At 43.5% G+C, this 142,701-nt stretch overlaps 5 protein-coding genes and 2 long non-coding RNA genes across 14 annotated transcripts; 2 read left to right on the plus strand and 5 right to left on the minus strand.

Annotated features, from left to right (window-relative positions):
• Positions 1-812: 812 nt before the first annotated feature.
• LOC100354104 (sorting nexin-5) lies at positions 813-3,274 on the minus strand. Its single transcript, XM_051848504.3, has one exon. The coding sequence runs from the start codon at positions 3,272-3,274 to the stop codon at positions 1,943-1,945; it is 1,332 nt and encodes a 443-aa protein (XP_051704464.3). The 3' UTR covers positions 813-1,942.
• Positions 3,275-3,349: 75 nt separating this feature from the next.
• On the minus strand, positions 3,350-35,511 carry SCRN3 (secernin 3). Of its 7 annotated transcripts, none has more exons than XM_002712297.6 (8): positions 35,381-35,511; positions 33,276-33,441; positions 30,245-30,426; positions 29,510-29,709; positions 28,014-28,223; positions 8,913-9,075; positions 7,480-7,660; positions 3,350-4,521 (listed from the first exon to the last, which is right to left on the minus strand). In XM_002712297.6, exons 2-8 carry the CDS (start codon positions 33,429-33,431, stop codon positions 4,351-4,353), a joined length of 1,263 nt encoding a protein of 420 aa, XP_002712343.3. In that variant the 5' UTR covers positions 33,432-33,441; positions 35,381-35,511; the 3' UTR covers positions 3,350-4,350. The 7 variants fall into 7 exon arrangements, with proteins under 7 accessions (XP_002712343.3, XP_008256985.3, XP_069926777.2 ...); XM_008258763.5 differs by having other exon boundaries at positions 28,014-28,226; XM_070070676.2 differs by having other exon boundaries at positions 35,327-35,403.
• Positions 35,441-76,171, plus strand: CIRSR (corepressor of RBPJ and splicing regulator). Its single transcript, XM_002712296.6, has 10 exons — positions 35,441-35,620; positions 37,877-37,971; positions 42,001-42,074; positions 42,605-42,615; positions 42,702-42,766; positions 43,138-43,186; positions 44,812-44,929; positions 72,595-72,701; positions 73,562-73,647; positions 75,134-76,171. Exons 1-10 carry the CDS (start codon positions 35,549-35,551, stop codon positions 75,840-75,842), a joined length of 1,386 nt encoding a protein of 461 aa, XP_002712342.4. The 5' UTR covers positions 35,441-35,548; the 3' UTR covers positions 75,843-76,171.
• On the plus strand, positions 48,986-60,359 carry LOC138848978 (uncharacterized). The gene is made up of 2 exons (XR_011387257.2): positions 48,986-49,100; positions 59,733-60,359. It is a non-coding gene; the product is annotated as an uncharacterized LOC138848978 (long non-coding RNA).
• A 285-nt stretch (positions 76,172-76,456) lies between the features above and the next one.
• Positions 76,457-79,957, minus strand: LOC149127369 (uncharacterized). 2 transcript variants are annotated; one of them, XM_089328135.1, is made up of 4 exons: positions 79,815-79,957; positions 78,508-78,800; positions 77,496-77,554; positions 76,457-76,593 (listed from the first exon to the last, which is right to left on the minus strand). In XM_089328135.1, the coding sequence occupies exons 1-3, from the start codon at positions 79,830-79,832 to the stop codon at positions 77,500-77,502; spliced, it is 366 nt and encodes a 121-aa protein (XP_089184261.1). In that variant the 5' UTR covers positions 79,833-79,957; the 3' UTR covers positions 76,457-76,593; positions 77,496-77,499. The 2 variants fall into 2 exon arrangements, with proteins under 2 accessions (XP_089184261.1, XP_089184259.1); XM_089328133.1 differs by lacking the exon at positions 76,457-76,593 and having other exon boundaries at positions 77,361-77,554.
• Positions 79,958-84,364: 4,407 nt separating this feature from the next.
• Positions 84,365-88,078, minus strand: SP9 (Sp9 transcription factor). The gene is made up of 2 exons (XM_051848501.3): positions 87,921-88,078; positions 84,365-86,971 (listed from the first exon to the last, which is right to left on the minus strand). The coding sequence occupies exons 1-2, from the start codon at positions 87,939-87,941 to the stop codon at positions 85,529-85,531; spliced, it is 1,464 nt and encodes a 487-aa protein (XP_051704461.1). The 5' UTR covers positions 87,942-88,078; the 3' UTR covers positions 84,365-85,528.
• A 3,644-nt stretch (positions 88,079-91,722) lies between these two features.
• On the minus strand, positions 91,723-95,591 carry LOC103348778 (uncharacterized). The gene is made up of 3 exons (XR_016231186.1): positions 95,120-95,591; positions 94,400-94,562; positions 91,723-94,173 (listed from the first exon to the last, which is right to left on the minus strand). It is a non-coding gene; the product is annotated as an uncharacterized LOC103348778 (long non-coding RNA).
• Between the last annotated feature and the right edge of the window lie 47,110 nt (positions 95,592-142,701).

Below are 142,701 nucleotides of genomic sequence, written 5' to 3' on the forward strand. Positions count from 1 at the left end.
TTAACACTACTCCCATGCAGGACCTCTGTCCTCAAAGTTGTTATTATAACTATGTCTAAGTGCTCCCAAAATATGTATCATTCTTAGATGCTTCATTAAAGTTAATTAAGTTTCTTTAAAAAAAAAAAAACAACAAGAAATAAAGGAAAAGAATTAACTGTGAGATGTAATGACTTTGAACAGCCCTTGTCTTGACTGTTGAGGAACAGGGTTTTTTAAAATTTTGTTTTGTTTTGTTGCTTTTTTTAACCCAGAAAATTGTTTAACTCTTTACTTAGTATAGGGTTGGTATTCTGTGTAAAAAGTTAATTGAAAATGGATCTTAGTGAAGAATGTGACTGGGAATGGGAGAGGGACAAGGAGGAGGGGTGGAAGAGTGGGTGGGAGTTTGGGTATGAAGGGAAGAATCACTATATTCCTAAAATTGTACTTATGAAATGCATGAAGTCTATATTCCTTAAATAAAAATATTCTTTAGGGGAAAAATTAAAAAATAAAAATACATTAAAAATATTAAAAAGATTCAATAATGTGTTCCTGGATTATCAGTGAAATGCTTATCCTTAATTCCCTCATATTCTGAGAGAGAAAGGGAAGTATGAGGTATACACAAAGGTTTTCAATTTAAGATCACCCATCACCAACCATACATAGATAAGCAGAGTCAACCAAGTTCTTCATCTGACGTCTTTTCCTTGTATTAGACAAGGGCAATGGTAGGCCAGTTATGGTTTTTATGAGAGACCTTTGGAAAAATAACTTCCAGGGAACCTTTTAAATATAACAACACCTTTAAAATTGTAATGATATTCTTTTTTTTTTCTTGTTCATTATATGCTTTATTGAAGACAAAAGCCCCAAAACACATCCACCACCCCCCAACCATTAGTAGGCAGAGTCTTCCTTCAGGTAGCCATGTCTATGGGTATCCCAAGATATAGCTCTCTCCTCAAACATTTCATCTCAACTATAAAAATGGAGCTGCAAAGGATATACAAAGATAAATGAGATTTTCTTGCCATTGTCTAATACAAACACTTCAGGTGACTCAAGAAACATGAGTAACAAGAAGTGAGAACTATGTAATTAACGAATGGAATGTCTGCTACCTATGTTGGAATTGGCGCCTCTGACAAAATCAGTTTGTGTGGACATGAGCACATGGAGAAACATGTGCCAGGTAATTGCTTCTATTGGTTTCCAGAAGGCACATGTCTCCTACACCCTCTTGGTAATGAAAGACAAACAACAGAAGTATCCAGTATTTATATCTTGCCCACTTTGAGGTATTGAATGCATAAGGAGAAGATTAGTTATATCCAAATAGCACACAATAAAATATTTTTAAACTGACATGGTTAAGTGTTAAGATTTTTAGAAATCAAAATAGTTCACATAATTTTTAACTAAAGTCAAAGCTAATAAATCTTCCATGGTAATGATTTAAGTGCAAGTGATGCTGGTTTTCTTTCTTTCTTTCTTTCTTTCTTTCTTTCTTTCTTTCTTTCTTTCTTTCTTTCTTTCTTTCTTTCTTTCTTTCTTTCTTTCTTTCTTTTTTTTTTTTTTACAGTGAGAGTGGATAGTGAGAGAGAGAGAGACAGAGAGAAAGGTCTTCCTTTTGCCGTTGGTTCACCCTCCAGTGGCCGCCATGGCTGGTGTGCTGCAGCCGGCGCACAGCGCTGATACGAAGGCAGGAGCCAGGTACTTATCCTGGTCTCCCATGGGGTGCAGGGCCCAAGCACTTGGGCCATCCTTCACTGCCTTTCCGGGCCACAGCAGAGAGCTGGCCTGGAAGAGGGGCAACTGGGAAAGAATCCGGTGCCCCGACTGGGACTAGAACCCGGTGTGCCGGCGCCGCTAGGTGGAGGATTAGCCTAGTGAGCCGCAGCGCCGGTGCTGGTTTTCTTTCCCATTCATTTCATTGCTTCAGAGTAAAGGTAGATCAGTTTTTCTTGAACAAGTCAATGCAGCTCTGCAAGAGGGAGACATTATTCCTGGCATGCTTTATTTCCAGTTCAGACATTTCAATTAGATTCTTTCTAAATGCTGCCATTCTCTTCCGCTTGAAATTTACCAGTTCTTCTTTAGCAGACTCAGAAAGCTGTTCAAATTTCTGGCAGCATTCCTGCTGGTGTGCCTCTGCCAACTTGACATCTCTGCTTTTCAGCCGGGCTTTATCCAGAGCTTTGTTTGAGTTCTCATAGTCAATGAGGGCCTTAGTATGTCTGTAGAAGAGGTCCTTTGCAGCCTCTATGTTGAGCATGTAGTAATGGAGGAGTTCTGTGAGCTTTAAATCTTCATCTGATGAGACGCGACCCTCTACTTTCCTAAGTTTTTCAAACAGCTCAGCAACCTTCAACAGGTACTTTTTGATGACTGTGGGCTCTTCCAAAGCCAGGCTGTGCAAGCAAGCTGCAGTGTGGATATAGTCGTCTGCAACATTTTTATGAGACCTGGTCATCTTGTCAGCTTTCCCACAGGAGTCCTTGATCCTGTTGTAGTAGTTAATGAAGAAGGTCTTCTCTTGCTCAAAGAAGTCATCTACCTCCTTAACTCCAGAAAAAAGGACTTCATCAGCACTTTTCACCACACTTTTGAAAAAGCCACCAAACATCTCTTTGGTATTTTTCCGCCTGACACTTAGATCCTGATCATATTCCAGGAAAACATGAAAGTTGCGATCTTTACTGAGAACAGGGTAAGAAGAAAGCCGTTGAAGAAAGACTTCATGGGAGGACACAGTCTTCTTAAAGACAGCGAGATACTCAGCCTCCAGTTCTTGTTTCATCTTGGCAAATTCTTCCTTGGTCATAGACCCTTCACCGTCTCCAAGTTTCTGCATCTTCTCATGAGGGCCATTGAAGTCAGGCTTTGTAGGTGCAGGTGGAATAATAAGCCCAGCATACTCTGTTGTTTCAGTGAGTGTGTCCTGTAGCCACACAAAGTCTTCATGTTGCCTCGTAACAGAAAACTCTGGGCTCTGAAACGTGGGCAGTGTGGTCTTGGTGTGCGCTGTAAATTTGACCTTATCTCTCTCGCTGAGTGCATCAGGTATGTCAATCTGAAGTGAAGGATCAATGTTCAGGTCCACAGACACAGATCTCAGCTTGCTGCGGTCCTCCTCCTGCTGCTGCAGCAACTCGGGAACCGTGGCCATGACGACACGGGCCTCGAGCAGGTGCTGCCTGGCCTCGCTCCGCACCACGCGGAGGCCGCTGACCGCAGGACTGCGACGAGAATGCGGAGCCACGGGCACTCTCTGAGCGAGGCACATCTTGAGGTAATGATATTCTAATGATAGCAAGCACTAGACAAGATAATGCAATCAAGTGCCAAAAATGGACATCTCTAGAGCCAAAAATAATGTATTTTAATTAGATTTTTTTTACTTATTTCTACAATTTTTGTCTCACTTGGTAAAATTTATGAAACTTTAACAAAGATTTGTAAACCTTGGGAAGACATTACTCATTTACAATGTTCATAATATACAATGCATTATAATTTTCATGATATTATGTTTATATTATATAATAATTCTACTTCATTGCCACTGCCTCATGTTTGTTTCTGTTTTTAACAACTGAATAGAAGTAAAAGGAGAGAGAGATTTGAGACACAAAAAACTGTTATCTCCTAAGGTCTTGGTTTTCTTATCCCATTCCCTAATCTCCCAAATAAGCTCTTCTAAAAATATCTTATTAACATAAGAGCCCATTAAAGGGATGGGGCCCTACCCACCCCTGTTGATAATTAGAGCTACAAGCTATTTGGTCAGCCAAATCCTGACAAAGAGTCTGTTTGAGTTTAGTAAAATTGCATGTACAGAATTAACCCGCTATAATGATGAAGACATAATACATAAATCCAGAAAATTTTCTTGTTAGAAGTGGTCAATATTTGCCCAAATCAAAAAAAAACTGAACTAAACAAAAACTTGCCACTTGACGTAACTTCTATTACTAAAGAAAAATCTGCTTTCTTGGTATAACTGAGAAAATTATTTGAAGGTACTACATGATCACAATCAATATAAATCCATTTATCACTGTAATGTTTCACATTTTATGTAGAATCGAATACTTAATTATTCTGCCAAACAAAAGTTACTGTGGTTAAAAACAAAATGACACAAGTGTATTACCTGGCATAACACCTGGCTATCCCACGATATATGTGTTCAATCCCAGTGTTTTTTCCTCATTATTTCAACAAGACTATGTAATTGTAATAGTCAAGATATTACTTGAAAGCTACTCAAGAATAATCAGATCTGTCCAACTAGGTTACAATGTTTATAAGGTGATAGTGTCTAGCTTCCAGGGAGATTGCACACCATTTTTATGATCACTAAGAACTAATATTTGACTTATAAATTCTAATCTCATCTTTTGTACTTTGAGAAAAGAGATTAACAATCTTATCCACATCAAGATGCTTGTTTTCAAGAATTGATTCCATCTCTTTGAAGAGTTCTGTCTCCAGTTTCCTCATGTTGTCCAACAATGTTTTGCCTTTTTCCTGAAAAATTAAAAATATTTTTATAAATACATACACAAGAAAAACCAAATTCCAAATCAACTCTACAGAAAAGTTTTTTTATTCTGAGTTCTGCTTCAGGCTTGGTTCCCCTCTATTCTTTAGCTTTAGAAGGAATAAAATTCTTTTTTTTTTTTTTAATTTGAAAGAGTTACACAGAGAGAGGAGAGGCAGAGAGAGAAAGAGAGGTCTTCCATCTGATGGTTCACTCCCTAACTGGCCGCAGCGGCTGGAACTGAGCCGATCCAAAGCCAGGAGCCAGGAGCTTCTTATGGGTATCCTACATGGGTGCAGGGGCCCAAGGACCCGGGCCATCTTCCACTGCCATCCCAGACCATAGCAGAGAGCCGGATCAGAAGAGGAGCAGCAGGGACCAGAACCAGCACCCACCGGTGCCTCAGGCTAGGGCGTGTTGTGGCACAGTGCCTGTGATGCTGGATTCCATATCTGGGCACTGGGTTGAGTCCCAGTTGCTCTGCTTCTGACCCAGCTCCCAGCTAATGTGCCTGAGAAGGCAGTGGAAAATGGCCCAAGTACTTGGAACCCTGCCACCCATGTGGGAGACCAGATGGAGTTCCAACTCCTGGCTTCAGCTTGGAACAAGCCAAACCATCACAGCTGGTTGAGAAATAAACTGCAAGTGGAAGATCTCTCTGTCTCTCCCTTTCTGTCACTCTTTCAAGAAAATAAATAAAATAAAATAAGAAAATAAAATAAGAAGGAGGGAGGGAGGAAGGAAAAAGGGGCCGGCGCTGTGGTGCAGTGGGTTAAAGCCCTGGCCTGAAGCACCAGCATCCCATATGGCCGCTGGTTCAAGACCCGGCTGCTCCACTTCCGATCCAGCTCTCTGCTATGGCCTGGGAAAGCAGAAGATGGCCCAAGTCCTTGGGCCCCTGCAGCCGTGTGGGAGATCTGGAAGAAGCTCCTGGCTCCTGGCTTTGGATTGGCACAGCTCCAGCAGTTGCAGCCAATTGGGGAGTGAACCATCGGATGGAAGACCTCTCTTTCTCTGCCTCTCCTCTCTCTGTATAACTCTTTCAAAGAAATAAATCTTAAGGGTAAAAAAAGGAAAAAGAGAATAAAATTCTTTGAAAAAAATTTATCATTCTAGCTGGTGCCATGGCTCAATAGACTAATCCTCCGCCTGCGGCGCCGGCACACCGGGTTCTAGTCCTGGTCGGGGCGCTGGATTCTGTCCCGGTTGCCCCTCTTCCAGGCCAGCTCTCTGCTGTGGCCCAGGAGTGCAGTGGAGGATGGCCCAAGTGCTTGGGCCCTGCACCCCATGGGAGACCAGGATAAGTACCTGGGTCCTGCCTTTGGATCAGCGCAGTGCGCCAGCCTCAGCGCACTGGCCATGGCGGCCATTGGAGGGTGAACCAATGGCAAAGGAAGACCTTTCTCTCTGTCTTTCTCTCTCACTGTCCACTCTGTCAAAAAAAAAAAAAAAAATTATCGCTCTAGATTGAGCTAATGCGTTATACCAAGGTATTATTTTATTCTTTTAAAAATTATTTTAGTTATTTGAAAGAGTTACAGAGAGAGGTAGAGCAGCTTCCTGCAGTGCCAGCATCCCATATGGGCACTGGTTCGAGTCTTGGCTGCTCCACTTCTGATTCAGCTCTCTGCTATGGCCTGGGAAAGCAGTAGAAGATGGTCCAAGTCCCTGGGCCCCTGCACCTGCGTGGGAGACCTGGAAGAAGCTCCTGGCTTTGGATCGGCCAGCTCTGGCCATTGTGGCCATCTGGGAAGTGAACCAACAGATGGAAGCTCTCTTTCTCTCTTTCTTTCTTTCTCTCTCTCTCTCTCTCTCTGCCTCTGCCTCTGCCTCTCTGTAATTCTGCCTTTCAAATAAATAAATAAATCTTAAAAAAATATTATATTGGGGCCAGCGTTGTGGTATAACAGGTAAAGCTGCTGCCTGTGATGCTGGCTGGCATCCTGTATGGGCTCCAGTTTGAGACCCAGCTGGGCCACTTTCAATCCAGCTCTCTGCTAATGAGCTTGGGAAAGCAGCAGAAGATGGCCCACATCCTTGGGCCTCTGCATCCATGTGGGAGACCCAGCTCCTGGCTTTGGCCTGGCCCAGCCCCAGCCCCAGCCATTGCAACCATCTGGGGAGTGAACCAGCGGATAAAAGATCGATCGATCTCTCTTTGTCTCTCCCTCTCTCTGTGCAATTCTGCCTTTTAAAAAATTAATAAATCTTTAAAAAAGAATATTATGTAAGAGAATAGGTTAACTACCATTTACAGATTGTAATTTTGGGTGTGGGATATATACTATGCAAGTTACTTTAACTCTTCTGTTCTCAGATTCCTTATAAAATCATCATGCAGGTTAAATGAAATAATTCCTATAAAAATACAATGTGACAAGCATTTAGCCTAGTGGTGAAGATACCAGTTCACATGTCAATGTCCCACATCTAAGTGCCCATGTTTAACACCCAGCAACTCTTAATTCTAGCTTCCTGCTAAGACAGATCCTAAAAGGCAGTGATGAAGGCTCAAATAATTGGGTTCCTACCAGCCATGTGGGAGACCTGAATTGAGTCCCTAGTTCCCAGCTTCAGCCTAGCCTAGTCTTGGATGTTGCTGGCATTTGGGGAGTAAACCAGAAAATGGGAGCTCATTCTTTTTGTCTTTCTGTCTCTCCAAAAAATTAATTAATAAATAAATAAAAAATAAAGGTACTATGGTACTTGGATGTATAACTTATATTACTTATATCCTTAATATACTAAATTTCTCTAAAAGATTCATAACACTTGCATTATTAACCAAAGGCAAAAAATAATAAAGCTCTATTAGTCTGAGCTTCTAAAATAGTTTCAAATTTATTTTTTATATGAAGGAAGGAAAGTTGACACTCCGAAGTACAATAACTGGACTGAATCAAACTATCCTAAATGATACAACAAAGAATTTAATCTAATCATACCTTATTATTGTCTATTATTTCCAATGCCTGTTGATGTTTTTGGTAGAGTGGGTGTCTTCTGTCAGGCTTACTCTTAAAGTGTGGCTTCTTTTTCACTGGATCTTCAAGTTCAAATGTGGGTGAACTGGTATCCAATAGTTGTGAAATATGTGGCGCAAATATGAAAGGCTTAAACACAGATCTAGAAGAAACAGTCTTTATTAAATTGCCATGTCAATATATTTTATAATATTTAGCATTATTTTTTTTTTGACAGGCAGAGTGGACAGTGAGAGAGAGACAGAGAGAAAGGTCTTCCTTTGCCGTTGGTTCACCCTCCAATGGCCGCCGCGGCCGGCGCACTGCGGCCGGCGCACCGTGCCAATCCAATGGCAGGAGCCAGGAGCCAGGTGCTTTTCCTGGTCTCCCATGGGGTGCAGGGCCCAAGCACCTGGGCCATCCTCCACTGCACTCCCTGGCCACAGCAGAGGGCTGGCCTGGAAGAGGGGCAACCGGGACAGAATCCGGCGCCCCGACCGGGACTAGAACCCGGTGTGCCGGCGCCGCGAGGCGGAGGATTAGCCTAGTGAGCCGCAGCGCCGGCCAATATTTAGCATTATTTAAGGCTTCTAAGATTTTCTATAGTTAGCAGTTTCTATTAATGATGCTATACACTAATGGTTCCTGTCATACTGGTTACACTTACGCTTGTCTTCCTTGGGATATGCTTTGGAACTTTATATAGCCTTATATTCCAGTGAACTTAACAGAGGGCCTGACACATAAACAATGTCAGTGAAGCAATAATTTATCATATCAAACTTCAACCTCTACAGTTAGAGGGTCATCTTCAACGTCAGAGATTGATGTTTGGACTTGGGATGAAAATCATTACCAGTGTTAATAAGGTTCTATTCCATTTTCTTGAAAATATCTTTAATAATATGAAAGACTATATCACTAAGAAACAGTAAATATAAACTTATTTCTAAATGTGATCTGCATTGAATTTTGTGAAAGATACTAATGACTTACATCAAGATAATGTTTACAATCCTAATTATGGTTTGAACTACTAATATTTTAGGTTTAACATGTTTGGATTTTTAAATATGAGTGTATAAGTAAATCCAACACAATGATATCATATAACCTTTTTTACTGTTACTAATCATCTAAGGCTTTAATATCTAAAATCTGAATAAGAAAACCTATTTATTTTCTTGACAATGTTAGACATTTGTGAGAAGAAGGAACGGGGATAACTATAAGAAACTATTAAATTTTTTTTCCATAAAAAATGAGAAGTTATGCACATAAGGAAATTACAGAGTAAAACCTTTACAGAAAATACATAAAAAAATTTGTATAACAAAAATTTAGCTTGATATGGTCAACAACATACTAATGATTTTACCTTATCCCTTGCTTGTTTATAGCATGTTGTACTTTACCTCTCAGGGTCAGGAGTTCCTGTAAAGAAGTGAATACAAGGAAGCCTGGGGTCTTGAGGTAAAACAGAAACCATGCTCGCAGTGGTCATGAATTCACCCTCCATATTAATGCCACTTGGTTTATCTCGGAGAATCTCCATCATCGTTTCAAAAGTTATATTTCCTAGAGAAAATAATTTTAAGAACCATCAAATATGTATGCATATGCAGATGCCTTGGAAATAGTTGTTTTTTTCTCTACTGTTAATATATAATATGTGATATTGGTCTTGGTATAAATGAAATAAGAGTCAAACTTAGTATCAATTACAGTGAAACTTATTCCACTGTCATAGTAAGATTTAATATATATATATATATGCAGTCTCAAAACCACTGTAGCAGATAAAAAAACTTCCTAAGGAGAATACAATAATATGGGGCTAGTATTGTGGGATAATGGGATAAGAAAATGTCTGCAATGCAGGCATCCCAGATGGGCCCCAGTTCAAGTACCAGTTGTTTTACTTCTGATCCAGTTCCCTGCTAATGTGCCTGGAAAGCAGATGGCCCAAGTACTTAGGCCCCTGCCACCCATGTGGGAGACCTGGAAGAAGCTCCTGGCTCCTGACTTTGGCCTGGCCCAACCCTGGCTGTTGCGGCCATTTGGGGAGTGAATCAGCAGATGGAAGACATATCTCTCTCTCTTTGTAACTGCATTTCAAACAAATAAATAAATATTTTTTAAAAACTTCTGGGGCCAGAGCTGTGGCGCAGTGGATTAACGCCCTGGCCTGAAGCGCCGGCATCCCATATGGGTGCCGGTTCAAGACCTGGCTGCTCCACTTCCGATCCAGCTCTCTGCTATGGCCTGGGAAAACAGTAGAAGAAGGCCCAAGTTCTTGGGCCCCTGCACCCACGTGGGAGACCCGGAAGAAGCTCTGGCTCCCAGCTTTGGATCGGCGCTGCTCTGGCCATTGGAGTAAACCATCAGATGGAAGACCTCTTTCTCTCTCTGCCTCTCCTTCTCTGTGTAACTCTGACTTTTAAATAAATAAATAAATCTTAAAAAAAAAAAAAAAAAACTTCAAGGCATATGGAATTAATAATTAACTGAGTTTATCAATAACTATTATCAAAATCTATCTGTTTTGGGAGCCAAATATTAAGACAATATTGTGCTTAGTTTCCAATCTTACACAAGATATTCTTCATAAAATAACAAATTAGGGGCCAGCGTTGTGGCAAAGTAGGTATATAGCCCCTGGTTTTGATGTGGGCATCCCATATGGGCACCGACTCATGTCCTGACTGCTCCACTTACAGTCCAGCTCCCTGCTAATGGCCTAGGTAATGAAGTGGAAGATGGCCAAAGTACTTGGGACCCTACCAACCCACGTGGGAGACCTGGAATAAGTTTCTGGTTGTTGGCTTTGGCCTGGCCTGGCCTGGCCCAGCCCCAGCAGTTGTGGCCATCTGGAGTGAACCAGCAAATGGAAGATCTCTCTGTCCCTCCCTCTCTTTCCATAACTCTTTCAAAGTAAATAAATCTTTAAAAAATAACATTATTTTCCTATAATAATTTCTGTGCCTGACATCAATAACCTTACATGAGAGTATAAATTGTAAGCTGAGCAGGAATGAAGAAGACAAAAACAGAGTATGGGTTAATGGAATTTGAATGTGCACAATTCAGATGGACTAATTTAAGAAAAGTTTAAATATGTGGGCTCATCCTGCGAGGCCCACACTGTTCGTATGGTGGGGCCATGGCTAACAAGAAGCACCAGAGATAGTTTCAGTAAATGTATCTGTTTATTAACAGTTGGCCACAAGCTTTTATAGGGCAGGCAAAGGGGAGTAGCTATCAGGGTAGCAATACTAATTTTTTTTTTTTTTTTTGACAGGCAGAGTTAGACAGTGAGAGAGACAGAGAGAAAGGTCTTCCTTCCGTTGGTTCACTCCACAAACGGCTGCTACGGCAGGCGCGCTGCGCCAATCCGAAGCCAGGAGCCAGGTGCTTCCTCCTGGTCTCCCATGTGGATGCAGGGCCCAAGCACTTGGGCCATCCTCCACTGCATCCCTGGGCCACAGCAGAGAGCTAGACTGGAAGAGGAGCAACTGGGACAGAACCGGTGCCCCAACCGGGACTAGAACCCGCAATGCCGGCACCACAGGTGGAGGATTAGCCTAGTGAGCTGTGGCTCTGGCCTAACACTACAGGATAAAGTAGATACCGGCACCGCTATGCTTTTCCAGGGAGGAAGCACCTGGCTCCTGGCTTTGGATTGGTACAGTGCGCCAGCTGTGGTGGCCATTTTGGGGGTGAACCAACAGAGCAAGGACCTTTCTCTCTGTCTCTCTCTCACTGTCTAACTCTGCCTGTCAAATAAAAACAAAAACAAATACAGATAGATATCTGTGAGTATAAATAAGTAAAAATAACCTGATCCAATTTCAACTGAAGTTACAACAGTTAATTCAATGAGGATCTTTCCAGAAAAGTTTCAGTATAGGTTTAAAAGCTTTCCTTTGACTAGACACAAGAAATATTTTTTAAAGATTATATTTATTTGTTTGAAAGGCAGAGTTAGAGAGAGAGGGAGAGGCAGAGAGAGTGAGAGTGAGAGCTCTTCTGTCTGCTGGTTCAATCCCCAAATGGCCACTATGCCCAGGCCAAAGCCAGAAGCTTCTTCCTTGTCTCCCACATGGTTGGCGGGGACTGAAATACTTGGGCCATCTTCCACTGCTTTCCCAGGGGCATTAGCAGGGGCTGGATAGAAAGTAGAGCAGCTGGGACTTGAACTGGCACCCATATGGGATGCCAGTGTCAGAGGCAGCTGCTTAACTTGTTGTGCCCTAAGAAATTCATATTATCAAAAGAAAACTGGTACTAGGAAATAGCCACTTGAAATAACACACTTAAAACCAAATGAGAGGGGCATAGCAGGCGCCAGCATATGGATGCCTGTTTGTGTCCCTGCTGCTCTACTTCCAATCCAGCTTTTTGTATGGCTTGGGAAAGCAGTAGAAGATGGCCCAAGTGCTTGGACCCCTACACCCGCATGGGAGACCTGGAGGAGGTTCCTGGCTTCTGGCTTCAGATCAGCCCAGCTCTGGCCATTGCAGACATTTGGGAGTGAACCAGCGGATAGAAGACCTCTCTCTTTCTTTCCCTCTCTCTCTGTCTGTAACTCTGTCCCTCAAATAAATAAATATTAAAAAAAAGAGAGAAAGAGAGAGAGAAGGTGGGAAGTTGTGTAAATTCCCATCTGATGGTCTCCATTCTTCAAAAAAAAAGGGGGGGGGGTCACACTTTCATGGTAAATAGCAGAGTTTATAAAAGGATTGAGTTTTTAACATAAAATAAAAATATTACAGAAATAAGTTTATATAAGTTTATAGCTAAGAAGGCTTGTTTTTAAGTTTATTTATTTTTATTCACTTGAAAAGCAGAGCAACAAAAAGAGAAATAGATCTTTCATCTGCTGATTCCCTCAGATGCCTTCAACAGCCAGGGTGGGGCCTGCAAAAGCCCGGATCCAGAACTCCATGTGGGACTCGTATGTCAGTGGGAGGGACCCAAGCACTTCAGCCATCATCTGCTGCTTCCCAGGGTGTGCATTAGCAGGAAGCTGGACTGGAAGTAGAGGCAGGACTTAATCTCAGACACTCTGATATGGGACATGGACATCCCAAGTGATGGCTTAACCCACTGAGCCACAATGCCTAACCCTGTAGTTAATAAAATTTAAGTTAAAATTTAAATATGCTAATTCTTAGAACAAAGAATGAATGAAGTAGAAGCCAGTGCTGTGGCTTAGTAGGTTAAGCTTCTGCGGGCAGCACCAGCATCCCGTATGGGCATCAGTTTGTGTCCCAGCTGTTCCACTTCCAGTCCAACTCACTGCTGATAGCTTGGGAAAGCAGTGAAAGCCAGTCCAAGTGCTTGGGCCCCTGCATCCCAGTGGGAGCCAGGAAGAAGCTCCTGGCTCCTGGTTTTGGATCCTCCCAGCTCCAGCAGTGTGACATTCAGAGAGTGAAACATCAGATGGACGACCTCTTTCTGTCTCTCCCTCTCTCCGTCAGTAACTACCTCTCAAGTAAATAAATAAATCTTTAAAAAAATGATATAATTTTCAACAAAGTTTTAAGAAAATACAACTCTAATTAACTACTGCAACATCATAATTTTTGCAAAAATATCTGAAGATCTAGTTAAGTTTCTCAAGTCTCTCCCTTAATATTTTAATACTCAAATCATTTTCCTATCATGTACTTAGTCATGCTATGAGTTTTGTCTTCAGTGTTACTTTGACTTCTTGAAATTATGCATCTTTTATAAGATTTTCAGTTTGCATTTTATTTCTACTGTGTTGTTGAATACTTAATAACCATTAAGAGGCTGACCAGCAAAATGCTAACATTAAAGTCAAGGAAAGTGCTAAGTGAGGAGGCCAGCACTGTGGCACAGTAGATTACTCCTCCGCCTGCAGTGCTGGCATCCCATGTGGGCGCTGGTTCTAGTCCCGGCTGTTCCTCTTCCAATCTAGCTCTCTGCTATGGTCTGGGGAAGCAGTGGAAGATGGCCTAAGTGCTTGGGCCCCTGCATCTGCGTGGGAGACCCGGGAGAAACTTCTGGCTCCTGGCTTCAGGTCAGCACAACTCTGGCCATTGAGACCATTTGGGGAATGAACCAAAGGAAGGAGGGCCTTTCTGTTTCTCTCTCTTTCTCACTGTCTGTAACTCTACCTCTCAAATAAATAAATCTTACAAAAAAAAAAAGTGCTAAATGAGGAAAGATGTTTGAATGAGGACTAATTTAATGGTGGTTCATTAGTGATTTTTTTTTTTTTTTTTTGCTTCTCTATGCAACATCTGTAACTTTGAGCCATCATCTGCTGCTTCCCAGGCACATTAGCAGGGAATTGGATCACAAGGCAGAGTAGCCAGGATTCAAACCAACACACCAACACGGGATGTAAGCGTGCAAAGCAGCAGCTTAATCCACTGCTCCATAGTGCCTGCTCCTACATATTTTCTTCCACAAAAGATTTAACATTCTTCTGCTAGACATATAGAATACAGATGAATTATCTTGATCCACTTGACTGGTCTACTCCTTGTTTGTACTCACTCCTAAGGAGTAGCCTTTCTGGGATGGCAACTGAAAGCATGGGGTATTTCCTAGGCTCCTTCTTAGTCCTCAAATCCAGTTTCTATTCCTAAGGTCTACAGAATCCCTGCTTGGCTTTTAAGGCTTTAGCAGCTACTTCTGCTTACTTTCTCAGTGTCTCATCCCGCATATATGCTATGTAGAAGTCAGCAATTGCTTTAAGGAGAAAATGTGACACCGAAAGTCAGGATATTTTCAAAATGTAAGTAGTTTTTTCTCAATCTCCTGGATCAAGGCTCCTCATGTCCTAGCTATTTTGGGTGTCTAGCCATGCCTTCAGATAGTGGGTTATTTTCCCTTTAGATCTTATCATTTTTCCTGGAAGGAGGTCAGTCTACACTTGCTCTTAGCCAAAAGGCCGAGAAGCGATGGAGGTCAGTCTAATACCAGCTACTCCTCCATAGCTACTTTTGTGTCTTTTATTTTTTTTAAGACTTTATTTATTTATTTGAGAAGTAGAGTTAGAAAGAGAGGGAGAGAAAGGTCTTCCATCCACTGGTCCACTCCCCAAGTAGCTGCAATGGCCAGAGCTCAGCCCAACCGAAGCCAGGAGCTTCTTCTGGGTCTCCCATGCATATGCAGAAGTCCAAGCACTTGGGCCATCTTTCACTGCTTTCCCAGGCCATTAGCAGAGAGCTGAATCAGAAGAGGAGCAGCCAGGACACAAACCAGTGCCCAAATGGAATGCTGGCACTGCAGGTGGAGGCTTAGCCTATATACACCATACTGCCAGCCCCTACTTTTGTGCTTTTAATTACTCCAACCTACTAGTATGCCTCCCATTTATTAAATTATCAGTCTCTTTTTACCCTGAAGTATTAGTAACTTCTTAATAACACTAATGAATGTGGCAGATCCATATTATAATAAATACAATTTTTAAAAAAGACAACAGGGGCCAGTGCTGTATTGTAGCAAGTACAGCTGTTGCCTGCAACACTGGCATTCCATTTGGGTGCTGGTTTGAGTCCTGGCTGCTCCACCTCTAACCAGCTGCCTGCTAATGCAGCTGAGAAAACAGCAGAAGCAGCCCATGTCCTTGGGCCCCTGAACCCATGTGGGACACTGGGAAGAAGCTCCTGGTTCCTGGCTTTGGTCTGGCCTGGTCCAGCCCCAGCTATTGGGGCCATTTGGGGAGTGAACCAACAGATGGAAGACCTCTCTTTCTGCCTCTTCCTCTCTCTCTGTAACTCTGCCTTTCAAATTAATAAAATAAATCTTTTAAAAAATTAAAATAAAGAAATAAAGACAACAAAAAATTTGAACCTATGCATTCAGACATGGGGCACTAGGTATCTTACCTGCTAGGCCAAAGACCCACCCTTAACATGATTGTTTAAGTTTTTTTTTTTCCCCTCTTTCTCAAAATGCTACTCTAATGACAGGAAAGGAACAACAACAACAAAAAAGAATTTATAAAAACAAAGAGTTCATGAAAAGTACATGAAAAGCAAGAATATCTCCCCATTCTCATAATGTGAAGATAAAAGAAAAAGATCATAGCAAGTCAACATTCTCTTTCCCAGTTTCTCCACAATAGAGCCATGACTTTAAATTCAAGAAAAATAACTTACTAAATTTACAGATAAGTTACAGGAGGAATGTCTATTAATTCTGAAAAACATAGGAAGAAAAACAAATGGTGCAGCTAAAAAAAGCCACTAATCTTTAAACTCAACAATAAAGGAAAAGCTTACTATCCACACCTATCAGGCACATAACTTCAGTACCCAGTGAGATTTAAAAATGATTTAAGTCTGAATTCTTATAAATGGCAAGTTTTAATAAAAAACAGTGTAAGAACTGTAACACTGTGATAATGCAGATATTATAAAATGTTTTCTGTATTTGAAACCTACAATTCTCAAAATGAAAGGAGGATTTACATGATCTCTTGAGTAGGACAGCTATAAGTAATCCACTAGCAAGCATTGAATAAGTACGGAGACTGTAGTGGCAGGGTTCAGTAAAATAAATGCAAAACACAGGGTGTAATTTCATTGCAATTTAAACTAGTTATTTAAAATACACGAATGAATATAGACACAATTTGGATATACATGTAGCACAGTTAATAGCTATCAAGAAGGAATAGTTGGAAAGAAGAGAGGTAGGCTCTTCTATCTAGAAAAATCATGAGAAAAATTAACCATAATGTACTAGTAGGCAATTTTCTATAAAGCATTGGAAAGACGTTTATTCTTTTGACAAAGCAGAAAAGGCTGGATGAACTGTACTTCATTCTTGGGGAAAAAATGTTTCATGTCAGATGTATTCATTACTATACTCATATATGCATTTCAAATCTATGGTTCCATGGTTAAAATGACAAATTAATTATTAAGATGTGGTAGCGAATTAATTTATAATTGTTCTGTTTTCCTTCCTATTATCCAATTATCCTAAACCTTCAAATTCTTAACATTTTCCTTTCTTCCTATGCATCACTGCTTGTCACTTTTAAAAATTGATTTATTTTTGTTTATTTAAAAGGCAGAGAGACAGAGACACAGAGCTTCCATCTTCTAGGTCACTCTCCCAAATACCTGCAAAGAGGCAGAGCTAAGCCAAGCTGAAGCCAGAAGCCTAGAACTCAATCTGGGTCTCCAATGTAGACAGCAGGTACCCAACTACTTGAGCCATCACCTGGTGCCTTCCCAGGGTGCAACCTCAAAGGAAGGTGGAATCAGAAGTGAAGCAGAGGGGCCAGCTCTGTGGCATAGTGATAAAGCTGCCACCTGGAGTGCTGGCATCCCATATGGGTGCCAGTTCAGGTCCTGATCCTGCTCCATTTCCAATCCAGCTTTCTGCTGTGGCCTGGGAAAGCAGTGGAAGATGGCCCAAGTCCTTGGGCTCAGACTTGGGCCCCTGCACCCGTGTGGGAAACGCATAAGAAGTTCCTGGCTCCTGGCTTTGGATCAGCACAGCTCTGGCTGTTGTAGCCATCTTGGGGAGTGAACCAGAGGATGGAAGACCTCTCTCTCTCTCTCTCTCTCTGCCTCTGCCTCTCTGTAACTCTACCTTTCAAATAAATAAATAAAATAAATAAGGCTTAAAAAAAAACAGAAGTGAAGCAGAGACTTGAACCCAGGCACTATGACATGGGACATGGGTGTTCCAAACAGAATCTTACCACTGTGCCAAACTTTTGCCTCTAGTCTTCGTTTTCTAAGAACATCTGCTACTTTTATTCGTTGGGTCTTTGAGTTTATTGCCAGGGGAAAAAAGTACACAACAGTGACCTCTGTGAAACCATCTACAAACTATAATGTAATTCAATGCAACTAACAAACATTTGTTAACTTATTCATTACTTATCGAGTGTATGACACTGAAGTGGGTGCTAAAAGATGAACAAGGACAAATAAAATCCAAATATTTTTAAGTTTCAGAGAAGATAATGAATAGCACACAGTTTATTTCATTTATAAAATGAAGATGATATGTACTTCATATGGTTACTTAAAGAAGACAATGTAAGTAAAGGGCCCTGGATAAACACGTGACAAGCAGCAAGTGTTCCTGCAACACCAGACTTGACCTACATCGTAATTCTAAATTTAAAACCCTTGGCATAGCATTAGTATAACCTTTTCTACATACCAGCCCACATGTTAAAAAAAGATAGTTTAAATTATCTATTTATAAAATTATAAACTAGCAATAAGAAACTTTATTGAAGGGGCCGGTGCTGTGGTGTAGCGGGTAAAGCCGCTGCCTACAGTGCCGGCATCCCATTTGGGCGCTGGTTCAAATCCTGGCTGCTCCACTTCCGATCCAGCTCTCTGCTATGGCCTGGGAAAGCAGTAGAAGATGGCCCAAGTCCTTAGGCCGATGCACCTGCGTGGGAGACCCAGAAGGAGCTCTGGCACCTAGCTTCAGATCTGCACAGCTCCAGCCATTGCGGCCAATTGAGGAGTGAACCAGAGGATGGAAGACCTCTCTCTCTCTGCCTCTCCTTCTCTGTGTAATTCTGATTTTCAAATAAATAAATAAATCTTTTTTTAAAAAGAAACTTTATTAAAAACTTCAAATCATAAGACATTCTTTTGGAAATTAAAATATATTTCAAATGTTTTGAAAACAGTTAAAGCATTCTAAAAGCAGCATCACAAGCTTTTTCCTAATATACCAAATAACTAATATATTTAATTTAATGACTACCTGGGAAGCAAACACTAATCATTGACTGATCCATCCATGAGCAGCTGCTTTCAGATTCACAGATGCTTTCTATCCTACAAGTGAAAGTGAGTGTCATGTTTTGCTTTCTATCCTACAAGTGAAAGTGAGTGTCATGTTTTGGTTAGCTGGATGATCCAGTTAATTTGTTTCAATTATTTGGAAACAAAGGAAAAGAAAGGTACATTAGAAACTAGCTTCTGGGGCAGGCATTGTGGTGTAACAGGTTAAGCTGCTGCCTGTAACAGCATCCCATTAGGGTACTGTTTCTGGTCCCAGCTCCTTGCTAATGCACCTAGGAAAGCAGTGAAAGATGGCCCCAAGTCCTTAGGTCCCTGCACCCATGTGGGAGACCCAGAAGAAGCTCCTGGCTCCTGGCTTTTGTCTGGCCCAGCCCCAGCTGTTGTGGCCATTTGGGGAGTGAACCTGCAGATGGAAGATCTGTCTCTCTATCTCTTTCTATCTCTGTAACTCTGCCTTTCAAATAAATAAGTCAATTTAGAGAGAGAGAGAGAGAGAGAGAGAGAGAGAGAGAGAGAAGCTACCTTTTAAGTAGTAGTTGAGCATTGGGTATAGCAGTTAGGACACAGTCTGAGATGCTCACACCCTATATTGGAATTTGAGTCCCATCTCCACTTCTGATTCCAGCTTCCTGTTAAGGCACACTCTGGGGGGCAGGAGGTGATGGCTCAGGGACCTGAGCACCTGACACCTACAGGGGAGACTCAGATTGAGTTCCAGGCTCCTGGCAGAAGCCTGGTCCAGTCTGTTCAAGCCCTAGCTGTTGTGGGCATTTGGGGAGGGAACCAGCAGATGGAAGATCTCTGTCTCTCTCTCTCTCTCTTTCTCCCTCTCTCTCTGACTTCCAAATAAATGAAAATAAAAAGAGATTAAAAAAAAACTTCCTTAAAAAAAGTCAATAGTAACCCAGCATAAAAATTGGATAAATATATATAATAGGAGCTAGCACTGTGGCATAGCAGGTTAAGCCGCCATCTGCAGCACCGGCATCCCATATGGGCACTGATTTGAGTCCCAGACACTCCACTTCTGATCTTGCTCCCTGCTAATGAGCCTGGGAAAGCTGTGGAAGATGGCCCAAGTGCATGGGCCCTTGCACTCATGGGGAAGACCTGGAAGAAGTTACTGGCTCCTGGATTTGGCCTGGTTCAGCTCCAGTTGTTGTGGCCATCTGGGGAGTGAACCAGAGGATGGATGATCTCTCTTTGTCTCTTTTTGTCTCTCTCTCTCTGTGATTCTGTCAAATATAATATTTTTTTAAAAAGACCCATTAATAAACAGATAACTTCTAAGAAAATTAGAAGTTTTCAATAAATGTAAGATTGTCTATTAAAAATAAATATATATTAAAACAAATATATATAATACCATGCCATTTTTTACTACAAAATTTATAAATAATATCATATATTGACAAGTAAATTATGGGGTCTGATGCTGTGGTGTAGTAGGTAAAGCCGAATGATCCACAGAAAGCAGTGGAACATAGCCCAAGTGCTTGTGCCCCTGCACCCATGTGGGAGAGACCCATAAGAAACTCCAGGCTCCTGGCTTCGGATCAGCCAGCTAAACCAGTGAATGGAATGCATATCTCTCTGCCTCTCAAATAAATAAATCTTAAATAAATTTAAAAAAAATAAAGAAATGGGCCAGCACTGCAGCATGGCGGGTAAAGCTGCTGTCTGCAGTGCCAGCATCCCACAGGTGCGCCAATTCGAGTCCTGGATGCTCCACTTCTGATCCAGCTCCCTGTTAATGGCCTGGGAAAGCAGTAGAAGATGGCTCAAGTGCTTGGGCCCCTGCACCCATGTGGGAGACTCAGAAGAAGCTCCAGGCTCCTGGCTTTGGATCAGCCCAGCTCCGGCCATTTGGGAGTGAACCAGCAGATAGATGGAAAACCTCTCTCTCTGCCTCTCTGAAACTCTGTCTTTCAAATAAAGAAATAAATCTTAAAAAAAAAGAAAGAAAATGGGCATTCACATATTGTTGGTGGAAATTCAAACTGATGTAGCTTTTCTGATGACCCTTTTGGTAATGTGTTTCAAAAGTTTTAAAATAAACCCCTACAGGGGCTGGCGCCATGGCTCACTTGGTTATCCTCCACCTGCAGTGCCGGCATCCGGTATCCCATACGGGCACCGGGTTCTGGTCCCGGTTGCTCCTCTTCCAGTCCAGCTCTCTGCTGTGGCCTGGGAAGGCAGTGGAGGATGGCCCAAGTGCTTGGGCCCCTGCACCTGCATGGGATACCGGGAGGAAGCACCCAGCTCCTGGCTTCGAATCAGTGTAGCTCCATCTGCAGTGGCCATTTGGGGGTTGAACCAATGAAAGAAAGACCTTTCTCTCTCTCTCTCTCTCACTGTCTAACTCTATCTGTCAAATAAAAAAAAAATACCCCTACTTTGACCCTATATTCTTCTTACAGAAACTCATCCTAGGAAAATAATCATGGATATGAAGATAAATAAACTATGAACATGTTGTATAATTTTCAATAATTAAAGAATGAAAACAACCTAAATGATAGGGATTTGTTTACTATAATTTGATTCACATAATCTTCAGTATACAGTGATTAAAATACTACCACAAAGAGATAAAGGGGATATCAAAATAACAGAGTACCTGTTAAAAAGTCAGAAAGACCTGTATGTGATGAAGACAGAATGATCTATATTATATTGCTGAGAAAAGTGATATGCAGAAAGTTATGAATGGTATGCTCTTACTTTTATAAGAAAAAAAGAAACATATACATATATATTTCATTTGGCATATATCATCTCTGGTAGAATACAGGATTTCCCAGGGGTTAGTTGGGCCAATGTGTATCAATTTTGTTTATTTTTTCAAAAAACCAGCTCTTTGTTTTGCTGATCTTTTGTAATGTTTTATAGGATTCAATTTTGTTGATTTCTTCTCTAATTTTAATTGTTTCTCTTCTCCTACTAGTTTTGGGTTTAGTTTACTGTAGTTTTCTAGATCCTTTAGATGCATTGATGGCTCATTTATTTGGTACCTTTCCAATTTCTTGATGTAGATGCCTATTGCTATAACTTTCCTCTTAGTACTGCTTTTGCTGTATCCCATAAGTTTGATATGTTGTGTTGTTACCTTCCTTTGCTTCCAGAAAGTTTCTGATTTCTCTTTTGATTTCTTTTATGACTCACTGTTCATTCAGGAGCATGTTGTTCAGTTTCCATGTGTTTGCATATGCTCTAGAGATTCCTGAGTTGCTGGTTTCCAGCTTCACTCATTGTGGTCCAAGAAGATGCATGGTATGATTTCGATTTTTTTTAAGTTTGCTGAGTCTTGCTTTATGGGCTAGTATGTGGTCAGTCCTAGAGAAATTTTCATGCACTGCTGAGAAGAATGTGTATTCTGCAACTGTAGGATGAAAAGTTCTGTAGATATCTGTTAGGTCCATCCCATGGGAAAAAGAACTGAGTATCTAGGGTCAGAGTATGAAACAGAGATTTCTCTGTATACTCTTGTGTACCTTTAACTTTTCTTTTATTTGAGAGGTTAATGGACAGAGAGAGAGTGCTCTAGTTTACATCTACTAGTTTACTTCTCAAATGCCTGCAACAGCCAGGATTGGGTCAGGTCAAAGCCAGGAGTCATGAACTCAATCTGAGTCTTTTACATGGATGGCAGGGAATTGAGGACTTGAGCCATCACCTGCTGCCTCTCAAGTGTAGACATCCCAAGTGGTGTCCCAAAGTGCCATTCGCCCATCACAACTGTTGAATTTTGAATCATGTGAATATATTTGCTTTTATAAGTTAAGTAATGTCACAGAGTATTTTTTAAAGGGATGATTTATCAATGACATCTTTTTTAAAAAAAATTATTTATTTATTTTGAAAGGTAGAGTCATAGAGAGGAAGAGGCAGAGAGAAAGAGGTCTTCTATCTGCTGGTTCACTTGCCAGATAGCCTCAACAGCCAGAGCTGTGCCAATCAGAAGCCAGGAGCCACAAGCTTCTTCCAGGTCTCCCACATGGGTGCAGGGGCCAAGCAAGTACTTAGGCCATTCTCCACTGCTTTCTCTGGGCACATGATCAGGGAGCTGGATCAGAAGTGGAACAGCCAGGACTTGAACCGGCACCCATATGGGATGCCAGCAATGCAGATGGTGGCTTAACCCACTACACCAGAACACCAGCTCTGAAAATTTACATATTAAAATGTTTATTTATTTTCATCTAACTTAAAGGGGGAGAGAAAGAGAGAGAGCTCTTCCGTCCACTGGTTAATTCCCCAAATACCCACAACAGCTATGGCTGAGCCTGGCTGAAGCCAGGAGCCTAGAACTCCATCTGTATCTCCCATGTTGATGGCAACATCATCTGCTTGAACCATCATCTGCTGCCTCCCAGATGTATTAGCAGGAAGCTAGAACAGAGGCAAAGCAGTAGGGACTCAAACTAGCACTCAGATAAAAGATGTGGGCATCCCAAGTGGCTGATAACCCACTGTAATACAATGACCACCCCTAAAATTTACATTTTTGATTGGCAACTTCTTACTGTTTAATGTAAGTATTTAATGCTATAAATTTCCTCATAAGCACTATTTTTACCACATCTCATAAATTTTGATATATTAGCTTTCATTTTAATTCCATTTAAATGTTTCCTAATTTCCCTTGAAACTTCTTTTTCAACAGAATGTTGTGTGATTTCCAAGTATTTAGGAAGTTTTCCAGATCTCTTCTTGTAACTGCTTTAAAATTTAATTTTCTTATTGCCAGAGGCTATACCTTGTCTCTTTTATATTTTTTTAAAGTTCATTTCTATTTACTTAAAAGGAAGAACAATAGAGACAATAATGGAGGGGGGGAGGAAGGGAAGGAGGGAGGGAAAAGGGAGAGAGAGAGAGAAAGAAAGAAAGAAATCTTCCATCCATTGGTTCCCTCCCCAAATGCCTAGAACTCCATCCTGGCCTACCAAATGTGTGGCAGGGACCCAAGTGTTTGGGTCATCACTTGCTATTTCCCAAGATATACATTAGCAGGAAGCTGGATCTTAATTAGACATGTGAATTGATCCCAGGCATCCAGTATGGGATGCAGCTTGACCTACTGAGCCTTAACCCACTGTGCCATAATGCCCGCCTGCTCCCTTTTACCTTTGTTAAGATTTATGACTCAGGGGGCCGGCGCTGTGGCGCAGCAGGTTAACACCCTGGCCAGAAGCACCGGCATCCCATATGGGTGCCAGTTCGAGACCTGGCTGCTCCACTTCCGATCCAGCTCTCTGCTATAACCTGGGAAAGCAGTAGAAGAAGGCCCAAGTCCTTGGGCCCCTGCACCCAAGTGGGAGACCCGGAAGAAGTTTCTGGCTCCTGGCTTCAGATCACAGCTCCAGCCATTGCCGCTATGTGGGGAGTGAACCAACGGATGGAAGACTTCTCTCTCTCTCTCTGCTTCTCCTCTCTGTGTAACTTTGACTTTCAAATGAATAAATCTTTTAAAAAAATGACAAAAATAAAGAAACAAGTCAATTTCACAAACATAATTCAATTTTTTTGTATTCCTTTCTCAGTAATATATAAAGCATGAAAAAAAAATCAGTAAAGACATTGATGATCACAACCAACATCTTGACCTCACTGATATTTATAAAACACCATTCCTAGCAACTGTAAAAGATGTATGACAGTATGTCAAAAAGTTCATGGAAAATGCATTATGGAAACACTATGCATGGATTTCAAGTTTTTTCATGCCAAAATGAACTTATCTTTTAATTCCATTTTTCTACCAATTTTTGAAGCATCTTCATATTCTATATGCCAAGATAGATCACATGCTAGAGGCCATAACACATCTCAGTGAGTTCAAAAAGAAATCAATAATAAGATGTCTAGGAAATCCCCAGATATTGAAATTAACAACACACTTCTAGAATAATCCATGAATCAGAAAAGAAATCACAAAGAAAATTTAAAAATGCTTCAAACTCAATGATTATAAAAATGCATAATATGAGTTTATTAAGATGGAATATACTCAGTATTGATCTATTATTATTTTAAAATACAAACTATTTTGGGGCCGGCACCGTGGCTCATTTGGTTAATCCTCCACCTGCGGCGCCAGCATCCCATATGGGCACCCAGGTTCTAGTCCTGGTTGCTCCTCTTCCAGTACAGATCACTGCTGTGGCCCGGGAGGGCAGTGGAGAATGGCCCAAGTGCTTGGGCCCTGCACCAGCATGGGAGACCAGGAGGAAGCACCTGGCTCCTGGCTTTGGATCGGCATAGCTCCAGCCGTAGCGGCCATTTGAGGGGTGAACCAACAGAAGGAAGACCTTTCTCTCTGTCTCTCTCACTGTCTAATTCTGCCTGTCAAATAAATAAATAAAATACATACTATTTTTACATACACAAAAATATGACTACAAAAAATGTGTGCTAACAATGTATTTTATTTTTCCAATTAAAAATGAGGAATGCTGGGGCAGGCATTTGGTTCAGTGGTTAAGACACAGGTAACCACATCCTATATTGGAGTGTCTAGGTTTGAGTGCCAGCTCTAATCTCAATTCCAGCTTCCTGCTAATGGGCACTCTGAGTGACTGCAGCTCAAGTAGTTGAGTCCCTGAAAACCAAATGGGGGACTCAGATTAAGTTATGAGCTCTTGGCTTGGGCATGGCCCAGCCCTGGCTGTTGTGGTCATCTAGAAAGTAAACCAGTGGATGAAAGATCTCTATTACTTTCTCTCTTTGTCTCTCTGCCTTTCAAACAAAAAAAATTTTTTTAAGATTTCATTTATTTATTTGAGAGGTAGAGTTACAGACAGTGAGAGGGAGAGACAGAGAAAAAGGTCTTCCTTCTGTTGGTTCACTCCCCAAATGGCCAGAGCTATGCAGATCCGAAGCCAGAGCCAGGTTTTTCTTCCTGGTCTCCCACACAGGTGCAGGGGCCCAAGCACTTGGGCCATCTTCTACTGCTTTCCCAGACCTCAGCAGAGAGCTGGATTGGAAGAGGAGCAGCCAGGACTAAAACTGGCGACCATATGGGTTGCCGGCACACAGGCAGATTAACCTACTGTGCCATGGTTCAGGCCCCTCAAACAAAAAATTAAAATAGGGACCAGCATTTGTGGAACAATGGGTTAAGCCATCAATTATGTAGCCTGCATTCCATATTGGAGTGTTGGATCAAGTCCTGGCTGCTCCTCTTCCAATCCAGATTCCTGTTAATGTGCCTGGGAAAGCAATGGATGATGGCCCATCGTACTTGCATCCTTGCCACTCACATGGGAGACCCAGGTGGAATTCCTGCCTCCTGCCTTGGCCTCATCCAGCCGTGGCTTTTGTGGGCATTTGCAAAGTAAATCAGTGGATGGAAGATCACCCTCTCTCTGTCTCCCTGTCTGTCCTCTGTCAATCTGCCTCTCAAAAAAAGAAATCTTTTTAAAAATGAAAATTAGAAAAATGTTTGAATGTTAACTAAATGCTGAGTATTCCTTATGAGTGATTTTTTTTTCTTTTTTGTCTAAATGGATTTTCCAAATGTTTGATTTTTGAGCATTTGGCATTTTTGGTTCAATGATTTTTTTAAAATTAATTAATTTATTTATTTGAAAGGCAGAGAGACATGGTGCGGGATGAAGGAAGGCATGCATAGAGAGAGATCTTTTATCACTGGTTCACTCCCCATATGGCCACAACAGCCAGGGCTGGTCCAGGCCAAAGCCAGGAGACTGGAACTCCATTCTGGTCTCCCAAGTGGGTAGTGATGCTCCCAAGTGGGTAGTGATGGTCTGTGTATTCGGGCCATCTGCTGCTGCTTTCCCAGGAGCATTAGCAGGAACCTGGATCAGAAGTAGAGCAGCTGAGACACAAACTGGCACTCTGATAGGGGATGCCAGCATTGCAGGCAGTGTCTTAATCCAATGCCAGGCCCCAGTGACTGTATTTTTCACTTTATAATTTCTATGCATTTTAGAATTTTCAAATTAATCTGCTTTTTAATAACAACCTACTAATTTTATGGATTTCATTCATTCCTCTATATCTTCAAATACTCATTTTAAATGTTCATTATAGAAAACTTCAAATATATAAAAATTTAGAAACATTGTATAATGAACCCTCAAATATTCATCACAGTATCAACAGTTATCAAATTCCCCTACCAAATGATTTTAAACAAATCTTAGTCATATAATTTCATCCATATTTCAGTATATATTTTTAAAAATATAATTTTTATAAATATAACCAAAATTCAATGATCATATCTGAGTTTTTAATAATTCCTTAATATTATTAAATACCTTTGAAAATTTTAATCAGACTGTGTTAAAACTCTTTCAGCTGGCTCTACCTGTCCTTTTGGTCTGAATTTCCTGAACCCAAGAATTATTTCTCTCTTGGCACTGAATTTGCTACTCTGTTTATAATTTATTTTTCTGTGAAATCATCTTCAAAGGAAATTTCTTCTCTTTTTTAAAGATTTACTTATTTATATGAAAGGCAGAGTTACAGAGAGACAGGGAAAGACAAAAAAGAGAGAGGGATCTTCCATTTGCTGGGTTTGCTCTCCAAATGGCCACAATAGCCAGGGCTGGGCCAGGCCAAAACCAGAAGCCAGGAGCTTCATCCAGGTCTTTCATGTGGTTGGCAGGGGTCCAAGTACTTGAGCCATCTTCCACTGCCTTCCCAGGTGCATTAGCAGAAGCTGGATTAGAAGTGGAGCACCCTAGACTTGATCCAGTGCCCATATGGGATTCTGGTGTCACAGGCAGAAGAAGCCTAACCTGCCACACCACAATGCTGGCCCAGGAAATTATCTTCTATGAAAATTTTGGCAGGTCATGACTCAGGGAAACCTCCATATGGGTGGATTTTTTCAAATTAATTAATTTAATTGAAAGAGTTTCAGAAAGAAAGAGAGACAGAGAAAGAAAGAGATTATCTTCTATATAGTGGTTCACTCCCCAAATGGCCACAATGGCTGGGGATGGGCCAGGCCAAATCCAGGAGCCAGGAGCTTCTTCCATAGGGCCCAAATACTTGGGTCATCTTCTACTGCCTTTCACATTAAGAGGGAGCTGAACTGGAAGTGGAGCAGCTAGGACTGAACCAGCACCCATATAGGATGCTGACATCACAGGTGGCAGCTTAACCTGCTATGCCACAACACTGGCCCTAATAAATAAATATTTAAATATAATTTTTGTACCATGATAAACTTTTAATTCCATCTTTCTAGGAATTGTTTGAAGGCCCCTCATATATCTTTAACGTTTAAGTATTTTCTTCAATGTTTCTAAAGTTTTGAAAGAGAATGGAGAACTTCTTCTATCTTCTCCATTTGTCTTCTCAGCCAGAAGTTCTAGATAACTTCTGTAGTAAGAAGATAGCCAATATTAAGAGTACTACCCAAAAATAAAAAGATAAGAGCAACAGCAGCAATCAAAGAAGTCTTTCTCCATGTTTCACTGAATTCTGAGCAGAAAAGTAATCTGAATTTTGTTTTAAACAAATTAATAAGAACTAAAAAATAGTGAGAATTCAGAATTTAAACTTGACTTTCAAAATGAATCATTACCCTCTCACAACTGTGTAATAGTTCACCCACCTCAAAAATAGCTTACAATATCATAATATTTTCAGTTTTAATAAAAACTATATTAAGTATATTTCCTCAAAACAGAATTCATCACTCCTACAATGTATCTACATGAAATGTAATCTGTCACTCTGATATTATTTAAATGATAAAATTACCTTTGTGTTTATTCAGCAGCTTGTAGCCTTCACAGTATCTGTTTGATGAAGTCATCATCTTGGCTGTGTCAAGGTAAGAGTACACTGCAGCAAAATCAAACTCCTTCTTACCATCCCACCAGCTTTTCTGCTTAGCATAGTTTTTCATGTCTGGATGCTCCCGATTAATTTTGGTTGTTATAGAAAGTTGATTAGAAATATTACGAACTCCTTCTATTTTCAAAGAAGAAGAGGGGCAAGAAAAAGCAAAGTTATATTTAACATAAAGTAGCTACACGTTCTTTCTTAATCACTATTTAAATGTAAATATAGACAAATGCCTCACTTAAAAAATGAGAGGAATCTACAAAGATACTTCAAAAAGTTCATGCAAAAATACAGTTAAAAAATAATGTGTTATTGGGTATTTGGTACAGCAATCAAGATGCTGCTTGGGATGCCAGCATCCCATATTAGAGTGCCTGGGTTTGAAGCGCTGGCTTCACTTCCAATCCAGCTTCCTGCTAATGCACACCATGGGAAGAAGGAAATGGCTCAAGTACTTGAGTTCCTGCCATTCATGTGGGAGACAGGGATTGAGTTCTAGTCTCCCTGATTTGGCATGGCCCAGAACTGGCTGTAATGGGCATTTGGGGAGTGAACTATTACCTCACTGTATCTACCTTTCAAAATTAAAAAAAAAAAAAAAAAAGTAATGTGCATCTCAATGAACTTTTAAAATTATCATCACATGAACAAAACCACAGGAAAGAGAGCAAAGAATTCTAAAACAATCAAATTGTATTGTTTAGTTTCACATAATATAATACTGGAGTTTAACTCAATGTTAGAAGAAATGCTAATGAGGTTTTATTTTTATTTTTTTGACAGGCAGAGTTAGTGTGAGAGAGAGACAGAAAGAAATGCTAATGAGTTTTTAAGGTTATTTATCTATTTATTTGAAAGTCAGAGTCACAGAGAAAGAGGGAGACACAGAGTGAGCTTCCATCCACTGGTTTACTTTCCAGATGGCTGCAACGGCAGGGGCAGGCCAAAGCCAGTAGCCAGGAACTTATTCTGGGTCTCCCACAAGGCTGTCATGGGACCAAGTACTTTGGCAATCCTCTACCACTTTAACCAGGCCATTAGCAGGGAGCTGGATTAGAAATGCGGCAGCCAGGACATGAACCGGCGCCCATATGGGATGCCAGCATCACAGATGGAGGCTTTGCCCACAATGCCGGCCCCAGTAATGAGTTATTTAAAAGTGAAAAAATACTGTAAAACAGCCCAAAGCTATTGCACAGAACGTATATACAGATAACACGAAATTCATGTTCCCAGAGATAACACTTCTTTTTTATCTTTGAAAGCTCTTAATAGTGCTCTTTCACTCCAAATCAACCCCTCACTGCACTGGATTCTAAATTTTAGAAGATAATTAGATGTAATATTTACTGTTGAGACTATATTTTATTAATTCTAAAGCAAATTAAATCATGAAGAGCTGTCCATACCTTGCACTTTTTCTGCTGCCCAGTACCTCCCTGCAGTCTCCAGAATCCAGGCTTCAGTCCTATCAGCTATCAGGAAACTGTTGTGATAGCTGAATTCCATCGTACCCTCTGTACAATTTCCACCCTGGCCATATTTTTCTAATAAGTCAACAATGACATTGAGGGCTTTTTCAGCTGTATCAGCTCTCTCAAGGCCAAGTCTAAAATAAACATGTTAAAGTTTTTAGATTAAATTTCCTTTCTTTTTCTTTGAAAAATTTCATGTGTGTAAGATTTTATGTCTACATGCAAAGTAAAAATTTTTTCAAGTTAACAGAAAAAATGAAATTACTTTTAAACTTTTGCTTTTGAAGTTACTTTGGAACCGTGAAGTCAAATAGATGTATGTTCAAATTTCAACTTACTAACTTATTTGCAAGTTATTTATCTCTGACCCTTAGGTATCTCATTTATAAAATGAGGATAATAACATATACCATATAAAAGTATTGTGGGAATTAGCTAAGGGATGATAAAGTATATTAGGTATTTTTAGTAAATTATAATTTCTAACTCGTTCCTTTCTCCCAATTAATGAGATTTGAGAGTCATAAAGCTGTAACTGGTAGTCCGAAGCATATGTGACCCACGCCACAAAGTATCAAAATCCAAAAATAGGAAAATAAAACAGGTAAAAATTATGCTAAAATTTAAATTGAGACACATTCTATAGTGCAAAAATAATAGAAAAATAACCTGACAAGGTCCATGCCCAGTAGTGCTTCTTCATCACAAACTGCTTCTCTTCCCCATACAGCTTCATTCCCAATGCAAACTCCATGCTCATTGGCCCCCATTTCTGCCCCCCACAACCAAGCTGGGCGACTAAGGACAACAGCATACGTTTCAGGGACTTGATCAATTTCTATATAAGTACACTGTAAAAAAAAAAAAAAAAGTCACAGCAACAAACACAAAACCAAAAACAGAAAAGCTACCAAAGTCCAGAATTTAAAATTAACCACAAGATATGACCAATATGAAAGAGGCAAATGAAATACTTGTATAACCAAATTAAAAATTTCAATAATGACATTACTTAAAAGATATTCAGAATTAACTCAAATATTTGCTGAGCATCTCTTATTATAAAGCACTCTCCTGAGTCAGTTACAAAAATCAATATAAATTTTGCTTTCAAGAAACTAAGACTTCCACATTAACGAAGATACAACAAAAAATCAAGTAAAAGGGCTATGAAGAGAATGAAGATGAGGTGCCATGGAAGCTCAGAGAGATGAAATCTAGTTGTGAAATCTGAAAACATTGCTGTAGAGGGAAATGTATGTGCACTGAAGTTTAACGAAGCAGCTTTCAATGTCCTAAATGTCTTGATTAGTGATAAAAGTACATGTGTGGCATCCCTTAATACAGGAGTATTGCCACAGAAACTCAAGTTACAAGTGGAAGTCACCCATCAAGTTTGTTGACAGTAGGAAAAGGAATGAGAACCATGATTATAAGATAGCATAGATGGGTAAAGAGATAAAGTAGAAATGAGATGAACAGTCTCAGCAAAGGAAAAAAATATGGGGGCCCGGGTTGTGGCGTAGCGGCTAAAGCCATCAGTTGCGATGCTGGCATCTTATAGAGGCACTAGTTTGAGTCCTAGCTGCTCCACTTCCAAGTTATTTCTCTGCTAATGCACCTGGGAAATAGCTGGAGGATTACCCAAGCACTTAAGCCATTGCACCCATGTGGGAGACCTGGAAGAAGCCCCTGGCTCCTGGCTTTGGCCTGTCCCAGCCCTGGCAGTTGCAGCCATTTGGGGAGTGAACCAGCAGATGGAAGATCTCTCTCTCCCTCTCTGTCTCACCCTGTCTCTGTAACTGTGCCTTTCAAATAAATAAATCTTTTTAAAAAAAATAAGACCCAATACACAGATAGCATCTAGTGTTTAAATATTAGAATAGCAGTAAAATAAAATCCAAAAAGTATGTAAATTAGGGGACTGGCACTGTGGCATAGCGGGTAAAGCTGCCACCTGCAGTACCTAGCCATAAAAACACAATATGAAACTCTCATTTAAAGTTCCATGTTAAATGAGTTTTATACATATATTTTAAAGGATCCTTTATGTAATGTGTATACTAGCATGTAACTGCATAAAATTCATGTAGAAGGTGTTATTGTGGTGCCCAATAAATTTTTTATTTATTTTAGAGGCAGAGAAGAAGCTCTCATCTGCTAGTTCATTCCCCAAACGCCTGCAACAGCTGAGGCTTGGCTAGGACCAAAGCTGGGAGCTGGAAACTCAAGCCAGGTCTCCTCTGTGGGCAGCAAAAACCTAGTCACTTGAGCCATCACAGCTGCCTGCCAGGATTTGCTTTGGCAGGAAGCTGGTGTCAGGAGCTAGAGCCAGGTATGGAACCCAGGTCAATGATAAGACACATGGGCATTTTAATCACCAGGCTAAATGCCTGCCCCAACTTTTTTTTTTTAAGACTTATTTATTTATTTAGAAAGTCAGAGCTACAGATAAAGAAAGACAGAGAAAGAGATCTTCCATCCTCTGATTCAATCCCTAGATGGCTTCAATGACTAGTGCAGGGCCAAGCCAAGGCTAGGAGCCAGGAACTGCATCCAGGTCTCCCACTTGGAGCATCCTCTGCTGCTTTTCCCAGGCCATTAGCAGGGAGCTGGATTAGAAGTGGAGCAGCTGGGACACAAACCAGCTCCCCTATGGGATGCCAGCGTCAAAGGCAGCAGCTTTACACACTGCAACACAATGCCAGTCTCCTGCCCCAACGTTTTTGATGTGTCAGAAAACTTTTTCTCAGAGCCTGGAAAAACTTTTCATATTCTACACAAATCAGGACCACTTTTGTCTATCAAACACCAACGGAAACCCCCAATTCCTAGTGAAGTCTTCCATGATCCTTAGGTTGAACTCAATGTTCTTCCTCTGCCACCACACCATACTCATCTTATCTAACTTCAGCATTTAAAACATCATGTTTTATAGTGTGGGTACCTGCATACACATCCTATTCCTATACAAGAGCCTAAGCTCAGGTAGGGTGGGAAGTATCATTATGCTCTTAAAACTGTATATATATGGGGCCAGCGCTACGACACAGTGGGTTAAAGCCCCAGCCTGAAGTGCCAGCATCCCATATGGGCGCCAGTTCTGGTCCTAAATGCTCTTCTTTTGATCCAACTCTCTACTATGGCCTGGGAAAGCAGTAGAAGATGACCCAAGTCCTTGAGCCCCTGCATCCAGGTGGGAGACCTGGAAGAAGCTCCTGGCTCCTGGCTTCAGATTGGACCAGCTCTGGCCATTGTGGCCATTTGGGGATTGAGCCAGGGGATGAAAAACCTCTCTCTCTCTCTCTCTGTCTTTAAAATAAATAAAAATTAAAATTAAAAAAACTGTATACATGAAATTTGTTCCCTTTATATAAATTTTTTAAAGGAAAAAAAAAGAAAGAAAAAGAGTCTAAGGTTTTGAAAGGCAGAATCTGAATCCTGACAGCTGCCTTCAAATCCCTTGCTCTATCTAACATGCTAACATACGGAAAACATTCAAATATTTGATCAAGGACTTAACAATTTCTATTATTATTTCAACTTCCTCAAAATCATTGAAATAAGTGACTAGATTATTTCTGATTCAAAGTATTTTCTAATTCAAATTTGTAACTTCAACAGTCTCTGCCAAATTGATAGCAACTATCTGTGGTATTTTCAAAGAAGCATATGCTAACAAAATGTGTATTTCACCCACCTTAAGATGTTCTCCAAGGTTATGAACTGCAGAAGGAAAATAAATTACTTCTTGCACTTCATCACAGAGTCTATCTGAATTTTTTCCAAAAATAATCCTGTTACCAACTGTTGCTGGAGGCAACGCCACAAAAGTGTCACAGGAACAAGGCTGCATTTTGTAAAATCTAGAAGTTTCAAAATAAAATGAGAAACATTTTTAAGTATAAATAAAACAAATAGCTCTACTCTATGGCCAAGGGATATCATAGCAAAAGCTAATAAAGAGTGCTCATTAAAGTTTTTTATGTTGTAGTACAAAAATAAGTAAGAGTATGACTTGAGTATCAATCATGTTCTAAAAGAATCAACAAGAAAATGATGAGAACTATCTTCTTCTAATCTACATGTCAAGTTTACTAAGATTTTTTCCACACAAGAATTCCCTGAATTTCTTTTCACTATTTCCATTATTTTTGGAGTCCCTGTACCTGGTTCTACTGTTGTAAAGTATATACTCTACTCTATTTGTGTGTATGTATATATACACATATATATGTATATATATATGTGTGTGTATATATATATATATATATATCCTGCTTACTGGATAGTGAGCTCCTTGCGGGCTGGAAGTATATTTTATTAACCTTTGCATTCGCATTTTCATCTCTGGAACTTATCTTTTTTAAAGGATTTATCTTACTTATTTGAAGAGAGAAGGGGAGAGAGAGAGAAAGATCTTCCATATGCTAGTTTACTCCACAAATGGCCACAACAGCTGGGGCAGGGCCAGGCCAAAGCCAAGATCGCAGACCTCAGTTAGGATCTCCCATGTGGGTGGCAGGGGCCCGTCTCTATCTGAGTGCTGGTTTGAGTCTTAGCTGCTCTGCTTCGGATCCAGGAAAGCAGTGGAAGATGGCTCAAGTACTTGGGCCCCTGCACCCTCCTGGGAGACCCAGATGAAGCTCTTGGCTCCTGGCTGTGGCTTGGCCCAGCCCAGCCCAGGCATGAGGCCATTTCCAGGGTGAACTAGCAGATGAAAGATGTCTCTTCTCTCTGTCACTCTACCTTTCAAATAAATAAAAAATAAATCTTTAAATAAATAATGACTCAAGAAACGACTTCAACTAAAACTCTCTTCTCAGTGATGGAAGTTCTCCTTTGTTTCTGTGCTTTTCTTTGTGTATTTCAACCTTTATGTCCTGCGTTTCCTTCTAATTGTGGTCCAAAGTTAGTCCCATCACTCTATGAGCTTAGTAGGTCCTTTAATCCCTCTCTCTATGCTTCCTCCCTCATTGGTAAAATAAGATACTCTCTTATGGGGCTGTTACGAGAATTTAGTAAGACAACATGTAAAGCGTTTTTGCACAGTCAAGGAACGTGGCGGACACTTAAAGCTGTCACAGTTATTACTTGGCAGAGGAGTAAATTTCTCACAAAAGCCTTATTCTTAAGTCCCTCCCACTAGAGGCCTTGGGTGGTGAGGCAGCTACAGCGGTGGCAGCCCAGTCCACACAAAGCCCTTTAGTCCCTGCGCTAACCGGGGTCGTCGGGGAAGCTAAGGAAACTTAGAATGGCACGGAACTCCGCGGAGAAGGCGAAGCCTTAACAACCTTTACTACCTTCTAACCGTATTCATCGTTCAACAAACGTCTATTGAACATTCTTCAGCACCAGGCGCCGCACAGTTGGGAACAACTGGGAACAAAAGCATCCCCCCACCCCCGCTTCTGGGGAGCTGACAGCCTTATTTTAGAGGTGTAATCCACCAAGCGCTTTCTGAAACGTGACAGGGTTAGAACCTCACAAACTCTCCACAGTTAGGGCGACAACTGCCGTCTGCACAACACAGGAGAAAACCGGCGCAGGAAAGTTTCCGCAACTCAAGTTCCCAGAAAGTAACGGGATCAAACTCCAAGCAGCGCTGGCAGAAGCAGTCACCCTGCACCTCGCGCCGGAACCGCAGCCGGCGGGATGCAATCCGCCCCTGGCGCAGCTGGGCTCGGAGCCTCGCCCGTGGGCCCCTCGCCCCGGCAGGTCGCGCCGCGGTTCGCCCTTCCTCGTTCCCACCTCAACTCTGCACGCCTCCCCCCGTGCACGCCCCTCCCCCGGCCTCCGAGCTACCTGAAGTGACAGGGGAAAGTGGCGAGGGAAAGCGGCTCGCTGCCGGAAGCTGCCACCTTTGACCTCGGAAGTTGCTGCTGCGGCCGGGGTGCAGTTCCGGTTAGGCGGCTGAGTTTGTTTACGCTGCTCTCGGGTTTAGAGGCTGCCGCCTTCTGCTCCGACTGCAAGATGGGGAAATCCTTCGCCAACTTTATGTGCAAAAAGGACTTTCATCCTGCCTCCAAATCCAATATTAAAAAAGTGAGTAAAGCGACCCGCGGAGGGATCTGGCTCATCGCTTCTGGGTCCCCGGGGGTTGCTTGAGGTGCGGTTTAGTGACGGTGTCCGTGTGATCCCCGGGAAGATCGCCGTTCCTGGATCATCTCCAGGCCTGAACCTATGTGCTGTCGTCCCTTCTCCGCGGAGTATCTCACTGACGAAGCGATCCTTAATATTTATTTCTCATCCGCGGAGAACCGGGGAACCTAGTGGGCTCTGTCGCCTCTGTCAGAAAGTAAAGTCATAAAATGTGGAGATCGATTTTAGAATTTCTTAGTGTTTCCCTCAGCTTTTGTCTTTTCTGGTCCCAGAGTTCACGACTCCTCAACTCTGGTTTCCTCTAAAATTCCCTGTTTAAGAGAGATCTTAAGAGAAATTAACTTGTTTCCACTCTACATCTCATCCAATAATGTAGTGTATTTTTGATGACCTCGATTGAATTTAGCGTTTTAAGTAATTAATTTCAAGTCTGCTGGATGCAGGGTCGGATACTATGGCAGTGCAAAAATAGTGGGGAAGTAGAGTCTGAGTTAGACTCAGATTCCAGTTACTCCAGCACAGCCCCTGTTAGCCCTGAGACTTTGCACCTTTCTCAAATACTTAATATCTTTAATCCTCAGTTTCCTAATCTGTAAATTAAGGAAAACCAGTATCGATTTCCATGACTTGTGAAATTGCTGTGAGAATTAATGAGGTTGTGCAGGTAAAAGGATTTGAAACAAAGAGGGCACTTAACCCTGTGTCCAGCTCAACAAAATGTTGATTGCCTGTACATACAAACTTGTGAAATGAACTAGCTTTTCGTTGTTTTTGAAACCAAGTTGGCCGGCGCCATGGCTCACTAGGCTAATCCTCCAACTAGCGGCGCTGGCACAACGGGTTCTAGTCCCGGTCGGGGCGCCAGATTCTGTCCCGGTTACTCTTCTTCCAGGCCAGTTCTCTGCTGTGGCCCTGGAGTGCAGTGGAGGATGGCCCAGGTGCTTGGGCCCTGCACCCCATGGGAGACCAGGAAAAGCACCTGGCTCCTGGCTTCAGATTGGCACAGCGCGCCGGCCGCAACGCACTGGCACTGACTGTAGCGGCCACTTGGGGGGTGAACCAACAGAAAAAGGAAGACCTTTCTCTCTGTCTCTCTCTCACTGTCTAACTCTGCCTATCAAAAAAAAAAAAAAGTTAAAAAAAAAAAACACAACTCAAGTATAGGGACCCATGTTTTTGGCTTAGCCAGTGAAACTGTCGCCTGCAATGCCAGCATACTAGGTGAGCACAGGTTGCTCTACTTCAGATCCAGTTCCCTGCTAATGGTCTGCGAAAAGCAGTGTCAAAATGGCCTGAATACTTGGGCCCCTGCACCCACAGGGAAGAAACTCCTAGCTTCCGCCTCGCTGTTGTGGCCATCTGGGGAGTGAACCAGTGGATGGAAGATCTCTCTTTTTCTCTCTGTAACTTTGACTTTCAAATAAATTTAAAAATAAAATAAACTCAACTATACTGAGTTATATTTAATTTTTATATGTAAAACAATCCCATTTATTTAAAAAAGAATGTTGTGTATATTCTCTTACTTATATATGCATTAGAACATGCTTATTTATTTATTTGAAAGAGTTACAGAAAGAGAGATCTTCCATCCGCTGGTTCACTCCCCAAATGGCTGAAATGGCCAGAGCCAGGCTGAGCTGAAGCCAGGAGTCAAGAGCTTCTTCTGGGTCTCGCATGTGGGTGCAAGTAGTTGGGCCCTCTTCTGTTGCTTTCCCAGGCACATTAGCAGGGAGATGGATCAGAAGTGGAGTAGCTGGGACTTGAACCAGTGCCTGTATGTGATACTTTACTCACCACACCACAGCATGGGCCCCTAGAACTTCTTTGAAAAGATATATAACAAAGGGAGTGGCATTCAAGGCTCTTGTTTAGCCCTACATGTGCCCTATGCTGAAGAGTTACCTAGATGAGACAAATTCTTTTAGAGAGATTCTTGTTCTGTTCTCTGAAATAACCTAGGGACTGAATTCAGAGTGGATCTCAAGTTTGACATTTTTGCCTGACAGTTCAGCTATTTTTAATGCTATCAAGATACAAATCAGATTTTTCAAGTATTATCTTGTGATGATGTCATTATGACTAAATTGGATTATGTTGTAAACTATAAATGATAGCATTTTATACTTACTGTAATATAAAACTTCCTTAAGTATTTAAATACAACTATTTAATTTTTTTTTTACTTTACTAATTTAGGTATGGATGGCAGAACAGAAAATATCATATGACAAGAAGAAACAAGAAGAATTGATGCAACAGTATCTTAAAGAACAAGAATCGTATGATAATAGGTATGAAATTCCATTTTGCCAGTGTTTTTAAAATAATGAATTATGTGAGAAGAATCCCTTACTGAATCATGTATTAATTCAGTTTTTTGGAGTTGAATGCCCCAGTGATAGGAGTCTGTTCTTTTTTTGTGAACTGTCTTCTGTCGCTCCCCTCTTCATGGAGGAACGACACTAAACCCTGCCTAGGCTTCATATCCGAGTCACGGCACCATTATGTTGCTCCCCCTCTTCGCAGAGGAATGACACAGGACCCTGCGCTGTTCTTTTGTCTGCTCGGCCCTCCCTGGGTTTGCTGCTGGTTCTTCCCGGGTTGGCTACCGACCCTTCCACCTCCGTGGAAGGGTGGTTCCCCCTGCCACTTTCCCCACTTCTGCGGTGTGCCGGCGCCGCAGACTGGGGAATTAGCCTAGTGAGCCGCGGCGCTGGCCTCCATCTGTAATTTCATATCTTTGAAGTGTTCATTGCCTACCTGGAAGTTGCAGCTCTCTCTGTGTCTGTTATGCGTGAAAGAAGGAAGCAGGCAGATGCAGACTTCTATAGACATTATGATTCCATGAAAGACTTTGAGGAGATATTTTTTAAAGATTTATTTATTTATTTGAAAGGCAGAGTTACAGAGAGGCAGAGGCAGGGTAGAAAGAGAGAGAAAAAGAGAAAGAAAGAAAGAAAGGTCTTCCATCTGTTGGTTTACTCCTTAAATGGCCACAATGGCCAGAGCTGGGCTGATCCAAAACCAGGAGCCAGGAGCTTCTTCCAGGTCTTCCATGTGGGTGCAGGGGTCTAAGTACATGGGCCATCTTTTACTGCTTTTCCAGGCCATAGCAGAGAGCTGGATGAGAAGTGAAGCAGCCAGGTGTTGAACCGGCGCCCATATTGGATAGGCAGCACTATGCCACAGCACCAACCCCAGGGAGATTAATAAGGCTGGTATCTTTAAAGTACAAAGTGATTTCAAAAAATTTCTTTGAATTGAGTTCAAAATGAAGTTTGTTGTTAACCTGTGTTCCTGAACTAAGAAACATGAATATATAGGCTAAGAGCTAGTTTCTCTCTTTTAAAAAAAAAAAAAAAAGATTTATTTTATTTATTATTTGAAAGGCAGAGTTACAGAGAGGCAAGGCAGAGAGAGAGCCAGGTCTTTCATCTGCTAGTTCACTCTCCAAGTGGCCGTAAAAGTTAGAGTTGGGCCAGTCTGAAGCCAGGAGCCAGGAGCTTCTTCCAGGTCTCCCACACGAGTGCAGGGGCCCAAGGACTTGGGCCATCTTCTACTGCTTTCCCAGGCCATAGCAGAGAGCTGGATCAGAAGTGGAGCAGTGGAACTGGCATCCATATGGGATGTCGGCACTCAGAGGGCAGCTTTATCCACTATGCCACAGTGCTGGCCCCAGTTTCTCTTTGTAAGTTAATAAATATTGTGAACATTAGAAAAAGGAAAGAAAGAGGGATGAGCATTTGGCACAGAAGTTAAGACGCCACTTGGAATGCCCATATCTGTATCAGAGTCTGGGTTGGAGTCACATCTCTGCTTTGATTCCAGCTTCCTGCTAATGCACATCCTGAGAGACAGCAGGTGAGGGTCTTAGTGCTTGAATCCGTGTCATCCATGTGAGAGACCCACATTGAGTTGCTGGTTGGTGGCACCTGGCTTTGGCCTGACCCAGCCCAGTCTGTTGCCTGCATTTGGGGAGTGAATCAGCAGATAGAAGAGATCTCTGTCTCTGTCTCTCTCTCGCTCTGCCTTTAAAATAAATAAAATTTTTAAAAAAGAAAAGGAAAAGCTCAGTTCAATTAGGTACCTCTCACTAATTTTACACAATCTGGCTGACTCTTACTGAGTACCTACTTCTTCATACTAGAAAAAACAGTGGTTTGTAGGGGTCTGTAAGAGTGTGTGAAATGTAGTTTCTCTCTACTCTTAAGAAAAGTCTAGTAAAGGATATATACATGGGGCCGGCACCGCGGCTCACTAGGCTAATCCTCCGCCCTGCAGCGCCAGCACACCAGGTTCTAGTCCCGGTCGGGGCACCGGATTCTGTCCCAGTTGCCCCTCTTCCAGGCCAGCTCTCTGCTGTGGCCAGGGAAGGCAGTGGAGGATGGCCCAAGTGCTTGGGCCCTGCACCCCATGGGAGACCAGGATAAGTACCTGGCTCCTGCCATCGGATCAGCGTGGTGCGCCGACCGCAGCGCGCCGGCCGCGGCGGCCATTGGAGAGTGAACCAATGGCAAAGGAAGACCTTTCTCTCTGACTCTCTCTCTTACTGTCCACTCTGCCTGTCAAAAAAAAAAAAAAAAAAAAGGATATATACATGGAGTTCAAAGCTGAATATAGTAACTGATATTTTTGAAAAGCATACACTGCTTTAAAAATGCAACATGCTGAGGGAAGTGTTTAGTCTAGCAGTTAAGTTATCTGCTTCTTCATTGGAGTGCCTGTGTTTGATTCTTAACTTTAGCTCCTGCCAGTGAAAGCCCTGGGAAGTAATGGTAATGGATCAAGTAACTGGGCTCCTGCCACCCACGTGGGAGATCTTGATTGTGTTTGCAGCTCCTGGCTCTGGCCATGGATGTTGTAGGCATAGATAGTGAACCAGCACATGGGGATCTCTCTCTCTCTCTCTCTCTCTCTTTTTCTCTCTCAGTCTCTTAAATAAATAAGAAATGAAATGTCATTAAAAATATATAGGAGTGGGTATTTGAATCAGCAGTTAAGACACTGCTTGGGGTACCTGCTTCCTGCATCAGAGTTCCTGGTTCAGTTCCTAGTTCCACTTCCAATTCTAACTTCTTACTAATGCGCACACTGAGAAGCAGCCGAAGATGGCACGAATACGTGGGTCTCTACCTGGGTTGAGTTCCCATGTCCTGGCTTCAGCCTGGCCCAGTCCTGGCTATTGTGGGCAGTTAGGGAAAGAACCAGTAGATGGGAGATCTCTCTCTCTCTCTCTCCTGTCACTGATTTTCAAATAAAATGAAAATAAATACAACATGCTAACTATAAAACACATTGAGTTCCTAGCTCCTAGCTCCTAGCTCCCAGCTTCAGCCCTTTTTCACCACCCCAACCCATCCTCTTATCAACCATTGTAGGCATTTGAGGAGTGAACCAGCAAATAAGAGCTTTCTGTGTTTCTCTTCTACTTCTCAAATAAAATAATTTTTTAACAAGAGAACTATACATAAAAAGGGATTTTTGATATGCAGCAGACACTGATTCCATTTCATTAGTCTGTTGTAAAGAATTTGCTCTCATTGATTTTGACTCTAATGAGCATTAGTTGGGTTTGACTTTCTAAATAAATCCCAGACCCATTTATTGAAAACTATTTGGTAAGGATTTAACTTAACAATTTAACTTAATTCCAAGTTTATGATGGCATATAATATTACAGAGCTGTCACTATACCCATGGCACTTCAGAGTTTAATCAAATTCTATAAGAGGGGCTATGTCATTTTTTACTTTTCTGTTGGATTGGCCAGAATCTCTCAGGTAGGAAGAAAATCTCAGAACTTACAGTTACTTAAGCGGCAGTACTGTTTGTTTTCCATTCAGAAATTTCAAGTGTCGTTCAGCCAGTGAAATAAAATTTTGGAACTTTTATCTCCAATAAAAGTATTATAATAATTATATAATAATTATTATTATAATTTTATAATATTTATGTATTATAAAATGGGGCCAACATTGTGGCACAGCCAGTTAGCTGCTACCTGCAGTGCCAGTCTCCCGTATGAATGCTGATTTGACTCCTAGCTGCTCCACTTACAAACCAGCTCCTTGCTAGTATGGCTAGGAAAGCAGTGGAAGATGACCCAAGTGCTTGGACCCTGCCACCCACGTGGGAGACGGGTGGAGTCCCGGGCTCCTGACTTAGGCCTGGCCCAACCCAAGCCATTGCAGCCATTTGGGGAGTGAACCAGCACTTTCACTTTCTTTGTCTTTCCTCTCTGTAACTCTGACTTTCAAATAAATAAATATAATACATCTTCTTTTTTTAAAGAAAGTATTTTAACTTTATGTCTTATTTAGGTTGCTTATGGGAGATGAACGTGTGAAGAATGGCCTTAATTTCATGTATGAGGCTCCACCAGGAGCTAAAAAAGGTACTTCTTCATTCCTTTTTTTTTTTCTTTGATATGATTGAAACTAAAGACAGAGAATGGCTATGACAGATAATTTTTAAAAGTGGCAGATATTATGTGATGATAAAAAATAGATATTGTAATAATAAAACAAGTACTAAGAAATTTTCTTTGATTTAGTAGCATTTCATGTTGTTCAAGATGTTGAGAGAAAAAAATATCAACATCAACAGTTCATTTATTCTGAAACAATTTGAATATATTTCTCTAGTCCTTTTTAAAAAATACTTATAAAAAGAAAATAATGTTTATCAATTAAAGCATAAAAGTTTAAAAATTAGGAACTAATGTGTGTATTAAATACTATCTCTTATTTAGAATTGTGTTTTATTCTTTAGTGACTAAACTTTTGTGAAAGAAGAAAAAAACCAAATCAGTAAATTCTTAGAAGTTACAATTAAATGGCATGATATTATACTCTATAGATTTTTATATTGAAGTTTTTAACTTATCCTGTCTTTTTTCCCCTGTACTTTTGACATGCAATCAAGAAAACAAAGAGGTAAAGCACTGTTTCTGTTTGAATTTACTTGCAATTGATTGTGAATTTATAGAAAAATTGACAGAATTTTCTATGAATATTTGTAGAAAGAAGAAACAGAAGGAGAGACTGAATACAAATTTGAATGGCAGAAAGGAGCCCCTCGAGAAAAGTAAGGACTAGTTGATTTACTTATAAGATAAAAAATAGGTATTATTAAATTTATTGGCTATCACATCTTATGCTGTTTTTCATTCAGTAGAGAAAGTAGTGTGAAAATGTATTTTCAGTGACTTATCATATGCAACCAATATGATGATAGCCCTTTGTTTTATATAGTTTATATTTTTAATCACAAATTATTGGACTAGACAATAACTAAATGATGTTTAGAAATACTAAATAAATTTTACAGTTTTATATACTCATGGAAGCAATAATATATTTCTTAGTATTCTTTGAATTATAAAACTAGTTTTCCGATTAGCTTCTATTTAATGAATTATTCCTAACATTATGTTTGTACATTTTCTCTACTTATAGATATGCCAAAGATGACATGAACATCCGAGATCAGCCCTTTGGTATTCAGGCAAGTGACACATACTCTATAAGAATAACTTTTATTTAGTAAATAAATATCTTTATAGTGTTGTCCAAAATATGGTTAAAAAGGCTGAAAAAGGATCCTATGGTTTGTACCAGATAATGTGAGAAATAGGGAAAAATATTAAATGTGGTAGACTAATAAAATATAATAATCAAACTTTTGTAGTCAGGATTATAATATTTGTCTCTGTATTTTTTTTTATTTAAGATTTATGTATTTATTTGAAAGAGTAAAGAAGGAGAGAAAGAGAGAAATTGATCTTCCATCTATTGGTTCATTCTCCAAATGGCCACAACAGCCAGGGCTGGGTTAGATCAAAACCAAGAACCAGGAACTCCATTCAAGTCTCCCATATGGATGGCAGGGGCCCAAGCACTGGGAACATCATCCACTGCTTTACCAGGTGCATTAATGTAGCTGGATTGGAAGTGGAACAACTGGGGCTCCAACCAGAGCTCCAGTATGGGGTGCTGGTGTTTCAAGCAGCTGCTTAACCTGCTGCCCTGTCTCTATGGTTTTCAAAAAATTTGGAGACTTAGCTTAAGATCAAGAATAGATTTAAAACTATTACTTGTTTAGAACCAGGACATACTCTAACTAAAAGATCAAATTCTTGTAAAGAAAATTTTATTAGAACATCACCTTATGTAATCTTTTATATATTGTCTATGTCTGCTCTCCTACTGAAATAGCAGAATCAAGTAGTTGCAACAGAGACAACCACCTGGCCTGAAAAGCCTGAAGTGTTTACTATCCAGAAAGAAGCTCCTGGCTCCTGGCTTTGGATTGGTGCTTCTCCAACTGTTGTGGACATTTGGGGAGTGAATCAACAGATGAAAGATCTCTCTCTCTCTCTCTCTCTCTCTCTTTCTCTCTCTGTAACTCTGCCTTTCAAATAAATAAATAAATCTTTAAAGAATTTTTTTTTAATTCAAAACTTTAAAGGTTTAATGCATTCAAATTAGGCCATGATTTAATTATTTTTTGGTATTTTACCATTTCTTTTTGGGTGACTGTTACATTGTCACTAAACAAGAGGCCAAAAGAAAATGAATGTGGCATAGTTTTTGGGCAGAATTTATAGTAAAAGATGTTGGTGTCTGTATTAAATTATGAAACATAGTTATAGTTATACAGTCTCTTCCTCTGGAGGTCTTTTTTTTTTTTTTCCCCTCAATTATTTGAGAGGCAGAGAGAGAGAAAGAGAGAAAGAATGTGAGTATGCACACCTATCTGTTAGTTCACTATCCACATGCCCACAGTGGCTGAGGCTGAACCAAGCTGAAGCCAGAATCCAGAAACTCAATCCAGGTCTCCCACATGGTTGGCAGTGACTCAACTACTTATGCCATCACCTGCCGCCTCCCAGGGTCTGTATTAGCAGGAAGCTGGAATTGGGAACTAGAGCGAGGAATCAAACCCAGATACTCCAGTATGCGATGTGAGCATCCCAAATGGTGTCTTTAACTACTTAACCAAATACCTGCACCTGAAAATCTTTTAAAACTGTGAGTCATTTATTTTAAACTTTGCCAAGATATAGAATGTTGAACATTGGTCAAGTTCTTTGTATCTTAGTAAACAAAATTATGTTCACTATTTCTCAGGTTCGAAATGTGAGGTGCATTAAATGTCACAAGTGGGGTCATGTCAACACAGACCGAGAATGTCCTTTGTTCGGTCTTTCTGGAATCAACGCAAGTTCAGTTCCTACTGATGGTTCAGGTAGGCACCAGACATGATTTATTTGTTTTAGGATTTATATCCAGGACAAACAAGGAAAACTTAAATCATATTTTTCTTTAATCTCTCTGGATATTATTTTGTTTTGGTTTTTTGGACTGGGATATATTCTCAAGATATAATGCTAAGTAGGAAACTCTGATCATATGTGTTAAATTGGAAATGCTGTGTAATAAAATTAAGTTTAATTTTTGCAGCCAAAGTTCCTATGAACTTTTTAAGTATGAAAGACAGTTTTTTCATGGTAGTAGCCTAAAATTACAAGAAAGAAATTGTGATTTTTCATATTCATATGATCATGAATTATAAAAACCAGCTGGATGGAAAGCCTCAACTGTCATCTCTCTAGTTCAGAGATTAAAAACAAAGCTGAGCAAAAAAGGATATTAAATATGTTAAACTGGTTTTTATTTGAACGTTACTCACTATCTTATATGTTACTGGCTACTCAAGAAAAATTGGTCTAATTTGAGTTGAATCATTTTGGTTCTTTTTATAAAAAGATATTAAAATAAGAAGTTTTAATTTGAATTTATCAGTGCCTTGTTAGTGTATTATTGAGACAGCCACACAAATCCAGCCCTAACTCATAGTAGATCATATTAGAAATAACCTGCTTAACACTGTTACTGTAAGCAAGTCATTTCACTTGTATGAACTTCAGCTCCTTGTTTTAAAATAATTGTGATAATACAACAGAGATTTTCAGTATTTTTAAGCTGTAGAACTTTTTTGTTTCAAGAAATCTTAAATGAAACACCAGTATATAGACATATGAAGACACTCAAGAAAATTTGTGGAAAATTGAACATTAAGTTAATTTGGTGCCAAAAAAAATGAAGTCCACACATAAGGGGATCTTTAAAAAGTTCATGGAAAATATTGAAAACTGCATAGATTTCAAAAACTTTTTTGCATCAAAATAAAATACCCTTGTAATTTCATTTTAACTTAAGGTTTCTTAAGTGCTCGCATATAAAAGCTGAGTTGCTCTGCTGAAGCAGAGCTCTAGGCCTGAAAACCCTTCCTCAGCCCAACAAGTCTCTGATGCATCTCTCTGGACTCCCCATGGCTCCTGCTGCCACCTGCATCCATGCCCAGGGTTTACTCTCAATCTGTATCATCTTCCAGTGTCCTGTAACCAGAGATCTTGCTTCCTGGCAGCAAGCCAGACTCAGGCCACAGGTCTCAAGATGCCAGTTCTCATATTAGGAGTTTAGGAATTGGATCCATTATTAAGTTTGACATCATGTGTTTAATGGGATTTATGGGAGAGAACCAGAATTGCTGGAAGAAGTATAAAGAGTATAAAATTATTTTTTTAAACATCCTTATTTTGCTAAAATAAGAAAACACCTTTTAAGTAGAAGGAAAACTGTTTGCTCAGTGATGAGACAACACTAGTACAGCCTTTGGTCTAGCAGGCTCTGATAAAAGAACATCCTGTTAATAACACATGACAGGTGCTCCCAGAAACCACATACACAATGCTCCCTCCTTGCCTACCCTTCTCCAGCTGGTGGAAAAAGGAGTAAAGGCCCCAAAGGAAATGGAATGGGGCAAATCATATAGCAAGAACCCCTTGGCTCAAATATTTATGACCACTTATTCCATTAATCAGAGATCTGTTACCTCTGAAAAGTATGTTGTTTTCTGGAAGTGATGTACATTTTTCATCTTCTCCTTCGTTGCAATCTTGCGATTTCTGTTCAACTGCAAAACTCATGGGACCAGGAAGAGTGATGGCTGCCCTTGTTCCCTGGCTTCATGGTACTCTGATTCCACTTCTCTGGGAATGAATAGGGTAGAATGTGGACTTAGTCCTTTGCTTTCTTTTTTTTTTTTTTTTTTTTTTTTGACAGGCAGAGTGGATAGTGAGAGAGAGAGATAGAGAGAGAAAGGTCTTCCTTTGCCGTTGGTTCACCCTCCAATGGCTGCCACGGCCGGCGCGCTGCGGCAGGCGCACTGCGCTGATCCAAAGGCAGGAGCCAGGTACTTCTCCTGGTCTCCCATGGGGTGCAGGGCCCAAGAACTTGGGCCATCCTCCACTGCACTCCCTGGCCACAGCAGAGAGCTGGCCTGAAAGAGGGGCAACCGGGACAGAATCCGGCACCCCGACCGGGACTAGAACCCCGTGTGCCGGCGCCGCTAGGTGGAGGATTAGCCTAGTGAGCCGCGGTGCCGGCCAGTCCTTTGCTTTCGTAATCAGTGGACCTGATTTCTGTGGAGTATGTTTTAGAAAGTCTACTGACATCAGCGAAAACAACTTGTTCTGTTTGGTTAAGCTACTTAAGAGTATTGAAAACAATACAACCCCATAGTAACATGCCCCCACAATTATGTGAGTTCAGATACAATGAAGGTGGCTATTGGCTCTTCTCCAGCACTCAGTTTATATTTATCAACCTTATAGTAACTAAATTACTCAGTGATACAATTGAGGTTTTTGGACCCCACATATGGTGGGGTTTTATAGTAGTACTGTTCTTCAGTCAAATGAGCTTTTTCAATATAAAGTGAAGTAGAAAAATGCTGACATTGTTGGCTCCTATCAAATTTCAACATTTGTAACCGACTTGAGAAGTTTGCATATTAGGGATTCTTTCTCTGTATCTAAATAAATTGAATTCTTGGGTGGGAGAGAGTAAAAAAACATTACCTTTATTGAACTACTGTGGTTTCTCTACATGGGTTTAATATCTCTAATACATAAAATGTTCCTTCTGGGGCCAGCGCCGCGGCTCACTAGGTTAATCCTCTGCCTTGCAGCGCTGGCACACCGGGTTCTAGTCCCGGTCGGGGTGCCGGATTCTGTCCCGGTTGCCCCTCTTCCAGGCCAGCTCTCTGCTGTGGCCTGGGAGTGCAGTGGAGGATGGCCCAAGTGCTTGGGCCCTGCACCCCATGGGAGACCAGGAGAAGCACCTGGCTCCTGCCATCGGATCAGCGTGGTGCGCCGGCTGCAGTGCACCGGCCATGGCGGCCATTGGAGGGTGAACCAACGGCAAAGGAAGACCTTTCTCTCTGTCTCTCTCTCTCACTGTCCACTCTGCCTGTCAAAAAAAAAAAAAAAGTTCCTTCGGGTCAATGTGAAAAAGATGAACACTCAAACACAAAGGAGCAGAGGTCACAGATGATTTACGAAAGGAGGAATTCAAGGAACCATTAAACATATGAGAATATTTTCAATAACACTGATAACCTAAGAAGTGAAAACAAGAATAATGCATTATCTTTTTGACTGTTAAATTTAGTAAAGATGTGAAAGAATGATATGTCCAATGTTCAAGGAAGTGTGGTAAAATGAACATTTTAATTCTCTTGATAAATTGGAGCAGTTTGTCTGAAGAGCCATTTGATTCATATCAAACTCCTGAAAAACATGCATGTTCTTTAAGCTAGAAATTCACTTTCTACTAAATTTATAAATGAAGTAAAAAGACAGTGCTCAGAGATTTATGTTAGTGAAAGGCAAGGAACTGGGAAAAAAGAGCATTTAGCATCTCAGGCAAAGGAATAGCCTTTCATGTCGAGGGCACCAGCCCTTCTGAGAGGCCGTGTAACTAGCTGTGTGGAGTGCAGGCAGTGCAGCATGGAGTTGCCTAGATGCGCGGGTTGGAATCCTTGCTCTGCTGCTTACCAGCTGTGTGACTTTAGGCAAGGTACTTAACTTCTCTGGCTTGGTTTGCTAATGTCTAAAACACAGATAGTATGATAGTACTTATCTCATAAGGCTGTTGTGAATGCTAAGTGAGTTAGTTTATGCAAAATGCTTGGAATAGTGCCCAACACACAGCATTTTCGGAAGTTTTTGAACTTTTTAAAATTAAGGTGCCTTCTACCGAAATGGAATATTGTATAGCCATATGACATACATATATGAATACAGCTGTAGATATGTATTGATATATAAGGATATATCAGAATTATCAAGTTAAAAGAAAAAAAAATGGGTAAGAAACACTATTGCTTAAAAGTATCGTAAGAGGGGCCAGTGTTGTGAAGCTGCGTATTGGACTGTTGGTTCGAGTCCCAGCTGCTCTGCTTCTGATCCAGCTCCCTGCCTAGTGCACCTGAGAATGCAGTAGAAGATGGTCCAAGTGCTCAGGTCCTGTCATCCATGTGGGAGACCTGGAAAGAGTTCAAGTGTGTAAAGGTAAACTGAAAAATGTTAGGCATTCAGTGATTACAGTTAAAATGGCCACCTACCTTTTATGGTAAAAGGATGACTCAGAATTAAGAACCCTATTTGAAAATTAATTCATAGAACTAAAGTTTCTTGTTTACTTTTTGAAATAATTATATTTGGCAACTATGTATTTGCTATCTTACACATTAGCCAGCAAGTTTAATTTTTTAATTTTATGTCCCAAGCTCATAGACACAGGCCCTACCCCTAGATTATAACTCAACCGGGAACAAAATAGCAGGGCCGAGAAATTGTGGCATAGTGGGTAAAGCTGCTGCCTGCTACAAGACAGTGGCATCCCATGGAGGTGCCAGTCAGTGTCCTGGCTGCTTCGCTTCCAATCCAGCACTGTTAATAACCTGGGAAAAACAACAGAAGGTGGACCAACTGTTTGGGCCTCTGCCACCTATGTGGAAAACCTGGAGGAGGCTCCTGGCTCCTGGCTTCGGCCTGGCCCCGCCCTGGCCCCGCCCTGGCTATTGTGGCCATCTGGGAAGTGAACCAGCAGATGGAAAATTTCTCTATATGTGTGTGTCTCTCTCTCCCTCTCTCTCTGTAATTCTTTCAAAGTAAATAAATAGATCTTTAAAATAAAATAAAAACCAAAATAGCTCCGAGTCTGGGCAAGGAAACAGAACTAGAGTATTATAAAAGAATATTTAATAGAGAATAACTATAGAATGTATTCAATTATGTAGTTAACAGAGGATGTGAGACTAAAATGACCTTTGCAGAATTAAAATTTAGGTTGACCAGAAGAGAAATATAAGAAGAAATACAAGCACTGAAGTTTTAGTTTGGATGACTTCAGATGTCTAGAATCATATTTGAACAGCTCTCAAGAAGGTGGGCAAGGGGCAGGCATTGTGGTGCAGTGGGTTATGCTGCTACTTGGGACCCTTGCATGCAGGATCGTAATGCCTAGGATCCATCCCACCTCTGCTTCTGATCCAGCTTCTAGCTGATGTGGCTGGGAGGCAGCGAATGATGGGCCAGGTACCTGGGTTCCTGCCTCTCACATGAGATATCTAGGTGGGAGTTCCTGACTCCTAACTTTGGCCTGACCAACACTGGCTGTTGTGGGCATTTGGGAAGTGAATCAGTAAATAGAATATCTCTTTTTCTTCTCCCTGCTTCCCCCGTCTCCCTGTCCCTCTTCCTTTCCCTCTCTCTTTCTTTCCACTCCACCCTTTGTGTCACTCTGCCTTTCAAATAAAGGAATCTCAAAAAAAAAAAAAAAAAAAAAAAGGTGCGGCCATTGATGCTTCAAGCCAGTGTTTCCCAGATGTGCCTAATTGAAAGCATTACTTCACTATTTTGTTTAAATGTTGGCTCCCAGCCCCAGTCCCAGTGGGGTTAGAAGCCTAAGAAGAGGAGTCTATAGTCTGAGCCTCCAAGTGATGTTCATGATCTGAATGTTTGGGAAGGTGCATGCGCGTGCGTGTGTGTGTGTGTGATGCTTGTTTTAGAAGGGGAATGTATAGCAGAAAAAGACTTTTTTTATTAAAGGGGGATTACCCTAGTGAGCCGTGGCACCGGCCTGCTTACCTGTATTTCCAAAAGTAAAAGTAAATGACTGGGGCTGGCACTGTGGCATAGTTGGTAAAGCTGCTACCTGCAGTACCAGCATCCCATATGTGTGCCAGTTCAAGTCCTGGCTGCTCCACTTCCAATCCAGCTCTCTGCTATGGCCTGGGAAAGCAGTGGAGGATGGCCCAAGTGCTTGGGCCCCTGCACCCATGGGGGAGACCTGGAAAGAAGCTCCTGGTTCTTGTTCTGGCACTTTGGATAGGCCCAGCTCTGCCCATTGTGGCCATTTAGGGAGTGAACCAGTGGATGGAAGACATACTCTCTCTCTCTCTCTTTCCTCTCTCTTCTCTCTTCTCTCTCTCTGCCTCTCTAATTCTGCCTTTCAAATAAATAAATAAATCTTGTAAAAAAAGTAAATTACCTTTATAATTTTTTTAAACTTTTTATTTCAGGATAGTTTTAAATTTACAAAACAAAAATTTTAGAATTGTACAAAGAGTTCCCATATACCTCACTCCTAGTTTCCCCTATTATTAACATCTTATATTAGTATATTTGTTAAAATCCATAAACCACACCCACTTTACCTATTTTTTTTTAATCCAAACTCCCTCTATCCCTCCTACCCCTCCCAGCCTGTAGTAACATTTTGTGTCCATATTGAGTTGTTTTAACCTCATATTTATACATTTTTAAAATAATAATGTTCTAGGAGAATTAAATATGCATAGAATTGTATGGGATAGGCATTTAACGTAAAGCTTAAGACACCCATGTCCCACATCAGAGTGCCTGGGTTCAATCTCCGGCTCTGGCTCCTGAGTCCAGCTTCCTGCTAATGGAGACTCTGGGAAGCAGCAGGTGATGGCTCAAGTAGTCGGGTCCCTTCCACCTAGGTGGGTGATCTCTATCAAGTTCCCAGCTCCTGCCTTTGGCACCCTGGCTGTTATAGGCATTTGGGATTGGGATGGGGTTGCTGTTTTGTGTGCTCTCTCTCTGCCTCTCAAGTAAATAAAAAATAATGAATAAAATCATATTGCTCCATTAATGGCTTTAAAGTTTGACCTGATTTTGGCAGTGGTAGTTAGCTAAAGCTAATAAAAACTCTTAAAGGTTTCTCAAAAACAAAATCAGAACTCTGCTATGTCAAATAGGAAAGCAAACAATGATGTTGTATTCTGAATTTAAATGCAGTGAAAAATAAACTGACCAATTTCCTAATCCACTTGCTGATTCAAGCTAAAAAAAAATCTTTTCATTTAAAAAAACTCACCTATTGAATAATGTCTCACCAGTGAATAGAGATTATTTTTGCAATAAGGCAATTTCAGTGGATGTGGTTATCATGGGATAATCACACCCCTGGGGTACAGCCTTGTGCCTGTAATCTCCCAGGAGTGTAATTATTTCATGATAACCGTACCCCCTGGTGTTACATTATTTCTATTATGAAATTCTTAGTTTAGTATATAAAGTAACTTACTTTGATCACTGGAAACTGCAAGGTACTGTTAGAATGTTCCAGCTGTGAGGTTTACAGAGACCAGCTATAAGATTTACTTCTCCTTTACAAAGTTAAATTAGGCAATCAAAATGCTTCTTTGGGCTAAGCTGGTTTAGAATATCTTTTCTACTGATCATCTTAACTTTGTAAGTTTTCATCCACTCTAGATACATCAGAATTATATGGAAAACTTGAGTTTCAGTGTTGATGGAATTTTCATAAAGCCTTTTTATGCTACAACATAATGAAATGGCCAGCCTCCCTGCCTCCTACCTATACTCTATAGCAGTGTTCTTAACATTGACTCCTGGCATCTTTCAGTTACTTTTGCTTTAATGTATATTAAAATTAAACATTGTTTTTTAATTCCACAGTGTGATATTCTAACAGAACAAGTGTTTTTTTTTTTTTAAAGCTTTACTGAGCTGTATTTACATACTATTCAATTGACCAATTTAAAATTACAGTTGGTTGGTTTTTGATATACCAACAGAGTTGTGTATCCATACTGGCAATAAATTCTAGAATATCTCCATTACCCCTAAAAGAAACTCAGTACCCCTTAGCCCTCACCCTTCACCCTTCAGTCCCAGTCCTAGGTAACCACTAATCTACACTCTGTCTATAGATTTGCCTATTCTAGACATTTCACAGAAATGTAGTCATATGACTTGTGGAAGAAAGCAATTGTAACATTTCATTTTCTTTGCCTTTAAATTTCAGACTTTTATATAATTAAAGCTACTGTGCAATTCGTCTCTATTCTTCCCTAGAACATATTTTCCTATGATGCTTAAGCATATATACACACACAGAATACAGTGAACAATCTTGTATTAATTGAAAACTTTAGTGCACAAGGATGAGTATATGTATAGGTACCTGTGAAACAGATTAACATGTTAGGTTGTCTGTAAAAAATAGAAAGTAAAACAGTATTAATGAAACATCCTCTTTTCCTTACCTAAGTAGATAAAAATTTTGCACGTCTTTCCATGCCTAGATTCCAGAATTTCTCATCAGGAAGCAAACAGGCAACTCTGAAGCAGTCACTGTAGAAGAGCTAGCACTGGGTTTGCTGAAGTACATCAGGCAGATAGTGTCAGCCCTTGGCCGGCGCGCCGGCGCCGCGGCTCAACAGGCTAATCCTCCGCCTTGCGGCGCCGGCAAACAGGGTTCTAGTCCTGGTCGGGGAACCGGATTCTGTCCCGGTTGCTCCTCTTCCAGGCCAGCTCTCTGCTATGGTCCAGGAGAGCAGTGGAGGATGGCCCAAGTGCTTGGGCCCTGCACCCCATGGGAGACCAGGAGAAGCACCTGGCTCCTGGCTTCGGATCAGCGCGGTGCGCCGGCCGCAGCGCGCCAGCCGCGGCGGCCATTGGAGGGTGAACCAGCGGCAAAGGAAGACCTTTCTCTCTGTCTCTCTCACTGTCCACTCTGCCTGTCAAAAAAAAAAAAAAGAAAGAAAGAAGAAAAAAAGAAAAAGAAAAAAGATAGTGCCAGCCCTGCTTCAGCCTGCTTTTCAATGATCTGTCATGCCCGCCATTTAATTCGCTCTGTAACAGCTCTGGGAGTGGATGAACCAGCCCTAAAACTGATGCTGCCTTGGTGTTCAGCATGATGGCCTGCTGAAATGCAGGAGTTAGTAGCACTCAACTTGATGTTGCTTTTGCAAAAGCAATATATGATCATGCGATTTTTCTTCTTTAGCCTACTGATGTATGATGGATTATATCAATTAATTTTGAAATATTGAACTAGCTTTGCATACCTGGCATAAATCTCACTTGGTTATACTGTATAATTCTTTTAAACACTATTGGATTCAGTTTGCTAATGTTTTGTTAAATATTTTTATATTTGGGCCAGTGCCGTGGCTCACTTGGTTAATCCTCCGCCTGCAGCACCGGCATCCCATATGGGCGCCGGGTTCTAGTCCCGGTTGCTCCTCTTCCAGTCCAGCTCTCTGATGTGGCCCGGGAAGGCAATGGCGGATAGCCCAAGTGCTTGGGCCCCTGCACCCGCGTGGGAGACCAGGAGGAAGCACCTAGCTCCTGGCTTCGGATCGGGGCAGCACGCTGGCCTCAGTGGAAATTTGGGGGGTGAACCAATGGAAGGAAGACCGTTCTCTCTGTCTCTCTCACTGTCTAACTCTGCCTGTCAAATAAAGAAAAAAAGATTTTTATATCTGTGTTTATGAGATAAATTAGTCTATAATTCTTTCTTTTAATGTCTTTGGTTTTGGAATTAAGGTAATGGTGCCCTCATAGAATAAATTGGGTAATATTTCCTCTGCTTCTATTTTTAAAATTTTTTTAGAAGATGTATTTATTTGAAAGACAGAGTGACAGAGAAGGGGAGAGAGGTAGGTAGGTATCCTCCATCTGCTGATTCACTCCCCAAATTGCCACAGTTGGGCCAGGCTGAAGGCAGGAGCCTGGAGATCCATCTAGGTCTCTGACATGGGTTGCAGAGCCCCAAGTACTTGGGCCATCCTCTTGTACTCTCTCAGACACATTAACAGGGAGCTGGATTGGAAGCCAAGCAGCTGGGACTTGAACTGGTACTCTAGTATGCTGGCATTGCAGGCAATAGTTCACTGTGCCACAACATTGAGCCCCCATCCTTTTATTTTTAAACTCTATATGTCTTGGGGCTGACGCAGTGGTATAGTGGGTAGAGCCACCACCTGCAGTGCCGGCATCCCATATGGGTGCCAGTTCGAGTCCCAGCTGCTCCACTTCCGATCCAACTATCTTCTATGGCCTGGGAAAGCAGTAAAAGATGGCCCAAGTCCTTGGGCCCTTGCACCCACTTGGGGGACCTGAAAGAAGCGGCCATCTGAGGAATGAAGCAGTGGATGGAAGACCTCTCTCTCTGTCTCTGCCTCTGCCTTTCTAGCTCTGCCTTTCAAGTAAATAAATAAATATTTTTTAAAAATCATCACATTTCAAAATGTCTATTTAAAAAACATAAACTGTGTCTTATAGACAGCATATACTTAGGTCTTTTTATTCATTCTAGTAATCTCTGTAGACTATTCTTATCAAAAGTGGTGATTGATATAATGGAATTATACCTGCCATATATATATATTTTTTTTTTTTTTTGACAGGCAGAGTGGACAGTGAGAGAGAGAGAGACAGAGAGAAAGGTCTTCCTTCACCGTTGGTTCACCCTCCAATGGCCGCTGCGGCCGGCGCACCGCGCTGATCCGAAGCCAGGAGCCATGTGCTTCTCCTGGTCTCCCATGGGGTGCAGGGCCCAAGCACTTGGGCCATCCTCCACTGCACTCCTGGGCCACAGCAGAGAGCTGGCCTGGAAGAGGGGCAACCGGGACAGAATCCAGTGCCCCGACCGGGACTAGAACCCGGTGTGCCGGCGCCGCAGGCGGAGGATTAGCCTATTGAGCTGTGGAACCAGCTATCTGACATATTTTTAAAATTAATTTTTTTAGCTATTTGGAAAGCTGAGAGAGGAGGACTGGTGCACACAGACAGATGGAGCTCCCATCCACTAGTTCGTTGTCAAAATGCCTATAATAGCTGGGGCTTAGTCACGACAAAACTGGGAGCTGGAAACTCAATTCAGGCCTCCATTGTGGGTACAGGAACCTAATTACTTTTTGTTGTTGTTGTTGTTGTTGTTGACAGGCAGAGTTAGTGAGAGAGAGCGAGACAGAGAGAAAGATCCTGCCTCTGTTGGCCACCCCCCAGATGGCTGCCACGGCCAGAGCACTGCGCCGATCCGAAGCCAGGAACCAGGTGCTCCGTCCCGGTCTCCCACACGGGTGTAGGGCCCAAAGACTTGGGCCATCCTCCACTGCACTCTCCGGCCACAGCAAAGAGCTGGACTGGAAGAGGAGCAACCGGGACAGAATCCGGCGCCCCTGGGACTAGAACCTGGTGCGCTGGCGCCGCAGGCGGAGGATTAGGCTAGTGAGCCACAGCACCAGCCTTTTTTTTTTTTTAAGATTTACTTATTTATTTGAAAGAGTTATAGTGAGAGAGAGAAAGAGATGTTCCATCCTCTGGTTCACTCCCTAGATGGCCATAATGGCCAGGGCTGGGCCAGACCAAAGCCAGGAGCTTCATCTGGGTCTCCCACGTGGGTGGCAGGGCCCAAGTACTTGAGACATTTTGTGCTGCTTTCCCAGATGCATTAACAGGGAACTAAATTGGAACTGGAGCAGCTGGGACTTGAACCAGCACCCATGTGTGATGCCAGCATCACAGACTCAATGCCAGCCATCTTCACCGTCTCCCAGAGTCTGCTTGAGCAGGAAGCTGGAGTCAGGAGTGAGACCCAGGTAATGAGCCCGGGTAGGCATCTTAGCCAGCATCTTAACCAACAGGCCATATGCCCACCCCTTTGTTACTTTTTTCCTCTATCTTTTTTTCTGCTTTTCTAGTTTCTTTTTAAATTTTTACTTATTTCCTTTTATTTGAAAGGCAGTGGGACAGAGAAAGATGGAGGCAGATACAGAGAAAGAGGGAGAGGTCCCCATATGCTGCTTCACACTCCAGATATCTTGCCACAGCTAGGGCTGGGCTGTGCTGAAGCTGGGAGCCAGGAACTCACTCCAGGTCTCCATTGTAGGTGGCAGGGACCAAATATTTTAGCTATTGCCTGCTACTTTTCAGGGTGCACATTAGCAGAAAGCTGGAATCGAAAGCGCAGCTGAGACCAGGCACTAAGATATACTGGTATCCCAAGCAGTATCTGACTTTAAAGGGGCAGGAAAACAGTTTTTTTTTTTTTTTTTAAGTGTTTATTTATTTTAAAGGCAGAGCAACAGCAAGAGAGAAAGAGAAATGTATATGTTGCTTCTCTATCTTCTGGTTCACTCCCCAGATGTTCCCAATGGCCAGGGCTGGGTAAGGAAAAAGCCAGGAGCCTGGAAATCTCCCACACTGGTGGCAGGGACCCAAGCACTTGAGCCGTCTTCTGCTGCCTCCTAGGATGCACATTAGCAGGAAGCCTGGGACTCAAACCCAAGCACTTTGAAAAGGGATGCAGGTATCCCAAGTGGCACCTCACCCGCTGTGCCACCAATGCCTGTTCCTCTCCTTTATTTTGAAGGATAATTAGACTAGATCTTCAATTTCGTGTGTGTGAGTTTTTCCTTTAAGTACGATATTTCACTCACCTCTTAGTGCTTTCATGATTTCTTAAGAGAAGTCTAATGTAATTCTTATCCTGTTCCTCTCAAGGTAAGCCCCCCACCCCAAAAATTTTTAAAAATGTATTCTTTACTTTTGATTTTCTACAGTTTGAATATGGTATGCTCAGGTGTAGGTTTTTGGTATTTATCCTGTTTGGAATTCTCTGAGCTGTGACTTGTGGTTTTTGGAAACATTCTCAATTATTTTAAATATTTTTCCCCCTCTGGCATTCCCATTATGCATATGTTATGAAATTTATAGTTGTCTCACAATTCTTAGATACTCTTTCTTTTATTTATTTATTTTCAGTTTGGAGAGTTTCTATTGAGAGATCTCAAAGCTAACTGATGAACTCATCAGAAGTATTCCTCATTTCTATATTTTTTGTTTCTATTATTTCCTTTTGATTCTTACACCCATCTGTTACTGCATGTTGTTCACTTTTCCCATTATGACCAGTCAGCATTTTAATTATTTGAAATTCCCAGTCTGATAATTCCAGAATTTCTGCCATAACTGAGTCTGGTTCTTTTTTTTTTTTTTTTTTTTGACAGGCAGAGTGGACAGTGAGAGAGAGGCAGAGAGAAAGGTCTTCCTTTGCTGTTGGTTCACCCTCCAGTGGCTGCCGCGGCCAGTGTATCACACTGATCCAAAGCCAGGAGCCAGGTGCTTCTCCTGGTCTCCCATGCGGGTGCAGTGCCCAAGGACTTGGGCCATCCTCCACTGCACTCCTGGGCCATAGCAGAGGGCTGGCCTGGAAGAGGGGCAACCGGGACAGAATCCGGCGCCCCGACCTGGACTAGAACCCGGTGTGCCGGTGCCGCCTGGCAGAGGATTAGCCTATTGAGCTGTAGCACCAGCCAAGTCTGGTTCTTTTACTTGCTTTTCTCCTCAGACTGTGGTGTTTGCTTTTTAGCATGTCTTGTAATTTTTTGTTCAAAGCTAGACAATAGCTAGCGGTTAGGTTGTGTGTGCTGTTTTCGGTAGCTATAGATGTCAGAGAGGCTTAAATTTCCTTTTCCTCTAGCATTTCCTTGTTTGTTTCTTCTTTTTGTCTTTGCGCTTCCTGACAGACTTCTCCTTTCATGTTCAGGGTCTGAGCCTTGCAGTTCTTTTTGTTGTAATCCCTTGGTATTATAGAGGAGTGGTGGTAAAACGTAGGGAAAGGGAAACATTCGAAAATCCTATGGTTTGGGCTTGGTTTTTCATGAGTTTGGGCTGTAACTTTCACAAGTGCTTCTTAGCATCTTTCCTGTCCCCCCAACCCTGCTTTATTTTCCCATCTAGGTTAGGCTCTGATAAAATAGTTTTCTTTGGAAGTATTTGTTAAGTGCAACAAAATGCTATGAGCATATTTCAAACTGGTGATTTTCCCCCTCGCACTAGTTGAAGGAAAGCTTAAAGGAGATTGATTGTTCTTTAGTCTACGCAGTGAGAACCTGGTAGAGCTCCTGGAAATAAAGCTCACATAAGTGTGGAGGTCTTACTGAGGTTGCACCTCCAGGAATTTTCAGTGTCTCAAATTAGTCCATATTCTGCCTCCAACAACTGGTCAATTACTGTTAAAGTATTCCCACCAGTTGCTGGCTTCAACATCAGTTACTAATTCCAGTAAGCTATAATTCTTCTTTAAAAATTTTTATTTGTTTATTTATTGTATTTGAAAGGCAGAGAGACAGACATACAGAGATCTCCTGTCTACTGGTTCACTCTCCAAATGCCCACAACAGCCAGTGCAGGGCCAGGCCTAAGCCAGGAGCTGGGAATTCAATCCAGGTTCCTCCATGTGGGGGCAGAAACTCAAGTTCTTGAGCCATCATCTGCTGCCCCCCATAATGCACATTCGCAGGAAGCTAGAATCAGGAGCAGAGCAAGGACTTGAACCGACATACTCTGACGTAGGATGTGAATGTAGCAGATAGTATCCGAACCACTGTGTGAAAGAAACAGCCACCCCAAACTTAATTCTTTTTTTTTTTTTTAATTAATTTATTTGAGAGGCAGAGGGACACACACACACACAAACACACACAGATCTTCCATCCACTGGTTCACTTCCCAGATGATTGCAACAGCCAGGTATGGGCCAGGCCAAAGCCAGGAGCGGGGAATTATATACTGGTCTCCTACATGGGTGGCAAGGGCCCAAGTTCCCCAGGCCATTCTCCACTGCCTTCTAGGCACTTTAGCAAGAAAGCAAAGCAGCCAGGACTTGAACTGGCACTTTGACAAAAGGTGTTAATATTGTAAGTGCCAACTTATCCTGCTGGGCCACAGTATTGGCCCCAGTTATAACTCTTGCGTCACCTTCTCTCTCCAGTCTTTAGAGTAGCCATTTGCCCTGTGTCTTCAATTCTGTGATAGATCTAAGATTTGTGAATTTTCTTTCTTTCTTTTTTTCAGCTTTTTTCTTGTGACGAAAAGAGGACTTTCAAGCTCTATATATCGGGCTAAATCCCAGATGTTTCATTATAAAAGCAACATGAGGGGGCAGATATTGTGGCACAGTTGGTTAAGCCACTGCTGAGGATGCCAGAGTACCTGATTCAAGAGCTTCTGATCCAGTGCCTCAGGCAGTGGATGATGATGCAAGTACTTGGGCCCTTGCACCCATGGGAGACCCAGGTAGTTTTTGACTCCTGGCTGCAATTTTGTCTAGCCCTGGCTGTTGTGGGCATTTGTTGAGATAACTAGTGGATAGAAAATCTCTTTTTCTCTGTCTCTCCCTCTTTCTCTCTCACTCTGCCATTCTAATAAATTTTGAAAAAGAAAATAAATTTTTTAAAAAGTACAACTTAGGGGCCGTTTTGTGTCCTTGCTGCTCTGATCCATCTCCCTGCTAATGGTCTAGAAAAAGTAGTGGAAGAAGGGCTGGGTGGCGTGGGCTAAGCCTCTGCCTGTGGTGCTAGCATCACATATAGGCGCCGGTTCGTGTCCTGGCTTCTCTGGAAGACTTCTCTCTGTCTCTACCTCTCTCTGTCTGTAACTCTACATCTCAAATAAATGAATAAAATATTAAAAAAAAAAAAAGCAGAGGAAGATGTCCCAAGTTTTGGGCCCCTGCCACCCACGTGGGAGATGTGGATGAAGCTCCTGCCTCCTAGCCTCAGCCAGTTCAGCCTCGACCCTTGCAGCCACCTGGGGAGTGAACCAGCAGATGGAAGATCTCTTTCTCTCTCTGGCTCTGCCTTTCTGTAACTCTTTCAAGTAAAGATAAATAAATCTTAAAAAAAAAAAAAACCATAATTTTTCAAAAGTATAACATAAAAATGGACTAGCATTGATTATTTCATTAACATGTTTTTTTATGTTACTAATTATTCATGGTTGGGATTTTTAGGTTTAAGTTACTGTATATTCATTTGTAGTTACTTTACCCTAATTTTTTTGGACTTAGCTATAATTTAAAAATATATGGAACTGACTACATATGATAATATTTAAAATTTACATTTTTTAATAAAAGTAAATTTCAAATTCAAAATAGTGTCACTGAATGTACTAGACATATCCAAAATTTCTTTTTCTTTGTATTACTTAAGTTTGAGTTTATGTCACACCACAAATGGCTAAAATGATGATACTTAGTATTTCAAGTGACTCCATTCAATGTTGTTTACACTATAGCTTTTAATATTTTTAAACAACAAGAAAGTGAATAAATAGTTAAAAATAATGAGTACCATTTTGTACTTATTGCAAAGATTTGTTTGTGTAGCAGTCCTCTTTCCCTTGCCTAATTTTCTATCTCTTGATTTAATTTTTTAAGATTATATTTATTTTAGAGGCAGAGTTACAGAGAGAGGTCTTCCATCCACTGGTTCGCTCTCCAAATGGCCGCAATGGCTGGAACTGAGCTGATCTGAAGCCAGGAGCCAGAAGCTTCTTCTTGGTCTCCCATGTAGGTGCGGGGGCCCAAGTACCTGGGCCATCTTCCACTGCTTCCTCAAGACATAAGCAGAGAGCTGGATTGGAAGAGGAGCAGCTGGGACACAAACCAGCCCCTGTATGGAATGCTGGTGCCACAGGTGGAGGCCTAGCCTACTATACCACAGTGCTGGCCCCTGGTTTTTCTTGAGGAATGTTACACTAAGCCATAGTACTGATGGAGGTTTTCTGTGACAGCAGCTCCCACATGCTGCTCCTCTGTCTTTTTAATCAACCTTCACATTAAAAGTGTTTTTGTTGCTTGGGAACATTTGGAAAATTTAACCAAAATGATTGTCTGTCTGATTATAAGCTTTGCTAGAATGAGGAGCCTGCTGGGGGACTTTCTCTATAAAGAAAGATGATAAACTCTGTTGCCTTCTGGCAACCCCACCTGCATCTGCTGTGGAGTTCTCTTACGCAACACCTCCTTGAAGAGATTGAGTCCTACCTGGGTAGCTAACACAACCCTGCATCTGATGGTAGGCTTTGAAAATTGTGGCACAACTCCGCAGAAAAAGAATTTGTGAGACCAGAATCTCATTGAAGCTAAATTCCTAACATGAGCAGTGTCTGAGTCCCTCTTCTGACTCTATAACAGAATACCTAAGACTCGGTGATTTAGGGAGAGTAGAGGCTTTTTTGGGTTCATGGTTATAACAACCCCCTCTTGAGGTAACTAATCCAGTTCCATGAGAGCAAGAGCTCTTTCCCAGGAGATAGCATTAAGCCCTTTGTGGGGGTGGATCCTTCATGATCCAACCTCTTTTTTTTCTTTGAAAAGGCAGAGTTACAGAGAGAGAGAGAGAGAGAGAGAGAGAGAAATATCTTCCATTCACTGATTCATTTCCGGAATGGTAACAATAGTCAGGCCCAGACCAGGCAGAAGCCAGGAGCCTGGAACTCTGGGCCTTCCACATGGGTAGCAGGGGCCCAAGCACTTGGGCCACCTTCCCCTGCTTTCCCAGGCGCATTAGCAAGGATAGATTGAAAGTGCAGCAGCCATGACTTAACTGAAACCAGCACTCATTTGGTGTGCTGGCATCACAGGCAGCTGCATAACCCACTGTTCCACAACACTGGCTCCCCAACCTCCTCTTAAAGGTACCATCACCTCTCAACATGATTATATTGGGTAACAGGCTCATCTTGAGTTTGGATGGGAATAAGCCACATTCAAACCATATCAGGCCGGCACCGCGGCTCACTAGGTTAATCCTCCGCCTCGCGGCGCCGGCAAACAGGGTTCTAGTCCCGGTCGGGGCACCGGATTCTGTCCCCGTTGCCCCTCTTCCAGGCCAGCTCTCTGCTGTGGCCAGGGAAGGCAGTGGAGGATGGCCCAAGTCCTTGGGCCCTGCACCCCATGGGAGACCAGGAGAAGCACCTGGCTCCTGCCATCGGATCAGTGCGGTGCACCAGCCGCAGTGTGCCAGCCGTGGCGGCCATTGGAGGGTGAACCAACGGCAAAAGGAAGACCTTTCTCTCTGTCTCTCTGTCTCTCACTATCCACTCTGCCTGTCAAAAAAAAAAAAAAAAGAGAGAGAGAGAGAGAAAGAGAGGGAGGGAGGGAGGGAGGGAGGGAGGGAAGGAAGGAAGGAAGGAAGGAAGGAAGGAAGGAAGGAAGGAAGGAAAGGAAGGAAGGAAGGAAGGAAACAAGGAAACAGAGGAGCTGGCACTCTGATATGAGATGCAGGTGTCCCAAGAGGCAGCCTGATGCACTGTGCCACAACACCCACCAGCCTTTTCTTAAGTTCTTTGAGAGTTTGAAAACCAAACTCAATTTCTGTTTCTCTCCTTTCATATATTTCTTATGAAAGACTATGACTCAATTGATTTTTGTATTCTCATAGCCTTATTTAAAAGTATGTGCTTAGTAAATAAAAGTGGCATCCCTGAGAACATTGGAAGGATTTGCTGACTTGTAAAGTTTACTGTTTATCATCTCTTCTGAATATGTCTTAAAATATAAATTTATAATTTATGTCTTTCCTGTGAACTAATTTCCCCCAAATATTAGAAGCTTGAAGGCAAAACTACTTCTCTCCAAGTCCTAGTAGGATAAAATATTAAATCCTCAATAACATATACTGATTTTAAAAATCATTTTCTGGGACAGATGTTATGGCACAGAGAATTAAACCACCACAGGAGACATTCATATCCAGTGTTGGAGTGCCTGGTTCAAGTACCAGCTCTTTCATTTCCAAGCACTTGGTTTTGGCCTGGCTCAGCCCCCAGCTGTTGCAGGTATTTGTGGAGTGAACCAGAAGGTGAAAGATCTCCCCTTTCCCACCCTACCCCATCACTCTGTTTTCAAATAAATAAGTAATCTAGAGACAGATCCTCTGTGCAGGGCTTTTGTCACAGTTCCGTTCTCTCTCTCTCTCTACATACATATACATATATATATATATGTGGAATATATATATATAGTTAGAATCCATAGTATGACGATCACTCAACTGATGTAAAATATCCTGTGTAACCTCTTTTTTAAGTGAAGTGCACTGATCTCAAGTTTGAACTTGACAGCTGTATACACCCAGGTACCCAACATCCCTGACAAGATACAGAGCATTGCCGTCACCCTGGAAAATGCCTGTCTGTCCTTCGCCAGTCTGCCCCCTCCTCTAACAACCACTTTTTTTATTACTTTATTATTTTTTAATTTATATGAAAGAGTTACAGAGAGAGGTGGAAACAGAGAGAGAGAGGGGATCTTCCATCCGCTGGTTCACTCTCCAAATGGCCACAATGGCCGGAGCTGAGCTGATCTGAAGCTAGGAGCCAGTAGCTTCTTCCAGGTCTCCCATGTGGGTGCAGGGGCCCAAGGATTTTGGCTATCCTCCACTGCTTTCCCAGGCATATTAGCAGGGAGCTGGATCAGAAGTGGAGCAGCCAAGACTCAAACTAGCACCCACATGGGATGCCAGCACTGCAGGCTGGGGCTTTAACCCTCTGTACCATAACACCGGCCCCCTACAACACCAGCCATTTTTCTAATTTCAGGTCCCGTATATTAGTTTTACTTGTTCTTGAATTTAGTATTAATAAAGTCATGCCATTCTTTGTCGACTTCTTTGATCAACATGTTTTTGAAGTTTGTGGTTGCATTAACTTTTCAAGAGCATTCACATTCCCATAATTTATTTAAAACAGAATGCTAACTTCTCATACTTAATGTTTATCGTGACACAAATGATTTTTCTTAGCCCTCTGGATTATGTGTAATCTTTATTATGGCCCATATATCTCCACTAAAATGTTTACATGTAAATTAAGTTGAAAAATGTAGGTAATAAAGACATATCAGGCTGGCACTGTGACATAGCGCCAGCATCCCATATGGGTGCCAGTTCAAGTCCTGGCTGCTCCACTTTCAATCCAGCTCTCTGCTGTGGCCTGGAAAAGCAAAAGATGGTCCAAGTCCTTGAACTCCTGCACCCAGGTGGGAGACCCAAAAGAAGCTTCTGTCTCCTGGCTTTAGATCGGCCCAGCTCCCACCATTAAGGCCATGTGTGCAGTGAACCAGTAGATGGAAGACCTTTCTCTTTCTCTGTCCCTCTCTCTCTCTGTAACTCTGCCTCTCAGATAAATAAATAAATCTTTTTTTAAAAAGATAATCAAATACAAGTGGTTCTTTATTGACTGTGTAAGGCAAGATTGTTTTCTAATAAGCAGTAATTCTTACTAGCATACCGTAAGGACAGTTCCTATTTCCTTGTCTTCCTGTGTGTTTTCTAGACACACAGACTAAAATGAAATGTTCCATTTTTCCTATAAGCTGTATGATTTTTTAAAATTTATTTTTAAGGAATACAAATTTCATAAGTACAACTTTAGGAAATATAGTTTTTCTCCCCACCATACCCTCCCTCCCACCCACACTCCCACTCCTCCTTCTCCCCTTGCCAGTCCCACTCTCCATTAATTAACTTTGTACACAGAAGACCAACTCTATTATAAAGATTTCAACAGTTTGCACACACACACATACAATATACAAAAACTGTTTGAGAACTAGTTTTACAGTTAAATCTCATAATAATCTCTGTTTAATACAACTCATTGAGGACAGAATCCTGCATGGGGAGTTGGTACACAGTGACTCCTGTTAATAATTAACACTCTTTTTTTTTTAAAGATTTATTTTATTTATTTGAAAGAGTACAGAGAGAGGAGAGGCAGAGAGAGAGGTCTTCCATCCGCTGGTTCACTCCTCAGATGGCTGCAATGGCTGGAGCTGCGCCGACCCAAAGCCAGGAACCAGGAGCTTCTTTCAGGTCTCCCACGTGGGTACAGGGGCCCAAGGCCTTGGGCTATCTTCTGCTGCTTTCCCAGGCCATAGCAGAGAGCTGGATCAGAAGAAGAGCAGCCGGGACTAGAACCAGCGCCCATATGTGATGCCGGCGCTTCAGGCCAGGGCTTTAACCTGCTGCACCACAGTGCCAGCCCCAACAATTAACACTCTGATGTATGACATCAGTGACTACCCAAGGCTCTTGACATGAGCTGCCTAGGCTATGGAAGCCTTTTGAGTCCACAAACTCCATCAGTATTTGGACAACGCCATAAGCAAAGTGGAAGTTCTCTCCTCTCTTTAAAGAAAAGTACATCCTTTGATGGCCACTTCTTTCCACTGGGGTCTCACTCAGAGAGATCCTTCATGTAGAACATTTCTTGCCACAGTATCTTGGCTTTCCACACCTGAAGTTGTAAGCTGTGTGTGTTTCTTTTAAGATTTACTTATTTTTATTTGAAAGTGAGAGTTACACAGAGAGAGGAGAGGCAGAAAGAGAGAGTTCTTCCATCCACTGGTTCACTCCCCAACTTGCTGCAACAGCTGGACTTGTGTCAATCTGAAGCCAGGAGCCAGGAGCTTCTTCCAGGTCTCCCACACGGGTGCAGGAGCCCATCTTTTACTGCTTTCTCGGGCCATAGCAGAGAGCTGGATCAGAAGTGGAGCAGCCGGGACTCAAACCGGTGCCCATGTGGGATACTGGTACTGCAGGTGGCAGCTTTACCCGCTACACCACAGTGCCAGCCCTAGCTGTGTGTTTTAATAGAGATCAGTTTGCTGTCTTCATTGTGAATCGGGGTTGAGGGCAGTAAGAAACCCCATTGTTTCCAGCCTCCACTTAGATGAACTGGCAGTGTATCAAGAAAATTCCCAGGGTGGAACAGTTTTATTACAATTCAGTACAATTGGTTCTTGCATAACCTTTAGAAAATCATACATAAAACATTCTCATCTATATAAATAAAAATCACCCACACACTTTATTAATAGCTTTGCTCACTTTTTTCCTAGGACTTATGTTGCATGTTCCTACCATGCCCCTTATTTTAGTTTTTTTCAAAGCTGACTTTCTATAAGCGTTCTTAAAAACAGAAAGGTTATGGTAATATCAGGAATCAGATGTAAGTGTCAGATAATTCTTGACAATTCCCACTAGACACAGATTTCTGTCTTGATCTCATACTATAACTAGTGTCTCTAGATGTCATTTTCACATTTTGTGACAGAGTGGCTTGTTCGCTAGAGACAGTTTAACTTCAGGAAAGAAAAAAAGGACAGAAGGTTGTAGTTTCAGGGCCAGCATTGTGTGGTAACAGGTTAAGCTGCTGCCTGCAGCACCCGGCATCCCATATGGGCACCGGTTTGAGTCCACTTTTTTTTTTTCTTTTTTTCTTTTTTTTTTTTTTTTTGACAGGCAGAGTGGACAGTGAGAGAGAGAGACAGAGAGAAAGGTCTTCCTTTTGCCATTGGTTCACCCTCCAATGGCCACCGCAGCCGGCGCACCGCACTGATCCGATGGCAGGAGCCAGGTACTTCTCCTGGTCTCCCATGGGGTGCAGGGCCCAAGCACTTGGGCCATCCTCCACTGCACTCCCTGGCCACAGCAGAGAGCTGGCCTGGAAGAGGGGCAACTGGGACAGAATCCGGCGCCCCAACCGGGACTAGCACCCGGTGTGCCGGCGCCGCTAGTTGGAGGATTAGCCTACTTATCCAGATCCCTACTAATGCGTCTGGGAAAAGCATCAGAAGATGGCCCAAGTGCTTGGGCCCCTGCACCCATGTGGGAAACCCGGATGAGGCTTTTGGCTTCAGCCTGGCCCAGCCCTGGCTGTTGCAGCCATTTGGGGAGTAAACCAACAAATGGAAGATCTCTCTGTCTCACCCCCCTCCTTCTCGCTCTGGGAGTTAAACCAGTAGATGGAAGCTAGCTAGCTAGCTAGCTAGCTCGCTCTCTCTCACTCTGCCTTTCAAATAAATAAATAAATCTTTTTTTAAGAAAAAGAAAGTTGTACTTTCATGGAAATAATTTTATTTGTGGTAATGTTTAGGGGTCTATTTTAAAATATACACTTTGAAGATGATGCTACTGTTGTTACTACAATAAATATGTGGTGAAAGAGGTTACGTGAATCTATCAGGTACAAGTCTTTATCTTTTTCCTTAGCTAGAGATGTTTTCCTTAACCAGAAACATGATTTTGGTCGTCATGTTCATGAATGCAAGGTTTAGATGGTTTCCATATATTCCCCAAAAATATGTGATATAAAATACAAAAATAATTTAATGTCTCTTGATCTAAGTACCAATTTAACAGAAAATATAAGAACTAGAACATGCTATATGGCATAACTATTCATAATGGAAAATCTACAGGACAAATTTCTTAGCTTTTCAATGAATGTAAGCAGTATTAAGGGAAATATGTGTAATTTTAGCTCAAAAGAGACTGAAGGGGCCAGCACTTTGGTGCGTTGGGTTAAGCAGCCACCTGCAGCACCGGCATCCATATGGGCACGGGTTTGAGTCCTGGCTGCTCCACTTCCGATCTGGCTGTCTGCTAATGGCCTAGGAAAACCACTGGAAGGTGGGCAAGTGCTTGGGTCCCTGCCATCCACATGGGAGACCCAGATGAAGCTCCTGGCTCCTGGCTTCAGCCTGGCCCATCCACTGTGAACCAGTGGATGGAAGATCTGTCTCTGTCTCTGTAACTCTGCCTTTCAAATAAATAAATCTTTTAAAAAAACACAGAGAGAGACTGAAGAGATCTGTACTGGACTATGGTCTTTTTACTTTTTATTTCTTGAGCTCTATTTGGTGGAACCAATAAGCTTTTGACAATAATGTAAATTAAAAATGTTATCTCAAAAATAAAATATTTCTGAATTAAAAGAGAGAAGGAGATCTATAGACCAGTTGCAGTGGTGTGTGGACCTTGTTTAGATACTAATCTGAACAAACCAGCTGTACAAAGATACTTTTGAGACAACTGGAAAAATTTGACCATTGATTGCATATTAGATGGTATAGTTAAATTCTTAATATAGGTAGGTATAATAAAGGTTTTGCAGTTTCAAGAAATAGTCCTTATCTTTTAATGATTCATACCAAAGTGGTATCTTTTATTTAAAATACGCTACCAAGAAGGAAAGAAAATTGGAGGTAGTAGATCAAACAAAAATAGCAAAATATTATTAGTTGTGGAAGCTGTGTAATGTAGGTTTGAAATTCTCTATAGTATAAAGTTAAAATAAAACATACACGTTGTGTTTTGTTTTGGCAAATAGCAGTACCCTGTCAATTAAATTCATGCATTAAGTTTGGAGGAAAGGCAGTGAGATTCCTGATACAGCTTTACCCAAACTACAACTCACTGCCTTCCCTCCTCTCACTTAATATACAAACTGCAGATGATAATGCATCCTTTGGAAACTGAATGAGAGAGACACCTCACCTTGGGAAGAGCAGAAGAACCCAGCACTAACAGCGCAGCTCAGGGTCTGTCTGTCTTCCGCAGCGTCTCCCTCCTGTGCCTTTGAGGCATTCTCCTGTTGTGGTATCAGTTATGTGGCCTTTCTTTGTTTATAGCCAGAACTTTTGACTTAATATATTGTTCTGTAAAAATGAATGCCTTTTGTGAATCAATAAGCCCTTTACAAACATCATTTTGTACAACAAATTCACCTGGGAACTTTGTCCCGAGACACTGATTTTATGGTCTAATTCTAGGAGAAAATAGAAGCAGATACTTTGGTCACAGTCGATAAAAAATGTATCCATGTCATACAGCAAAGAAAGTTTTCAAAATAAATGAACGTTGGCCGGCGCCGTGGCTCAATAGGCTAATCCTCCACCTTGCGGCGCCGGCACACCGGGTTCTAGTCCCAGTTGGGGCGCCGGATTCTGTCCCGGTTGCCCCTCTTCCAGGCCAGCTCTCTGCTATGGCCAGGGAGTGCAGTGGAGGATGGCCCAGGTGCTTGGGCCCTGCACCCCGTGGGAGACCAGGAAAAGCACCTGGATCCTGGCTCCTGCCATCGGATCAGCGCGGTGCGCCGGCTGCAGCGGCGGCCATTGGAGGGTGAACCAACGGCAAAAGGAAGACCTTTCTCTCTGTGTCTCTCTCTCTCACTGTCCACTCTGCCTGTCAAAAAAAAAATAAATAAATGAACGTTGATGTTGACAGCAGTTTCTTCAGTGCACCTGATCTTCTGAGTTGGTTTTCCTGTTGGTTGTGATGCTCTAGAAAGGAGCCTCACGAACTGACATTTCAGAACAGTGCCCTTTGTCTGAAATCACTGGACTCTCTCTGCCACAGTAGATTTAAGAATAAGCCAGATGTTCCGGGGATCCCACTCCATTGTAATTAAACTTAATAAGATACCATACATAAAAACAGTTGCATTTGAACATACTTGTGCAGTCTATGTTTATATCTGTATAATCAATTATATCTGCTAATTTTGAGTTCTGAGAGAGCCAAAGTCATTTCTGTGTAATTTTAATAGCCACTGTCACTATGATGATAGGAAAGTATGATGATATCTTGATAGGTGTAGCTTAATTAAACCCCATGTTGGGGATGGTGTTTTGTCTTAGTGGGTAAAGCTGCAACCTTCGACGCTGGCATCCCATATGGGCACTGGTTTGAGTCCTGGCTGCTCCACTTCCAATCCAGCTCCTTGCTAACGGCCTGGGAAAAACCAATGGAAGATCTCTCTCTGTCTTCCTCTCTCTCTTTAACTCTACCTTTCAAATAAATAAATAAATTTTTTAAAAAACAAAACCAAACAAAGAGCTTGTCACATCGTTTAAACCCCGAACTTCAAACCTAGAACTTATGATGAAAAAGGCTTAAGTACAAAAACATGTAAGATTGGATTTTAGAAAGTGTTACCATCCAGAGAATTTTTTTAATTATGAAGACTGTGTCATAAAATAGTCATAAAATTTGTATCCTATTGGTAAAAATAGTTGTCACTGTTTTTTGAGTACTCTTTTTCATGTGCTTCACTAAACATGATATTTACAGTCAGACAGTGTGGAAGTCAGTATGGCTAAGTTCATTTGTGGTTTTAGAGAAAATAACATTTCTGGAAGAACAGTGTTTGTTTCCTGGTCACAGTGAACCATCTGGAAGTACTGGAAAGAAAGCATGTTTCCTAAAACTTTTATGAAAACGACTCATCTTTGTGATAAAAACTGATAACCTCGCATCATAATAGCCATGCTCTTTGACCCTTTTCTAGAGTAGTCTTCATTTTAATTCTTAGCTTGTTTGCTTTTCGGGTTCGTCTGATACCTAATTAAGTTGTTGACAGGAAATGTAGCTTTCACAATTCAGAAGAGACATATTCTACTTTATAAAATTATGGTCCTGCATGTGAATTTTGAGAAGTCACTAAAGTGAACATTCTGTTCTTCACTTAAAACTATTAATCATTTCCATATCAGTCAGATATCTACAGCAGATATTCACTTGTTCTTGGTAATATGAATAGAATGGTAAAACTCAGAGAGTCCAATAAGGTTTAACCTGTGCTTGAACTTCTCCCACTGAATTTTCTCAAAGATTTATTTATTTATTTGAAAGGCAGAGTTACAGAGAAAGAGAAGGAGACAGAGAGAGAGAGAGAAAAATATTTTTTATCTGCTGGTTTACTCCCCAAATGGCCACAACAACTGGGGCTGGACCAGGCAGAAGCCAGGAGCTTCTTCTTGGTCTCCCACAGGGTTGCAGGAGCCCTGGGACTTGAGCAGTCTTCCACTGCTTTCCTAGGCACATAAGCAGAGAGCTGGATAGGAAATGGAGCAGCCAGGACTCGAACCAGCTCCCTTATGGGATGACAGTCGGTGCTGTACACCTGCTGGGCCACTGTGTCATAGTGCCGACCCCCCCCCTCAAATTTTTTTGCCACAACTGCTAGACAGATATGCTTACCTTTTGCTTTGCATGGTAATATGTAGATGAACATGCAAACAAGTGGTAAAAGATTAGTAAAGCAGTGAAAAGAAAAATAAAATAGACAAAGCATTTCATCAACAAACTACATTCCATTTCTGAATGCTTCTTTATCTTTTCCTCTTCCTTATGAATCTGCCTCCAGTAACTGTCTTATTCTTTCTTATAGTACAGATCCAGTGCTCAGAGTAGTTCATTTAAGCCAGGGTGATGACTTAGGCCAAAAACTTTAAGTAGCTGCCATGAGATGTTGTCATTAGTTTGCTACCTGCAGGAAAACAAAGTGAAATGAAAATATACAAATGAAGCAAGAATCTCTTCTACCTAATGTTTGAGACAAGGGGACAGGGCTTAAAAATAGGTTTTCTTAAAATTTATGTATTGTTAGTCCATATTAAGAGAACAAATGAAGCTTTCTTTTCGGTTTGGAATTTTATAAAAGTAGGAACAGCAGCTTGTGAAGAGTAAAAACAGACATTAATCATCAGTGTAAAACTGCATGTCACCACCTTGTACTCATAGCTCGAAAAGCCAAAGTTTGAGTGTGTCCATAAGCAAGATTAGCTACAGTGCCCGGTTACCATGGTGGTAGTGGTGGAGTATTTGATAAGAGCTGCTATATGGCAATGTATTCGGTATTGATACTTGATAAAGAAGGGTGAGGAATTATGAATTGGCATCTAGGATAATAAAGTTGCTCATGTACCTTTAAAAGTAATCTCTTTTAAATAAACTCATACTGAGAGAATAACCATTAAAAGTTTAATTGTAGTTTTTTATCGTTTTGTTTCAATACTAAAAACTGTCGACCAGATAACATCTAAATGTACCTTTTTCAATGTGACAAAGTTACATAAGAAGAGAATCCCCTTGCACGTAAAGAAAAATGCAATTATTTTCTATTCTGAATCTCCAGACTGCTGTTTTAGAAAATCATATCTGATTATTTGCTCAGCAGAAGATTATTGAGTTGATTTAGCTGTGATTTTACTTAACAAAGCTTCAACTGCATTCCTACTGTGGAGTCCGCCAAAGGTAGAGAGATATAAACGATACATTCAAACTGTGATTTTTGTGAACAGGGCCATCGATGCACCCCTCGGAGCTAATAGCGGAGATGAGAAACAGTGGGTTTGCACTGAAACGAAATGTACTGGGGAGAAACTTGACCGCAAATGATCCATCACAGGTAATGATCTTTTTATCAGTAAGCTGAAAATGTCTATAAATCTAAATGTGATTGCTTGAGAATTGCTACTTAATGTTTTCCAATATGCATATATCCATAGGAAATATAGAGCAAAGAAAATGCCTAAAATGTGTTTTGATTTTGCCTCTTTATTATTTTAACCTAAATGAGAAATTGTTTATAAACCTATATTTTAATAAATGAAACTGCTCCTCTTGGATTTATGTGGATAAAATACCTAACTGAACTGGTGATCAGATAGTTGTTTTCTCCTTCCTGCTAACTTATGCCTGACATTAAATAGAACCAGTGGAAAGAAGGATATGAAAATAAACCCCCCAAAAATTATAGAAATGACTTTAAACTTCTTAATTCAACTGTCATAATCCAGAAAATGGTACATTGGAAAGGCTATATAAGTATTATCATATATTTGATATTGTACTGTTGAAATTATGAAGTTAAACTTGTGGATTCTTTGACCTTCCTATATCAGACTCATGATCTTAGATTTTATATTGCATTAAATCAGCAGTGAAATATTTGAGCAAACAAGTGTCTCATTTCAAGAGACAGTGATTGGAAGCCATGCTATAAATAAGGCTTTAACTGTGCTTCTCTATTGTCCTCTTTCTGATAAAATTTGCCAGTGCTGACAGCAGTCATGTTAACCTCCTAGTGCAGGCGGACCACAGAAAAATGTTTAAATTCCCTCTCACTTCCCAATTAAAAATGTCATGTTCATTTATATACAATGAATATGTTCCTAATACAAAACTTACTTATAAATGTTTCTTTCTCATCTGATAAGTAACTTGTCTTAAAAATCTAACAACTTATTGATATCTTTGTTGAACCAGGAGTACGTTGCAAGTGAGGGTGAAGAAGACCCAGAAGTTGAATTTTTAAAGTCTCTAACAACCAAACAAAAACAGAAGCTTCTCCGGTAATTAGGAATTTATATTCAATGGATTTATTTTTTCTTTATGTTTCATCATAGCATCATATAACCCTAATCATAAGAGCTCATGAAGTTCCTTAAACCAGTCATCACAATTATTGGTTTATTATTCAGCAATAGTATTACAAATCTTCCTTTTCAGTGATAGGAAAAGGAGTGTCAGGTTATATGTTCAGATTATACCACAAAACTGTTGCACTTTTTAGAACATGGTATTTGGAAATAGACTTATTTGTACATTAGTATATTTTTTGCACACAGTTTTCAGAAAATGAGTATTTGCTCCTCATATTATACATGACCCCGTATGTTTGGGCCATGTAGTTTCTAACTTTTTTCAGTTTCATGAGAAATACTGGAAGATTGCTTAAATCGAGGTCAGTACAGATGTTGTTAAACAGATGGCCTCTGGAGTGAAGAATCTAAGACATGTCCGCTGCAGCCCATAGAGGGAGCTCATGATGTCTTCAGTGTGCAGTTCTGAGCGTGCTTGGAGAGAGCCAGTGAAGACGCTGTGATTTCACAGTGCCAGAGACTGCGATGTGCTCTCTAGGCATTCAGAATGCCTTAATATGGTTGTCCTAATTATTTTTAGAATTAAATAATTGTTGAAAATTAGTATGTGAGTAATTTATATAACAAAGTATCAAAATTTTAAAATATGTTCTTATTCAGAATTTCTGGAGCATGTACTCTTAAATTTTGGTAATCAATGTTGATTAGTTTCCACACTTTAGTCATATATAAAGTTAATTTTTCATCTGATTATAGCTGTATATTTTCAGATTGCAATAAGTACAACTAATGTTATACAGATCTTTCATAGGTTTTCTTTAGACTAACATGGCCATTTATTTACAGTGCTATCGTTTCAAATTCTAGCTTACTAACAATGTGATTTTTAAATTTTATTTCTTTATTTTAATTTTTTTGTTGAAAGGCAGAGAGAGATGACAGAGATAGATCTTCCATCCATTGGTTCACTCCGTGAATGCCCACAAACACAAGGGCTAGGCCAGGCTGATGCCAAAAGCCTAGAACTTTATTCAGGCTTCCCACGTGTATGGCAAGGAGCCAAGTTCTTAGACCCTCACCCGCTGCCTCCCACTGTACACATTAAGCAGAAAGCTACAATCAGAAGCAGAGCCAGGACTGATACTGAGGCACTCACCAAATACCTACCCCACAATGGCTTTTTAAAATAGTCATTACTATGACTATCATCAGTATACTGATGAAGTATACTCAGAGACTTGGCTTAATGCATTTAATTTTTTAGTTTAAACTTCATGTATACAAGTCTGGAATAAAACGAAAATGATTTGTCATTTAATAAAGTAAATAGCATGTTTAGATATGGATACCATTTTTAGTAGTTCCTGAGAAACTAAAAATTGTCTACGGACAATTCTGTCGCCGTTGCGGAAAGGACAGTTTTTCACAGTCTGCACCTCTTTCTTCTCTATTACAGGAAATTGGATCGGCTTGAGAAGAAAAAAAAGAAAAAGACAAAAGATAGAAAAAAGAAAAAGCTTCACAAGAGAACTAAACACAAAAAACATAAAAACAAATCCTCTTCTTCCTCCTCCTCCTCGTCTTCTTCTTCCTCCTCCTCCTCCTCCTCCTCTTCCTCCACTGAGACTTCAGAAAGCAGCAGTGAGAGTGAGAGTGACAGCAAAGGGAAGAAAAGAGAAAAGAAGAAAAGAAAGAAAAACAGGTGTTCTGGGAATAGCAATGATTCTGAAGAGAAGGACAAGTCTAAGAAGAGGAAACTTTATGAAGAACTTTCTAGCAATCACAGCAAGGAAAAAGCCAAGGAAAAGCTTGGGTTTTTAAAACAGGAGCATTCTGGGGAGAGTAGCAAACGGGGCCATTCTGATTATGACAGAAAGGCCAGAAGCCATAACCATGGCCCAGAAAAGAGAAGATCTGAAAGACACGAGGGGAGCAGCAGAGGCCACAGCAGGGATGAGAGGAGGAGGAGCCGAAGCCGAAGTCCTGATGGTTACAAGCAGAAGGAGACAGGAAGGCAGTCACAGTGGAGTCCCAGGGAAGAGCGGAGTGGAAGAAATGATGTCAGAAGCCACGGCACACATAAACACAGAGAAAACACAGAGAGAGAGCACTCGGGAGATAAACGGACAAAAGTGACACAGCGGCGAAGCAGGAGTAGAGAATAAAGAGAATGTGTGTGGCAATCACCTGGAAACAAAACCGTCTCCATTTTCTCACTGAGTACCTTTCGCAAGGGCTAACTTGTGTGCTATGTGTTTCTAATGAAAAAAAAAAAACTTTTAATTTTCCATTTCTGTAACTTGTCATTTCAAGTATAAAACTGTATGTGCACTGTAAGAATGAATTTTGCAAATATTTATAAGTAATCTGAGGGCTGTAGAAACAATTTCTATTGGTAACTGTTTTTTGAGCCCTGTCCCAGATAAAAACCCCATATAACTCTGTGACATTTCTTTGTTCTGAAATATCATTAAAAGAATGACAGTACATTGAATGGGTATAATTTAATTTTCTTTTTTAAATTCAAATTTGTGATTTTACAACTGACTTTTACTTGAAGCCAAGTACAATCATTGTTGGAATTCACTAGTGTGAACTAAACAGTGGCTTGATCAATATTTAAGACTTTGAAACTCCCCTCAGGTGTTTTGTTCTACAGAGTAAGCTACAGGGTATACATTTGGATGATGTGTTTGTGTGCTGCCATACACATTACCTCAGAGGCTCAACAGGACAAATGCATCATCTGAACGGTTTCGGAGATCAGAAGTCTGACGTATCCTTGGGCTACTGCAGTGTCAGCTGGCCTGTGTTCCTCCTGGAGGCTCCAGAGGAACATCTGCTTGTTTATTAATTCCAGCTCCTGGATGCCGTCTGCATGCCTTGGCGCCTGGCCACCTTCCACCGTTTCCAAAGCTAACAAAGGAAAGTCAAGTCCTTCTCACAACTAATCACCCTGGCACTTCGACATTATGCAGCCCTCTTCCAGTTATAAGGACCCCCTGATTACACCAGGCCTATCTGAAGAATCCAGGGTGATCTCCCTATTTTTAAGATCAACTTACTTGCAACCTGAATTCCCCCTGTCCGTGCAGTACAACATTCACAGGTTCCAGGGTTAGAGCTCTGTACATCTCTGAGGGACAAGCATCCTGCCTATCACTGGTGGCCTTTGTACCACAGGTACCCAACTCTCCAGAGGGTTAAGCATTCATGTAATGTCACAACACACCGCAAACCAGATATACTTCATGAGTATCAGTATATAAAGCATGTTTGAATGTAGCCACAGAATTTCCCATGTGTTTGAAAGAATATGTAGGGTAAAGAGAAACTAGAAAAAAAGTCCGCAAGTACCATGCAGTTCCAAGAACATTGCACATCATGTAGAGAGTATTTTTATTACTAGGGTTCCATTTTTTAAATAAAAACGTCTGCTAGTGAATACAAGAATACCAATGAGATGGCTGATTTCGTAAGTCCTATAGGAAAGCAAGTGCGAAGGAGACGTGAGGCCACCCTACGTAGACTTTATGCACACACATAAGTGCCCGCTAAAGATGCTAAGTAAAGATGTAAGCAGCTCTTTGTTTAGATTTTAAGAGTCGGAGAGGAGATGAAGTTGAATTCCTTCTACAGTATTCTTTAATAACAGTGCACCTCAAAGATTCCTTCACGTAAGAAAAAGCGTGCATTTCAAATTGATAGAGACTGCTAATTTACACCTTGAGCTCATCAGTGTTGCAGTGATTATTTTCTACCTTACACCTTTTTAGACTTTATAATTTTTATAATGTCAAAACCTGTGCAATACTTACTGCCTTAACGGGTTTCTGAACCAATGTAGTGTTCACGAAGAGAAATGTTGAAATGCATCCTGTAATTAAAAATGAATTAAAGAAATACATTATCATTTTACATTTTTTTCTCATTTGACTCATTAAAGCGTGGTCCACTTTTAACTTTGTATAAAGTGGCAATAAGAATATTTTTTAGTCTTTTAATTAGCCTTCACAGTTAAGAAGTTACGAAGTGCTCTAAAAGCCCCAATAATCTCTTCAATTCTGAGAAAAATTTCTAGTTAGTTAGGTAAGATGTTGATTTGCTATTTGGCTTTCAGCCTCGGTCACGGAGGGTCGTGGACAGGCCCAGTGGCCCAGCGTTCTAAGGTAGTAACTCCAGGAACAGAAGGAGGCTGAGCCACAGAACAGTAACACATAGCTGTGAAGGAGCCCACCTTAACATCCTTTGCAAATTCTAGTGATACCAGAGAAAAGATAGTGATTTTCTAAATAAAAATATTGGGTATCTAATTCTACTTTCGATTTTGAAATGTAAGGTAGAAACCAGAGCTGAACCTTGAAATGCAAAGGATGCCTAGTAGTAGGTGAGGAGTACAGAAAAACCCTCCAGGTTGATGAGCCCATGAGCTGAGCATCCAAACAAAAGTCCTCGCCAGTGGGATGTTTTAGAAAACCAGTCTGATGAAACGTATCACTCTTACCCTCAACAGAGAAATTCTGTTATGGAAATCTGAGTACGCCTAAGTATTTTTATTTGCCCTTGGGCCTAGAACCGCACTGAGAGGCCTGGGCCCATTTTGGAGGCTCTGGCCCGGCCCGGCCTCTTAGCCCCTGGCCTAACATTTAACATAACACTAGCAAATTAATTCCTGTAGGAGGTGCTGTCGATTTATAAATGGCCAGGAAAATCGGGTTGCTAGGTTAGGACTTGTTTATCTGAACGTCTAGTGGTAAATTAGTCATAATTTCTTTCAATAAATGCCCAAACAGGCAGAGGTGGCTGCAGCGTGGCGGCCGGTGTGCTTACCCCGCCAGGTGAACTTGAGACGTTGTTCCGAACCACGGGAAAGCTTTGCATGGGGAAAGCCTCGGAGCGCCCTTTCTTGAGGTTCTCCCCCAGCCGCTGCTCGCCGACGGGGAGCGCCGGGCGCGGGCGTGGCCCGGCGAGAAGCTCCCCGCATTCTGCGTGCTACAGCGTCCAAGCCCCCTGAGTTTGAGTCCACCGGGCCGGGCCGCGCCCCCGACCTGCGGGCCGCTGGGCCACGGCGCTGGCGCAGACCGCTCAGGGAGGCCACATCGTCCACACCCTGCACTTAGGACCTGGAAGAAAGCTGCACTTTTAGCTTCAGCGGCTGAGAGATATTTAAAAATCTCATTTAGGTTTTCTGAAAAGAACACCTTTGCTCTAGTTGGCACTTCTTGAAAACAGATAAAGAAAGGCGTACGCTAGCTGCTTGCCTTGCGAGCTTTTCAGGATCAAAAAGAAGAAACGCGTTTTCAAAAGTTGGGAAGAACAAATAAGACCGGAGGGGCCTCTAAGGTTTGGAAAAAGCGGTGGCAACTGAGCCCCCTCACTCCCCTCCAGAGACCGAGCCTTCTACACCCGGCTCCCGCCGACAGGAGGGGAAGCAGACACCTCCTCGCCCACCGCCGTCCCCCCATCCGCGGCGCTGATGCGAACCCCAGAACCCCACATTCGGCACCAAGCAAGGTGCGGGGTGGGGCGCGCCGGCTGCTGCGGCCCATGAGCCTGCGACCCCACAGAGACACCCGACGCCCAAGCCCTCCGTGCCGAGAACGGGGAGGCCGGGGCATTCCGGGACTGGCCAGAGCGAGCCAAGGACGGCTCCCGAAGGAGCCCGTGCCCCCGAGGAGACGCCACCCCGCGTCCTCCGGCGGGTTCCTTCCAGACGCGCGTCAGGCCCCCTTTTGAGCACACCCCAGAGCCCCAAAGGGAGAGGCTGAGACTCCGGGGGGCACACTCCCTTCCCAGAACATGCGCCTCCCGCGCGACGAGGCCGCTCGACTCCCTACCCACGGGCAGAGAGTCCGAGTTGGCTTTCCGCACGGCCCCTGGCCCCGCGGGGCGGCCCGAAGCCCGCCCGGAGAAATTCTCAGGCTGCCCAGGCAGGAGCTGAGGCCCGGGGCTCGGCGCGCCGGGGCCGCCGCGGGCCCTCGCCTGCCTGCCAGCTCCCGCCCGAGCTCGCCCGGCCTCGGGCGCGTTTCCGCGGCGCGGGCCGCAGGGCGCCTCGCCCTCGGGGCTCCGGGAAGCCAGCGTCCGCGGCGGCTCGCGAGCCACAGGTGAGGCGCGCGCTCCGGGCCTCCGGTCCTCACCTCTGACTCCCGAGGCATCCGTGAAAACGTGAACGCCCGCCAGCAATCCGCGATTGGGGGAGACACCCTGTGACTCTGCGATTTCTTTTATAAACGGATAGCCCAGAAGTGCTCAGATGCCTGCAAAACAGTGCAAAATCCTCAGGATTAATTCCCAAAGGGAGAGTGCAAGCGTCTTGGAAAACCCAACAGTGCTCAGGTGCTGCGCCTCCCCGGGTCCCTGGAGGGCCGTGTCCCCACGGACGTTCCGGAAAGTCGTCCTCACCAGGAGTTAGGAACACCTCGCACATATTTATATCAATAATATATGGGGCAGGCATGTCTGTATGTGTTTACCTCACACGTATTTCCATAAACTCCAGCGTCTGGAAGGGGGTGGGGTGGGGGTAACACCGAACGGTTAAAATTATGGAGAAGGGATAATAACTGATTACTAATTTGAAAGTAAATAAACAGGTGACTTTTTCAGATCAAATCCCTCCTTGGATCGTTACAATAAATATCTCTGAAGGAAGCTCTCTATTTATGTTGTCATTGATTAATTCTTCACTACCTCATTTGATTTCGATTTAGAACGATTTGATTCTAATTTAATTAGCATGTAATTTGGATGTACATAATTACTGTAATTATGACATTCAGGTAAGGCAGCTTTAGGCTGAAAGGCAATTTCAAATTTTCTAGCAACCTACTTTGTACTGGGAAATGGACAAGGACTTTGCGCCCTGCTATCCAAGTAGTAATTAGCACATCTTTGAAATAGGCAGTGCGGCGGGGTTTGTATTAAAACAGCAAATACAAACCCAGCCCAGTTACCCGCCGCAAAGGTGGCTGAGAGAACCGGGGAACTCGTCGCGGTCCGCCGCCTCCAGGCCGGGTAGCTTGGAGCCTCGGCCGGGCTCTCGCGGCCGCGGGCGCCGGCTCCTCCGCCGTCCCGGGCGCGGGGTTCGAAGGTGTCGCTTTTAACATTAAAATACAATAAATGCGGGGAGCGGGTCGGGGGGCAGCCAGAAAGGATGGGAGGAAGACCTCGCAAGACCTCTGCGGGCCGGGGTGGGGGTGGGGAAGTGGGTGGGCCCGGGCGAGGAGGGACGGGGCGCCGGGGAGGCCGACGCACCGAGAGCGAGCTGGCCGGCGCCCCCAGCTGTCACCCATTTCAGCTGAGAGGTCTCGGAGGGAGAGGGGGAGGCAAAAGGCGTCAGAGTGTGTCGGGAAGGGTGCGCACCCTTCGGTCGGGGTTGGGGGCTGGGGGTTTCTCGCCGCCGCCGCCGCCCGGGGGCCCGGGCCGAGGTGGCCGTCGGGAGGACAGGGCGACAGGCCTCTGCGGCCGTGCCCGAGTCCGGCGGCCGCGCCGCGGGTGCCTCGCCCCGCTCCTCCGAGGGGCCTGTGGTGGGGAGGGCCCGGCGCCTGCTCCACTCCGCGAGGCCCTCGGATCCCGGGTCCACGCTGCGCGCACTGCCGGGCCCCGTCCCGGGTCCTCGGCGCTCGGCGATGCCAACTCCGAGTGGGAAGACCCTGGAGTCGCCTTGTAGAGGACGTTACGAGCGACCGTCCTGCGACCAGGGCCGAGCAGGACTTCATTTCGTTTGTTTTTGTTTGGGTGTTCGGCTTGCACGTTCCAGAAACGACCTCCGTCCTGGGGAGCCGCTTCTGAGCTGTGCCCGCCAGCAGCGTGGCCCGGTGCCCGCGCGAACACAAACCCTCGCCGGTCCGCTTGGCCGTGGCCTGCTCGCAGTGGCCAAGGGCGGGCGCCGGGCTGCGCTCGAGTGGCCGCGGGCCGGGCCGACAGCGCGGCCTTCCCGCTTCGAAGCTCTAGATGGCGCCCGCGAGCCGCACTCGCCGCGCTCCTCTTCGGGGAATCAAGAGCTACTGTCAAACATAAAAGCAAATCAGAGTTTTCAGTTTTTTTAATGTGTTAAGAATGTTATTCCTTAAGAAAATTTGTAGCTAAATTATTCTCACTTAAAATAAACACTTAGTATACCAATTACACAAATGGGCGGGATTTATGTGAGATTTACTTCATCTGCATTTTTGTAGTGGAAGAGAGCCTTGGTGAATACAGATAATAGATGCAAACAAGATTAGAGTTAAAATAAATAAAGTTTCCGTCTGAATAAAAAGAAATTCAATTTTACTAGACTTGCAACGACGTGACGGAATGGCCAGACACGCCGTCCAGGTGCACACTCTAATCGCATCAGAATAATGTTGTTCCCCCCCACCCCCCACGCCCGCCCCTGGAGGAAAGAACACATTTTCCGCTTCCTCGTCAGGTAGGGTCCAAGGCGGCAAAGCAGCGTCAGGAAAGGAAGCCAGGGAGGGTGTGAGGGGGCCGAGACGGCGCGGGGCGTTCGCTCCTGGGCTGCCAGGAAGCTAGAGGGCGAGGCGCGGGAGGCACCCGCCAAAACGAAATCGCGATTCCCGCACCCCACCCGGGCCTCCAGGCCGCAGCCTGAGAGGCCCCGCCGAGGGGGCCCTGGGGAGGCGCGGCCCCACCTCCGATGGGGACCACACTCGGTCCTCACTTGGAGGGGTTCTCTCCAATTTGCTCGGCCTCAGCCGGTGGTCGCCAGCTCGGGTCGAGGTTCCGCGAGACCCAGGGGCGCCCAGGGCCGGAGGGCGGCATGGGGTGGGCCCAGGGGTCGGTTTCTTCCGTGGGTTTCGGCCGCGGGCGGGGCCCCGCTGCCCTGCGGTTCGGGTTTGGCGCGCTCGGGTCCCCCCCTCCCACCCCGGCTGAACGCCGGGCCCGGCCGCCGCCCGCCGCCCCGGGAGCCGCGGTGATGGACGTCCGCTGACCCGCGGGCCAGAGGCCTTGATCACTGGCCTGCGGAGGGAGCCGCGCGGCCGGCGGGACCTGCGCGGCCAGGCCCTTTGATCTGCCCTTTATTATCCCCGGGAAACAAAGCGGCCTGGGCCGGACGCCCGGGCGCCCTCGCTCCCCGCAGCCCAACACAGCCTCGGCCCCGCGGCGCAGCCCGCGCCCCCGAACGCGCCGAGCACCCTCCGGACCTCCAGCGCGCGGCGTCCCCCGCGAAACTCCACGGAGGCCCGGCGCGAGCCGGAAGGCGCGTGCAGGCGCGGGTGGGGGAGCCCCGGTCACGAACATTCCAAGCGGAGACAGAAAATGGCGAAAGTGAGACGAAACTTGAGGAAGAAGAGCAGGGCCGCGCAGGCTGCGGCGAGCGCCCAGAGGGAGGAGAGGGTTCAGAAGCCACCGCACCCCGGGCCGCCGACGCCCCGCTGGGGACCCTCGTTCTGTTCCTTCGCCACTTTGCCGCTTGGCTTCTCCGAGCAGAGTGGGGAAAAAACGTTTTGTTGACTGCTAGTGATTTTTTTCTCTCCTGAGAATCAAAACCTTCACTCAAGTTCCCTAGACGGACGGTCATCGAGAAAGAAAAAGAAAATCTGTTGGTGCTGACTTCGCTTGTGTTTTTCCTATTGTGTGGGAAGCCTTTTAGAAATATTTCTATCCTATGAATATGTACTTTATTTTCTAAATTAATTTTTTTCTCGAATTGCGAAATTATCTCATTTACCAATTTCTCTTTTCTCTCTCCCTCCCTTCTCCCTCTTTCAAACCGAGGCTGTTAAGTTGGTGGTCAGAAGACAAAGAGAGTGAAAATAATTTTCATTTCAATAATTGCCTTCTGGTCAATTTAACTGTGCCTTATTTTGAAAGAGACTGTCTAAATGAGATTCCTGTCCCAAATGTGTTCCCAGGCCTGATCCCAGCCTTTAATTATTCCTGAGTTTTTTTCTTCAGAATAAGACGCCGCACTGAGTAATCACAAAGAAGTCAGAGAGCATCCTTGAACCTTTTCAGAAGCAGCGCCACTGATATTCAAATAACCTGCGAGGGCCATTTGCTGGCGCGGGGACTAGCCATTTCCAATTCACTATTTGCATAGATCAGCCGTCTTTGAAAAGGAAAGGAGCAGTTGTCGTCCATAACATTAAAAAGCCTAGTTATCAAATCAAGTGCTTAGTTTGGGGGCTTTTAAAACGTTTACATTTTATCTCAGGTTGCCCTTTACGTTTGACATGCAAATTTGGTGCAGTTAATTTAGACAATTAAAAAGATCTTCAAGGGAGCTTTGTCACAGAGAATATTTGGAGTTTTCCCCGTGGACCAGCTGAGATAAAGTTGGCCAGAACAAATGATGTCTAGGAGATTAATTAGATATTTGATAAGACATGAATCCCTAATAAGGGAATACAAGGCACAGGGGGCTGCTGTGTGCTCTAAGTCAAAATTAATAACATTTAACAAGATTTTCATTTAGGCATGAAATGTCTTTTCCGGGTATTGACTCGAGCGATTTATTCCCCCGAGTAGCCTCCCAACGTAGAGGGCCTTGGGAGCCAGAAGACTTCTTTCGAAAAAGCTTTTTTCCTTTTACAGATTGTTTTTTAAAAAGCGATTTAAACAAACAAACCCACCGGGAGGAGTAGGACCCTCCCCAGTTAAGGCTGCCAAGGCCTCTGAGGTTTTCAGAGTTCTAGATGTCACCTTTCCGAGCCCTCCCATCAAGGAATACAACTACACGTTCTTATAACCCAATTTAATTTACGCTGTTGATATACAAATAAATAATTTTGACTTCTCAAAAACGTATATGTATTATGGCTTTTATAACCCACATAAACTTTACATTACCTACAACTAACATAAAGGGAATTTTTTCCCCCAACAACAACAAAAAAAAGTCGACCCACGTGAAGGTTATTGAGGAGGGGGTGGAAAGGAAGTGTTCAGAGTCCTTTAATAATACCAAAATGAAAATATGATGTCAAGATTTTCTTCATACAGATAAACGCATTTAATTTCTTTAGATGACCTTAACTTACGTGTTTGAGTGGAATGATAACTCAACATTTTAAATATCTTTTACATATATACTGACTTTCACAAAGTGCATCAGAAAATTAAAAAAAAAACTTCCTGAATTTCAGGAATTCACCAAAAAAAACCCTCTATTCGAATGAACATTTACAAGAAAATAAAAGAGAACACAATCTTTTGAACCCTATTTATACAGATGTTATGAAATACAGAGAAACTGTCGCTAGACTTCCAGTTTAATTTCTCACCTTAAGCCTTTTTTTATGCTTCCCTTTTTAGGAAAAAAAAAAGTATCGCAAGTAGACATCAAGCAGGACTTGGAGCATCTTATATATAGTATAATCCGCACAAAGGGTCTGTTTGTTTCGGGTCCCGTCCGTTTGCGAATGTTCCGGTGGTCCTTGGCTGGGCGCTGGCTCGGTGCTCGCACCGGGGAACAGGAGGGCGGCGCGGGCCAGGCGCAGGACTAAGCGTTCCCGGGTCTCGCTCTTCGCTCGGGACGCCTGTGTGAGCGGAGTGTGTGTGTGTGAGTGGGCGCGCTCGTGCTTGCGGGTCTCCAGGGGTGCGTGTGCGTGAGTGTGTGTCTTTGCGTGTGTAGTTTTTAAAAAGTGGTGCTGTCGGAGGACGGTTCGCTTTGTTTCGGGACCACGCGTTCGATTCTCATCTGGGCGCGGACGGCAGAGAGAAGCTCCTGGCGCGGCGGGCGAGCCACGGCCCCGGAGCCCCGCGTGGCTCCACCTCGCGCGCAGCCCGGGCCCGGGGGGCTTCCCTGGAGCCCCTGCCCTCTCGTCCCCCGCTGGCTCGCCCTTGGAACCTCTCGATCGCTCTCGGTGTCTCTGTTGGCTCGCTCGCGCCTAGGGTCTGGCCTCTAAGAGTCGTTGGGGCCAGACGTGGCTTCCTTGCCTCCCGCAGAGGCGGCCGCTGCCGCCGCCGCCGCCGCAGCCGCCGCAGCCGCTGCCGCCGCCGCCGCCCGGGCGGCACTGACGCCGGAGTCGTGCAGGATGAGGTCGGGGGACTCGGAGCGGGGCGTCTCCAGGTTGCTGGCGTCCGTGTCACTGTCGCTGCCCTTTTTGCCCCCGCCGCCCCCGTTGTGCGTCTTAATGTGTTTGCTCAGGTGGTCGCTGCGCATGAAGCGCTTGTTGCACACCGGACAGGCGAAGCGCTTCTCGCCCGTGTGAGTCCGCAGGTGCCGCTGCAGCTCGTCCGAGCGCGTGAAGCGCTTGCCGCAGAAGAGCCAGTTGCACACGAAGGGCCGCTCGCCCGTGTGCCAGCGCAGGTGCGCCTTCAGGTGCGACGTCTTGCCGTACACCTTGCCGCAGCCCGGGATGTGGCAGCTGTGCAGGCCCTTGCGCCGCAGGCTCGCGCCGGCCGGGCCCAGCCGCTCCGCCTCCTGGCAGTTGGGGCAGTCGCAGGTGGCGCGGCCGGAGTACCGGCGGGCGGAGCGCGCCGAGCTCCCCCCGGCGGCCGCGGCAGCGGCGCCCGAGATCATGGCGCTGGCGGCGGCGGCGGCCACCGCGGCGCTTGAGTCCGAGTAGGAGGGCAGCACCGGCTTGAAGCCGTCCTGGGCCAGCAGGTGCTGGCTGGTGGAGAGCAGGTGCGAGGCGGCGGCGGCCGAGGAGCCGAGGCCCGTGGAGCTGAAGGCCGAGTGCGTGAGCGAGCTGAAGTCGGGGTTGTAGGTGCCCAGCTGCGAGTGCAGCGAGGCCTGGGGGGCGCCCGAGTGCAGCGAGCTCTGCAGCCCCCCAGCAGGGTTCTGCACCTCCAGCCACGACCCCGGGCTGCTGTGCACGTCCCACCACGACGACGCTGCGCCGTTGGTCACCTCGCCCGCCGCCAGCGTCGAGTGGAAGCCTGACTTGTACCAAGACTCGTACGGGTGCGCCATCCCCACGCGGGAATAGAGGCCGTCGGCCGCCGTCGTGTGCACCTTGGAGATGAAGGCCGACTGGCCACCCGCCTCCTGCGGGGACACCCCGGCCGCCGCCGCCGCCGCCGCCGCCGAGTTGGAGAAGAGGCCTCCGTAGTCGCTGCTGAAGGCGGACGACGTGGGCGACGTGGAGGCCAGGCAGAAGGCGCTGTTGGCGGCGCCCGAGCCGCCCGCCAGGCCGCCCGAGCCGCGGCCGCCCGTGGCCACCGCGAAGCCCGAGAGGCTGGAGCCGAGGTTGCAGCTGGACGAGGAGCGCTTCCAGGGGTGGAAGCCGCCTTTGGCGAAGGCGCTCGACTCCGGCAGCGTCGTCAGCGGGCTCGTGTTGCCGATCTTGTTGCAGGTCGCCGCCAGCATGGCCAACGGGGTGGTTCCGAAGCGCGGCTCTTCCTGGAGTAGGGGGAGGGAGGGAGCGAGGAGGAGGAGGGCAGGAGAAAGTGGGGGAAGACACAAAGCGCACCCGTGAGCAGCCCGGTTCCCCCGCGACTGGTCCCCGGGGTGCCGTGGCTCCCGGGCCCGCGCCTCAGAACCACGCGCTCGCAGAGGCGGCGCCACGGCCGGCGCGGGGCAGAGGCGATCCCGAGCGCGAAGGTCCGGGCGCCGCAAAGTTGTTGTTTGGCGAGGCTGCGGATCTAGGACGCCTCCTCTGTCCCTACTCGCCCTGCCTAGACCCGCACTTGCGCTGTCGCCGTTAACCCGCGCCTCCGCCAGGAGCCCCCCAGGCACCCTTCCGGGCGAAGCGTGAAGGTAAACACAGCACCGTGCTTCCGGGGCGCGGGCCGCCGCTAACGCGGCCCGGAGACCCTCGAGACTCGGCGCACTCCTCCCAGGGGTGGCTACGACTCGCTGCTTTTAGAGTGGAAAACGCTGGTTTTAATGTTTACACATTTACACGCTGGTGATGGAAATATTCCGAGGATAAGCAGCCCAGCGACGGATTTCAAAGTCACGGGAGAACTGGCGAGCCGCGGAAACGTAAATGTTTATTAACGTGACTACACAGACTGCAAGACGATTAAGGCTGTTTTCTGGAAATACCACTGTCGCGTAATTGCAACAATCCCCCAAAGCAAGGGGGGGGGGGGGATGGGGGAAGAAGCCTCTGGCTTTTTTCTAAAACCAAAGGACAAGGGACTTGCTTAAGAAATCCTTTTCTTGCACACATCTCCTGGGTTCTACTTACTTAGAAATCAGTCCCGGAAATGTGGAAAGTGCTGAAAGGAGCTGGAGCTTGCAGCCCAACAGCAACAGTTTCTTGGCAGCCGCAGACCCCGAGAAGCCATAACGAAAAATGACTGCAGTCGAAACAAGCAAATGCGTTGCCGCGCTTGCGACTTACCCCGAGTATAGACGTGGCCATAGCAGGTCTCTGGGCTGCGTGGCGGGGCCAGGAGCGGGGCTGAGCCTGGCGGCTGCTCGGCAAAATGGCTCGGGTCCCGCACGGCTCCGGCGTCCCCGCGCTCGCGCCGAGCGGACTCCGGGCTCCCGCCGGCTAAACTCAGCCTAAGTGCGAGGAGCACCCGCTTTGAAGTGCCGCTGGCTGCGCCTCTCGCCCAATGAGGGCGCAGGCCCAGTCGACGGGAGCGGCCCCGCAGCCAATCAGACGTGCCGAGGGGCCCGAGCCCGGGCTGCTGGCGCGTGCCAGTCAAGTCTGCTAGCGAGGACCGGAGGGGGGAGCTGGGGACGGAAAAAATTACAGTGCAATTAAAAATTTACACACACTCACGCACCAAGCCAGGTTTAAGTGCCGTCGAGATGGAGCCGCGAGCCCCCCGGAACAGCCCCCGGGATGTTGCAAATCAGGGCCGATGGTTCTGCACTCGCCACTTGTGGGAAAGGAGGCGCTGGCAGGGGAGGGGGCCAGGTGGACAGGGAGATGTCAACGCTCACTTTGTGTGTCCCTGCTCCGGGCTGCGAGGCACAACTTCAGTTCGTATCCGTCATTCCGTCTCGTGATTTTACCGGTGTCGATCGTCTTCGACCCAGGTCCTTGTTCTCACTAGGTTCAGCGTTCCTCTGAGTCACAATGAGGAGGGGGCGCGAAGGGACAATTCCGAGAGGAGGGAAGTGGGCCTCTCCGCACAGGTCTACACCCACAGATTCGCCGGGAGGGCCCGGGGCCTGCAGCCTCCCTCCACCCCTCCCCCACACAGCGGTCGAAGTGACTTCCTAATTGTCGCTCTGGCCTCTGACCCGGGGGGTAATACAAGTGCCACTCACGCCAGCAGCTTTTGGTGGTAATTGAGGGCACCCTTTGTACGGTTTCGCCAGCGCCTAGATACCAGGTTAACCCAGTTGTCAAATATGACTAAACAGTGGGACGTGCTGATTATCTGACGGGTTTTAGCTGGGGGCTGGCATGGGGGTGGGAGGCATCAACCTATACAACACGCTGCACGAAGCCGCTTATTTTCACATTGTAACAACTTTGGAAACAGAGACCCGCTCGAGCGGCGTCCGCCCCCGCCGCCACCCCCGCTGAAGCTGCAGCTTGCTCTGCTGTTTGTTTAACCCAGGGAAGATGTGCGTGTCGCCTGGCATCCCGGAGTCGAGTTTGCGGGCCCCACTCCCACTGCAGACCTCTAGGGCCTACAGGAGCCCGGCGCTGCACCCTGCTTTTGCAAAGGTGCTGAGGGAACCCCTGCCGGCCCTGCACCAGCCAGGGCCCGGGGCCAAGCCACATTTGGGCGCCTCCACCTTCCGCAGGCAGGAAGCATCCTGAAGTCTCCCCCAGACCTGGTCGGCGTGAAAAGAGGCGTCCCCGGACAGACAAGGGCGTGTCCTCGAGTCCCTCAGCAAGCGCTAAGCTAGCTAGTGTTTCTGGGCTCCGCTTTCTCTTTCTTCTCCGGGGAAGCCTGGAGCTGCTTTTGCACCAGGAATACCAGCGCCCTGGGGCAGACCTCGGTACTGGTTGTCATGCAGCACCGAACTCTCCAAACCTGGTGTGTGTGTGTGTACATATATATCATCATGTATGTCTCCGTATATACACACACAATCAATCAACCCTAAATGCTCGAGTGCAAAAGACGGGTCGAGGAGGGGGAGCAAGTGAGGAGGACATAGAAGTGTGCCCCGGCGTTTCCTCCTCTGCAAGATCTCTCGGCCCAAAAGTACGACCACCGTGGAGCTTCTCTTCAGCCCTGACACGGAGGCTGCTCGCATCCAGGGGCACGCCGCGGGCGGGAAGGGCCATGTGGGTCGCTTTGTTTTTCGTTAGAATACCTCTGCTCAGAATGCTTTCTTTTCTTTTTTGGGTTAAGGTGGCAAAGGCACCAAGGAAATTGTGACCGAGAAAAGGGAGAAGAGAGGAGAGCGAGAAGAACCGTGCATCTCTGCACGGAGCGCCGTGCCCTTCCTTTTCCGCCGCACTGGAGATCGGAGGGGGCGGAGGTGTGAAAACTCCCCAGGGGACGCGAGGTGGAAATCGGGCCTCGTGGAAGAACCGGAAAGCCCGGCAGGGGGACCCAGGAGCCGTTCCCAACAGGTGACTGCCGCCCTGGAAGGAGAGCGGGTCCCCAGCTTCCCGCGGAGTCTCCGCGTCGATTTACTAATAGAGGGATTGTGAGGTGGCAGCGAGGCGTTGCCGACTCACCCGGTGCAGCCCCGGGAGCAGAGGCGCCGAGGTTTCACCGACCACCTCCTCCCCCACCCCCAGCACACCCTCTTAAGGAAACCTGACGAAGTAATAAATACGACAATCCGAAAAGCCACTTAGCACTGGTGACCCAGAGGGCGGCTCTCGAAGGCACCCCGGGCTCCCGGCGCCCGGCCCGCCCGCCGCAGTCTCCCGCCGAGTCCCAGCTGTCAGACGCCGGACGTGGGCAACGCCGGACTGCGTTGGGCTCACAGGGGCCGCCGCGCAAGTTCGGGAAACCTGCCGGGCCAACGCGGGCCGACACCCAGGCCACCTCGATCCAGGGTGGGACCCCAAGGAAATCTTTCCCAGGAAGTCCAGTTTTTTTTTTTTTCTGACAGATTTTCCCCCCATCCTCTAAAAAATCTAGTTTTTAAACAAAGATCAATGTGTTATGCTAAAGTGTTGAGCTGACTGTTAAAACATTTGGGGAAATAATGACAATGTAACAAAGGCCTGGTTTGGAGTGAATCATCACCCTTTTAAAAGTTAAAGCAATTTTCAGGAGAATAGCTTTCAGCAAACGCTTTACATTATTCAAAAACGGCCAAATAATGCTCTATTATAGCGCCTGAATGCTGCCAGTCAGCCCCTAAGTGCAATTTGTGCAAAGGCCCCGGTGCCTTATCTCCACTTCTTTATAAAGAGGTGAATATAAAACAATTTCTTCCAAACCCAGACAGAGAGCACGAAAATTGCTTCCCTTTCTGCAATCAGGGCAATTTAACTGGAGTGCAATTAGCACTATTAAATGTCGATTCTGCATAAACAAATCTGACTGAGCAGCGAAAGTGGGGTGAGAACCTCATATACACTGAAACTGATTTTTTAAAATTATGTATCCGGGTCCTTTACAATTGATCCGTGACGTTTTCATCTCGGAATATATTTACATCGTAAATACACTATGGTTAAATCAAATATTTTTTGGCAAAATTCAACGCGAATCCTAATAAAGACGAATAGGGCAATTAAAGGGAAGAGTTCACTTCCTTTGAACAAATATTGTTTCTCCCATCTTGCCTCTCCCGAGAGCTTTGATCTGAGCAACTGCTCAAGTTGCTGTGTTTAGCCGGCAAAGCCGAGGAACAATTCCGTCATTAGCGCTGATCGGGAGGATTGGCGCTCCTCAGCCGCACAGGAAAAGCTTCCCCTGATGCTCGAAGCAGGGCGGCGACCGGGGGCCAGTTATTTTCTGAATAACTCGATCCGGTAGCTGGTTAGGTATTAGGTGGTGGCTCGGTCTCCCGGGAGCTTTGACCAAGCGCAGAGTTTAGCAGCAGACGCGCAGCACGGGGTTGGGGGGGGAGGGGAGGTGGAGTTGGGGCGCCTCGAGGATCTGGGCGGGAGCGGAGGTGGCGGGGGGGGGGGGGGGGGGAGGAGAAGGCAAGGTTCTCTCCAGGCCTGGCTGGCTGCAGTCAATGCCTGGGACACCGGCGTAGGGGTGCGGGTAGGGGGGTGGGGGAGGGAGGGGCAGGGGCTCCTAAAATGCGCTTATCTGACCTGTCCTCCCACCTGCCTTTATTTACTGATTTGCTAAGCCACGGAGCTTCCTTTTTGAATCATTTGTGCAATTAATTATGCTTTTCATTTGCATGATCCACACTAGAGCAGTGATTATCAGGTCAGCTCGGTTTGGGAGTTGGGGAGCTACATTAATAACTGGAGCTTAAAAAAAAACAAAACTGTCCCTGTGTATCACCATCGCCTGCCACGGGCTAGGGCCAAGGAAAACCAGTCTCATTCCTGGAGCCTGTTGAGTGGGGTGACTGCTTTGAACAGATGGAGCTTGGCAGTTGTGGGTGAAAATAAAATGCAGTTTTGATTAGAAGGGAACCTTTTACTGTTAACACATATTTATGTTTTTAAAAGCTCGAGTGTTGAGATCAAATAGATCAAGAAAATTAATTGAAAAGTGAGAAACTCTCTCACAGTTTCTGTTGAGCTTTTATTTAATACTTGCTCTAGAATGCCCTCATTCTAGCTCAACCTTTGCAAATAAAAAGGCCAGGAAGAATCAATAAACCAATAGGACTTTCATTTTTTTTTCTATTCCAAAGGTGCCTCTACTAGTTAGAGGTGGTAGCAGATGCAAATCTTTCTTGCTCTGTAGGGTCTGCTGGAGAAATTGAAAAACCCCTCTTCTATTAAGTACAGTCCAAATGTTTGCTACACAACTAATTTTCTGCTGCTAGATGTGTCTGGGACATATATTTTAAGCTTTCCTTGATCTGTTTATCTGAGCCAAAAATGCATTCACAATTAAAGGGAAGCCTCTGGTGTGTCAAAGGAAGGAAGGTGACTGTAGATTGTGTGATGATTTTAATGACTGCAATTATTGGAAGATTATTCAACAGCATCATAGATTTGTTTACTGCATTACTCGGAAACTATGGAGGGGGGCTATTCGGCTTGAGGATGTATCTTCCTCCCCTTCCTCACCAGCCACCAGAGTGGGCTTGGACCTAAGCAAAAATGGTGGTCAGTGTTAGTTGTCTCCTCTAAGAGCATCTCTTCCACAATGATGCACATGGTTATCCAAGCCAGTCCCTACAGACGTGGAGAGACATCAAAGATACCTTGAACTAATCCTGAGGAAAGCCAGCAAAAGCACTCTACCGTGGCCTCAGTTTTACCCTTTGGCCAGTCATCTCTGGAGGAAGCCTCCAGAACTCTTGCCTCCCCTGCCCCGAGCTTGCAGAAGGCGCTGCCTACGGGATGCTGAGCAGTGCAGGCATACCCACCTCCAGGAGTCCATACTGCAGAAACTTTGCCTTTTCTTCCTTCCATGTAACACCCCCTTCCCTCCCCTCCATATTATTTCCTGTCATAACTCCCAATGTTGTCCTACTAGAAATAAAAAGAAAATACAGAACTCGAAGCATATCAGTTTGTGACTAAGTTTTTTACTGTACATTCACACATCAGGGATGCAATAAGGAAGGCTTCGTGTTTCACGTTAATGATCCTCAGTCCACGATAATCAATAAATTGCAGCGCGGGCTTTGCTCATTAATGAATTACTGATTTGGAGGCGAGGTTGCGTGTGTGTGTGTGTGTGTGTGTGTGTGTGAATAGTAAATGCTGCCGGGAGCATTCCCTCCCCTCCCGTCCCCGAGGCGCTGAGACCGCCGTCAGGGGCTGCCCGCGCTCCGCCTGGGTTCCGCAGCCGCCCGGACTGCAGCTCACGGTGGACTTGGCTGGAACTGAGGACCTTTCCTCTTGAAACGTGAGCCTGCAGGATTCTGCAAGTGGCAATTAGGAGCCTATTACAAGCCATTAGATTGATCAATGTACCTTAAACAATGCGAATGATTTATAGGGCTGATTCACGCGGGGAAGAAAAAGAAAGCGGGAGGGATGGGGGGGGGGGAGACTCCACTTCTTTTACATTCGCAGCACCCTCGCGGGGAAGAGCAGGGCCCAGCCTCCGTTCACCATAGCTAAGATCTGATTTACTTAGAAAACTTTGCAGAGCCACAGCTTCCTCGGCTTGTCCGGTGGGTGGCGAGATGCAAGTGCTTCGCCCTCTCTCGGCTTCCTAAGAAGGCGGGGAGGGGCAGCAGGCGGCCACCGGGACCACCCTGCCCGGGCCGAGGGAAGACCCCGCCCGCAGCGGCCCTGCTGCCCCCTTCTCTCTTCTTCCCCGGGGCTGTTCCGGAGAGCGGACCCGCCTCGCAGGCTGGTTTAGCCGAGTGCTGGGGACCCTCATGGCCTCCTCCTACGGCGGGAACCCAGATCCCTGAGCCCTTGAAGTCTGAGGCGTGACACAGGCCGGAGCCGGGGTCCGAGGTCCTTGCGCGGAAGATTCCTTCCGCTCCTCTACCACGCGAAGGCTCGATCAGAACCGGTCCAGCCCTCCCGCAGGGCCCGGCGTCCGTCCGGAGTCGCCTCCTCGGCTGCAGGAGCTGCAGGCTTCCCATGACAAGGACACTGCCGCCAGTGTCCCCGGAGCCTGCGAGGGGAGGACAGACGCATTTCACCCGTCCCAGGGGGGGAGGTCCCCTTTGTCTGACCTCCTCCTTCCGAGTCTGCCCGCAGCTCCGTCACGGGGGAAGGGGCAGGCTGTGGAAGAACCCCGGGCAGGGCGCAGGCGACCCTGCCCTGCGGTCCCTCCTTCCTCTTCTCGACCCCAGCCCTCTCCCCCCTCCTCCCTGCCGCCTTCTCTCCGGTCCTCTCACCACCCGTCTTCTCCCGGCTCCCGCGCCCAGAGCCTGGGCAGGCGCCGTTTCTCTTCCTGGCCTCAGCGGTTTGGCGGGAAAGGACTTCGTCCTGGCTTGTTCATGGGTGTCTGGGACGAATCCTTTTGTTTGTGTCTAAATGTGGGATCGGAAGCTTTGCGGGCTGATAATGGGACGCAGAGGGAAGAGAGAAAGAGCGAATAAACACCACGCATGTGTCTTTTGCAGCCCGTCTGCGACGAGGGCCCAGGATCTGCAAAGCCTCCCAGGTGGATGGCGACTCTGCTGCTCACAGCCAGCTGCGCTCATCTGTCCTTCCTCGCTACGTCCCCTCTCTTGATTTCTGACTTCGCTTCTCCCGGCCTTCCGGCGCACTGGGAGGCTGAGAAACAGGGCCAGTTCCAAGACCCCAGCGCCCCGAGACTTCCCCGGGAACAGGCCTGCCCTGGGCCCACATGGCCAAGCTTTCTTGGTCTCAGCCACTCTGGAGCCCAAGGTTGCAGGGTTAGCCAACCCTGCCATACACTGTGATGTCAAATAGATACCCTTCCCAGGTCCAGATGGAAACCCTCCAACCCTACCGGCTCTGGGAGTATTAAATGGCGGGGGGGGGGGGTCGAGGGGCTAGAGGGAGGTCCGGCACACTTCAGACACGTGCGCCTCCCTTGGCTTCCTCTGACCCCCACGCAGAATGTACTCTGACGGCACAGCCACACTTACCTGGCACAGGCCAGCGCCGCCCAAACTCCGTCGTAGCCAGGGATCAGCAAGGGGGTGACACTGCCGCGGGGAGGCAGGCGCCAGCTCCAGGTGCTTCCCCGGGAGCAGGGGGTGTTCAAAGCCAGCTGCGAGCTTCCCCACCGGGTGGCCAGCGGCCTCCCCTCCACCTCCCGCAGAGCTCCCTTGCCGCTTCCTGCTCCGCACCCCGCTCGGTATCTCTGCATCTCCGCAGCCGCAGCCCCCGAGCGCCCCTCTCCAAGAAGCCTCCTCTACGCCTCCCATAGGCTCTGTTACATCTGGGATGCATTGCCCCTTAATTGTCAACCCCATCATTGTGATCAAGTGAACGTTGCTAATCTCTACATTTATTGTTTAGGTAAATAGAGGCTGCGTTTAATCAATATGCAGGGCCCCAGCCCTCGCAGCGCCAAGTAACTTAAGTCAACGGTGAAGATTTCAGTGTGTGCGTAATTACAGAGCACGCGGAACATTCACTCCAGCCTAATTCCACATCTCTTCCCCGTCCCCGGGGAGCCGGAGGAAAAGAACGCGAGGATTCTCCACCCTCTGAGGGACTGAGGGTCGTCTCCTTCGGGGCCAGAAAAGGATTTGGTGGCTATGCCACCAGGCGTCCGGCTCGTGCCCTAGACGGAGCGCGTAGCGGACGCCCGGGCCTGAAACCGGACTAGGGATGCCCCTGACTTCCTAGAGGCGGGATCCCGCTCTCCGCGCCCCCTCCCTACCACTTGGAAACCCCTCCCCCCCAAATTTGCCACAGCGAGGAGGGCGGTTCCCACCCCCGGGTGCCCCCGGGCGGGAGGGCTGGGGGCGGGGTCGCGGAGGCGGGTTGCCGGGTGCTCCCGACGCCCCGGCCCCCGCGTGCCTGCTGCCTCTCCCCGCCGCAGCTCGGAGCCGCGGAGTTCCCTACGGGTGGGGGTGGGGAACTCCCGAGAGTGCTGCGCTCGGGCGCGCCGTGCCAAGGCTCTGGGCCCTTCTCCTTAAACAGCTATTGTCTCCTAATTAAGAGGACCTTGGGAGAGGATCAGGATTCGCAGAAGGGGTGGGCGGGTCTAGGGAGGGGCGGTGCCCTCCTCGCAGCAGCTGGGCGCGGGGAGCGGCCCCGGATTGAGGGCCTCTGGGCCTCCGCCGGGAAGGGGTGAGCTGGGATTCTTCCAAGGGGCTGCGGAGGGAACCTGGCCCCTCCCGACGTCTTGGAGTGGGGCCCAAAGAGCTGACCCTCCGCTTGAGACACAAACACTTCCCCTTAGGCAACTGTCGCCCAGGGTTTCTGTTTGTCCTGGTGCCTCTCTCTCCCCGCTCCATTCCCGAGACAGTTCGACAAAAACAACCAATAACTCCAGTTGTAACCAGACAGTTGCATCGCCTGGAGCTGTCCCTCTTCTGTGTAAGCAGGCTGCTACGGTCGGCTCATCGCTTGCGAGGTTGGGGTATGGAGAGCAGCGTTACACTGTATTACAGACGGAGCTGGAGTTTAGGGCCCTCACTATTGGATGAAAGCTATTGACTGGTTTTAATTTTTGGAATTGAACAGCTCTCCTATAAGGTCTCTCTCTCTCTCTCCCTCTCTCCCGCTCTCCCTCTCCCTCTCTCTCCTTTCTTCTTCCTGTAAAAGTTGAATAGCATTTACAACAAGAGGGAAATTAAACACAAATGTCAATGCAATCCCGAAACGCCTTTTCTTTCTATTATCCCGAAGTCTTCTCTCCGCAGGTCCCAAGCTACTCCCAAATCTGTGACCCTGCTGATCTGATAAGCAGATCTTCTACATCCTGTCTGCAAACGCCCTTCCAGTGTTCACTTAGCAGTTTCTGGGGCATGGTTGTAAAGGTAGGCAGAGGAAAAGCAAGGCATAAAGGAGCCAGGGCCAAACCACAGGTCCTTTGCAGGTCTCAGAGCTGGGAGCCAGTTAGAGCCCATCTTTTAGTGCTGTGATCTTGGGCCCCCCCTCAAAACTTGTCAGTTTCTTCTTCTCTAAAATAACCTAGTAACTTCAACTTGGAAGGAATGTTAGAAAAGTTAAATAACATGTATGTAGGGAAATTCCTAGCTATGCACTCAATACTTAGAAGTTGGGCTAAAAAAGTTCTCTCAGTTTCCACTGAAATGGCATTCCCAGCTAAAACTTACTGTGAAGCTAGCTAGAACTTACTAAAGGCAAAGCCAACCACTGCAGTGAAATGAGTTTAGTGTTTGTGTGGGCCTAATACAGACTGGGGTTGGATGAGGATGAATGCAGTGACAGCTAACAGCTGCCTGTCTTAGGAGTAAGGTTAGCAACTCCAGTCAGCAGCTTATTTTATGATCTTACTTTCACAGATCTGTCTCATCTTTAATAGTAATAGCCAATATTTATGGAGCAATTATTACGTTACATGCCAAGCATTCTGCCAAGTCTTACATATAGTATCTCATTTAATCCACACAACAATCTTGTGAGGTATTACTGATACCTCTCTCTCTCTCTCTCTCTCTCTCCATACACACACACACACACACACACACACACACATATATATAAAGGTTTTACCATGAGGCTGGCCCTATGGCATAGTAGGCTAAGCCTCTGCCTGTAGTGCCTGCATCCCATAGGGTGCCAGTTCGTGTCCCAGCTGCTCTTCTTCTGATCCAGCTCTCTGCTAATGGCCTGGGAAAGCAGTGAAAGATGGCCCATGTGGGAAGACTCAGAAGACCTGACTCCTCACTTCGGATCGGCCCAGCTCCAGCCATTGTAGCCATCTGGGGAGTGAACCAGCAGATGGAAAACCTTTCTCTTTATCTCTCCTTCTCTCTGTAACTCTACATCTCAAACAAATAAATAAAAATCTTTAAAAAAAAACACACACACAAGAAAATGGATCTAGAAAAGTTGTGTATACATAAATATCAAATTTGAAAAAAAAATTTACCATAGAAGATGTTACTATTTAGACTTTTATAAGGTCCGGTGCTGTGGTGTAGTGGGTAAAGCTGTTGGTATAGTGGGTAAAGCTGTTGGTGTAGTGGGTAAAGCCGTTGCCTGCAGTGCTGGCATCACATGTGGGTGCTGGTTCGAGTCCCTGCTGCTGCACTTCCAATCCAGCTCTCTGCTATGGCCTAGGAAAACAGTGGTAGATGACCTAAGTCCTTGGGCCCCTGCACCTGTGTGGGAGACCTGGAGGAAGCTCCTGGCTTTGGGTCAGCACAGCTCCAGCTGTGGCAGCCATCTGGGGAGTGACCAGCGGATGGAAGACCTCTCTCTCTCTGCTCTGCCTCTCTGTAACTCTGAGACTTTCACGTAAATAAATAAAATCTTTTTTAAAAAATAGACTTGTATAAAAGTAGTGAGACTTTTTTAAGGAACTTACCTATGTTCATCTCCCAGCATCAACAATTGTCAGTTCAAGGCCAAACTTATTTCATGTCTATACCATCCATTTCCTCTTGCCTCATTTTGAAGCAAATCTCAGACTTACCATTTTATTAGAAAATATTTCAGTATGAATCAAAATATCAGAAGTAATAACTAAAAACTCTGCGACACCACATCCTAATCAAACTTAAAATCATTTAAAAGCATTCCTTAATAGTATAAAAAACTTATTCAATGTTCAAGTCTCTCCAGTTGTCTCATAACGAATTTTTTTATTAAAAAAATCAGCCCTAGATATTCACACATGATATTTGGTTAATATGCCTTATAAGTCTCCCCTATCCTATGGGTCCCTCTTTCTCTCCCTCTTCCTGGAGGCCTTTCTCTTTTTTCTTTTCATATTGAGTTTCCCCCTCTTTTTATTTGTTTTAGCACATTTGTTGAAGTCATTCAGTCATTTGTCCTGATATTCTTTTTATAAATGAAGAAACAGGCTCAGCGAGGGTAAAGGAATTTGGTAAGGGGTAGAAAAGAAATTCAGTCTCAGCTGTGTCCGACTCCAGAGTCCAAGCACAATGGCTTTATTATATTCTCTTTAAATCAAGTGATGAAAAGCAAGACACAGGAAAAACACAATCACCCATAAAAGATTTCAGAACATGCATGACTCCCCCAAGTAACCAGCTCCTTTACTAAGTACTCACAGAAAACCGCTCACTTAAAGCCCAGGCAGGGTTTGAAATTTGGGAAGAGAAATTGAAAACAGGATAACGCAGTATCCTCCTTATGTTTTGAATCTGACTAAATAATTCCTGCATGCAAATGTATCCATCACATGAAGGGATCTTTATTTCCAACAAATATGTAGCAAGGCAAAAAAATTTCTTAAATCTACCAATTTGATTTTTCTCTCTTCTGCATTTTCCTCCTGTTCTCCCCCTTTCCTCTGTTCTCTATAGCTAGATAAAGAGGAAACATCTCTTTCAAGTAGTTATTTAAAAATACCAGTCAAATTAACAATTTGGTAGTTTGATATGTGGTATCTGGCTTTCGTTACAATAGTTTTGAAACCACAGTTACCCTAGCAACTGAATACATCTTTTTCTTTAAAATTTTTTTTTAGCTGTCTGGAAGAGAGAAAAAAAGAAAAAGAAAACTTCTTGCCAGAATTTTCCCATAATAGCTTCCATTAACTGCAGTGACTTCTATTGGAGAGGCCAGCACTGCTGTCTCCTGCTGTCACCAGTCATTCACTGATCTAGCAGATGTTTTGTTTGATAAGGCCAATTTGAGCTTTATAAAACATTTATTTTTTCACCTCCAAGGAGCAAATACCAGTGAGGATGGGATTCATCGTTGATCACTGGATACCATACAAGGGCCTCAACCTGCCAGTGGAGCTTTTAGGTGAGAAGAAAAACTAAAACAAATCTAAAGGCGACATTTAATAAAAGAAGGGGGAAAAAAGAAAAAAAAAGAGGGGGGATGGTTAAAGGGCGTTAGATCAGTCCCGAGGGACTTAGCAGGAGAAAAAAGTGAGTAGAGGAGCCAATAGTCTACTATGGAATCTTCCTGGAAATATCTGGTTGGTGTGCAGTTGCCAAAGAGGGCGATGATGTTAGTGATAAAAGGGAATGAGAGAAGAAATGATGCACACTGCATTGAGTTTTGTAGAACTGATCAATCATGTGTTGGTATTTTAAGGGAGTGAAGTAGAGAAGAATCAGCAAGGGGGAAAAATGGTGTACATTAGGACTTCTTGGAGCAGCAAGACTCTCTCGCACCATTGGTGAAAACATTCATTTACCAACAAACAAAATCCCCCTTACAATCATGCCGCTAAAGCAGATTTGAGAGTCCTTTAAACTATTTATGAAAAAAGCTTATTATATGCATAATACACATGGCATCTCTTCCTATATGACCCTAGAAATAGGTGCTCAGTGGTTCTCAAAGCAACACATTCTCTTTCCCATCAAATTAGGAAGCTGTTAGCTTTGTATACTAAGATAAATTTATCTTTCAACTCTATCTTCCACAACTTTCCCAAGTACCCTCATAGCTCTAGGAATCTTTTTTTTTTTTTTTTTTTTTTTTTTTTTTTTTTTTTTGACAGGCAGAGTGGACAGTGAGAGAGAGAGACAGAGAGAAAGGTCTTCCTTTGCCATTGGTTCACCCTCCAATGGCTGCCACGGCTGGCACGCTGCGGCCGGCGCACCGCGCTGATCCGATGGCAGGAGCCAGGAGCCAGGTGCTTTTCCTGGTCTCCCATGGGGTGCAGGGCCCAAGCACCTGGGCCATCCTCCACTGCACTCCCTGGCCACAGCAGAGAGCTAGCCTGGAAGAGGGGCAACCGGGACAGAATCCGGCGCCCCAACCAGGACTAGAACCCGGTGTGCCGGTGCTGCTAGGTGGAGGATTAGCCTAGTGAGCCACGGCGCCGGCCGAGGAATCTTTTGATTTACACACACACACACACACACACACACACATTGAAACTATCAACTATCTAAATCCTTTCACTTGAATAGAAGTAAGGTTAATTTCAAGACCTGGATCTGGTGTGGGTAAAAGCAAAAGGTGATGTTGGGTAGGTCTGCTCCTGTTAGTAAGATGCCTCTTCTATGAGTCTCACGGGGATTGTTTGGTCATTCTGCAGAAGACCATAAAAAGGAAGGAAGGAAGCAAGGAAGAATAGAAAGAGAGAGGAGAAAGGGAAGTGGGGGAAGGAGGGAGGAAGGAATAAAAGTTTCGGAACACACCCCGAACAATATAATGGCTCAACAAAATATGAAAGAATGAAATTTTCAGTTCCTGATTTAAGTTTTAAAATATTTATTTATTTGAATGGGGGGGCAGAGATTGTCCATCCTTTGTTTCACCCCCCAAAGAGCCAGGGCTCTTGTGTGCAAGAGCAAGAAGCCTGGAAATCAACTGGTGTCTCCCACTGTAGGTAGCAGGGACTCAGTTCTTGAACCATCATCTGCTGCCTCCCATGGTACAAATTAGCAGGAAGCTGGAACTGGAAGCGAAGTCAAGACTCAACACCGGCACTCTGATATGGGATGCCAGTGTTCCAAGCAGTCTTTTAACTGCTGTACCAAATGCTTGCCCTAGATTTTATTTTACATTGTCCTACCTAAGTATAATATTTTGACTTGAGGAATTATATTTTGAACCAGGGTAAGAACTATAGACAGAAGGAGAGGGAGAGGGAGAGGGAATGTCAACTGCATTTGCAGAAAAGGTAATCTTTCTATCGCAAATTCACCCTGAATTGGAGGTCTTTTGCATTTTGAATTTTTATGCCTTGGCAATAGTTACATATACAACAGAGAGATATCTTGGAAACAGGACCCAAGTCAAAACACAGACTTCATTTTTGTTTCATATACACCTTATATGCACAGTCTGGAGGTAATTTTATATAAATTTTTAGTGCACCTGCATTTTGACTGCAACTTATTACATAAGACCAGATGTGGAATTTTCATTGTGGGATTGTGTCAGTGCTCAAAAAGTTTTGAGTTTTGCAGCATTTTGGATTTTACATGTTTAGGTTAGGGATGTCCCATCTGTATATGCACATTTCTCTCTAAGGTCAAATAGAAAAAAAAAAAAGAGGTGAGCAGTAATATCAGGGCTTTTTCTTAACAACTTGAACCATTAAAGGTACCTACTGCTTCTTTATTGACCATGTGTGAGACGCTGCACCTGGGTTACATTTCCATCCCATCCTTCCACAAGATCTAAAGCTGGAGAAAAGTGGATCTGCAAGGGAAAACCTTGGCTCTGTTAGCAGAAGAAGCAGGAGTGGAGATTGGAAAGGCAAAAAAGTGCTGGTGCGGGTGGTTAGTGTAACTATTACAATGCCACTTGGGATGCCCACAACTCATATCCAAGTACCTGGATTTGACTTCTGGCTCTGCTCCCAGTTCCAGCTTCCTGCCAATATGTACCTTGGGAGGCAGCAGATGGGTCAAGCTGGGTCTCTGCCACCCAAATTGAGTTCCTGGCTCCCGACTTCAGATTAGCCCAACCCTGGCTATTGTTGTGGACATTTGGGAAGTAAACCAGTGGATGGGAGATCTCTGCCTTTTTCATCTCTCTGCCATTCAAATAAGTTAAATTTTTAAAAAAATGCAATAAGGGGACAGGCACTATGGCACAGAAGGTTAGGCTGTAGGTTGGAACGACAGCACCCCATATTGGAAAGCCAGTTCAAATCCCAGCTACTCTATTTACCAACCAGCTCCCTGCTAATGTGCCTGGGAAGCTGCAGATGATGGCTCAAGTACTTGGGTTCCTGCCACCCGTTTGAGCTGAGAGTCCAGGATGAAGTTCCTGATTCATGGTTCTTGGTTTTAGCCTGGCCCAGCCCCAGCCATTGCAACCATTTGGGGAGTGAACCAGTGGATGGAAGATCTCTCTCTCTCTCTCTCTCTCTGACCCTCTCTCCGTCATTTTGCCTTTCATATGAATAAATCTTTTTTAAAAATGAGAAATATCTACTATAGATGGCATAAAAACAAGTTAATATGTATTACATATAAGAGCTAAAGAAATCTGGAATGAAGGATTACTCTGAAATGGTTAAGCACCAGTAACAATAGACATTCACTTCTAGAAGTGTGTGGTAGGGGTCAGTGCTGTGATGTAGTGGGTTAAACTGCCACCTGCGATGCCAGCATCCAATATGGGTACTGATTCAACTCCTGGATGCTTTACTTTCAAGCCCACTTCCTGCTAATGGCCTGGGAAAAGCAGCAGCAGATGACATGGGTCCCTGAACTCACATTGGAGACCCAGAAGAAGCTCCTAGCTCCTGGCTTTGGCCTGGCCCAGCCCCATCTGATGTGGCCATTTGGGAAGTGAACCAGTAGATGTAAGACCTCTCTTTCTTTCCCTCCCTCCCTCTCTCTCTCTCTCTGTAACCCTGCATTTCAAAATAAATAAATCTTTAGAAAAAAGTGTGTGGTAGATTCTGCTCTTGTTTCATTTTCTTTTCTTTTTTTAAACACATTTTTTATTTTGAAGTAATTTCAGGCTTACAGGAAAATTGCAAGAATCATAAAAAGAGGAATCAGAGTTGTGGCACGGTGGATTAAGCTGCCACCTGTGACACTGGCATCCCATATGGGAGCACCAGTTTGAGTCCTAGCTGCTCCAATTCTGATTCAGCTCTCTGCTGGTGTGCCTAGGAAAGCAATGGAAAATGGTCAAAGTACTTGAGCTCCTACCATTCATGTGGGAAGCAAGGAGGAATTCCTGGCCTCTGGCTTCAGCCTGGCCCAGCCTGGCCCAGCCTGGCTATTGAGGCCATTTGGGGAGTAAATCAGTAGATGGAAGATGTTTCTTCCTCTCTCTCTGATGCTCTGCCTTTCAAATAAACACATACATCTTTAAAAAATCATTCAAAGAAACATTATATCAGATTTTAACATTTTTTATCATTTATTATCCTATCAAAAGATTCAGATTTACAATGAAAATGGTATGCTTGGTTTGAGATCAGCTAACTTTGAGGTAACAGGATTTTCAAGTAGAAAAGTTGAGGAGACCTTGGAGGTCAAAGGCCTCTAATTCAAGGGAGAGACTATTCATAAAGATAAAAAGTTAAAGAAAACACTAAATAAGACTAACTAGGCTGAGGACATGACTTCTGGGGAAAAGCCTTGTTCTGAAAGATGAAAGCTCTTAGTTCTAGCCAAGAAAAAGGCATGTAATTTCTTTTTTTTTTTTTTTTAGAAAATTTTATTTAATAAATATAAATTTTGAAAGTACAACTTTTGGATTATAGCGCCCCCCCCAACCTCCCTCCACCCGCAAACCATTACATCTTCTACTCTGTCTCCCATCCCATTCTTCCTCAAGATTCATTTTTAATTATCTTTATATACAGAAGATCAACTTGGTATATACTAAGTAAAGATTTCAACAGATTGCACCCACACAGACCCACACAAAGTATAAAGTATTGTTTGAGTATTAGTTTTACTGTAATTCACATAGTACAACAGATTAAGGACAGAGATCCTACATGGGGAGCAAGTGCACAGTGACTCCCGTTGTTGTTTTAACAATTGACAATCTTATTTATGATGTCACTAATCACCCGAGGCTCTTGTCATGAGCTGCCAAGGCTATGGAAGCCTCTAGAGTTCACAAACTCTGACTTTATTTAGATTAGGCTGTAATCAAAGTGGGAGTTCTCAGGCCGGTGCCATGGCTCAATAGGCTAATCCTCCGCCTGTGGCACTGGCACCGTGGGTTCTAGTCCCAGTCAGGGTGTCAGATTCTGTCCAGGTTACCCCCCTTCCAGGCCAGCTCTCTGCTGTGGCCCGGGAGTGCAGTAGAGGATGGCCCAGGTCCTTGGGCCCTGCACCTGCATGGGAGACCAGGAGGAAGCACCTGGCTCCTGGCTTCAGATCAGTGTGGTGTGCAGGCCTCAGCGCACTGGCTGCAGTGGCCATTGGAGAGTGAACCAACAGAAAAGGAAGACCTTTCTCTCTGTCTCTCTCTCTCACTGTCCACTCTGTCAAAAAAAAAAAAAAAAAAGTGGGAGTTCTCTCCTCCCTTAAGAAAAAAGTACCTCCTTATTTGATGGCCCGTTCTTTCTACTGGGATCTCACTCACAGAGATCTTTCATTTAGGTCATTTTTTTGCCACAGAGTCTTGGCTTTACAAAGGCATGTAATTTCTATGAAATTTATTATACAGTTATATCCAGGGGGAAATTTACAGAAAATGAAAAATCATTATTTTTATTATGGATTTTAGGTAATTTACATGTTTCAGTTACTAAAGCTGTGAGACAAACTACCCCAAAATTTAGTGGGATAATTATTTTATCATGATCACAGATTTTTTTTTTTTTGACAGGCAGAGTGGATAGTGAGAGAGAGAGACAGAGAGAAAGGTCTTCCTTTGCCACTGGTTCACCCTCCAATGGCCGACACGGCTGGCGCGCTGCGGCCAGCACACCACGCTGATCCGAAGCCAGGAGCCAGGTGTTTCTCCTGGTCTCCCATGGGGTGCAGGGCCCAAGCACTTGGGCTATCCTCCACTGCCTTCCCAGGCCACAGCAGAGAGCTGGCCTGGAAGAGGGGCAACCGGGAAAGAATTCGGCACCCTGACCGGGACTAGAACCCTGTTTGCCGGCACCGCTAGGTGGAGGATTAGCCTAGTGAGCCGCGGCGCCGGCCTTGATCACGGATTTTGTATTTCGGAATTCAAGTAGGGTACAGTGGATAATTTGGATCCACTGTACCTGAAGTTGCAACATGAAAGATTCAAAGTCTAGGGGTGCTCAGCATTTGAGGGCTGGAATCTTTACTCACATACCTGGCAGATGGTGATGACCATCAGCTGGGACACCCACCATGTGGTCTCTCTGTGTGGGCTAGTTTGCGCTTCCTCATGGCACACATCTGAATTCCTACAGTGAGTGTCCCAAGAGAGCAAGATGAAATAGTTGGCATTTTTGCTATCTAACCTTAAAATTGTCACTTTCTCAAACTCTCTTGATTGAGGCAGTCACAAGCATTTGCTTAGGTTTAAGGGGAAAGGACATATACTCTACCTCTCCATGGTAACAGTGTTAAGGCCATATTGTAAAAAGAAATCTTGGGACACAACATGTTATTTTAGCCATTTTTGGGAAATATAGTCTTTAATAATGTAGGTATGAATGGTTTTCAAGTTGTTCATGGAAATAAGTTATAAAAATTGTGCATAAATTACAAAATATTTTTGCACCACAATTATCTTAACTTCTATTATTTAAAATATTTATTTATTAGAGAGAGAGAGAGTGAGAGAGAGAGTATGTGTGTGTGTGTGTGTGCTCCCATTTGCTGGCTTACTCCCCAAATGTCCACAACAGATAGGGCTGGGACAGGACTGAAGCCTGGAGCTGGGAACTCAATCCAGGTCTCCCCCATGGGTTGTAGGAACCCCACTACTAGCATCGTCTGCTGCCTCCCAGGGTGTGTATTAGCAGGAAGCTAAAGTCAGGGTTTATACCCAAACACTCCAATATGGACTGTGGGCATCCCAACTAGCATCTTATTTACCAGGCCAAACTCCTGTCTCTAAAGTTATCTTTTAAAAAAAAAAAAAAAAAGACTTATTTTATTTATTTGGAAGGCAGAGTTACAGAGAGAGGGAGAGATAGAGATTTTCCATCTGCTGGTTCATTCCCCAAATGGCCACAGTGGCCAGCACTGGGCCAGGCTGAAGCCAGAAGCCAGTAGCTAATTCCCAGTCTTCCATATGGGTGGACCATCTTCCACTGTTTTCCCAGACACAGTAGTGGGAGCTGGATCAGAAGTAGAGCAGTTGGGACTTGAACCAGCAGCCATATGGGACGTCAGGGTTGCAGGAGCAACTTAACACATTCTGCCACAATACTATCCCCTAAACTTATCTTTTAATTCCATTTTCAATAACTTTTTGAAGCATTCACATATATACATTTAAGTATAAATGTACTCTTCCTGAGTACAGAGGATTGACATCTGAGAGTTATTTTTAAAAACATGTTTTTAATTTATTTGAGAAGCAAGGGGAGAGAGAAAGAGAAAGACAGAGAGAGAGAGAAAGAGAGAGAGAGAGAGAATTGTTCCAATTCACTGTTCACCCCTTAGTGCCTGAAAAGGCTACAGGTAGCCTGAGGCCAGAGCCAGGAGCTGGAAACACAATTCCTGTCTCCTGAATGGGTGGCAGGACCCTAATTACTTGAGCCATCACCATTGCTTCCCAAAGTCTGCGCTGGCAGGAAGCCAGATTCAGGAGCCAGAGCTGGGAATTGAACCCAGGCACTCCAATGTGGGATGTGGATGTTTAAACACTAGGTTAAACACTTGTTTCTAAAAGTTAAATTTTACAGTCTTTAGTAGTAGTTGGAAATTAAAGTCTTCCCTCAAAGACTGAGACATAAAGCATGGTTTTACGTGTTTCTTTATGTATTTCTTATACCTCTATTAGGAGTTATTTTCTACTAATTTCTTTTTAAAAAACATTTATTTATTTATCTATTTGAAAGACAGAATTACAGAGAGAGAAGGAGAGACACAGATAGAGAGAGTGACCTTCCATTTGCTGGTTCACTTCCCACATGGCCACAACTGCTGGACTGGGCCAGGCTGAAACCAGGAGCCTAAAACTCCAACAGGATCTCCCATGTTGCCTTCTGCTGCTTTCCCAGGTGCATTAGCTGGGAGCTGGACTGGAAGTAGAACAGCTGGGACTGGAATTGGTATTCATATGGGATGCTGGTATTTCAGGCATTGGCTTAAGCTACTCCACCACCATTCTGGCACTTCCATTAATTTCTTAAAAAGATAAGATTTTTTATTTATTTATTTATTTATTTATTTTATTTTTTGACAGGCAGAGTGGACAGTGAGAGAGAGAGAGAGACAGAGAGAAAGGTCTTCCTTTGCCGTTGGTTCACCCTCCAATGGCCGCCGTGGCCGGCGCGCTGCGGCCGGCGCACCGCGCTGATCCGATGGCAGGAGCCAGGAGCCAGGTGCTTTTCCTGGTCTCCCATGGGGTGCAGGGCCCAAGCACCTGGGCCATCCTCCACTGCACTCCCTGGCCACAGCAGAGAGCTGGCCTGGAAGAGGGGCAACCGGGACAGAATCCGGCGCCCCGACCGGGACTAGAACCCGGGGTGCCGGCGCCGCAAGGCGGAGGATTAGCCTAGTGAGCCGCGGCGCCGGCCTAAAAGATAAGATTTTCTATGCTTGGTTAATATTTCACTTTCACATGTATAGTTTAGTAAGGTACATTACAATTTTTTAAACTTTCTATGAGAAGATGAATGGCAAAAGTCCAGAATTACCAAATCTACAGCATTTGGCTCAAAACACTGCAATTGAGGGTGTTCAGCTAATAACTCAACCACTCACATTTCCTTAAAATAAAACTCAATACACTGCTTGAATAGAGAATTATTGGTAATAGGAATAAGTAATGTGCAGTCTCTAAGTTCTGAATTCCCTTTTATTATCTTCCATTTGGTGACACCATCCAAAGGGTTGGAATATTGAAAATCAGCCTTCATCTCTGAAAGAAACATGAATACTTTTTGTTGTTGCTTTGACTCCTTTTCCTTTAAAAAATGAAAAGGGACTGAGCAAATGTCCTAATGTTTGGTTAACAAATTAAAAACCCATGTTAAAATACTTCAGGATCCTGGTCCTGTTTTGTTATGTCATCAGGGGTTGATTTACCAGCTGTAAAATTACATAAGAAACCTTTTAAATGTAGAACTGTTGACAATATTTGAACTTCTGTACATACACTGTGATCTCCTGATAATGACTACATCAGTTGTGACAGCTCACTGTAGTTCACCCAGACCAGGATGTGTTTTCAGAGATGTGAAACAGGTCATAGGGCTGGGCTTGTTTCAGTACTCAGTGCGTATTCCTTCTTCAACAGTTCAGGCCTTTACCAGGTTTCTCTAGAGTTTTTCTGCAAACCTTACAAACAAACCACTTCTTTTAAGAATGAATATGATATATTTAGGTAACCTATCAAATTAGAAGGCAGAAAAGGGGGTGGGCATTTGGCTTAATGGTTGACACTGCTTGGTACTCCTGCATCCTATCAAATCCCAGCGCCTGGGTTTGAGTCCTGGCTCTGCTCCCAATTCCAGCTTTCTGCTAATTTGTACCCTGGGAGGTAGCTGGTGGTGGCTCAAGTAATCAGGCTTGCCACCCACATCAGAGACCTGGATTGCATTCTCAGCTTCTAACTTTGGACTAGCTCAGCCCTGTTGAAGGCATTTGGGAAGTGAACAGATGAAAGATTTCTCTCTCTCTCTCTCTCTCTCTTTCTCTCTCTCTCTCCTCATTCAGATTAAATACATAAGCAGTAAAAAAAAAATAAAAGAACACTCCTAGGAACTTTACTTATGTCTTCAGTTAATATCTCCCATACTAGAATTTGCTCACACAGCAATGTGTAGCTGTAAGGAAGGCTGGGAAATACAGCCTTTACACATCATGTAATGGTCATGTTTCTTGCTAAAAATTCTGTAACTAAGTGTTGTTGTTTGGACTTTTTAAAACGTTTATTTTTATATTTATTTGAAAGGTAGAGTGACAGAGAGAGAAAGAGAGTTTGGTAGGGGGAAGAGATCTTTCATCTGTTGGTTCACTCCCCAAATGTCCACTAAAGCTGATGCTGGGCCAAAGCCAGAACCTTGGAACTTCAAATGAGTTTCCCACATGAGTGGCAGGGACCTAAGCAGTAGATCTATCAATTGCCATCCCCCAGGGTGTGCATTAGCAGGAAGCTGGATCAGAAGTGGAGGAGGGATTTGATGCACTTCCATATGGGAAGCTATTGTCCCAAGCAGTGGGACTGTTGTACCATAATGACTGCCCCTGTTTGAACATTTTTGTCTCTTTCACATTCATGCTTTAGAAGCTTAATCACCAACACTGTTTAAAAGTGGGGCCTAATGGAAGGTGTTTAGGTCATAAAGACTACACCTCCATGGATGTATTAATGCTGCTATGAAAAGAGGTTGCAGGAGTGGGCTCCTTCTTTAACTCTCGCCAGGTGAGAAACAACATTCTTCCCCTCTGGAGGATGCAGCATTCAAGGTATCATCTTGGAAGGAAGGGGGAACCAGGTGCTTGCCAAACCTACCAGTACTTCATTTTTCTTTTAAAGATTTGTTTATTTATTTGAAAGTCAGAGTTACATAGAGGAGAGGCAGAGAGAGAAAGAGAAAGGTCTTCCATCCGATGGTCAATCTCTAGTTGGCCGCAATGGCTGGAGCTGCGTCGATCCAAAGTGAGGAGCCAGGAGCTTCTTCCAGGTCTCCCATGCGGGTGCAGGGGCCCAACGACTTGGGCCATCTTCCACTGCTTTCCCAGGCCATAGCAGAGAGCTGGATCAGAAGTGGAGCAGCCGGGTCTCAAACCGGCGCCCATATGGGATGCTGGCGCTTCAGGCCAGGGTGTTAACACATTGTGCCACAGCGTCGGCCCCTAGTACTTCATTTAAAAAAAATTTTTTTGGGCCAGCGCCGTGGCTCAATAGGCTAATCCTCCGCCTGCAGCGCCGGCACACCAGGTTCTAGTCCCGGTCCGGGTGCCGGATTCTGTCCTGGTCACTCCTCTTCCTGTCCAGCTCTCTGCTGTGGCCCCAGAGTGCAGTGGAGGATGGCCCAAGTGCTTGGGCCCTGCACCCCATGGGAGACCAGGAGAAGCACCTGGCTCCTGGCTTCGGATCAGCACGGTGTGCCGGCTGCAGCGGCCATTGAGGGGTGAACCAACAGAAAAGGAAGACCTTTCTCTCTATCTCTCTCTCTCTCACTGTCCACTCTGCCTGTCAATAAATAAATAAATAAAATAAAAAATAAAAAAAATTTTTTTAGGGGGGGCCCACACTTTGGCATAGCGGGTAAAGCCACCGCCTGCAATGCTGGCATCCCATATGGCCGCCAGTTCACCTTCTGGCTGTTCCACTTCTGATCCAGCTCTCTTCTATGACCTGGGAAAGCAGCAGAAGATGGCCTAAGTCCTTGGGCCCCTGCACTCTTGTGGGAGACCCAGAGGAAGCTCCTGGCTCCTGGATTTGGATCAGTGCATCTCCAGCCATTGCACCCAGTTGGGGAGTGAACCAGTGATGGAGCACCCCCCCGCCCCTGCCTCTCCTTCTCTCTCTATGTAACTGCCTTTCAAAAAATAAATAAATCTTTAAACATTTATTTTTAACATTTTTAAGTTCATCCATGTTGTAGTATGTGTCAATATTTTATTCCTTTCTATGACTGAAAATTATTCAACTTCATGTACGCACTATAATTTGCCCATTTATCTGTGGTTAGACTTTTTTTTTTTAAGGATTTATTTATTTGTTTGTTTGAAGATAGAGTTAGAGAGAGAGAGAAAGAGAGAGGGAGGGAGAGAGACACACACGCAGAAAGAGATCTTCCACCTACTGGTTCACTCCCCAAATGTTTGCAATAGCTAGGGATGGGCTAGGTGGAAGTCAGGAGCAGGTAACTCAGTCTAGGTCTCCCATGTGGGTGGATGGCAGGAACCCAACTACTTGAGCCATCACTCACTGCCTCCCAGGGTAAGCATTAGCAGGAAGCTGGAATTAGAAGCAGAGCTGGGACTAGAACCAGGCATTTCAATATACAGGATGTAGGCATCTCAAGCAGCGACTTAACTTCTGTGCCAAATGCCCTCCCCACTCCTTTTTAAAAAAAGTTTTGTTTGGCCGGCGCTGTGGCTCAATAGGCTAATCCTCCGCCTTGTGGCGCTGGCACACCGGGTTCTAGTCCCGGTCGGGGCACCGGATTCTGTCCTGGTTGCCCCTCTTCCAGGCCAGCTCTCTGCTGTGGCCAGGGAGTACAGTGGAGGATGACCCAAGTGCTTGGGCCCTGCACCCCATGGGAGACCAGGAGAGGTACCTGGCTCCTGGCTTCGGATCAGCGCAGTGCGCCGGCCGCAGCGCGCCGGCTGCAGCGGCCAAAGTTTTGTTTGGGAGCTGGCACTGTGGCATAGTGAGTTAAGTGCTGCCCTGAAGTGCTGGCGTCCCATATGGGCATTGGTTCAAGTCCTGACTGTTCCACTTCCAATCCGGCTCCCTGCTAATGTGCCTGGAAAGGCAGTGGAAGATGGCCCCTGCACTCATGTAGGGGTCTGAGAGGAAGCTCCTGGCTTCTGGCTTCGGCCTGGCCCATCCCACACCATTGTGGTCATTTGGGGAGTGAACCAGTAGATGGAAGACTTATCTGTCTTTACCTGTTTCTGCAACTCTGTCTTTCAAATAAATAAAATAAATTTTTAAAAAGTTTTATTTATCTTACAGAGTTTATCTAAAGTGCTAATTTTTACCTCCTTGAAAGGCAAAGTGAGTGAGAGAGAAAGAGATCTTCCAGTTGGTGGTTCACTCCCTAATGCCCACAGTGGTTAGGGGTGGGCCAAGCTGAAGCCAGAAGCTGGCAATTCCATCCAGGTCTCCCATGTAGATGGCAGGGACCAGAGCACTTGGGCCATCATCTGCTGCCTCCCAGGGGTTCATTAGCAGGAAGCTAGATTGGAAGCAGAGGATCTGGGACTTCAACCAGCACTTCAATATGGGATGCCCCAGGTGGCCTGTTGTTCCACAATATCTGCCCTAGTGCTAGTATTTTTCATATTGTTTACATAAATAACCAAAATCAAAATTTCTAAACCTAAGTGGTAACATCAGTTCCTGTAGCCTTGGCTAATTCATTTAATATTTCTTTTGAGTCTTAGTTTCTTCATAGATAAAATGCAAATGATACTACCCACCCTAACTAGTTAACAGCATGGCAGTGAAGGTCAAATATAAAAATACCTGTGAAATTGTTTCAGAACCTACAATGTAGTACAGTGTCCCATACTGTTGATGATGTGCTTTCTGTCTTGTTATCATTATTTTTAAAAGAGATTTATTTATTTATTTGAAAGGCAGAGTTACAGAGAAGCAGAGGCAGAGAGAGAAAAAGTCTTCTATCCACTGGTTCACTCCCCAGATTGCCACAACGGGCCAACCTGAAGGCAGGAGCCACGAGCTTCCTCCAGGTCTTCCACATAGGTGCAGAGGCCCAAGCACTTGGGCCATCTTTGGCTGCTTTCCCTGGCCATAGCAGAGAGCTGGATCGAAAATGGAGCAGCCAGGACCCAAACTGGAGCCCATATGGATGCAGGCGGCGGCTCTACCCGCTATGACACAGCGCTGGCCTCTGGTTATCATTATTAATGTGAGAGCTGAGGCTATGTTAGATTATTCACTACTATATTTCCAGCAACTAATAAAATCCCTGGCACATAATAAATATAAAATACATGTTTAATTAGTACAAAAATATGAAAAATCTTATCTGAAATTGACACGGACTCAAAATGATAAAAGAGACTTGGTAAATCATGCAATAATCTCATGTTACAAATGGGGAAATTGAGGCCCAGAAAAATTAAATGACCGATCTAAGATCACAAAGATTAGGTAGAGTTTCCAGTACAGTGGAAGCAATAAAGGCACAGTCATCCTCAAAATCACAAGGAAAACACCAGAGACTCAGAGAGAACGTCATTCCCTCCTTAGCTACCTTCTTGTTACAGTCCCAAGAAACAGGGTATTCTCTGGCAGTATTCAGATTTTGTACTATTAACTACTGTTTCCAAACAGGAGGCTAACCAGTGGAAACTCATGTGTGTTAGTTTTTTTGTTTGTTTGTTTGTTTGTTTTTTTTTTTTTTTTTTTAACAGGCAGAGTGGACAGTGAGAGAGAGAGACAGAGAGAAAGGTCTTCTTTTGCTGTTGGTTCACCCTCCAACGGCCGCCGTGCTGGCATGCTGCGGCCGGCGCACCACGCCGATCCGAAGCCAGGAGCCAGGTGCTTCTCCTGGTCTCCCATGGGGTGCAGGGCCCAAGCACTTGGGTCATCCTCCACTGGGCCACAGCAGAGAGCTGGCCTGGAAGAGGGGCAACTGGGAAAGAATCCGGCGCCCCGACTGGGACTAGAACCCGGTGTGCCGGCACCACAGGCGGAGGATTAGCCTATTGAGCCACGGCACCGGCCTGTGTTAGTTCTAATGGTCCCAAATGTAAGAACTGGTCCTGTAGAAGCAATAACTGCTAACAATCTTCTCTATAAAATTTCTCTCAATGCCATTGTCTTTGCAGTCTGAGCTATGAATTCTGTCCACATACTTCATGAGAAATCCTCTGGTTGAGAATGCATCTGGATCAATCGTGCCACCAGCAGTGTCCTGACATAACAGGATTGGGCTGGGATCACATTGTTGGAAGAACACTCCATTTGATATGTGAGATATGTATGCCTAATGCTCCCCAAGCAAATGCCACCATTCAGTAGCCAAGATTCAGTGGTAAAAATTAGCAGACATTTATTGGCTTTGGCATATAAAAATACTTATTTTTGCTCATGAATCTATGGGTTGGCTAGGCAATTTTGCTGATCTGAGCTGGGCTAGGTTCACTCATGTCTGTGTTTGCTAGTGGGTCAGCTGGGAGCTGCTTGGACTAGAATGGCCATGGGTGAGATAACTCATCTCTTTGTTCTGGTCCTAGCTGTCATGGTGGAGGCTATGTTCCAAAAGGGCAAGCAGAAGGCATGCAAGTTTTCTTAAGGCCTCAGGGTAAAAATAGCACATATACTTCTGCTGTATTCTATTGGTTAACCAAATGGTAAGGCAAATGGAGATTCAAGAGTAGGGAAAATAGATTTTTACCTCTAGATGAGAGCAGCTGCAAAGTCACATCATAAGGGGCATGGATTCCAGAGAAGACAAATTTGGGGTACTCTTGCAGTCTACATCAACAGGATGAGATTTTGCTAAGGAAATTTTAGTGAGATTTCTCCTTTAAGTGTCTCCAGTGAACCAAACTTAATAGCCTTCACTTCTCCCCTTTTTTCCAAAGACTTATTTATTTATCTGAAAGCCAGAGTTATATATGGAGAGAGAGAGAGGGAGAAGGAGAGGGAGAGGGAGAGGGAGAATCACCTATCTGCTGACTCACTCCCCAAATGACTGCAATGATGAGCACTGGGCTAGGCCAGGCCAAAGCCAGGAGCCAGGAGCTTCATCCAGGTCTCCCATGTGCACACAGGGGCCCAAGTATGTGGGCCATCTTCTGCTGCTTTCCCAGCTGCATTAGCAGGGAGCAAGATTGGAAGTGGAGAAGCTAAGACTTGAACCAGTGCCCATATGGTATGCCAGTGCTGCAGCCTTCACCTCTTGAATTGGGGGAAATGGAGAACTTTATTGGAATAGTGGAAAGAAACCTGAATTCAAAAAGGCTGGTGACAGCAGACTTTATTTTGTAGTTTACAAAACCTGACATATTTGTTGTTTTTCTATGCTTTCCAAAGTTCACCTATGCCCAGTAACAAAATGGATTTCTATGTTCTGAATTTCAAGTTATTTACAAATTGCAGCTTATTTAATCCTTGAAACCACCATGTGAGATATTACTCCTGTTTTATGGATGAAGGGAACCAAGGTTTAGGCAGGTTAAACATGCTAATCAAGGTCTCTCAACTGTAATTGAGAGAGTAGATTCAAACCCAACCTACTTTGTCTTTAAAGCCAATGTGGAGACATTACACATAATACTGTTCACACTCCTAAAATGCAGAAGCTCCCTCTACTTCTGCGAATCACACTGTACAGTCATGTGGAGGTACTTAAAACCCCAACACTTTTAATTTTGTAAGTAATAGAATTTGAGAATTTTTATATGCAGTTAATATGCTAAAGCAAGTTAGTGTTATATCATAAAGCAGAGGTTAAAAATATTTATTTTAAATAGCTGACAGGAAATATTTTAGGATTATATGGTTTTTGTTGCAATTTTCAACTGTTTTGATAGCAAAAAAGCAGTCAGAGATAGTATGTCAAATGAATTAGTGTGTCTGTGTACCAATAAAAACTTGTTTACAAAAACAGGTGACCAGCCTGATTTTTTTTTCCTTAAGATTTATTTATTTGAAACATACACACTCAGAGAGAGAGAGAGAGAGATCTTCCATCTGTTGGTTCACTCACCAAATGGCTGCAACAGGGGGGCTGGGATAGGTTGAAGTTAGGAGTAAGGAACTCCATCCGGATCTTCCATGTGGGTAACAAGGACCCAAGTACTTGGGCCATCACCGCCTGCCTCCTAAGAGGCATGTTTGCTGTTACAATGACCACAAGCTTGGAAACAACAACACATCTGTTTTCTCGTGGTTCTAGAAGCCAGAAGTCTGAACTCAAGTTTGCTGCACTGAATTACAGCTTCAGATGTGTCTTCCAGCTCCTGAGGGTTGCTGGCCTGACTTGGCCCCAGCCTCATGCCTTCTGCTTCTGCCTCTGTGACCAGCCAGATTTATCACAAAGTTTGATACTAAGCCAGGATTCAGCAAATATCTTCCAAAGGCCAGTTTGAAATATTCTCTAAATACTCTCAAAAGTTATAATAACAATGTATATTGTAATAATTCATATATTAAAAGATTTTGTAAAAAATGCAAACTCATAACTACTGCACTAATATACAAAAATACATGTTAAAGATAACATTTAACTCATTAATTAGTGAGGAAAACAGTAAGCTCAAAGAAGATACAGCAAAATGAATTTGCTAATAGATGAAAGACTGATCAATATTTCCAGGAAGGGGTAGGCATTGTGATATAACAGGTATTTTGTTATAGTAGGTAAAGCTGCCGCCTGGGACATTGGCATCTCATATGGGAATCAGTTTCATGTCCTGGCTGCTTCATTTCCAATCCAGCTCTCTGCTAATTGCCTGGGAAAAGCAGTGGAAGATGGTATAAGTGTTTGGGCCCCTGCCACCTACATGGAAGCCCCTGATGAAGCTCCTGGCTCCCGGCTTTGGCCTGGCCTAGCCCTGGCCATTGGCGGCCATTTGGGGCATGACTCAGTGGAAGGAGTGAGTCTCTCTCTCTCTCTCTCTCTTTCTCTCTCTGTAACTCTGACTTTAAAATAAATAAATAAATCTAAAAAATATTTACAGGGAATAGGATACTTGTGTACAGAATGATAGTTAAGTGCATCTTCTCTAGACACAATTATTGCCATGTGTGAGGCAAGGCTCATTTGCATTACTATCAGTTTTCTATAACATAGAGTTATACGTAGTATTGCTCAAAGGTGATGAAAACCACAGACCCTTATATAGTTAGATGACTCCAAAAGACAACATCCTCTGAAAAGATACACAGTAATCTTCAGAATTTTCCCTGATAATATGTTGTCATTTTTCTTACAACTATGTTTTAATCTAAACTTTTCAAAAAGGACAGGCACAACACTGGTGATTCCAGAGATGTTTTCAGGCACCACGGACAAAATCTTAATCATATGTGTATTCATAGTAGATTATAAAATTAAAATTAGTCTGTCAAACTCATGATTTCAGATACATTTTTTTGACAGGCAGAGTTAGACAGTGAGAGAGAGAGAGAGAGAGACAGAGAGAAAGGTTTTCCTTCTGTTGGTTCACCCCCCCAAATGGCTGCTATGGCGGGTGTGCTGTGCCGATCTGAAGCCAGGAGCCAGGTGCCTCCTTCTGGTCTCCCGTGCGGGTGCAGGGCCCAAGCACTTGGGCTATCCTCCACTGCCTTCCCGGGCCACAGCAGAGAGCTGGACTGGAAGAGGAGCAACTGGGACAGAATCCGGTGCTCCAACTGGGAATAGAACCTGGGGTACCGGCCCGCAGGCAGAGGATTAGCCAAGTGAGCCGTGGCGCCAGCCTCAGATACATTTTTTAAAAGATACTAGATAAGTCACTACGACATTTCAGAACAGTATAAACAGGAGATGATTTTAAAATCCTGCAGAAAGAAAATACATTATTTACAAAGGATCAAATAAACATTGGATGCTCAAAAACAAAGGAAAAATGGCTTCAAAGTTTGGGGTAAAAACTGTATTGTGCAGAATTTTATTTCCATTTGAACTCTTCAATCAAAAGTGAGAGCAAAGCACAGTTTTTCTCAGAAATTCAATAACTAAGAAAGCTTAGCACTCATATAAATTCCAGGTAAATTAAAAACTTAAGTGTGGTGCAGACTTGATCCCAGCCAAGGTGAAGTAACAAAGACCAGATTTACCTCTGCCTGAAAGAACAGGAAAAAAAATCATACAACATGTATGAAACGATGGTTGTCAAGTCACCAGATATGAAATGATGATGGACAGAGAGTTGAGGAGATGGAACTAGAAGAAGCCAAAGCTTCTGAAGTTTGCATAATGAAGAACCAGAGAGCAGAAAGCTTCTCAGGTGAGAGAGTGAGAGAGTGAGAGAGTGAGAGAGTGAGAGAGTGAGAGTGAGAGAGAGTGAGAGAGTGAGAGAGTGAGAGAGTGAGAGAGAGAGAGAAAATCCCCCAAAGTGTTCAGAGGTTCTTCAAGTATTCAGCAGAGTACTTATCAGCATAGATATGAGAAGAAACAATAAGAGATGATGAAAAGAACTACTCATAAGAAGTTTACATAGGGCCAGGAATAGTAATTCCCACCAGCCATACTGGAAAATCTCAAAATTCACAGGTTATTGGGTAGAGAGCTCAGAAAGCTCTTGCTTCAGAGTGGAACAAAATTAGTCCTAGATTAAATGTTATTCTGGTCTCACCTAATGATGCTTAAAAGTGACTTGAAATGATCAATATTTTTCCAGGTAACTTAGTTGCATCCCAGAACAAAGCTCAAGAATATTTATAGGAATATAAAAATATACAGCATACAAGAAAGTAAAATTCACAATGTCTGGAATCTAATAAAAATTATAAGGCATGTGAAGAAGCAGGAAAGTTATAAGGAGAAAAAGCAATTAATTGCAACTGGATAAAATGGAAACAGATGATAGAGTCAGCAGCAAGGATATTAAAAGAGTTTTAAAACTATATTTCTTATATTCCAAAGTCTAGAATAATAGTTTTCAAAAGAAAAGTGATTCCACTATCCCAGGTGACATTGGGAATGCCTGGAAATAGTTTAGTTGTCACAACTTAGAGGTAATGATACTACCAGAATGAGGTAGGTAGCATCCAGGGGTACCTTTAGACATTCTGCAATGCAGAGAACAACCCCCCACAACAAAAATTATCTAGCCTAAACTGTCAATAGTGTTCAGGTTGAGAAACTCTGATCTAGAGGAAAGAATGAACATGTTAAGTAGAGACATGACACTTTGAAAAAGATACAAACTGAACTTCTAGAAATAAATAGAACAATGACTGAGATGAAAAATACAATGGATAGAATTAAAAACAGATCAGACATTGCAAGGAAAACAGAAGCTAAAATAAGAACATGGCAATATAGACTATGCAAAATGAATCTCAAGCAAAAACAAGTCTGGGGGAAAGAAGAAACAGTTAATTAGTGGGCTGTGGGACAAAACTTCAAATAACCCAATATACATATATAAATGGAAACCTAAAGGAAAGGGGTGGTATTGACAGAAAAAAAAATCTTGGAAAAAATAAGTCATGATATTTCCAAAGTTTACCAAAGCTGTGAAACCACAGATTCAAGAAGTTCAATAAACCACAAACACAAGAAACAAAGAAAACTACACCAAGGTAACATAACCAAACTGATTAACACAAATTATATAGAAAAATTATTGAAAGCAGCTATAGGAAAGAAAAGACAAGATTTGTAGGGAGGAACAAAGATAATGATGATAGGACATTTCTTTTTTTTTCTTTTTCTTTTTCTTTTTTTTTAACTTTTATTTAATGAATATAAATTTCCAAAGTACAGCTTATGGATTACAATGGCTTCCCCCCATAACGTCCCTCCCACCCGCAACCCTCCCCTTTCCCACTCCCTCTCCCCTTCCATTCACATCAAGATTGGACATTTCTTATCAGAAACGACATAGGCAAAGAAATAGTCAACGTAGAATTGAAACTTGACTTGAAAGCTGTCAACACAGAATTCTAAACTAAAATATCTTTTTCAAATGAAGACAAAATAAAAACATTTTTATACATTAAAAAGCTGAAACAACTCATCATAAGCATAGTGAAAGTATAAAAAATGGTAAAGAAAATATTTTAGGCAGAAGGAAAGTAATATCAGTTGGAAATATGAACCTACCAAAATGAATAAAGAGTATTAGTAGTAACTATTCAGCTAAATGCATGAGATTTTTCCTCATTTTCAATCTTTTTTAAAGACTTATTTATTTATTTGAAAGGGAGAGTTATAGAGAGGGAAAGACAGAGGCAGAAGCAGAGGCAGAGAGAGCAAGAGAGCGATCTCCCACCCGCTGGTTCACTCCCCAAATGGCCACAATGGCCAAGGCTGGACCACACTGAAGCCAGAAGCCAGGAGCTTCTTCTGGGTCTCCCATGTGGGTGCAGGGGCCCAAGTAATTGGGCCATGTTCTGCTGCTTTCCTAGGCAAATTAGCAGGGAGCTGGATTGGATTGAGGAGCCAAGACTTGAACTGTCATCCATATGGGACGTCAGCGCTGCAAGTGGTGGCTTTACCCACTACACCACAATGCTGGCCCCATTTTTCACTCTTTTAAAAAGATAATTTGTTGGGGCTAGTGTTGTGGCATAGCAGATAAAGCTGCTGCCTGCAATACTGGCATTCCCTATGGGTGCCCATTTGTGTTTCTTATGCTCCACTTTGATCCAGATCCCTGATGAACTGGGAAAAGCAGCATCAGATGGCCCCTGCACCCATATGGTGCAGTTCCTGGCTCCTATCTTGAGCCCGGCCTAGCACAGACCTTTGTAGTCATCTGTGGAGTGAACTAGTGGATGGAAGATACTTTCTCTCTCTCTCTCCTTCTCTCTCTGTAACTCTTTCAAATAAAATAAATAAATCTTTTAAAAAGATAATTTTTAAACAAAAATGATGTAGTGTGGCATTTGTAGCATATGTAGAAGTTAAATGTTTGATAGTAATAGGGCAAAGTGATGGTTGGTATGGAGGGGAGGCTAAGGAGGTTCAGCATTGTCCAATAGCCCTGTCTGTGTGACTGAATGGTAGGTTCAATTTAGTGGGGGAAGTACTAGAAAACTATCTGGCCTGCTAGTATAAAGCTAATGTTTTCTTTATTGAAGAAAAAGGAATGAGTAAAGATTGATTTATATAGGCATTTGATATGTATTTTCTCAGTAATAAAGTAGGTTATTATAATAATATAATGTTGTAATAATGTAGAATCACTGTTTGATCCTCTCTTTGAATGTCCCCTTTTTTGGGCTCTCAAGCTGTTAGCATGGCTATGGGTATACTCAGATGGCAAAGCTGAACCTGCTGCCCCTCAGGAAGCTAATGAGAAGTCACTTTATATGCAAAGCTTGGGTATGCTTACTAAAGCCTTTTTATTTTTTCTCTGATATAAGAACACACACACACAAAGGCAGATATCTTTATAATAACAGGAAGATGAAGACATTTCTTTTTTCAAAAAAAGTTTTATTTTTTGAAAGGTAGAGTTAGAGAGAGAGAGAGAGAGAGAGAGAGAACGAATCTTCCATCCACTGGTTCACTCCCCAAATGGCTGCAATAGCTGGAATTTGGCCAATCTGAAACCAGGAGCCAGGAGCTTTTTCAGGGTCTCCCACTTGTATGCAGGGGCCCAAGTACTTGGGCCATCTTCTGCTGCTTTCCTAGGTGCATTAGCAAGGAGCGGGATGGGAAGTGGAGCAGCCAGGACACAAACCAGCACCCATATGAGATGCTTGGCACTGCAGGTGGCGGCCTTCCCTACTAAGCCACAGCACTGATCTCTAAAGACATTTCTAAACATATGACCAAAGCCAAAAAGAACTGTGGCTCATTTGCCTGTTATTGGAACTCACTTTGTGCCAACATTGTATCAAAAAACTGAATTGCTTTGGGGTGGGCATTTGGCCTAGTTAAGATGCCAATTAAGATACTTACCATCCCATATTGGAGCATGTGAGTTCTAGTCCTGGATTCAGATCCCAACTCCAACTTACTATTAACGCAGACACTAGAAGGCAGCAATGATGCTCCAGTAGTTGAATACCTGCCATTATCTGAGGAATGAACCAGCAGATGGGAGCACTCCCTATTGTCTGTCTGTTTCTCTCTGTGTGTTTGTCTTTCTTCCTCCCAAATAAAAAATGAAAAACCCCCAAACCTGAATTACCTAATATTCCCATTGACTTGATCAATTATTTTGGCATTGTATAGATACAAAATTTGAAATAATTTCTTTCTCCAAAAATTAAGACTTTAGGGGCTGGCACTGTGGCAAGATGGGTAAAACTTCCACCTGCAGTGTCAGCATCCCAAATGGGTGCCAGTTTGAGTCCTGGCTGCTCCACTTCTGATCCAGCTCCCTACTGATGTGCCAGGGAAAGCAGCAGAAGATGGTCCAAATCCTTGGGCCCCTGTACCCACGAGGGAGACCCAGAAGAAGCTCCTGGCTCCTGGCTCCTGGCTTCAGATTGGCCCAGCTCTGGCTGTTGTGGCCATTTGGGGAGTGAACAATAGGATGGGAGATCTCTCTCTCTCTCTCTCTCTCTCTGCCTCTGGCTCTCTGTAATTCTGCCTTCCAAATAAACAAATCTTAGTTTTTTTTTTTTTAAATTGAGACTATAACTAAAACCTGCTATACCACAATGCCAGTCCAGAAGTTGGAAATATTATACTCTGCAACACATTATCAACTTACCAAATAAGTTAAAATATCCTAAGTAGACAATTAAGATTAATATCAAACACATTTTCTTGTGAAGCATTTTTTCCCCAGAAACCTTTCATTTAAGGAATATAAACTTCATACATTTCATAATTACAACTTTAGGAATGTGGTGATTCTTCCCCCTCTATCTACCCTTCCACCTCCTCTCCAACCACCCTTCCTCCCTCTCCTATTCCCATTCTTATTTTTTACTAAGATCTATTATCATACACATATGATTAACTCTATGTTAAGTAAAGAGTTCAACAAATAGTATAAAAAAACTGTTCGTCAATAGTTGAGACAAGGGCCATTCAAAGGCATGTGAAGCATGTTTTTATCTGTGCTATTTGGACTCTAGTACTTCACCTGGGATAAGTATTTTGCATACTTGACAAAATATTGTCAGTGAGTATCTCTTGCACTATTATGCAAGGTTATTATATTAATAAACATTTGAATGTTCATATTACAATAAGAAACACTTCCAAATCTCAAGATCATGACAACAAAGGTTTATTTTTCACTCACAGTAAATATCCACTGGGACTCAGCCTAATATGTGTTCATTTCAGGATCCAGATTAAAGGACTAAAACCTCTTGAAGGAATAAAACCTACTGCGGACATTGATTACTGTGGCAGAGGGAAAGGCAATATAATGACTGACTAATGGCTGAGAGATGCAATAGCTTTTAAACTTCTGTTTAGATGGTATATATCAATTATGCCTTACTTTTCACTGGCCAAATCATTAAACCTAATGTTAACAGCATGGGAAAGTATACATGTATATGAAGGCATTGCAAGTCACATAGAAATGTGTAGGATGTGTAATTCTCTTACAGGAAATATGGGGGAATAATTAAGAACAAAAATGCAATCTTCCATAGTTATTAAATGGTATGCATCTGAAGAAGAAATTATTCATCAAACTGTACTGCTCTGGGCACTCAAATAATAGCAACCCAATGTTTTATGTAAAGTTCTTTCACATTTCATTACTGCACTTTAAGAATCATGCAACTTACATTGAAATACAAATCATTGTTTTGCAGTGCTATTGTGGTTTTGGGTTTAAAGGTGAGGGAGAAAAGTTTCCTCAACAGGACCAATCACTGACAAGTTTGGCCAGAGAGTGAGCAATCTCTGACAGTGGTGCCCCAAAGCTTTTCTTCCTACACATAGCTCACATGCTCTTTTCTAAATGTGAGGCAGCCACCACCCTTCACAGTCCTTATTACTGTTTCTAAGTCTATCCTTTAGAATTTATCTTCCACTCAAAATATTTTCTCCAGAAGCAGCATCACTGATTTTTCTCCAGTATTCCACTGAGATGCCATGTTTTCTGAATCAGAAAGCCTGCATATATATATATATATATATATATTTTTTTTTTGACAGGCAGAGTGGACAGTGAGAGAGAGAGACAGAGAGAAAGGTCTTCCTTTTTCTGTTGGTTCAGTCCCCACTGGCCACTGTGGCCGGCGCACCGCGCTGATCTGAAGCCAGGAGCCAGGAGCCAGGAGCCAGGTGCTTCCTCCTGGTCTCCCATGCGGGTGCAGGGGCCCAAGCACTTGGGCCATCCTCCACTGCACTCCCAGGCCACAGTAGAGAGCTGGACTGGATGAGGAGAAACCGAGACAGAACCGGCACCCCAACTGGGACTAGGACCTGGTGTGCTGGCGCCTCAGGCAGAAGATTAGCCTAGTGAGCCACAGTGCCAGCCCCCAAGTAATTTTTAAAAACTGCTTTATTGGGGCTGGCACTGGGATGTAGTGGGTTAAGCATCTGCCTGCAGTGCCGGCATCCCATATGGGCACCAGTTTGAGTTCCAGCTGCTCCACTTCTGATCCAGCTCCCTGCTCATGGCCTGGGAAAGCAGTAGGAGATGGCCCAGGTGGTTGGCCCCCTGCATCCATGTGGGAGACCGAGAATAAGCTCCTGGATCCTGGTTTGGATTGGCCCAACTATAGCCATTGGGGCCATTTGGGGAGTGAACCAGTGATGGAAGACCTCTCTCTCAGTCTCTCCCTATTTCTGTCTGTAACTCTGCCTCTCAAGTACTTTATTAGATTGACATAAGAAAACTACACGTATTTAATTAATACAAGTTGATATATTTGGAGATAAGTATAAATCTGTAAAACCATTACCACAATAAAGGGCACAGACATATCCATCACTACCTTCAAAATTTCCTCATGTCCAATTTACTTATTTATTCCATTTAACGTTAAGATCTACTCTGTTAGCAAATTTCTATGTATACATTATTAAGGATAGGCAATGTGCTGTACAGTGGATCTTCAGAACTTACTCATGTTAAATAACAGAATTTGTACTCTTTGACTGACACTTCCTCAAGTCCCTGCAAACCACCATTCTACTCTCTGCTACTATTAGTTTTACTATTCAAGATTTCTGAATTAAGAAGGACCATGCAGAATTTTTCCTTTGCCTGGCTTATCTCAGTTAACATAATATTCGGCAGGTTCATCTATATTGTCATAAATGTCAGAATTCCCCTCCCCCCATTTTTAAAGGCTGAATAATGTTCCATTTTATGTATATACCAGATTTTTTCATCTATCCATTCATTGAGGGACTTTTAGACTGCTTCCATATTTTGGCTATTATGAATAATACTGCATTTGGAATTCAGATATCTCATTGAGATATTGATTTCAGTTTCTTTGGATATTTATACAGAAGTGAGATTATTGGATCATAAGATAGTTCTATTTTAACTTTTTGAGGAAACCTCCATGCTGTTTTTATATTAGATGCACCAATTTACATTCCCACCAAGGTATAAGGGTTCTCTTTTTGTTCCATCTCATCAGCACTCATTACTCTTTTTTTTTCTTTTAAGATTTATTTATTTATTTGAAAGTCAGAGTTACACAGAGAGAGGACAGGCAGAGAAAGAGAGAAAGAGGTCTTCCATCCACTGGTCCACTCCCTAATTGGCAGCAATGGCTGGAGCTGTGTCGATCTGAAGCCAGGAGGAAGAGCTTCCTCCAGGTCTCCTACCTGGGTACTGGGGCCCAAGGACTTGGGCCATCTTCCACTGCTTTCCCAGGCCACAGCAGAGAGCTGGATTAGAAGTGGAGCAGCAAGGACTAGAACCAGTGCCTATATGGGATGCCGGCACTGCAGGTGATGGCCTTTACCTGCTGCACCACAGAGCTGATCCCTCATTACTCTTTTAATAGCTGCCCTAATAGGTGCGAGGTCTCGTTTTGGTTTTTATTTGAATTTCCCTGATCATTAATGATGTCAAGAACCTTTTCATATAGCTGATGATCCTTTGTAAACCTTTTTTGTGGAGAAACATCTACTCAGATCTTCTGCCTATTATTAAATTGGACCATTTGTATTTTTTTTTTTTTTTTTGATATTGAGTTAAAGGAGTTCCTTATATGTATTTTGGATGTCTATTAACCTATTATCAAATACATAGTTTGCAAACACTTTCCTCTTTTTGTAGACTGTCTTTTTGTTTTGTTGTATACTTCTTAGTATCTTATCTATGTAATCTTATCTATTTTTTGCTTTTGTTGCCTTCTATTGTTGTTTTTGGGGTCATATCCAAGTAATCATTGCCAAGACCAATTTCAAGAAGCTTTTCATCTATATTTTCTTCTAGGAGTTGTATGGTTTCAGTTGCTCACTCTTACTGCTTCTATTCTACATAGTATTGGAAGTCCCAGCCAGAGAAGTTAGATAAGAAAAACAAATAATAGGCTTCCATATCAAAAAGGAAGAAGTAAAGTTATCTGTCTGCAGATGACATGATCATACATATATATATATGATCATATATATATATGCAGATGCCACAAAACCTATTAGAACTAACAACATTAATTCAACAAAGTTATAAAGTCAATGCACACAACTCACTTGTGTTTCTTTACACTAACAACAACTGTTCAAAAGGAAATTAAGAGAACAATCTGGGGCCGGCATTGTGGCATAGCAGGTAAAGCCACAACCTGCAGAGCCAGCATCCCATATGGGTACCAATTCAAGTCCCAACTGTTCAACTTCTGACCCAGCTCTCTGCTAAGGCATCTGGGATAGCAGTGGAAGATGGCCCAAATGCTTGGGCCCCTGCATCCATGTGGGAGATCCAGAAGAGGCTCCTGGCTCCTGGGTTCAGATCGGCCAAGTTCTGGCCATTGTGGCCATTTGGGGAGTGAACCAGTGGATGGAAGATCTCTCTCTCCCTTCTCTCTCTGTAACTCTGCCTTTCAAATAAATAATAAATAAATCTTTTAAAAAACTTTTATTCAATAAATACAAATTTTTGAAAGTACAACTTTTGGATTATAGTGGCTTTTCCCCCCATAACCTCCCTCCCACCCACAACCATCCCATCTCCCACTCCCTCTCCCATCCCATTCTTCATCAAGATTCATTTTTAATTATCTTTATATACAGAAGATCAACTTAGTATATACTAAGTAAAGATTTCAACAAATTATACCCACACAGACCCACACAAAGTATAAAGTACTGTTTGAAGACTAGTTTTACCATTAATTCGCATAGTACAACACATTAAAGGCAGAGATCCTACATGGGGAGTAAGCGTACAGTGACTCCCATTGTTGATTTAACAATTGACACTCTTATTTATGACGTCAGTGATCACCCGAGGCTCTTGTCATGAGCTGCCAAGGCTATGGAAGCCTCTTGAGTTCACAAACTCTGACCTTATTTAGACAAGGCTATAATCAAGTGGAAGTTCTCTCCTCCCTTCAGAGAAAGGTACTTCCTTCTTTGATGGCCTGTTCTTTCCGCTCGATCTTACTCACAGAAATGTTTCATTTAGGTCATTTTTTTTTTTTTTTGCCACAGTGTCTTGGCTTTCCATGCCTGAGAAACTCTCATGGGCTTTTTAGCTGGATCCAAATGCCTTAAGGACTGATTCTGAGGCCCGAGTGCTGTTTAGGGCATCTGCCATTCTATGAGTCTGCTGTGTATCCCACTTCCCATGTTGGATTCTTCTCTCCTTTTTAATGCTTGCAGTTATTATTAGCAGACATTAGTCTTGTTTATGTGATCCCTTTGACACTTAATCCTATCTTTCTGATCAGTTATAAACTTAAACCTATATCTTTGACTAGTAAGATGGCATTGGTACATGCCACCTTAATGGGATGGATTTGGAATCCCTTGGCACGTTTCTAGCTCTACCATTAGGGGTAAGTCCGAGTGAGCATGTGCTGAACTGTACATTTCCTCCCTCTCTTATTCCAACTCTTACATTTAACAGGGATCAATTTTCAGTTAAATTTAAATACCTAAGAATAATTGTGTGTTTATTAAAGAGTTCAACCAATGGTATTAAGTAGAACAAAAAAAATACTAAAATGGATAAAGTAGTAAGTTGTTCCTTGACAGGACAAGGGCTGATCAAGTCACTGTTTCTCATAGTGTCCATTTCACTTCTACAGGTTTCCTTTTAGGTGCTCAGTTAGTTGTCACCGATCAGGGAGAACATATGATATTTATCCCTTTGGGACTGGCTTATTTCACTCAGCATGTTTTCCAGATTCCTCCATTTTGTTGCAAATGACTGGATTTCATTTTTTTTAATGCTGTATAGTATTCTATAGAGTACATATCTGAACATTTCTTTATCCAGTCTTCTGCTGGTGGGCATTTAGGTTGATTCCACATCTTAGCTATTGTGAATTGAGCTACAATAAACATTGAGGTGCAGACAGCTCTTTTATTTGTCAATTTAATTTCCTTTGGGTAAATGCCAAAGAGTGGGATGGCTGGGTGTGTGGTAGGGCTATATTCAGGTTTCTGAGGAATCTCCAAACTGTCTTCCATAGTGGCTTTACCAGTTTGCATTCCTACCAATAGTGGATTACTGTGCCTTTTCCCCACATCCTCACCAGCATCTGTTGTTAGCTGATTTCTGTATGTAAGCCATTCTAACTGGGGTGAAGTGAAACCTCACTGTGGTTTTGATTTGCATTTCCCTGATGGCTAGTGATCCTGAACATTTTTTCATGTGTCTGTTGGCCATTTGGATTTCCTCTTTTGAGAAATGTCTATTTAGGGCTGGTGCCGCGGCTCACTATGCTAATCCTCTGCCTGCAGCACCGGCACACCGGGTTCTAGTCCTGGTTGGGGCGCCGGATTCTGTCCCGGTTGCTCCTCTTCCAGTCCAGCTCTCTGCTGTGGCCTGGGAGTGCAGTGGAGGATGGCCCAAGTGCTTCAGTCTTGCACCCACATGGGAGACCAGGAGGAAGCACCTGGCTCCTGGCTTCGGATCAGCACAGCGTGCCGGCCGTAGCGGCCATTAGGGGGGTGAACCAATGGAAAGGAAGACCTTTCTCTCTGTCTATCTCTCTCTCTCACTGTCTAGCTCTGCCTGTCAAAAAAAAAGTGTATTTAGGTCCTTGGCCCATCTCTTAAGTGGGTTGTTTGTTTTGTTGTTGTGGAGTTTCTTGATCTCTTTGTAGATTCTGGTTATTAATCCTTTTATCAGTTGCATAGCTTGCAAATATTTTTTCCCATTCTGTTGGCTGCCTCTTCACTTTCCTGTTTCTTTTGCAGTACAGAAACTTCTCAATTTGATGTAATCCCAATTGTTAATTCTGGCTTTGACTGCCTGTGCCTCTGGGGTCTTTTCCAAGAAATCTTTGCCTGTGCCTATATCTTGCAGGGTTTCTCCAATGTTCTCTAATAATTTGATGGTGTCGGGTCATAGGTTTAGATCTTTAATCCATGTTGAGTGGATTTTTGTGAAAGGTGTAAGCTTTTGCTTCATGCTTCTGCATGTGGAAATCCAGTTATCCCAGCACCATTTGTTGAATAGACTGTCCTTGCTCCAGGAATTGGTTTTGGATCCTTGATCAAATATAAGTTGGCTGTAGATGTTTCAATTGATTTCTGGTGTTTCTATTCTGTTCCATTGGTCTATCCATCTGTTTCTGTAGCAGTACCATGCTTTTTTGATTATAACTGCCCTGTAGTATGTCTTGAAATCTGGCATTGTGATGCCTCCAGCTTTGTTTTTGTTGTACAAGATTGCTTTAGCTATCTGAGGTCTCCTGTGACTCCATATGAATTTCAAGCATCATTTTTTCCAGATCTGAGAAGAATGTCTTTGGTATTTTGATTGGTACCACACTGAATCTATAAATTGCTTTTGGGAGAATGGACATTTTGATGATATTGATTCTTCCAATCCATGAGCATGGAAGATTTTTCCATTTTTTGGTATCCTCTTCTATTTCTTTCTTTAATGTTTTGTAATTCTCATCGTAGAGATCTTTGGCATCCTTGGGTAAGTTTATTCAAAGGTATTTGATTGTTTTTTTAGTGATGTGAATGGGATTGATCTTAGACATTCTTTCTCAGCTGTGGCATTGCCTGTATATACAAAGGCTGTTGATTTTTGTGCATTGATTTTATATCCTGCTAGTTTGCCAAACTCTTCTATGAGTTCCAGTAGTCTCTTGGTAGAGTTCTTTGGGTTCCCTAAATAAAGAATCATATCATCGCAAAGAGGGATAGTTTGACTTCTTCCTTCCCAATTTGTATCCCTTTAATTTCTTTTTCTTGCCAAATGGCTCTGGCTAAAACTTCCAGTACTATATTGAGTAGCAATGATGAGAGTGGGCATCCCTGTCTGGTACCAGATCTCAGTGGAAATGCTTCCAACTTTTCAATAGGATTCAACAGGATGCTGGCAGTGGGTTTTCATAAATTACATTGATTGTGTTGAGGAATGGTCCTTCTAAACCCAATTTTCTTAGAGTTTTCATCATGAAAGGTTTTGTATTTTATCAAATGCTTTCTCTGCATCTATTGAGATAATTATATGGTTTTTCTTCTGCAGTTTGTTAATGTGGTGTATCACATTGATTGATTTCCGAACATTGAACCATCCCTGCATACCAGGGATAAATCCCACTTGGTCTGGGTGGATGATCTTTCTGATGTGTTGTTGAACTCTATTGGCCAGAATTAATAATAAATAAGTCTTGTTAAAAAAAGAACAAAAAAAGAACAATCCCATTTATAATAACATCAAAGTAATAAAATACTTAGGAATAAATCTAACTAAGGAGATGAAAAACATATCTGAAAACTATAAGGCATATTGGAAGAAATTAAAATGACAAATAAATGGAAAGACATCTTGTGTTCACAGATTAGAAGAATTAATATTATCAAAATGTCCATACTACCCAAAACAATGTATAAATTCAATGAAATCCCTACCCAATGGCAGTTTTTTAGAAATAGAAAAAGTCTTAAAACTCATATGGAACCACAAAAAAAATATAAGTAGCCAAAGTAACCTTGGGTATGAAATACAAAGCTAGAGGTGTCAAATTTCCATATTTCAAAATATTATATAAAGATACCATACTAAAAACAATGTTGGGGCCAGTGACATAGCTCAATGGATTAAGCTGCTTCTTGTGATGTTGGCATCCTATATGGGCACTGGTTTGAATCTTGGCTGCTCCACTTCTGGTCCCTGCAGATGGGCCTGGGAAAGTAGCAGAATATGGCTCAAGTGCTTGGGTACCTGCCAATCATGTGGGGGGCCTGAATGGAGTTCCAGGCTGTGGCTTTGGCCTGGCCCAGCCTTGGCTATTTCAACTATTTGGGGAGTGAACCAGTAGATGGAAGATCTCTCTGTCTCTCCCTCTCTCTGTAATCCTACCTTTCAAATAAATAAATAAATAAATAAACAAATCTTAAAGAAACAAAACAAAACAGAGTATGGTACTGGCATAAAGATAGATCAATGGGACAGAATAAAGAGGCCAGAAATAAATCCATGCACATACATCAAATTTGATTTTTGACAAGAGTGTTAAGGATATACAATGGGGACAGGATGATCTCTTTAATAAATGGTGCTGGGAAAACTGTATAATCACATGCAAAGAATGAAATTAGATTTTTTTTTGACAGGCAGAGTAGACAATGAGAGAGAGACAGAGAGAAAGGTCTTCCTTTGCCGTTGGTTCATCCCCCCAATGGCCGCTGTGGCCGGTGTGCTGCGACTGGTGCACCGCGCTTATCTGAAGTCAGGAGCCAGGTGCTTCCTCCTGGTCTCCCATGTGGGTGCAAGACTGAAGCACTTGGGCCATCCTCCACTGCACTCCCAGGCCACAGCAGAGAGCTGGACTGGAAGAGGAGCAACTGGGACAGAATCTGGCACCCTGACTGGGACTAGAACCCGGTGTGCCGGCGCCGCAGGTGGAGGATTAGCCTACTGAGCCATGGCGCTGGCCAAAATTAGATCTTTATTTTACATCGTACACAAAAATCAATTCAAAACATATTAAAGATGTAAGTCTAAGACTCAACGAAATTTTGAAAACAGAGAGTGTTCTCTCCTTTTCTGCTGCAGGGGTTAGGAAAAGGCAGAACTTGTGACAAGGTGGCTGGTGGCGTCAGATAGGTGTTGGGCTCACACCCCAAAACAAGAAACAGAAGATTGTTTCTGAAAGAGAGAGTTCTCTCATTTCTGGTGTTGTCTGATGCCTGGCAGTCTGAGCAGATTCACCAACTACCTAACTCAGACTTCACAGCAAAGAGGCATGGAAGATGGTGCTGGGTGGATCACAGCCAATCTGGGATGGAAAGCTAGTTTCTTAGGGAAGGAAAATGTGCTTTCTAAATTCTAATGGGAAATCTCCTGTTCTTTTCTCCATGGAAGAGGAGCTGATACTCTACTCAGATGCCAAGAAACTTGTTAGGCCACAATTACCCACGAGCAGCTCACTGTGATTAAAGACATGAATTTTGTGCTCCCCTTTGCTTTTGTACAGTGACAGACCTTCTGCTCCAAAATGAGAAATTTTGTTCTTTTAGGATATTTTTCTCCTTGTTCATGCAGCAAAGGAATAAAATGAGCTCAAGTCAGCCTCTTCTGGGGAAAGCTGGATCATCTTTCTCTTATTTCCTTTTTCATTAGATGCTTTAGTCCTGGGTTAAGTCCCTTCCAGTGAGAGAATGGGTCTGTTTGGTCCAGGTAGAACTACTTATATTATTAAATAGCTTAAAAACCTTTCTTGTGCCCTGGAAATTTTTATGAAGAACAGGATACATGGACCTGAACCTGTTTCCAATCTGGCTGTTCATTTTGATGATTGGAAAGAATTAATTCACTCCCCCACAGGCAACATCAAAGAAAAAAGGCAGGATTTTCAGGGCTACCAAATGTGTTCAGTGGTGGTCAGATTCCAGGTCTATAAATTGTTGACTTTCATTTGGTATACATGTTTGCTCAGGCTCATGATGTGATAAGCAATATACTGGGCAGTGGACCTTTGGTAAACACATTAGATAATCCATGCTTTACAGGTGTTTTACATATACGATGCTTTTATGTGTAAAACTGGGGAGAAAACAGCTGTTCCACAGCCCTTCCAATCCCAGCAGGCCTTTTCTTTTAAGGAATAATGAATATATATTGCTCCCTTCACATTTTCCATTTCTGCTGTCACAAAGATTGTATCCAGGAGGCATGTGATTCCAAAAGGTCCATTTGATGATAGGTGAATACTACAAATTAGTTTGGCTGAATTTCCGGAAGTTGCACCCAACTATCCTGTCCTCTTTGAAGTGCTGCACAAGACTGCAAGTTGTCTGCTGCTGGCCTTCTGCAGTATGTTTTGCAATAGATGAAAGAACCAGCATCATGTAAATCACTACAGTGTTCAGACTCTTCCTATACATTGCTTGCTCAAGGAACAAATACGTGTTTGTGGGAAGGTGACCCAAAAGTCGTAACGGGAATGGATATAGGTAGGAGGATTAATAGTACAACATGAAACCCAAGCTTTCAGGCTTGGCAGGACACAGTGAGGGGGTCACAATGGGGAGCTAACTGCTAGGATTACTGGATGTACCTCCATCAGGAATCTACCACCTTGTGCCAAGAGCCATGAGCCCAGATGGTAGTCCTAGAATTCAGCTGCTCGCCAGAAATTGTTCTGTTAATTTGATGGCCTTGTCTGATGGGAGAAAGAAGAAAGGAATGTAACATTGAATTGAGAGCATTCCTAGGGACTTCAAAGGAGGATGTGAACTGGGAGCATTTGCCACTTTGGATTCTTTATGTCTGGTTTAAGACAAAATTTAGATCCAAGAATTCTCAAAAAATGACTTATGAGTATGATCACTTCAGGTAAACATACTTGTTCATATCTGCTCAGAATTTAGTGATTTTTTTTTGCTTTTTTATTTTTGTATTTTGTATTTGAGTTTAACTGAAAGACATTTCAATGATCAATGCTATTGTAATGACTTTAAATTCTAGGTTCAGAAATGGCTATTTCTTTTCTCAAGATTTCTTGTTTTAAGTGATGATTGGGCTTCAGTATTATGTGGATGAGCCAATGACTACATTTACACTTTTAACTCTACAAATATTTATTGAATATACAGTACTTGAAAAGTGGCTCAAAGATGAACCAAATAGATCAATTAATGTCTACATGTCAACATATCCTGATGTGAAACGTCACAATGTAATGTCCAACATCCACACAGTTCACATTTTTTCCCAGAGTGTCAGCATTAAGGGATAATGTAACAATAGCCAACAAATACTGATTTGCACTCTGTGCCCAACTCTGTTAAAATTTTTTCAAGCTTTAAATGATCACTTCTATTGAATGCTTCAGTTTTATTAACATTAACATAACGTTTCAGACACTTTCTCAACTATCCATTTCCTCCACCTTCCCCCCCCCCTTTTTTTTGTTCTTCTTCAAAAGAAAATTCACAAAGAATTCTAAAGGAAAATTCAAAGAAAATATAAAATTCACTCTTCTAAAGAGCACAGTTCAATGGTTTTTAGTACATTTGCAACACTGTGTGACCATCACCACTATACTAACCTACTTTCTGTCTCTATGGATTTGCCTATTCTGGACATTTTATATAAATACGATCATATAATGTGTGGCCTTTTGTATCTGACTTCTTTCACTTAATATTTTCAGGATTCATGAATGGTTTAGGTTGAAGCAGGCCTTCATTCTATTTATTTATTTGAGAGGCAGAGAGTGAGAGAGAGACAAAGAGAGAAAGAGAGAGAGAGAGTTAAGAATTCAATGCAGGTCTCCCATGTGGGTGGCAGGAGCCCAACTAATTGTACCATCACTGATGCCTCCCAGGGTTCATGTTAGCAAAAGGAAGCTCAGGAGGAAGAGCCAGGAATTGAACAGAGGCATTATGACATAGGATGCAGGCATCCTAGCTGGCATCTGAACTGCTAGGCCAAACACTAGCCTCTCTTCATTCTTTTCTACTGTTGAATAATATTCCATTACATCAATAAGCCATATTTTATTTATCCATTCATCAGTTGATGGATATGTGGGTTGTTTCTAACTTTTTGGCTACTATGACTAACACTGTTATATGAACATTAATACACACATTTTTGTATGAAAATTCATTTTAAGTTTTTTCATATACATCAGTAGGAGTGGAATTTTTGGGTTATATGGTAACTATATTTAACTATTTGAGAAATTGCTAGATAGCTTTCCAAATTGGTAAACTATTTTATGTCCCTACCATCAGTGTATGAGGGTTTTAATTTCGCCACATCCATGGTAACATTTGTTAGTCTTTTTTTATAGAAAGCTTTTATTTAATAAATATAAATTTTGTAAGCACAACTTTTGGATTATAGCAATTCTTCCCCCCATACCCACCCTCCCAAATGATCCCACCTCCTACTGCCTTTCATATCCCATTCTTCATCAAGATTCATTTTTAATTATCTTTATATACAGAAGATCAACTTAGTATATACTAAGTAAAGATTTCAACAAATTATACCCACACAGACCCACACAAAGTATAAAGTACTGTTTGAAGACTAGTTTTACCATTAATTCGCATAGTACAACACATTAAGGACAGAGATCCTACATGGGGAGCAAGTGCACAGTGACTCCCATTGTTGGTTTAACAATTGACACTCTTATTTATGACGTCAGTGATCACCCGAGGCTCTTGTCATGAGCTGCCAAGGCTATGGAAGCCTCTAGAGTTCACAAACTCTGACCTTATTTAGACAAGGCCATAATCAAGTGGAAGTTCTCTCCTCCCTTCAGAGAAAGGTACTTCCTTCTTGGATGGCCCCCTCTTTCCACCAGGATCTCACTCACAGAGATTTTTCATTTAGGTTATTTTTGCCACATTTCCATGCCTGAAATGCTGTCATGGGCATTTTGGTCAGATCCAAATGCTCTAAGGGCTGATTCTGAGACCAGAGTGCTGTTTGTTAGTCTTATTTATTAAATACATCCTTGTAGTTGTTGTGGTTTTTGATTTGTATTTCTCTAATGACTAATGACATTTAGCAACATTTATGTGATTACTGGCTATTTGTATAACTTATTTGGAGAAATGTCTATCAAATTATTTGCCCATTTAATATAAAACATTTTAAAATTATTTTCATTTTATTTGAAAGAGAGAAAGAAAGAGAGAGATCTTCCATCCATCAGTTCGAACCAGGCACTCTGCTAGGGGATGCAAATATTCCAAGCAACAATTCTGTTGTACCAAATGCCCACTACCCTCTTTGCCCAAAATTAAGTTGTTTTTGCATTATTAAGCTGTAACTATCCTTTACATATTCTGGATCCTTATCAGATCCTTATCAGATATCCAATTTAAAATACTCTCTCCTCTTATATGAGTTTTATTCCTTTTTTTGATGGTGACCATTAAAGCACAAAATTTCTAATTTTGATGAAATCTAGTTTATCTATTTTTTTCTTTGTTTGCTTATGCTTTAAGTGTCATGGCTAAGAAAACTATTGTTTAACCTAAGATCATGAGGATTTACCCGTATATTGTTTTCCTAAGATTTAAGAGTTTTAGCTTTTACATTTAGGTCTCTGATCCATTTTTAAAAAATATTTATTTGAAAAGCAGAGTGACACAGTGAGTGAGTGAGTGAGTGAGTGAGAGAGATCTTCTATCCACTGATTTACTCCTTAAATACACACAACAGCTGGAGCTGAGTGTGGCCTAAATCAGAAGGCAGGAACTCCCTCTGAGTCTCCCACCTGGGTGGCAGGAGCCCAAGTGCTTGAACCATCCTTATCTACATCCTAGGCACATTAGCAAGAAATTGGATAGTGGAAGGACTCAATCCCAGACCATCTAATTGGGGATGTTGGCATCCCAAGTGGTGAGTTAACCTGCTGTTCCAGAGTGCCTGTCCCTCTGGTCCATTTGGAATTAATATTTGTATAATGTGTGAGATAGAAATCCAACTTCATTATTTTCCGTAATTATAATTTTCCATGGATTTCTACTTTTATTTTAAAACATAAAATATTGATAAGGAACTTATAAAATTCCAATGAAATGTAGTATTAACAATAAAATATGAATTTTCTGATTTCTAGGTTCATGTCCCAGTTACACTGGTTTTTCCTCTAAGAGAAACCACTAAATCTCTTTTGCTTAACTTTGTAATCATTTAAGCATCACAATTTTTTTTTAAGATTTACTTATTTATTTGAAAGGTAGAGTTACAGAGAGGCAGAGGCAGAGAGAAGGAGAGAGAGAGAGAGAGAGAGAGAGAGAGAGAGGTCTTCCATCTGCTGGTTCACTCCCCAATTAGCCACAACAGCTGGAGCTGCACCAATCTAAAGCCAGGAGCCAGGAGCTTCCTCTGGGTCTCCCATGTGGGTCCAGGGGCCCAAGCGCTTGGGCCATCTGTTGCTTTCCCAGACCATAGCAGAGAGCTGGATCTGAAGTGGAGCAGCCAGGGCTCAAATGGGCGCCCATATGGGATACCGGCACTGCAGGTGGCAGCTTTACCTGCTCTGCCACAGTGCCAGCTCCCCAACCAGCATCTTAAGGGCTAGGGCAAGCACCTACTCCTCAGCTTTACACTCTTATTTCATGGAATTTATTGACCTGATTTTAGTCAACTGTAGTCATCAGATTTAAATACTTCTATTCTGGGGCCAATGCTGTGGTATAGCAGGTAAAGCTACCGCCTGCAGTGCTGGCATCCCATATGGGTGACCATTTGAGTCCTGGCTGCTCCACTTCTGATCCAGCTCTCTGCTATTGCCTGGGAAAGCAGTGGATGATGGCCCAAGTCCTTGGGTTCCTGTACCTGCATGGGAAGACCTGGAGGAAGCTCCTGGTTCCTGGCTTCAGATTGGCTCAGCTCCGGCCATTGTGACCATCTGGGGAGTAAACCAGCGGATAGAAGACCTTTCTTTCTGTCTCTTCCTCTCTCTCTGTAACTCTGCCTCTTAAATAAATAAATAAATCTTTAAAAAAATACTTCTATTCTTCTATCCCCTGTAATGTTCCCTTGCTTTTTTGCAGCTAGAAGTGTGGAGTTGTTTTATTCAGAAGTGGTCAATGAAATTACTCATTCCAATAGATACAGTATCTCAAACTTGGAAAGTTTGGCTTCATCTACTTCATTTTAAAAAATTAATACAATTTCCAACTGCACATTTCTGGTCAAGGAAATAGTGCCTGCCATTGAAAATGTAAGGGAAAAAGCAGCACTCACAGCACTGTACCTGTATTCCTCAAAGACACTGAGAGCTAAGGCTATTTTCTAACCTGGCTGCTGTGGAACTGGCATTCTAACAGGCAGATGCTGTAAGCAAAAATGTGAATTATTAATGCACAATAGCACTGTCACCAACAGACCACAAAATCTATTTTAAAAATTCTTTTACATACATAGTAGATTCTGCTGTGGCACTGTGTGCTCTCAAAGCTTCAGATACATTTTAGAAAACACTGATGAAGCCATTACTGCTCTGTCCATTTGTTCATAGTATATATCATTATTCAAGAAATTTAAGAACCATAATGATGGAAAATCACACAGAAAGAAAAGAAAAGGAACATGGACTCTGTCAGAAACAAGGGCTACATTTTTATTCAAGAGGTCCCTAATGATGGAAAATCACAGTGAAAGGCAGAAACGAAACTGGGATTCCATAAAGGACCTGACACACACCAGTAGTACAAGTAGGAGAACAGTCATAGCAGACGCATAAAAATAAAGAAAAACAAAATTAACGAGAGACAAGCTGTACTGGGGCTGACGCACAAAACAGCAACAAATCACAGCAAATTCTGAAGATTAATTTCAAGGAATCTTCTGAAATAAGCAAGGAGAGAGACAGCATCAATATTAATGAAGCTGAAATGGAACTCCAAAAGAGCCACAGCATAAATTGGCACACGAAATGTTTTGTTTTTAAATGGATTGTAGATTGGCTCACAGAACCATCAGGAAAATGAAGGGACACTCACAAGAACATCATAACAGGGCCAGCTGTGTGATAAGCAATTAGAACATCAGTGCTAAAATCTCCAATTGTAAAAGAAAAACATTAGTATTGAAATAAAAGAAAAAGTCAACAGTCTGCAGATGAGGTGGAAGAAAGTGAAGAATAGATTTTATTAAGATTCAATAGCATTCACTGTGTCAATATCGAATGTCTTTGATAAACACACAATAGACATTCGAAGAGAGATCATAATTTGACTCCATCTTGTACTACACTCAGTTCCCTTCAGAGTATCAGCTCAGGCAGCCCTGGAATCAGCCCAGTGCTTTCACTGCTTTAGTCAGTCGCTGGTAGCAAACTAGATGCGTTTGGAAGCTGTTTAACTTTGATAGCCTTCTAGAGTTCTGCAGATGTACTTCAAATACATCCCATAAATTAAATTTTAAAATAAATAGTTCAAATGTGCTAACAGAAATGGCTTCTTAGAGGAATTTATAGTCCACTTTTTTTTATAAAATGAAGTATTTATTATCAAAAAGCAAATGATCATAATATTATCATTGGTGTATGGAGTGCTGACCTCAGATGGACCAGTCCAGGGACTGTGTTGCAAAGTACTGTGGCAATCCCACTTGGCATTTCCATCGCAATGTGTACCACAGAGGGAGAAAATAATACCCACTTCAAGCTTTTTCTCTGTTCCTATAGCTCTACAACATTTATGATTGCAGGTTGTTGAGTTATTTTAACCACTAGCTGAGCATGTTTGGTGGGGAAGGAAGAACATTGTGTGGCACTCTTTCCATCCACATTAGAAAAACAAGTCATGTCTGACACAAAATACTCCTTGTAAGGCCAGCATTCTTCACTACTCTCCCCACAAAAGACAGATGGCAGTTATGGATGTTTCTAGAGGACTTAAACTAGGAGCCCTTTTACAACGTTTTGCTCTCTATGCTACCACAAGGAAATCATGGTGGTGATTTTAAAATAAGTTCACAAATTCTTTGAGACTCCTCCCTCAGGAGGTAGCACTTAATTATACCCTCTCTCCTTGATGATTGGCTAGATTTAGAGACAAGTAGAATATGATGAAAATGATGGGTTGTCACTTTGAAGACTAGAACATAAAAGTCATTAAGACTTCTTTCTTGCACTCTTGAGTCACTCATTCTGGAGAAAGCAGTTATCATTTCATGAGGAAAACCAAGCAGTCCTTTGGAGAGGCCCTCCTGGCAAGGAACAGCCAACAGGAATAACTGAGCCCGTCTATCAAGAACCATGTGAATGAGCCATCATCTAGCTCCAGGCAACCTTCATATGACTGCAGCTCTGGCCAACATTTTGGCAAAGATTTGGAGAAGGACAGTGGTGGGGAGAAGAAAACAATACCTTTGTAGTCTACTGACATAATTAATGACAGTCTAGAATATGATTCTGTCTTTCTCTACTAAAGCTTCTTGTTCTACTTGCCATCCTATCCCTCATTCTCAGGGAAAGCAGATGCCATTAGACCAGAACTCTTTCAATGTTTTGACAACATAGGCTTGCAGCCTACAATGCATCTATAACCTCTATTCCTTCAAGTTTGGTGGATGAAGCACCATCTTCTTCCTGTGTAAGTCCAACCCCTCCATCTGTGCCCAGGAATCCATTTTCCTGTTTTCTCAGAGAACGTAAACTATTACTGTTACTGTCTATTCTAAACTTTAACCACTCCATCTCTACTGGTTCCTGCCCATGATATTTAAGAATCTTTTAGTGTCTCTCATTTTAAAGGTTCTTCGAAATACAAACTAGTGAGTACAACTAAATTGAGGGAAGTTATAAAACCCAGGAAAAGTTTTGATAAAAGATCCTGACTCCTCCAACTGTAGAAAGCATCTTTGAGGCTGGTGCTGTGACACAGTGTGCTAAGTCCCCGCCAGTGGTGCCAGCATTCCATTTGGGTGCCGGTTTTAGTTCCGGCTGCTCCTCTTCTGATCCAGCTCTCCACTTATGGCCTGGGAAAGCCACAGAAGATGGCCCAAGTGCCTGGGCCTCTGCACCCACGTGGGAGACCCAAAGAAGCTCCTGGCTCCTGGCTTTGGATCAGCCCACCTCCAGCCGGATGGCTTCAGTGCTGAATTCTACCAGACATTTAAAGAACTAATTTCAATTCTTCTCAAGCTATTCAAAACAATTGAAAGGGAGGGAATCCTCCCAAACTCCTTTTATGAAGCCAGCATTACCCTAATTCCTTTTTTTAAAAAATATTTATTTATTATTTATTTGAAAAGCAGAGTTACAGCCATATGGGTGCTGGTTCGAGTCCTGGCTACTCCACTTCCGATACAGTTCTCTGCTATGGCCTAGGAAAGTAGTAGAAACTGGCCCAAGTACTTGGGCCCCTGCACTCATGTGGGAGACCCAGAACAAATTCCTGGCTCCTGGCTTTGGATCAGCGCAGCTCCAGCCATTGTGGCCAATTGGGGAGTGAACCAGCAGATGGAAGACCTCTCTCTCTCTGCCTCTTCTTCTCTCTCTGTGTAACTCTGATTTTCAAATAAATACATCTTTTTAAATTTTATTTGTTATTTATTTATTTGACAGAGTTAGAGAGAGACAGAGAGAAAGGTCTTCCTTCTGTTGGTTCACCCCCCAAATGGCTGCTACAGCTGGAGCTACGTTGATCCGAGCCGGGAGCCAGGTGCTTCCTCCCAGTCTCCCATGCGGGTGCAGGGGCCCAAACACTTGGACCATCCTCTATTGCCTTCCTGGGCCACAGCAGAGAGCTGGACTGGATGAGGAGCAACCGGACTAGTACCCGGCGCCCATATGGGATGCTGGTGCCGCGGGCGGAGTGTGGGGAGCAACTCGGACTAGACTAAGTTACTGGAATTAAGACTTATTCTATGCATCTGCTTTCCCACAATATGGCGCTGAGAAGGGAAACAGCTTCTACACAGCTGCCTCCAGTTCAACCAATAAACTGTGGGACCTGCTCCTGATTGGAGGAGAGCAGCGTACTCGGCGTGTGGGCAGCCGAGTTAGGATTGGCGGAAGAGGACTATAAAGGAGGAGAGAGACGGCATGCACCAGGAACATCTAAGGGGAACATCTATCTGAAGGAACACCTGTGCAGCCCCCGAGAGAGCCGGCCGGCGGTGTGCCGCTCCCCTGCGGAAGTGGGGAAAGTGCCCAGGGGGAACCGCCCTTCCACGGAGGTGGAAGGGACAGTAGCCAACCCGGGAAGAACAAGCAGCAAACCCGGGAAGGGCCGAGCAGACGAAAGAACAGCGCAGGGTCCTGTGTCGTTCCTCCATGAAGAGGGGGAGCGACATAATGGTGCCGTGACTCGGATATGAAGCCTAGGCAGGGTTTAGTGTCGTTCCCCCATGAAGACGGGGAGCGACATAATGGTGCCGTGACTTGGATAGGAAGCCTAGGCAGGGTTTAATGTCGTTCCTCCACGAAGAGGGGGAGCGACATAATGGTGCCGTGACTCGGATATGAAGCCTAGGCAGGGTTCAGTGTCGCTCCTCCATGAAGAGGGGGAGCGACATAATGGTGCCGTGACTCGGATAGGAAACCTAGGAGGGAAGAAGTGGAAAATACCGGAGAGAGAGACTAGCGAAGAGCCTAGGGGAAAGCCGGACGAGAAAGGTGCTGGAAGAAGCTATTGAAAGCCTAGGCATAGACTTGGATA

This window comes from Oryctolagus cuniculus, chromosome 3, assembly GCF_051225735.1.
Source record: "Oryctolagus cuniculus isolate XC-2025 breed Fujian yellow rabbit chromosome 3, ASM5122573v1, whole genome shotgun sequence".
Lineage (NCBI taxonomy): Eukaryota > Metazoa > Chordata > Mammalia > Lagomorpha > Leporidae > Oryctolagus > Oryctolagus cuniculus.

Coding starts and splice junctions, on each gene's coding strand:
- SP9 (XM_051848501.3), bottom strand. CDS start 87,941: ATGGCCACGTCTATACTCGGG. Junction 86,972..87,920: donor TGGCCACGTCTATACTCGGG/GTAAGTCGCAAG, acceptor CCCCTACTCCAG/GAAGAGCCGCGCTTCGGAAC.
- CIRSR (XM_002712296.6), top strand. CDS start 35,549: ATGGGGAAATCCTTCGCCAACTTTATGTGCAAAAAGGACTTTCATCCT. Junction 37,972..42,000: donor CAAGAATCGTATGATAATAG/GTATGAAATTCC, acceptor TGTCTTATTTAG/GTTGCTTATGGGAGATGAAC. Junction 72,702..73,561: donor CCGCAAATGATCCATCACAG/GTAATGATCTTT, acceptor TTGTTGAACCAG/GAGTACGTTGCAAGTGAGGG.
- SCRN3 (XM_008258763.5), bottom strand. CDS start 33,431: ATGCAGCCTTGTTCCTGTGACACTTTTGTGGCGTTGCCTCCAGCAACA. Junction 9,076..28,013: donor GCTGCTGAATAAACACAAAG/GTAATTTTATCA, acceptor TATTTTCTCTAG/GAAATATAACTTTTGAAACG. Junction 4,522..7,479: donor AAATAATAGACAATAATAAG/GTATGATTAGAT, acceptor TTAATTTTTCAG/GAAAAAGGCAAAACATTGTT.
- LOC149127369 (XM_089328135.1), bottom strand. Junction 77,555..78,507: donor TCTCAAGTTCACCTGGCGGG/GTAAGCACACCG, acceptor TTTTAATTACAG/GATGCATTTCAACATTTCTC.
- LOC100354104 (XM_051848504.3), bottom strand. CDS start 3,274: ATGTGCCTCGCTCAGAGAGTGCCCGTGGCTCCGCATTCTCGTCGCAGT.